This window comes from Hydra viridissima, unplaced genomic scaffold (genome assembly GCF_058129835.1).
Source record: "Hydra viridissima isolate aposymbiotic clone 2 unplaced genomic scaffold, HvirCarnegie_v1 scaffold_6, whole genome shotgun sequence".
NCBI classification, from domain to species: domain Eukaryota; kingdom Metazoa; phylum Cnidaria; class Hydrozoa; order Anthoathecata; family Hydridae; genus Hydra; species Hydra viridissima.
Genome location: NW_028324305.1, coordinates 13,677,773 through 13,821,951, shown reverse-complemented (window position 1 = coordinate 13,821,951; position 144,179 = coordinate 13,677,773). Strand labels below are relative to the sequence as shown.

Below are 144,179 nucleotides of genomic sequence, written 5' to 3'. Positions count from 1 at the left end.
TCTCCCCCCCCTGGAATTTTCTCACGCAACGCCACTGTCAATATATACTGATAATTGACAATTCATGAAAGTGAGTGCAATGTAGTATAACAATCAGTAGATTTTATAAATAGGACAAAAATTGATTTTTTGAATTCTTAAATTATAAAAAACAGTTGTGAAAACTATGTTAAGCAGTTGGGAAAAATAAGGTCTCTCCCCCCCCCTGGAATTTTCTCACGCAACGCCACTGGTTCAGATATACTTCCAATAGGACTGTATATACTTCTAAAATAACATGAAAAACAAGTGGAACCAACAACATTTTATTTCAGTATAAATTTTTCTCACTTTAAAGTCTTTAGTGACAAAACAACATTAAAATGATTATTGTTTTTACTTTCTAAAAGAATAGTATGAGATGTTAGTTGATCAAGTTTAGTGGAAGCTGGATATTTTAGCCATGTTAGTTTTTGTCCTGTGAATGACCACACCGCTATATCAATTCCAATAAGATTTGCAGTACCAAGAATCTCTACATCTGTAGCCCATATACCATCTGCGGCCATGTCACTTTTAGCGAGATAACTTTCCACGTCATCACCTAAATATCCTGATAAGAGACTGGGGCCGGATTCTGTTGTCATGTGTTTCACAACCAGATCGCGAACACATACATGTTGACATTCAGAACCTGACAGCAAAAACGAAATTGCTCGAAAAAAACAATTTCCATCAGCTTTGCATGCATGCATTTTCAAAGGTACACCATTTTCTTTTCCATCAATGAGATCTGGCATAACAAGTATTTTGAGAGCAAGTTTTTCAACAATTTTCTGGCGAATATCTTTGGAGGGATGTTTCATTAGGTTGAGGTGGCTTTGAAATTCATCTTTATCACCACATTCTGAAGATAATTCAGACATTTTTGAATTACTTTCCTTTTCAATAAATGGTTTAAGATGATGTAGAGAATATTTTTTTTGCAATGTGTCATCCCCTTTACTGTTCCTTAATAAGCATGTAGAGTTTGATAAAATATCAAGAATCTCATATGGACCCAGCCACGAGAAAGTCATTTTTGCACCTTTCCTATCATTTCTTTTAAGATTTCTTAAAAGTACTTTCTGACCAACACAATACTTTGGTGCTGTTGCATGCTTTCTGTCATAGTCAATTTTTTGTTTCTTTTGTGAACAAACAATATTTTTCATGGCTTTTTCTTCAATTCCTCTTTTCATTTCTAAAGCTTTTTGTAAAACCTCTTTATCATATACAGGATTATATTCATCATCATTGAGTCTATCTATGTATTTTACATCGATTGGAAGGCAGGGTTGTCGGTTATACATAAGGAAAAATGGTGAGTACCTTATTGAATCATGCACTTTAACACGTAGAGCAAAAAGGATTCCATCTAAAACTGACACCCAATTTTGAACATTTTCATTTAAGACCTTAATGATTGCTTTCTTAATTGTTTGGTTCTGTCTCTCTACAAGGCCATTGGCTTGTGGATGGTAAGCCGAGGTAACATGCTGCTGAGTACCTGTCATGTCATGTAATGCAATGGATACAGAGTTTACAAACTCCCGACCTTGGTCATTGATTTGTATTTTAAAACAACCATGTCTGCATATAACCTTATAGAGAAAGGATGCTACTGATACTGCTGTTTTGTTTCTCAGAGGTTCAAGTCCATTTAGAAAAATAATCAATAAGAACAATCACAAATTTGAATCCATTCAATTCAGGTAATTGAATTAAATCCACACCAACTTGCGTCATTACTTGTTGTTCCACTTTAACAGGTTTTAAAGCAGGAGATACTTTAAGACTTCTGTTGGAGGATTTCTGGCATCGCTCACATTGATTTATATGCTTTGTGATATCCTCCACTATTGAATGCCAAAAAAATCTTGAAGATATTTGCTTTTTAACAGCATTAATACCAAGGTGACCGGCTAATGCAACAGCTTTCTCTGAAGTTCCAAGACCCTCATGAACTTCTTTAACTATGTTTAGTTGCTCTTCTCGATCTATTACCACAATCAACTTCAAGAAACAAAATTTTGTTTTTAGACATTTAAATAAAAACAATAATTAGAACTAAAAAATGTTTTAAATGTTAAAATACTTTTTGAAATTTTGAGTTAGTTAAAAAGTTTTTCTTACCATGCCAATATTTTTTTTGCAATACATCAATTTGTTGTCTATAATTGCAAAGTTTTTACATTGCCTTTTAAAGTTTGCCTTTTTTCCTCTCTCATTTACTTCTTCAGGAAACTTTTTGTCATTCAAGTATTTCCTGATATCATGAAAGTTAATATTTTTGTACATCTTGAAAACGCCAAAAAAATAAACGCCAGAAACTGTATATTAAAAAGTCAGTAAAAAAATAACGATAGCAGTAAAATTCCAACGTTGAAATTTTACTGCGCAGTAAAATTTTTACGTTGGAATTTTGCTGCGCAGTAAAATTTTAATGGCAGTAAATTAAAAACGCTACACCGGCAGAAATTTGAATTTGAAGGCTTGAAACTTAATTGTACGCTGACTGTTTTTTGCTGATGGAAAATGTAATCTATATAAACTATTCGGCATATATAAAAACTTGTGTATTTTTGATTTGGCGCCACAGTGAGGAAGATATATGTAATACAAATGAAATTTTCATCAAATTTTAAAGGTTAATTATTCAAAGATTAATAAACAGCTCTAAACATTTCAAATATCTAAAAATCTCTAAACACTTCAAATATCTAAAAAAATTCAAAAATGGCTGGGAAAGCATACAATACAAAATAAAAAGGCTTATCAGGATATGTAATACAATAAGTGGTTACACGTTAGGCCAATTTTGCTGCTTCTTTACATCCTCGCTCCTCCGTCAATTTTTTATAGCAATATAAATAATTTTACACATGATTAATGCACTGACTATTGATGTTTCCTTCAATAATTCAACTACAACTTTATTGTACCATCTAAGAGATTTTTGCACAGGTGAAGAATATGCAGACATTTGATCAGAAAAATTAATTCCTGCTTTTCCTACATTATACATTTTGGCTTTTTGATATCCTCACGTTTTCTGCTCAGTTTACCCGTACTTACTTTATCCAATCTGTGATATGTTGACAAAATCAACACTTCTCGTTTATCCTTACATTTTGATACAACGATTCCATCTTCATTTTCTTTTCCTACTATATCTCCTAATATTAATTTCTTTGTAACGATATCCTTTGGTAAATTCTTTCTGTTTTTTTTTTAGGGTTCCCTCAGAATGAGTTTTTCTTTTTAAAAGTTTTTAGGCAAGAGAAATTCTTGTATAAAAGTTGAAGCTAACAGCAATTCTTCCTTGATCTAGATAATTCTCATAGAGACTAAGAACGATATTTGTGGAAAGAGATTCTCCATTCTGTTCATTTTTGCCTTCATAAAAGGAAAACTAGTATGTGTATCCTCTATGATACACATCCTACATTTTAAAAAATTTAATGCCATATTTGTAACGTTTTCCAAGTACGTATTGTCTAAATCGGCCACGAAATGGTATCATACTTTCGTGTACTGCAACTATTTTGCCTGGCTGCATTACATTTTTGTATTTTAAATTTAAGTGGGAAATTAATAAAGCAAATTTGTGAAGAGGATTATTTGCTGCCTCTGGGTTTTCATTATCAGCAAAATGTCAAAATTGCAAAAGAGATTGAAACCTGTTCCTTGACATTATTGAAGGTACAACATTGTTTTTGTATATACAGTATCGGTCAAAACATGGTGGACAAACTCAAATTTAGAACAAAAGTTAATCAAAAACTAAAAAGAACTAGAAAAACAATTGTACATATTAATTTTTAAATAGTTTATTATGTTCTTAAAAAAGTTTAAAACGTTTGAATCATACTAAGAATCACAAAAAAAATTTATAACACATTTTTCTCAACAAACTACATTTTTCCTGGGACAAGGTGGACAAATCAAAACGAAGCTTTTTTTTATAAGATTTCATTGTTTTTATTCAATTTACCGTATTCTTTTGTTTTCACTTTTATCATAACATTGCTAAAATAATAAAATAGATTTTGGAACGTCTGGCCAATTATTTTTTCAATTAAACTAAAAATAGATTTAACTCGTGATATATGGCGTAAATTGCAACTTAAAATGGCTTACGACAAATTAAGAAGTGTTTAACGTGAAAATATTATTAAAGATTTTAAAAGCGGAAAACGTCAAGCTGAAATTTGTAGAAAATATAATATAGCTAAATCGACTGTAAGCAAAACTGTCAAATCATTTGGATCTCGTGACTGCTATAAAACAAACCATCGGGGCAGACGTCAAAGAAAAACATCACAAAGCACAGTGGGCCAGAATGCACTTTTACTGGACAAAATTCATAACTAATTTAATATTAGAGCTATATTCACTAAAATTAGTATGAGTGCTAATATGATGACTGCGCTTTTTATGAAGGTAATATTTTTTTATTTCGTTGCTATGGATACCTTTATTTTGCTTAGCAACAACCTACTTTTGTTATCTGCAGATATTTTATAAGTGCTATATTCACTAAATTTGGCATGAGTACCAATATGAGATCACACTTCTTACAAAAGTGATAATTTTTTAAATTTAGTTGTTATGGATACTTATAGTGCTTAGTTACCGGATACTTTCCTCAGTTACAAAGTGGTAAATTGATATTTGAATATCTTATCGGATTTTTGACCCACCTATATTGAATAAAAATTGAGTATTTAGGTAAATAATGTTTTAGGAATAATAACAGCAAAAAATAGTGCAAGAAAACGTTATCAATTTTAAATTACATCAAAAAATTATAAAACAATAATATCGTTTGAAGATTGTTTAAGTAATTGTAAAACATCTGAAGGAAATGCTTTATGATTTGTTTGGTGTGATGTTGATTTACGCAATGATGAAATAACAGGATCACTGGAAACTAGGAGTCTATTGATAAGATCAGTATTTGTTGCTTTTCTGGATGTTTTTCGGCTGAAATTTTCGCGATAAGATTTAAAGTCTTTATTTCTAGCCTTTTGAGCTTCCTCTGACATAAGTCCGATGGGTAATGCAAGGCTTTTAATTATGTCATGTCCATGTATCAATACTTTGTGAACTGATTGAGCCATGTAATACCATGGATAAAGGGACACATATAGTCTAAAAGTGTCAAAACAATAATCCTTGAACTTTAAGCAGTCTATTTCATATCCTGAAGAGAGCGTTACCAAGATAATGTAAAATCTGAGTATAAGGTTTTGGTCAATACCCAGAATTTCAGCTGTTTGTTCATATGCTGCAAAAGCACGCCTTGAGGTATTGCCATCATTACTTGTTCCAGAACCACCACTTTTAGGGAAATCAACAACAAGTCCCATTTTGTTCATAAAATCAGTCTGAATCTTTTGTTTAGCTACAGATGCCTTTTCTTTGTGTTCTTTAGATCTTGCTTGCCACTTTCTTGTTTCTTTTTTATATGCAATGTGCAATAACATCTCAAAAAATCGAATCCATGCATGAAGACTGGAAAGACCATATTTGAACTCTCTGTTAGTATAATCTATATTAAGGATATCAAGACTATTCATATTTTTTGGAGAGACACCACACACTGAACAGCATTGGTATGAGTTATTTTTTTCAGATAATATTGTTTGAACCTTCCCATCAATCATTGTAAGTTCAATAATACAATTCACTTCAATAGAAGATCCGCAAACCTCTAATAAAATCATACCCAAGCTTTCTATCTCACTTTAAATGTACTGATCTTCTTCAATCACAGATTCCTTGGATTCCATTTTGTATGCAAATTTTATGGGTCTACAATAGGCTGTGGAGGACGACTTTTGATTTCTCCAAATAGGCACCTTTTCGTTGCTGTTGTTAAATCCAGTCAAATCCAATGGGACAAGACAAGTAATAAATAATGATTCTTCACGCTTTAAATCTCTGTTAATGTCGGGTTCTGATAAAACTTGTTTATAAATGCTTTGGCCAGTAGCACCATCAAAACCAGCCTTACACGTTAGTGTCATTGTTTTTATTGCTTTGTCGTTCAATATCAAGTGCCTTAGCACAGGTTCCTGAACTGCACAGATTCTTTGCAAAGTATGAGTCATTAAATCTTTTAAAGGAACTGAAGCTGAATAGTCCTCCACTGTTATGTTTGCAGGATAAAATTTCAATTTTGCATCTCTGACATCATTGTAAGCGGGGTAGATGTTATATTCTTTCTCCAAGGCTCCGCTTCTAATCAATTGATAGGAAGCTTTTGTCAGACTTGCATCAATTATTAAAGCCAGTGCTTCGTCTGCTGAATATTTAGTTGCTTTATCTGTATTTGATATATTTAAAACATTCTTGGCAGCAATAACAATAGATTCATCTCTAAATTTTTTATTAGCAGCAAAAAATAATTCATTGGATGAATGAGATTCAATTAAACAAGATACACGCCGTTTTTTAGTTTTATTAGAACTATTATCAAATGCAACTGGTTTTCGACCACGTCTACTTGCAGTTGGTTCATTGTCTTTTTTTCTGACAATTAAATATTCATTAAGCCAGTTCACAAACTTCTTTTCAAAATTTTTGACAGTATAGTTTGCAGATTTCCACTTTTTTTTATACAAGTAAACAAATCGTTGAACAGCATGTCTAAAATCAACGTCTTTAAAATCAGCAAATTTTGGCTGAATAAATTTTAATATATCTTCAGTAATATTTTGTTTTGAAATACGAAGATTGTTTTTTTGGAGAAAATTATGAATGTCTAAGTTTAACAAAACCATATCTAAATAATTATTGTAACAAGTATTTTGTATTTAAAAGTAAAATGTTATAATATATATGCCGCCTGAACTACTAATACTTGTTAGTAATTAAGTTACTACAAGTGTTAGTAATTAAAATTAAAAGTAGTTAAATTACTGTCAGTGTTAGTAATTAAATTACTAACAACTACCGAAAATATGTTGTTGCTATGTTATGCAAAGTAAGGTATCCATAGTAACCAAAAAAAGTTAACCTCATAAGAATTGTGAATCTCATTTTAATACATACCCCCAATATTGTGTATTTAGCGCAAGTAAAATACTGTTAAAACAACGTTAATGTAAAAATGAGTTGTTGCTATGCAAAATTTAGTACCATAGCAACCAAGTTAAAACATACATAAAATCTGAACGGTGATTTAAGGGGACGAGCAATCAATTAAAACTCGATTGAAGCATCATATAGCTCAAATAAATATAAGACAACACATGGCAAATTGTGATAGTTATAAGTTATTGTGCGGCAAAAAATAAGTTTCTTAAGAAATTTTTTTTTTTAATCTGTGATTTTCAAAGTATAACTGAGATAACATGCTATGACAAATTTATTTCACACATTGGTTTTTCTTATCTCTAAATACTCTAGAATAACATGTACTAATTTTTTGTTTCAAAAACGTAGATGTAATTGAAATATAACACAAAGTTGATGTCACCGTTAATTACTTATTTATATTTTATTTTTTTTTTTTTACTTTATCTCAATATTCAAATGCTTAGAGTCCTGGTAACTAAGGGATTTAATATAAATAAATTATCAATAGATTTCTCCTAATATATGTAGATACTAAAATTAAATAGGTTTTCAAGATTAGACAACTAAAATTTTTCCCATTTTGTCCACCTACTGGCCCACTGTGCAAAGGCTAGATCGAATAATTGTTAAAGAGCTTAAAAAAGATCCATTTTTGTCATCCACAAAATTAACCGAAAAACTTGAACTACAAATCTCTAATCGCACTGTGCGACGAAGAGCTAACGAAGCAAAATTGTTTTCTCGAATGCCTGCCAAAAAACCACAACTTCTTTTAAAAATAGAAAGCTAAGTGGAAAAACAACTTTTTAGTGATGAATCAAAATATAACCTTTTTGGAAGCGACGGCAAGAAGCGAGTCTGGAGACTAAAGAACACCAGATTCAATACTAAGTATACCAAGAAGAGTGTTAACCATGGAACGCCTGCTATGGTTTGGGGATGTTTCTCAGAACTAGGAACTGGTCCTATTCACAAAATTAATGGAATTATGGACCGCTTTGTTTACAAAGATATAATGGAAGATGTTATGTTACCACATGCTGAATGGGAGATGCCCCTTAAATGGATTTTTCAACAGGACAATGATCCCAAACATACGTCGAAAATTGTAAAACAATGGTTCAAGGACAAGAATATCACCATAAGCGAGTGGCTTGCACAAAGCCCTGACTTGAATCCCATAGAAAATTTGTGGGAAATAATTGACAAAAAGATGGAGCGTGCAAATGTGAAGACCAGTGAGGAATTATTTGAACAAATCGAGAAGGCCTGGCGAGAGATTGATATGAGAATTGCTGACTCATTAATTGAGTCTATGCCTCGAAGAATGAGAGCAGTAATTAAAAGTAAAGGAGGTCCTACCAAATATTAGGTTAATTTTTGAAGTTTTTTTTAAAATTAATTACTTAAATTTTGAATTTTTTTTGAATTTTCAGTCGATTTTTTGAATGTCCACCTTGTTTTCTCCAAAGAAAAATGTAGTTTGTTAAGAAAATGTGTTTTAAAACTTTTTTAGTGATTTTTAGTATGATTCAAAAGTTTTAAGTTTTGTTAACAACATAATAAACTACATAAAAAATAATATGTTCAATTTTTTTACTAGTTTTTTTAGTTTTTCATCAACTTTTGTTCTAAATTTGAGTTTGTCCACCATGTTTTGTCCGATACTGTATATATATAGGATTCATTTTAGGATTAATTAAAATTAATTTTTTAAATCTAATGTAAAAGTAAAAAAAAAAGTTTCACTCTAAAAACAGACCAGGTGTAAATCCACAAACTGTTCAGTTTGTTTATTTACACACGTTAGAAAAAAAATATAAATCATTATTTTTAGCATTTATAATAATTCTACACTGACAACATGTATAATTTAAAAGTTGTACGTACCTTCTTAACACCTTTTACACGTATGAATAAAAACAATTCAACAAATCTAAAATTTGACTGTAGTACACGTTAACCATGCACGTGCATTTGTAAACAAACGAACGCATCGGCGTGTGGCACAAACCGTATTAAAACGTGGAGCGGCGTATCAAAATAAGTTGTTGTTGGCCGCCGGCTGTATATGCGGCAGTTAAAGTGTTAAATAAAGAAATTCCGATTCTGACGGACTTTGTACAAATTTTATACAAATTATCTCTTTATGGGCCGAATTATAAAATACACTAAAATAAAAATTTATTAATATTTTCAGAAAAGTGAAGGGTCAAGAAAAAAATGAATTTTATTTCCTAACGTCATAATTTCCTAAAAATAATCGTTGTCATTTTGCAAAATTAGTCTTCCATGGGGAAATATTAAAGACCAGGCTTTGAACTTTGTCTTTTATCTTTTATTGCCGTATGGCAACAATTGCCCATAAAAAGTTAATTATTCAAAAATTCGTAAAATTTCTATACAAATAGAGCACAATATATCCATTTATAAGGTTACGCATTCTAATGCTTCTATCAATTGGTGCTTGAACTAGTTGTAACTTAATTAGTTCATACCTAAAGGCATCAACTTAAATGCTACATCTCTTGCCTAATGCATAGAACTTTTGGATTTTGCGGTGACATTGTTATCAAAATTTTATTGTCACTTCCATTCACAGTCGTTATAGAAGATCAAAAATACATGGTGGTACTTTGATTGAAACTAGAGAATTTTTAGCGAGCTTTACAAACTTTACCTTTTCATAAATTGAAATCCTTAAGTTATTGAAATCATGTCAAATAAAGAACTTTAGATCTAAAGTTTTTTTCTGAAATTGGGGATGCCATATTTTAAAAAAGGTGCCACATGTATATGCGAGTTGTTTAGGGAAGTGGAGGGGGTTCAAAATCTAAGACTGAAAAACGATGAAATATTGCCATCATGCTGCCTTGTGTACTTTAGGATATTATTCTTTACATTATTTTTTATGTTGATAAGTAGATCGAGGTCATTAGTTTTAAAGGCAAGATATTTATTGAACCAAAAATTTGCTTGCTGCAAAGGTCATCAATTTTATGCGCATAATCAATCATCACTTATCGGTTTAGGAAGAGCTTCAAATAATTTATTACAAATAAACAACACAATCATCATGCCAGATCTAGAATTGGAAATAAGTCAGTGCCGGGCATCAGTAAAAGAACAGGTATGGGATTGCATTACCTTTTGACTAACTCATCCAGTGATCTATTTTTCTAACTGAAGTTATCTATTTTAACAAACCTTTTACTGGTACCAAAATAGCTTGGCTTAAAAACTATTATAGGGTGACTTGGTAAAAAAACTAAAAAGTGATGGTGCACCAACTGTTGATATTGATTTAGCTGTTAAGGAACTCAAAGCACGCAAAAGGGTACTTGAGCAAAAGGTGGGACATGAGTTTTTTTTTATAATTAAGACAGTAATAATTTTATTTCAGTAATCAATCGCCATTTTTATTTGTTATTTTATTGCATCTTAATTATAGTATTTTAAAATACTTTAGAAAACTTTTTTCTTTCAATATATAAATTTTTATACTTCATTGATAGTCACTGTTGACATACACAAAAATTTTGTTTAAGAAGCAACCTTTTTATGCTCATCGATACTATGGTAAAGAAGTAGAACAATAGTAGGAGCAAAAGTTTTTCTTAGGTCTCTTTGTGACTTTTTTTATAGGAATTACTCTTAGATCCTCCAGATACTTTTGATAGGGGAAGGTGTGAAGATTTGCTAAAAAGACGTTTTTTTTATGCCCCTGCTTTTGAGATATATGGAGGTATTATATTCTAGTAATGTATATATATATATATATATATATATATATATATATATATATATATATATATATATATATATATATATATATATATATATATATATATATATATATATATATATATATATGATAAAAAGTATATATACAGGGTGCAACAGTAATTCATGTACTAATTTTTGGACAGGTTTCGTGGTGTAAATAAAATAACTTCAAAAATTTGTTTTTGTTGGTTAATGTTGAATGAACATCTTAGATTTGAATAAAATTGTGAATAAAAATACGTAAGTTAAAAGTTTTATAATGGAAGCCAAAAGAACTGAAGTTTTAAATTAATTCATGAGGGTTTGCCTGTAAATCAAGTGATTCCTATTTCTGGACTGTCTAAAACTACATTTTACAAAGTGAGAAAATGTAACAGTGCTGAGAGAGCCCAAATGCCTTTTCTAGTAAACAAAAAAGCTGATAAAAATTACACTGGAAAGCTTAAAAAGCATGTTGAAAAGAATTCTAATATGTCCATCAGAAAGACAGCAAAATTGTTCAATGTTGATGGGAGGACAGTTAGAAGGACTCTAAAAACACTTAGAAATGTCAGTGTGGCCTACCTACATGCAAACATTTGACTAAAAACATTGGGGTGATCAAAGAAGCTTCTGAATCAGCTGAAAAGCCATACTTTGTCAACAGTCTAGATTCTCTTAGATGAGAAACTTTTTAGTCTTGACTGTGTGATCAATAGGTGAAAAGACAGGTTCAAAGTACAGAAAGGTGACAGAGTACAACCTGTGTGTCACACCAAGCATTTTCAGTCTGTCATGATGCTAGGAATCATCACTTCTAATGGAGAGAAATATCCACCAATCAATATCAAAGAGAAAGAAAAAATTACCTCTTATGTTGATATCAGCTTACTAAAACATTATGTGGTTCCATAGCTGAAGAAGACATTCCTGGAAGACAATTACATCTTTCAAAAAGAAAATGCGCCTTGTCATGGGTCCAGAAAAACCCAACAATATCTTCAGCACAAATTGCTAATTTCTGGCTCAAACACTTTTGGCTGCCATCCAGTCTTGACCTGAATCCCCTTCAGTATGAAGACTGTAATTGACTTGCAAATAGGCTCAATGTCAACTGTCAATTTACTAAAGTCATCTATTACCTGTGTTTTGAACTCAATGTCAAAGGACTATATAATCAGCACCTACCAGTCCTTCCACCCTAGGCTTAAGGCAGTGATCAAAAAAAAGGATACCTAATTGAATGTTAAGGTGGGAAAAGCATATATCTTCAACTTTTCTTTTATTAATATTCCATAAATATATATTTTAATGCTTTAAAAATTCATTCTGAAAAATGTTCTTTGCAACTCGCTGTCACACCCTGTATGTGTGTGTATATGTGTGTGTGTGTGTTTATTTGTGTGTGTGTGTGTGTTTGTGTGTGTGTGTATATCCAGACAGATATTATATTGAAAATGCATCACTTTTTTTAATTTGTCAATTGTTGATTTTACAATTTTTGAGATTGCAAAGTACTATGTGAAAGCATTACATTTTTCTAAGTATTATAGAGCAAAATTACTTTAAAAGTATTTATCCAAATATATCCAAAATAAACTTCCTGTTTAACTGACTGTTTTCTTCAAATTAATTCAAGTGCTCTAATTAATGGAAAAAATTTACTTACTAAACTAAAATAATTCAGGTGTTGCTGGCCTTTATGATTTTGGCCCAATGGGATGTGCAATGGAAAATAACCTGTTAGCAATATGGCGATCACATTTTGTTCTTGAAGAGCAGTTTCTTGAAGTCCGTTGTACTCAATTGACACCAATACAAGTACTAAAGTAAATCACCTAGTTTTTACTAAATTTTTCTTAAAGCATTTTATTTTTTGGTTAGCAAAGCACATTAACTAACCTTATCTTTAACATAATTTTTTATACAACCGTTTAAGTCAACTTTTTTTCCTATGAAAGTCTTTTATGGATATGCATGGTTCTTCACAAACAGAATTTGCCATGATATAATTTAAATTGCTATCTGCTTATGATTTTAACATCTCAGCTAATTTAAATGTGTAGGGCATCAGGGCATGTTGATAGATTTACTGATGTCATGGTCCGTGACATAAAAACTGGTGACTGTTATCGAGCTGATCATCTACTTGAAGGTTAAAGTTTATTATGGTTTTCAGTTTTCATTTTACTTTTATATACACAGTACTGTGTGTGTTATATATATATATATATATATATATATATATATATATATATATATATATATATATATATATATATATATATATATATATATATATATATATATATATATATAAACACACACAGTACTGTGAATAAGTTTTAGCCCACCATAATTTTATAATTATTTTTGATTTTATTGTAAAAATATGAAGGACTTATGAAGGAAAAAAAATTAGGTTTATAGACATATATTACAAACAAAAGTATATAGAAATAACTTACTAAAATATGATACAAAAAGAAAAAACAAAACTTCGTATGTCCAACTTTTGCATTGAACACAGAAGCAAATCTCCTGGGATTGATTCATATTATTTTTGATTAAATTTTGTGGAATATTGGCCCACTCTCTTTTTAATATTCTGAAACATTTTTTGACATTTTTGGGGTTATATTCAGCCTTTATTTTATCCAAATAATCCCAAACATGTTTAATAATGTTCAAATCTGGACTTTGAGGAGGCCAGTTCATTACTTCGAGAACTCCCTCTTCACATGTCCTGTAAATATTTTTTGGCCACTCGGGAACAATATTTGGGATCATTGTGTTGCTGTAGAATGAAATTATAACCACTTAGTCTAGTTCCAGATGGTATTGCATGATGTCTTAAAATTTCTTTATGCTGTTCTCCTGTCAGTTTGCCATCAATTCTGATTAAATCACCTACTCCAGATGATGAAATACAACCCCAAACTAGAACAGAACCTCTCCCATGTTGATTGGTGGATGTAGACAATCAGGGCGATAAGCCTCTCCAACCCTTCTTACATACTGTCATCTTCTGCTACCAAACAATTCAAATTTTAATTCATCTGTGTATAGTTCATGGTTTAACAACTATCATGCTGATTTGCTTATTTAAGTCTTTTTTCTTTATTTCCAAAACATAATAAAGGCTTTCGAACTGCAACACACCCTCTTAACCCAGCTTTTAGCAAATGTTGTCAAATGCAAGATGAGGAAATGTTGGTCCCAGTTGCAGCTTGAATGTGTTGGGCTAGTTCACTGGAGGCTTTTTTCAAATTTTGCAGAGACATATTTTTAAAATACTTCATGTCATGTTTTGTAAGCTTTAGAGGTCTTCCACTTCAAGTTTTATCCTCAAGAGATCCCATGGTTTTAAATTTTTTTATAATTTCTCTAATTGCTGTTCTTGAATATTTTGTTTTCTGGACAATTTGTTGTTGAGAATAACCTTCTTCATGAAGAACGATAATTTTTTTACGTTCCAGTAGTGGAATTTTACCCATTTTAGCACTTTAATAACAATAAACATAATAATACAAACAAACAAAAGAAAACTTTCACTAGAATAAGTTTTGGTCTTAGAAAAACAAAAAATAATATTAAACACAATATCTATGATATATCTTTGTAAACTGTAGTATCATCTAATATGAAGTATTCACAGCATTTAATAAACAAAAATGCAAGAGCAAACTAAAAACAAACTGATACAATTGGGTTCAGATCAGCATATAATAAAAATAAACACTTTAGATATCTAAATACAACAAACTATTTAAAATTTTGATAAATGTTGCTTTTGTTTGTTAAAATAGTGTTTAGTATTGTTTAAAAAAGATATTGCTTTATATAAAAAAATATTCAGTAGCTATTATTCAAAATATGTTAAAAAAGTATGAGTTTTAATAAGTGGGCTAAAACTTATTCAAAGTACTGTATATATGCATGTAATTTAACTTCAGACTCTTTTTAAAGTTCTTACTTTTTGTATATAGATTTTGTATAAAGATTAAAAAAATAAAGCTTTAGTTTTGAATAAATACTAAAGTTCTCCAACAGAATGCAAGTAATTTCCACTTGCTTTTTTGTGTGCATAAAAACTAGCTTTAAATATCTTTATCAGTGTTAGATAAAGATAATCAAGTTGATTCTTTCTTTAAAATTTGATTCTGTGGTGAGCACATACATGTTATGGAGATCTATAGTTTTATCTATTAGAAAGCTTTTGTATTACAGCATATCAATTTTAAACTTAAATTCAGTTTTTCTTTCAAAATTTTATGTAAGTCAGTTTTTGTTTTCAAAGTGTTATTAACCTTTTTGTATAAAATATTTTTTGTTTAAAAACAAAATTTACCTTTTTCACCTAACGTATTTGATTGCAAACAAACTGTGTGCAATCAAACTGCTGGGTGAAAAGGCAAACAAATTTCTTCATAGGCTCTTTGTTTTAATTTTTGAACTTTATTACTTTTTTTTTTAGTTTTCTTGTGTTTCTCTTTGTTAATTTATTTTTGGTAATTGTAGTTTTTTTATATTTAAAGGTCATCTTGAAAGTCTAATTAAGAGCAAAAAGCTTACAGAAGAGAAAAAAGAAGAATACAAGTTAGTGCTTAGTCAGGTACTTATTTTATAATATGAAATGATATTATTTCTTAGTCATTACTTATTTTATAATATTAAATGATATTAAATATTTTATACAGATATTTTTATTACAAAATGATAAGAATTCTATAAAATAATTTTCCACATTTAATTAGATTGACAACTTTAAGAAAGATGAACTTTGGGAGCTTATTCAAAAGTATGAATGCAAAGCACCTGGAACAAATAATGATTTACATGATCCACAAGATTTTAACCTCATGTTTGGCACATCAATTGGACCCAGTGGAACACTGGCTGGTTTTATGAGACCTGAGACAGCCCAAGGAATCTTTCTTAACTTTAAGAGACTTCTAGATTATAATAATGGCAGATTACCATTTGGAGGTGCACAAATTGGTTGTGGATTTAGAAATGAAATTGCACCACGTGCAGGCTTACTTAGGGTCAGGTAAGTTTATAAGTTAACACAATTGCTAAAAATTTCTTTAAGAGAATTTTTGTTAAAATATTTGTTTCAAAAATATCTCCCCATCTTTTGTAGGGAATTTATTATGGCTGAAATTGAGTATTTTGTTGATCCAGAAAACAAAGAAATATCAAAGTTTTCTGATGTTCAAGATACAGTATGCATGTTGTACCCACGTGATGTGCAAATGGCTGGTGAACCAGCACTAAAAATGTCTTTAAAAGAAGCACTTGAAAAAGTAATGTTCTTAACTGTATAAAAATATCTAGTATGAAATTCAAAAGTACAAAATTAAATTGTATGTGTAAATATAATGTTGATCTTTATACAAAATGATCATCATATTTTTTTTTAATCCCTTTTCACTAATTGAATTTCTTGAGTTACTAAAAAGTTTAACGGGCTTCTTTAAACTTTTAGCTAATGCAAGTTTCTGTAAGAACTATTTTGTTTAGGGAATCATTTTTAACACAGCAATGGGGTACTTTCTTGCTCGTATTCAAAGCTTTATGTTGAAGATTGGTGTTGATCCAAACAAAATGCGCTTTAGACAGCATATGGCAAATGAAATGGCGCATTATGCTTGTGATTGTTGGGATTGTGAGCTTAAAACATCTTATGTAAAAAATTACTTAAATCTCTTTCATTAAAATTGTTCATATAGCATATATATCCTTTGTAACATATGTTTATTTATATATGGCATAAAATTCATATATTTTTTTTAACTCTTGATTTTTGTTGCTGAATAAAAATTTTTGTAGTTATGAATAAAATTTTGTTTTAAAGTTTGATTTTAAACTAACAAGTAACCTTTCAATGAGTAATACAAGATCAATTAAATTTAATGTGCTTTCACATTCGGTTTTAGGGTTGGGTTGAATGTGTTGGTTGTGCAGACCGTGCATGCTTTGATCTTCAACAGCATACAAATGCAAGTGGCGAAAAGCTTGTTGCTATGGTTGATCTTCCTGCTCCTGTATCTTTTCTTATATTGTTGAAGCTCCAAAGTTAAGTTACAAGGTTAAGTCAGAAAGTTAAATTCTGTGATGAAATTTCGGTTTTTTGCCTTCTGCTATTTTTTTTTTATCTTCTTTAACATAATTTTAAGATTTCTGTTGATGTAGTAGAAGTCAGCCTTGAAAAATCTGCTGTAGGGAAATCTTTCAAAAATGAAGCCAAGATTGTTTCAGACTATGTAGCAAAAATGGCTGGCAATGAAATTGAGAAACTAGAGACATCCATCAATGAAAATGGGTGTGTTATTACTTATTTAGCATCTCTGTTTTAAAAAGCATCAGTTTAAAATTTATTTAATCATATTTAAATTAATTTATTGACAAGTTATGATAAATCAAAGTAATAGCAGTAGATCAAAGTGGAACTTAAGGCTCTTGATCTCTAATTGATTTTGAGTCGTTTTTTTCAATAAAGATATGTATTCTATAAAGAAAATGTGGCTTTCTACACTCTTCTAAGAATGTATTTAGCATATCTATTTGCTTTTGGGTGTAGCTGTAGCTATTCAGAATTTTTTGTGGATTGAAACCATTAGATTTTGTTTCTAAATTAGTGTCAAGAGATATTTAAGGTGATTCTAATAAATAGGTATTGCAAGGATCTTCTTTGTCTTTATCATCTGTAAATATTTTTCATCTATAAACTTTTTCATAAAAAGGTTTAAACTATGATCCAGTTTAAAATTAAAACCTTGATGATATTTTTTAGTTTCACAAAAATGGGTAAAGAAAAATGTCGAAAGTTTTGTTTAAAATGACAAAACATGAAAAATGATGTCATCATTTAATTGAAAGCATTCTTAGAAATCCTTTGTTTGGCTTCAAACAAAGCTCTTTCAGGCTCTACTGATGTACAAATAGTTTAAGTGTGTGAAAAAATGTAGAGTTTTTAATTTTTCTTACTAGAATATCTAAAGGAACTGGTAAAATATTATTCACAGAAGAATAGCTATTTTCAGCAACAATGAAATAAATAGTAACAGTAAAGCTTTCTATATGTGTCTATATTGTTTTGCAACTTTCTAAGTAACAAAGTAAACTCAGCCTTAACTAGAAAATATGTGAACCAGTAAATAAATCAGCTTAAAACAATCTATCAATAAATAAATTGAAAGATAAATCAGATAATATAAAGAGAATCAATAAATCTAAATATAAATTATAGTTTTTATTCAGGTAACATAAAATAAAAATTAAGGAAGATATTGACCTTTTTTTTAATGAAAATTGCTTGCAAATAAATCTTACATTAGAGAAAAACTCACAATTATATTATAAAATGTTATTGATTATGAATTGTTTATTGATAATTAGAAATGATTTTTGTTTTGGTATTTACTGATTCAGTTGGTTTTCAGATTTCTGTAACAGTAAATACTTTTTTCTGAAAAACGTTAATGTCATTTTTAAATGGAAAAAGCATTACATTAAGGAAAAACATTTATTGATCTAAAGTTTGAGTCAAGTTTTGAAAAAATAGAAAGAAAGAGAAAAACTGCTATACAAGATCAAAGTACTGTACCTGGAAGCTAAAACCACTAGGAGTGTCACTTTTGAAATAATGTCAAAAAGAGATAAGCATTTGTCTTTACAGTTCTGGTGGTGCTCATCAGAACACTGCTATATGTCAGAAGACCACCATAAACAGATTACAAGCCCCAATACATTTTAGTGGCTGTAAAATATAAACAAAAATCAATATTTGGGGCTGTTTCTTGTACTAGAGTTGAGCCTATATTTTGGATAACAGATCAAAAATATCTCTACAAAGTTACTCTTCTAAATACCATGCTACCCTACACTGAGTAAAAAATGGCTTTAACATGGGTATCTATGCAAGACATTTACCCAAAGCACACAAGAAAAATTAGTTTCAATCGAATATTTTTGTTATAGAGTGCTCTGACCAAACTCACCAAACTTAAACTCTATAGAAAATCTATGGATTGATACCTAAAAAAATTTTTCTAAATAAACCCACCACAACTGAATTTTAGCTGGCATGCTGCACCATCTGAAAGATGTACTAGACTTGTAGACTCAATACAGAGTGAAAATATGGGCAAAGGTTCTTTTACTTGAATCTGAACCAAGTTTACAAAGTAAGCCCTATTATAGAGATTTAGAAGATTGCTTTCATCTTTTTCATGTTTTCAAATACTCAAAATTTGAGCAGGATGGTAGAAAACTACTCACATAAAACACAAATACATGAATTCTGTTCTTTAATACTTCCTTGGAACAGTATAAATTTTCCTTTATTGAAAATCTTTTTATTTCTTTTTCATTTATTACTTTTATTCTTTTAGTTTATAATTACGCTTACGTTTTGTTTTTTAAAATAATTTTACATATTTTAGTGCATTCTCATTTACTGTGAATGATAAAGAGTACGTTTTAAAAAAAGAAATGGTGAAAGAAGTTCGTAGATACAAGAAAGAAGTTCACGGTAGGTTAAGTGCTTGCATTTCTATGTTTAGTTTTCTCATAGTTATGCATAGGTATGTTTAAGTATAGGTATGTATAGATTTTTTCTTTAGTTCGTGAGGTTTCACCCCACGTTGTTGAGCCCTCGTTTGGAATAGGAAGAATTATGTACGCTGTTTTAGAGCAAAATTTTCATGTAAGAGAAGGTGATGAACAGAGAACAGTAAGTAAAAATCTGAGATATTCTTCAGAAATCTGTTTGCAACAACTTTCTAATCTGTTTAAAATAATTTTCTAATCTGTTTATAAAAACATTATCTGGAATAACTATTAATCAACTTGCTTTGATCTAAAATTAACTTTTTTATATAGTGGTTATCGCTTCCTCCGTTACTAGCACCTGTAAAATGTTCTGTACTTCCACTAAGCAAGAATGAAGCATTCGAACCTTTCATCAAACAGATATGTAAGTAACATTTTTCTTAACCTTGAGTTTATTTTTAAAAAAGATCAGTTCTGCTGCGTTTAGTTGCAAAAAAAATGACATCATGCTTTACATAAGAACACTCGGGGTTTTATTGTTTTAATGGGTTTTAACAATTAGTTTTATCGGTAATATTCATTCAAAGTGTTAAGTGTTCTTTATTCTCTGTTAAATAGCAAATATTCGTTTTGTGATTTAGCAACTATGCTGACCGAATTGGATATTTCCCATAAGGTTGATGATTCAAGCGGATCAATAGGTCGGCGTTATGCTCGTACTGATGAGATAGCTATACCGTACGGAATAACTATTGATTTTGATACGGTCAACCAGACGCCTAACACTGTTACACTTAGAGAAAGAGATACCACGAAGCAGATTCGTATTGAAGTATATTTTTTTCATGTTATCATTATCTCCTTTTCTAATAATTCATTTAAATTTTATCGCATACTGATTTTTTTGACTGGTTGTATTAAAAAATAATAATATTCTGATGAACTTAAAAGTATTTTTCCGTTAGATTTTTTCAATAAAATCTCTCAAATGTGTTTCATACTTAACGCGATTTAATATACACATCAACGTTGGGTTTTTCCGTTAAAAATGAAAAATAAACAAAACAAATTTCGATATCAGACTTAAAATATCTCGAATTTTCTGAAGTTTATACAAATAGAACTCTTTATGCGTTTAAAACAGCAAAATTTTATGGAATAAGTTTATATTTATACAAAATTTTTTTTTTTTTTTTGAAAAATAAGTTCAGCTGATTTTATCAAATAACAATTCTGCGCAACGTCTTCAAGGGTTGCAACAAAATAATATAATCTTCGTGAGGTATCGTAAATCTTTTTCTTTGTAGGTCTAGATATAAAAATATTTTAAATTCGATTTATTTCAAAAGACTGATATAGGAAATTGTACTTTATTTGTTATTAACGCAAAATCAAAACGCTGATGCTTAATTTAATTTTCTCCGCGTAAATATCCTAAAATGAATGATCTATTTTATTACTGATTTTTTTCTTGTTCTTTTTTTTTTTAGATAAATTCCGTAGGAGAGTTAATAAGAGACTTAGTTAAAGGAAAACGATGTTGGAAGAAGGTTGTTGAAGAATATGGGCTCTTTGAGGGTCAGCAAACTGTTACAAAATAAATTTTAGAAGCTCTACAGTTATGTAGTTAAATAAAAAAAAATTATTTAAAAATGAATTTGAAGAATCAAATTTTTACTTGATCTTTTAACTAATTACAGATGGCCTTTAATGTCTGCAGATAATCTTTCATATTGCTAATAGATGGCCTTTAATGTCTGCAGATAATCTTTCATATTGCTAATAGACTGGTGTGTCATTTATCCACCAAATATCGACTTATTCGGTAATGCTAGAAGGCGATAAATTATTAACCACATGTTCAAATTTTGTACGTACCTCTATTGTGTTGACTCTTACATCAATGCAAGGACGTACGTATTAATAGATGGACGTTCAACGCAGTGTTATAGATCAAAGGTGCCGCTTGTTAGTCAAAAACTATGCGTGTTACCGTGATTTTTCTAAATTCCAGATAAAGATATTCCGACTTCTACCCGTCAAATTTGTTTCACTATACTTCCCCTAGTAAACCCATTATAACTATGCATTTACTGAAGCTTATCGTTATAAAAGACAAAAAAGAATTAATCAAGAATAGCTGATAAATCTGAAAAAAGTTGATTTTAGCTATGAACTTTGCTTAATAAAAGTTTAACTGTGTTGAAACTTTAACGTCTAGAACTAGGCTTTTGCACAATGAGCTATGTATGGTTTACTAGAATGGATATAGTAAAGTGAAACAAATTTTCTTTGTTAAATTGAAATTGCTACGATATAGTTAAAAGCTCGAATAAGAGATTTTAGGTGTTTTTTTCAGCCCACTCTCAGATTATGCTTCCCACTTTAAGGCTCAAGTCAGAGAGTATTATTTTTGTCGGAAATGTTGGTATTATTTGCCTCGCTTTTTTTTTTTTTTTTTTTTTTTTCGCGAACGACCTAGTTATAAATTTTCTTATTTTCCATATCTAAACGCGTTTTGTCTAAAGGTATTAGAATTAAAAACATCGTTATGTTCATAAAAAACTATTGATTTCAGAAGTTGGAAAGAAATACAAAGTATTTTTAATGAGCCTTTTTGATAAAACATTTTTAAACAATCATGTGAAGCTACTTTAACTTATAATGATCTTACTATTTTTGTTATTGCTGTTGTTACTAATAGTAACAACATATGATAATAAAAATAATAAGACCATACCTTTAGTTGCATATTCTTGAACCTTCTACAAGTGATGTTCAACCTTTTCTAGATACATCAAAAGAAGAAATCTTATATTCCTATCTATTATCTTATTACTGGATAAATAATGAATCTTCATGAGGAATCATTTAAACATGTAGAAAGTGTGGCTGCATAATAAAACAGGGTAGTCACTATCAATTAAAACCTGCTGTTATCTTTAAACAAGCAATTCTTTGTTTTTACAAGCTGGATATAACCTCAGACAATTAAAAAGTTCATCCTGAATATTTATGCAAACCATGTTTTATGGTCTTATAAAGGTTAGATTTAAAATCAAAAAAAGGCTTTGAAGCTGAGAGGAATGATAAATTCTTCACTTTTTCTGAACACACAGAAACCTGTTATGTATGTAACACACTCACAAGAGTTCGAAGAAAAAAAAAGTACATGTGATAAGTATTCATCAACAGTTAAAAGCATTTGCATCAAAACATGGTTTTTACTGTTACAATAAAAATATTGGGTTGGGGAATATATTCGTAGCTTTTTCATCAAATACTTTTATTTAAGGGAAATCTTTACTTATAATAATATATTAATCGATTATGTATTCGCCATCGCTGTTTACGACCTCCTCCCACCTCTCGAACAATTTGTCGATGCCTTTCCGCCTAAAATCGCCCGGTCTAGTATCGAAGAAGTTATTGACCCAGTTTTTAAGGTCCTCTTCATTATCGAAGGTAACGCCCCTCATATGGTTCGACAGGATCAGAAAAGATGGTAATCTGTGGGTGCAAGATCCGGAGAATACGGCGGATGCTGAAGGACCTCCCATTCGAGCTCTTGGAGTGTGGCTTTGACGACTTGTGCAACATGGGGTCTGGCGTTGTCGTGAATGAGTATGGTTTGGCCTTGTCAATGAGGTCTTTTCAGTTCAATAGCTTCATTTACGCGGCGTAGCTGGGCTATGTAGAGCTCCTTGGTGATCGTGACATTCCTATCGAGCATTTTCCAGTGTACCATGCCTTCCCAGTCCCACCAAACACATATCATGATCTTCTTTGGATGAAGGTCACGCTTGACTCTGGGCTTTGGCGTATCTCCTGGTGCCACCCATTCCTTCCTTTGCTTCATGTTAATGTATAGACACCATTTCTCATCTCCCGTGACGATTCGATACAAAAAGCGCTGTTTATGACCACGTGTTGCTCGATGGCGGGCGAGATGTTGAGAAGCAATTTGAAGGCGATTTTCTTTGTTTACTTCGCTCAACTCGTGAGGTACCCAGGCTCCCAATTTTTCAGCAAATCCCATTGAATAAAGATGGTTGAGAATCGTTTTATGATCACAGTTCATTTTTTCGGCCAATTCACGACTTGTTTGGTGACCGTCCTCCTTTAAAAGTGCTTTGAGATGCTCTTCGTCGAAGTCAGAAGGTCTCCCGCTGTGAGGTGTGTCGTCGACGTCAAAATCGCCATTTTTAAACTTTGCAAACCATTTTCGTGCAGTGGAATCACCTATGACACCGTCTCCGTATACGTTGCAAATGTCCCGGATTGCTTCAGCAGCCTTTTGGCCTCAATGAAAAGCGAAGAAAATTAGGTGTCAAAATTGTTGTTTTTTACCTCCTGGATATTCCATTTTTAAGCCTTAAAAGTAACAAAAAATTAAATTATTCCAAAAGACGATTAGGACAGTTTTGTAGAGCAGAAAGAGCTCTATCGAATGAATATTTACACTTTGTCAAACAGAAACAAATCGTTGTAAAATAAAATAAAATACAAAAACGCTACGAATATATTCCCCAACCCAATAACAAAAATTATCTTGTAATACTTAAAATTAGAAGTTATCACCAATCAAATGGCATTTGGAGACTAATTGTTTTAAATCGTGAAGTGCCAATATCAACTAAATCTTCAATCTGCTAATATTATTTTCTCTAACATTTCATGCATAAACATCTGTAAATGTAATAATGACTTCCACAATCTTTTTTTCTAATCAGAAATAAATTTTCTGATTTCAAAAATTTCCGATGTACATCAAATGAGGATGTCGGAATAATTGAAACGAAAGAAGGCAATACAGTTGAAAACTTTAAAGTTATTAGACATAAAGATTGTTCAATAATATGTTCAGAAGTCTGTTGTGATTTTTTGTACCATCTACCGTACTAACTTGTGTATAATGGAATCCAGGGTAAAGAGTAACGAAAGTCAATCACCTATTACCTTTAACTAGCCACATTTCTTTTCATGCTTTTTAAAACTCGATTCTCTAAGATGCTTATTGTGACATCTCGGGCAGGTAAATTTAGTTATTAACCCGTTCTGCTGTTTTTTTTTTCAGCTTTTTTGTTTCTTTTACTGCAATCGACTTCTCAGTAAAAATTGCTGGTGGTATGAGCTCTATTTCGAAATCCTCTGACAACAAGTCCGCTGACACTTCAAGATCTAGCTCAATAAAATCCTCTACAACTATTTTTATTTCGTTATCAATATTTTCAAGCCAAAAAGAATAATCTTCTTGATTAATATTGAAGTTTTCTGTCATAATCATTTATGTGTCGCTGCTTAGAAATATATTTTAAGATATTTTTATTGGATAGCCGAGACCATTTTTTCTGACGTCGAATCAAATAAAAATACTCCGACGTTTGCCAATTATCAACTATAGTTTTATAATTGTTATCTAAACAATTCCGTAACACCCATATCTTTTTTTTGAAATAATGCGTTGAACGTCCGTCTATTAGAACGTCCTTGATCAATGCAACCTTTGACTTAAATACCTCGCAAAGCATCGCTAACATTAAGATAACTCGCTTAGCATTAATTTATAACTTTTAAGCATCAACTTTTTCTTATTCTAATACCGTAATATTTAACTTAAGTATTAGATTAGGAAAAAGAATAAAGAAATTGGCATAGAAATAAAGTTATTCTATATATTTGAAAAAAAGCTCGTGTTTATATAGAGACTAAGTTGTGAATATTTGAAAACCGACTTAAAATCTAATAAATAAAATTGACTTATAAAATAAAAAAATAAACAAAATGTTGCAACATAAACTAAGCTCTAAAAGAATAGACAAATTATCCAGAAATGTTTTGACTATCCCACCATGTTTTTACCAAGAAATGTCCCTTTCAAGACTCTCCTCCTACCATTACTTTATAGAGAAATTTTGTCTTCCCTCCAAAAATAGCGAGCAAAAATATTACTACACAATTTAAATCACAACGTAAAGCTAATTAATAGCTTGGACTCTTACTAAGCATTAGCGTTTTGACTTTCCGTTGATAACGAATGTACGTACTTCTATATCACTCAGTACGAACTTTTATGTCAGCCATTTGTAATAAATCGAATTTAAAATGACTTTTATACTTATAACAACAAAGTAATGATTCCAGAAGAAGATTTGCGATACTTCACATTGATTATATTACTTTTGTTGCAACGCTTGCAACAAAAGTAATATAACGGTTGCAACCTTCCCCCGGTATTTTAAGAATTGCGACATAAAATAGCAGCAGTTCGAAACAAAACTTCCGTTAATTAATATGGTAAGTTAATACCTTGTTGCTAAACTACCTTAATTCTTAAACTGTTTGAATGATCGATTTTTAGCATCATAATAAAGGTACACAAAGCTCATAATGCGAGCTTATTGATAAAATGCTGAAGTAAAGCGTTAAGAGTATAGTGTGCACCTATCCGTCCGATAAACAGATCATAATGTTGTCATCTTGTAATTTTAGTTTATTTATATTTGCGTTACACGGTTGTGAAGAGTTGATCTTTATTTTTTATTTTTTAGATGATGTAAAGAAGAACTTTATTTTAAATTGCGTAAAATAAACGAACTTTTTTTAACTTAGTTTTAGTAGCGACCGATGTTAAAATGGCATATTTGAATTAAATAGTATTTCTAAGCGTTTAATGAGACTGTTTTTTTTTTAAGTTACTTTTATTGACTTTGTTTCTGCTATTGATTTTATTTTTTTCTGTTATTGATGTTATTGGTTGGCAGAGACACCAGTAAAATTCCTCGCTCCCCCTTTTTGTGTGTGTGTGTGTTTATTTTAACTTTTATTGGTGATAATGAAAGATCGTCGTCTAAAATGAAGAAAGTTGGAATCCATTTTGTTTTTCGACAAACACAAGGTACTCTAATTTCACTTGAGAAAAATAAAAAGCCTTTAAAAACGCTTTTATTCGCCATTTTTTCAATAAAATCAATTTAAATTCCATAATTCAAAAACCACTTCGTCAATACCAGTCACTGTCATGTTTGTTTTTTTTTTGCTTAAAATTAAAACATTTCCCTTCCATTGTATTATTTAATTACAAAATTTTTAAAAATGTAAAAATTTACTAATTATTTAATTGTGCATTTCCAATTTTTTATTTTTTTATTTTGCTTTTTACATTCAAATTTTTTATACACACATGTTTTTTATACACAAAGACATTTCAAAATATTCCTCTAAAAAGTTAAAATAAATAGCAGTAAAAAAAGTTATAAGCTATTGTGTTTCACTTTTTTTTCTGTCTAAGATAACAAACTATTTCCCACGCTCAAAATAACAAGGTCCATTTCTCGCAGATTCAAACTCCTCTAAGATGATTTTGCCCTACGTATAGTTTGACACAAGCAGGGCAATTCCTTTTTTTGCAACTAAACAAAACTTGATCGAATTTGGGTTACAACAGAACTTGTAGCCTTTGTCTCAAGCAACTGAAATCCAAAACGATTAAGGATAGGATTTTACGGAAACGATTAAGGATTTTAAACTCCAAATAATTGCTCATGTTTGTTGAATGAAAACTTGTCGATTGAAAGAAGAAGTATCAAGGTGAAAGTAAAAACAGTTGTCGAGGTCAATCCAGTGATTTTTTTGTCAAGCTCCAAATTTTTACAATCGAACTTGTAACATGTTTTAGAATTCAATTTTACACGAGGCCGCCTTTTTATTAAAAGTGTTTATCACTTATTTTACTAATTTGTTCGTTAAGCGTTTCTTAAATTCACTCGCATATTATCAGGTGTTCATGAGATTCCAATCAGACGTCCTACTTAAAAATTAATTGTTAAGACTGAAAACCATGCTGATTTGTGTATGAATATTGGTAGAAAAAAAATTTTGATAAGATGACGAGTATTAGAGTTTTGGTAGACTTTTAGTTTTTCTTCAAGCTTGATGGAACACTAACCATAATGGTTAACAGCAAACGCATAAGCGCAATTTACGTGGATTCAAATTTGCTTACCTTCAGATTTGAATCCACTCGTATTGTGTCTGTTCGATTTTTCAACTAATTTTCTTGAGTGAATTTCTAGAAAAGAACTTTTAGAAATAAAAATCTTCTTAATACGCATTTTTCTCTCAGAAACTTTAAAACTCTTACTAATATTCGAAAAAAACAAATCTTAGGAAACGCAATGAACATTTTATTTACATTTAAGCAGATTAAAAAAAGAAAATCACTTAAGTTGCACAGGAGTATGGGAACAAAACTTATGAATTTTTTTTTGATGGATATAGTAGCAAAATTTGTGTTTTATAAATTTTTTTCTTGTTTATAAACCGTGCAGAACTTTCCTCCGGAATTTAAATTATTTATATTTTTATATTTAGTGTTTATATGGATTCAAAACTGCGCGTGTTTTTGCTTTTGGCTTTAGCTTCCACATTCACAGCAACCGGATCCGTTTTATTTGGGTTTACACTTGCGCTTGATTCGTGGAGAACGAAAAATGTTTTCTCTAAAAGTGACAATTATTCCCTATTGCATGTTTCACAAGGCATTCTACATGAATGCGTCAATAACAGGACGCACGCAAGTGTGTGTAGACCGTGGAATTTTGTGGAGGATGTTATAGGTAATTACACCTGTGTATTCTGAGCAACTTCAACAATAATACATACATCAGCGCTTGTTATATAAATACAAAGTGATAAAAAAAAGTTTTTGAGGCTGGATTTACGAGGAATTTGTTAGTTTTGTGACGTTTTGATTAAATCTTTTAGATTTTCTTTGTATTGCGAAATATGTAGGCGATTATTTGTCTGTATAAGAAAAATTTTGTTTTTAGAGTTCCAGGAACTCCTTCTTTCTTTAATAATTTCAGCAGCTGTTTGCGGAGCCTCTAGCTTACTTCCATCATTAGGTGCTTCAACGTCGCGAATACCAAAATTTGTTATTGCAGTTACGGCACTGGAATTCGTATCAAGTAAATGACGTAATATAGACTTTTTTTCCTAACTGACTCGTTTTTTTCACTTACTTATTATTTCAAAAGTATTTATTGCGTTTATAAAACTTAGATCATCAGCTAGAATTGTATGTTTTTTGGTGTTTGCTTACCAGGTCTACTTGGCGCAACAGCTGCAGTACTCTACACGCTGATATATAACAAAGACCCTTGGTCACTGGGTCCTTCGTACTTTATTTTACTTATGGCAACAACTCTCTTGATAAGTGGGTTAATTATTCATTTTTTAATGGGTGAAGTCAGGTTTTTTGGAAAAAGGTTTTTTGTAAAACCATCTCCCACATATCGTTACACAAAGGGTGCATCTGAAGATGTATTAGAAGAAATTTAAGAAAAAAAAATCTTAATTCGGTACACGAAAAATCAATCGGCAAAAGAGTAATGATCGAGAGTATCCTATCAATATCTAAGTCCGTAAGTCGCCGTAGGAATTTAATTGATATTAGAAAAGTGCTGTTTAATGAATAAAAACAATATGTAATGCATTTGAAGTAATCTTCGTTGGTTTAAAAGATCTGAGAAACAATAGAACATTTATTCAGTCACAAAAGAGTATATTTAAGTCATTTTTAAATTGATGACATCATCTCAGAATTATGCACGCAAGATTGATTTTAGTTTTTTTAATTTAGACGAAAAAGTTAAGGGGCTTTGTTATTTTTTACGTAAAAGAAGATCCTCTTTAAAAGATCTCGGATCATCTGACAACCAAGTTGGTTTAACCCTAAATCTAATTTATTTATTAATGGTTTAATTAATCATAAATTAATTATAAATCATTTTAGGCACGCTAATCTTTTCCCCCGATAAACATTTCCCCTTTTTTTTTTTTGCACATAACTTTTTTCTGGAACCTTAAACTTTTTATAATAGTTTTTACACAATTTAGAGCGGAAAATTCTCTACAACACGATGCCACACCATTTTAAAAGTTTTTTTTTTTAACTTTAAATATATGCAAAAGAAACAAAATTGCTGAACTGTTCACCTTTTTTTTTTTTTTTTGTTTACGCTTACCCCAATTTACTTTAAATCTCTAAGTCACTAAACAAAAATTCCCTGTATTCACATTAAGAATTTTTCCCCTAAAGTCTTATACTTTCTTTTAACATACCATCTCCGCTTGACAAGTAAGGGTTATGGGGCTCCATAAACTTTTTTTCAGCGTGCAATGCTCTGGAAACAGAAATCGAAAGTGATGTAAACATTTTTAAAAATTTGGTTTTATCGATGGATGCCTTACTAACTTCTTTTAATAATTTCATAATTAGATATCTTCTGAAAAAACTTAAGTTAGGGCTCCTGTTATAAGCAAGGTTTACATATCTGTAAAAATTTGATTGCGCGCGAAACAACTGAAGAAGAAGCATATTGAAAGAGCAGAATGAGAATTTTGAGGACAGAGTAAGATAAAATGAAAACGTAAAATTTGGAGGTTTTTTTTTTAAACTTAAGTTTAGTAATATACAACTCAGGCTGCTAACGTTGTTTACAGATTTTTATTCTCAAAATAGGTCTAATATTAAATATTTTTATTTTTAGTTGAAACTACACAATAAAAGTTTGAATTTCATGTGCAGAGTTTGTTGCAAACGGCTCGTAAAAAATTAAAATAGAAGTTTTTACTTTGTCAAACTAATGGAAATAGAAAGTGTTCAACCCAAAAAAATAATTCATAAATGTTACTGCACAATTAGTAATGTTAACAAAAGGAAGAAAACGTGATCCCTGTCTTTATTTTTGAAGAGGCATCTACACAACAGCAATTGTATAACGTGCCAGATGGCTGAGAAACTCAGAATATGTTAGAAGCTCGTCGGTTGTATATCATATTGATAGCAGAAAGAGTATTAAAAAAAAATAGCAGCGTCCATTCTGAAAAAAAATCAAATAAAAAAAAATGATGTCAAAACAAACATTGTCAGATCTTCATGCTTTATTTTTAATCTAGATGAACAAATCCACCTGAGGAATGATACTATGGCAATAACTACATTAATTAATCCTAAAATATGTATAAAATATTCAGTCATTTTACTTCCCTCAACTTGACTTTTAAAAAAAGAAAAGAGATAAAGATAAACATTTTTAAAAAAATTTAGCTTTATAGACGCAATAACATTAAGATTTGTGGTGAATTAGAAGTCGAATCAATTCATCATCAGTTCAAGAATTTAAAACGTGTTTATCAATTGATATTGATAAACACGTTTTAAATTCTTGCCTAACAAACTGATTAAAAAGCTTCCTAAAATGTCAACATCTTAAAACGAATCCTAAGAGAAGGAAGTTAATTCCAACTGCACGTAAAAAAGTAGAAAAAAAAAAGAAAAAAAAAAAAATTGCTATAGTTAAAAATACTTCAGACAAAAACATTTTATATTACTCAATAATATTAGTTTTTCTTTTTCTTTTTTTGTCATATTTATAGGAATAATGTCATAAAGTTGGTGAATCATCAAATTATTTCTACTAAAGAAAAAATCATTTCATAGATAAATTTATTACATGAAGAAATTTTTAAATGCTCCATCAAGATATCGGCTACAAATCTGACGGAGGATTATATTTTGCACTGGATTTTTCCTTTTATTTATACATCTATATTTTATTTTTGAATATCTACTTTTGCTTATAAATATATATCTATATTTTTACAAAACAGGCCCCCTGGTCGTAAACGATAAATGTTATCATAGGAAATTGAAACTGCAAATAGTATTGCAACTAATAGAGATCATATTTTTTCGAAAGTTTGTTTGTGAAGTAAACTTGTTAATAATTGTTTGAAGTTTGATGGTCAAAAATATAAAAAAGCGTGTTTTTAAGGATCACAATTATATTTAAAGCCAAACAATACGTTTAAAATATTCTCGACGTGATAAGAGGTCATCGGGAAATTGCGGAGAATTTCACAGCGTGCGTTTTGCAAGAACCAATACGAAATTTCAGCCATTATTTTTAACCATATTTTAATTAATAAAATAGTAATTGAAAGCTATTGTGAAGAAACAAAACTAGTTTTAAAACATTTTTGTGTAATTTGTTATAAAATCTTCCGACGTTAGCAGAAATTTGCATCAAGTGTATTTTTAGAAGAGTATGAAAATGTTAGTATAGTGTTATACGTGCCCAAACGTAAAATATATGCATACAAAAATATACATAAACGTCATAGTCTATATTGGAAAGTACAGCCAAACTTAATTGCTAAACCTTTCTCTAACAAGCTTCATACTAAGCATTGGCGTTTTGTTTTCTTCACCAAAAACATTTTATGTTTTAAACCTATAAAAATTTCTATTTTATTAAACTTCAGAAAAATTCCATATATATTAAAAGATAGGTATAGAACTTGTACTTTATTCGTTAGTAAATAAAAAACCAAACGCTGATGCTTACTTTATCCGGATTGACACTAAGTTGCCAAGATTTCTTAAGTTTTATTTTGATAATTTCTTAAGTAGTAAATTCAGAAAGAATGTCTGTCTTTTTGACCGAAGTTTATCTCAACAATATTCTGATCTTATAAAATAAATTCATAAAAAAAATTATAATGATTTCTCTTAGTCTGATAGACACCAAGAAATGCTATTTATATCAAGAATGTGTTTAAGTTGCAAAAATTTGTCGCCTTCTATTTCCTGATTAAAAAATTCTTAGAACTGATTAGAACGCGTACTCTTTAATTGATCATGTGGCCATAATTCTTTATTTAGGACAATCGCCCCCCTCCCCCAATTCCTCTTTCTCGCCAGACAATTTATTCCTACTACAATGGACGTACCCACATGTAATTTCAGCGTGATTTAACAAGTTAAGTTTTATGATGTAATCTTTATTATTAAATAAGAAATGGTTGGAACTTTTGATACATTATTTTTTCTTTATTTGGTAAACATTTTTTATTTCGATTATGTAAGCAGAACAAGTATAAATTGATATAACAATAGCTTAGGCGCAAACTATCTTCTAAGTATTCACAAATCATTTTATCAGAAATAAATTTTATGTTGGGTTAATGTAACACTAAAGAAATTTTAAGCTTTACTGTCTGTAAGTATTGCTAACTATATTTAAAGTGCTTGTACCTATGTGTGTATGTGTTTATTATAATGTGATTTTTGATAACGGTACTATTATATTTAAAAAATATATATGAATTGTTTAATTAATTTCTGGAATTTTTTATACCATTTTCATAATATGAAATGTGTCATATTTTGAAAGTGAAACCAACATTTTTAAAACTGTAAATATAACTTTTATTTAGTTTATTTCCTTTGAAAAGTGCACATTTTAATTGAACAAATTTTTTCCGGGACAATCTAATTGAAATAAAGTTATAGTTACAAAGTTATAAAATATTACCATCTAGTAAAACAATAAAATAGTTGTAAGAAGTTTTTCTTGGCTTTAGAATTAAATAAAACAATGCTAACGTTAGCTGCTATTGGAGGAAAGGTAAAACTTCCAAAGAATCATTTACTAAATGTAATACTAATTACAAATCACAGAAAGAACTCATCACAGGCAATTTACCCAATAGTTCAGCCTGATAGTATTGAACACTGCTCTAAAATGCTAGAAAAACCAAGTTTTATAACAGAGCATCGAGGTTTGATTATACAAAAATCTTTGCAAAATCTTAGAGAGAGTCGTGTTAAGCTGAAAAGTAACATTCGCTCTATTTTTATCAATGACCCAATGTGTGGAAAAGGTAAAAATGGAGCAAGCTTATTTTTATATGAGATAATTCCTCTAGTTAAATATCATAACCCAAATGTAAAGGTGGTTTGTACAAAAGATGAAACCTTACCATGGAATCTAGAAGTTGGATTTGAAAATGATACAGTAACTATACCAGTTGAGACCAGATCTTACAATAAAATCCTAGAAGATTTCTTTGATCTTGCTAAAGAAAAAAATTTGTAATACGTTTTTTTTTTGTTTTTTTTTTTAATTGAGTCTTTTGTTATCTAAGTATTTGTTTTTTGTATATAAATTATTAGCTTATGAAGTCCTGTCCTGGGTAAGAACTAATAATAATGTAATATTAGAATAATTTAAGTTGCTGTCTTCATTCAGTATTATAGCTGTTTTTTTTTGCAAGGCAATAAAGTGTAGTAAGCTAAGCTCACACCAACCCTTCACATGTCTGAGTATAGTAGCACCACTTAAATGGCCTAAAACACTCCAAATCTGGTTCTGAATACTTACAAAATTAGTACATTTCAAGCTAATAGATTTTTTTTTTTTTTTTTTTTTTTTTTTTTGTGCATAAGAAACATTTAGAATATAGTTTTACATTTAAAACATGTCAATATTGTGCATGTATATGCATGTAAAACATAAAAAATCAAAGTAGGTTTTATATGTTATATAAAACCTACTTTGATTTTTTTTCTAAAACTTTAATTGTACAGCTATATGCAAACAATCTTTTAACCTTTTTCATAGTGTTATTACCGATTTAGTTAAAGAAATATAATTTTTGATACTTTAAAGAGTCATAATTGTAATTATATTTTATGTCCTGTTAGAAAGTTAACTACTATTGTTTGAATCTTAAATATAACAATAAAAGGTTTGTGGAAGAAAAACAAGCTAAAATTTTTTTGTAGTTTTGTATTCATACTGCATATTGGTTTTTGAAATCCATGCATTTTTTGTTTGTCAAACTGCTGTATCTTGTTTGTTAAGCTATTTATAATATTAGTTAAAAAATTATTCATCATCTAAAATTAAGCCTTCTAATTCTGTTTTTTAAATTATGTTTGTCCGTTATTATAATACTTTAAAAGTATGATTATAGTAATAAGATTATTGCTAAAGAATTCTGTGTGGAATCTTTTATTATCTTAAATCAATATTTGTTCAGTCAGTAAAGAAAAAATATTCTTGTTATCAAAACAGTTTTGAATTAGTTGGTTATTGAAATTTGTTTATATTCTTTGATAAATATTAAAAAAGACATTTGAAATATATATTTGAAATATTATTATTATTATTATTATTAATTATTATTATTAATTATTATTATTATTATTATTATTATTATTATTATTATTATTATTATTATTATTATTATTATTATTATTATTATATATGTATAAGGCAATTTATGTTTTTTGTTTCAACATTGGAATCATTTTTAAGAGCAATTTCTTTTGTTACAATTTACAATTTAGGTATTTAATTATTAGTAATCATGGTGTTTGAAAGTTTAAGAAAAAGCTTAAGAAATACTTTTAAACGAAAGTCAAGCAGGGCAGGAGCAGACACAGTTGATGGAAGAAAATTACTTGCTTGTAAAATTGTGCTTTTAGATGGAAATGATGTATCTATTAATTTACAAGTAAATTTTTATATTTATATAGGTTTATACTTTCTTAACCATTGGAGAATTAATGAAATAGGAAAGTTTGATAAGCTTTTTAATTGAGCCAGAAAGATTGAATTGAATAATACTTTTGTAATGCTTATAGTATTATATATATATATATATATATATATATATATATATATATATATATATATATATATATATATATATATATATATATATTATGTTAATTCTAAATTTTTCTATATTAGAAATAACTTACTCAATATGGTTTCATATTTGCTAAGAATAAATTTGTTTAAAAAGATTGATGTTATCATTCATCAGCAGATGATTTATTGAAGTTTCAATGTATTTAGGAATAAAGAAATAATTTATAAGTATAAAATTAGTAAATTAATTACATATCAAATGTTAGACATTTGCTTCTTTCAGAAAGTATTCAATTTGTAAGTTATTTTTTTAAAATTACTTTTATATTTAGAAAGATGCTCTGGGAGATGAATTGCTGCGCAGAGTATATTTACATCTAGATTTAGTTGAAAAAGATTACTTTGGATTGCAATTTATGGATACTAAGCAAGTGCCAGTATGCTGTTTTAACACTTTTACAAATATTATTAAAGGAGAAAAAGCCTTGTGGTATTCTGCAGCAATAAAACAGTTTTATTGCTGCTAAATGCCACAAGAGGTACACATGTTTTGAATACTTTACTTTTTACTTACTAAGATTAAATGATTATTTACTTGAAATTTAAAACATAATTTTATAATGATTTCATCTTCAAGCAAATTGATATTTAATCTGGCGAAATGGTGTTAGTAATCCATGCTTGAGAATTTAATATTTTATATTGTGTTTATTGATTATTGGAAAAAAAGCAACCTGTTTCTTTTGTATTTTGATTCTACAAAATTGTTGCAAACTTTTATTATTTTAAAATTACTTTCATTACTGAAAGTTATTTACTACTACTTCTCCGAAGACCAATCAATTCTCTGACCTAGAGTCATCTTTCATACCAATTATCTCCTATTTTGTTGTTTCATTTTCTACTTTTTGAGCCATTTATTTTTATCTTCTCAAAATCTCAAAAATTTTTAACTTATACAATAAAACAATAAAGTTATTTCACTTAAACAATGAAATTATTTCAATAACAGATAACAATGAATTCAATTTAAAACTCTGAAATATATTTCCTTATATGCATGTTTTTAAATTAACAAGTTCGAAATCACATATCAGCTGTAGAGCAATTTTTTTCTTGTTATGAAAAAAAAAGAGGAAAAGTCACCTCTTTATCATTTATAGTTACTTATGTGTTTATTTCAGGTGTTTTTTCATAAACTAACTTTAATCACTACCCAAGCTAAATACAAATACCGAAGTAAAATAATTGATATTATACTGTTCTTGAAATTACAAGAACCACTAATGGCCATACAAACTTTTGTAGTCATGAAATATCTGATGTAATGACTAAATCTTTATATAAATTGTGTAAAAAAAATCCTAAAAAAAAAAAAAATTGATACAAATGTGTTCTCTCTCCTTACTTAAATGAAATTTTTTTTTTAAAGCACTGGGTGAATCCTGTGAAGAAAGTGAAAAGACAAGTTCAAAGTATGTTTTGTAATTCTCCTTATAAAATTTTCTTGATTAAATAATCACTTTTTGCTGAGGTTCACTTAAAGAGTTACTCTTTACTTTATATAATTAGGTTAAGTTATTGTAGTAAGATGCTTATATATGGTATGCATAAAAAATATAGTGTCTTTACTATATACATTTTTTTTCATGAAATACTTTTTCTTTCAGTTGGACCACCCTATACACTTCACTTCAGAGTTAAGTTTTATGCCTTGGAGCCTCACAAGCTAAATGAAGAATTGACCAGGTTATTTACAGAATAAAAATAAGTTAATTCACCTGTACAGGCCTTTGAATAAGTGTCAACATATCACTAAGGCTGGTAGAGACCAACTCTAGATGTCATAATAATCTTCTGCTACCTGTTAAAAGACTGCACAACATCTAAACTGAATATATTTTTTTAAAATCTGATTGTCTATGAAGATTTACTTCCATGAATTCCATAAACTTATTGTTTTAAGTATAATAATTCAAGTTAGTACCATGTGGAATTTTTCTTGACAACTTGTCAAGAAAAAATGAAGTTCCATTTATTAGAAATGAAGCAAAGATTATTTTAACACACTGAAACTAATTTTTTTAAAGCCCTATTGCCTTACATTTTTGTTAATTTTCTTGAAGATCTTATATGAAAGAAGATCTTATATTTTACATTTTAGTAATTTTCTTTTGTAATCTTTTGTATTTAGATATCACTTCTTTTTACAAATAAAGCAAGACGTACGTCAAGGAAAGTAAGACAAACATTAGTGAGCTTTTTGTCTACTTGGCAACTTTAAAGTTTTTTTTTTGTTCCTAATATCTCTACTATTTCATCTTTGTCAGTTTTGTGTCAAGTCTTCTAAAGTTATTATGTTTGTCCAATCATTCTATAATTGGGTGAAATTTATTACAAAGTCTACCAGAAGTTATAGCCAAGTTATACTGTTTTTTAAAAAGCTATTTTATCTTCTAGTTAATTTTTGTCAAAGCTAGTTAAATATAATTGGGTGTTAGCCAGGATTTTTCTTCTGCAGTGCATTTAAATGTCATTGGTAATTCCTCCTCTCCAAACCTTAGTGTAATTGGTAATTCCCATCTTCTTTCCTCACCTAACACAACAATGATTGATTACTTAAAGTTTAAGAGAAAAACAGATGGCAATTTTTAGAGTTGATAATTTTGTATAACCTTGTTTTACACCCATATAAGTTACATCCACATTAGTTATATCCAGGTTACATCCATGTTAGTCAGAGTAATAATAAAAGTAAAAAGTAATAAAGTTAATGCTGTATCAGATTAGATGCATTAAATAATTGATTTACAATATTACTAAAGTAATCACCTTTTTGAAAAAATTTCATCATAGAACTTGTAACAATTAATTTTTAAAACTAAAACTTAACAAATGGGTGGATTGTTAATGCTAAAGTAATTTTAGTGAATTTTCAAACTTAAATGTAACTTTGGTTGGCTTCTTTTTTAGTTGTAGCATTCTCTTTGTAAAGTTATTAATTGTGGCAAATCACTTTTGACAATAATTAACATTCCAGGTTGAAGCCTACGCTTAAGCAAGCAGTTGAATTGGGAGCATTAGCTGTGCAATGTTAGTACAAATATATTTTGTTAGTACAAATATATATTGTAAAGACTATAATGTTATAAGTTTTTCTTTCTTAAGCTGGTATTTATTGTTGAAATTCAACCAAATAAGTAAACATTTCTCAATGTTTTCTTTTTATATATACTAAATTATGAATTATATCATTTTATAATATTTAAAGCAGTTTTAACTAAAACTATTTGCTATTGTTATCATTATTATTACTGTTACAATGTTGTGTGGATGTTGACAAATCTGAAATTCCATAAATCTCCTTGAGTCTTTTATGCATTTATGTAAAATTTTGCCAAGATTAATTTTTTTAAGTTTATTGCTTCCTTTTTGAAAGTTTTTAAACTACATTTCAATCAAATGATGCTTATTAGAAGCTAAAGACCAAGTTTTATTGAAATAAGAGATAGATGAAGCCACATCTTATAAAGCCTTATTTGTTTGATCTTTCCAGAACAAAATACTATTGTCACCACAGCAAAATTGATTTAGGAACATCAACCAATGATGTTTTATAGTGCAACTAATTACCTGGTGATAAGAAGTTGAAAATATATTCAGAAATGTTTATAACTATAGAATAGAGACTTTGGTAAAGAAATCCACTAAAGAATGCATTAGTTAGAAATTTAAGCAAGCTATATTTATTTCAAACGTGTTTAATACATAAAGTTTGACAGGAACACATTTGCATACCAGTTGACAGATTTTTTGGAAAACAGTGGTTGCAGAATGTGTTACAGGTATTGCTAAAGTATGAAGTTTGAAGAATCTCTTTCTAAAATAGGAGTTTTAACAAATTTGATTTTTTATTACTAATTTTGAATGGTTGCCCTGTGGATTCAGCAACTATCATCAAAACTATGCCAAACCTTTGGCTTTATGATTTAAATGTACTCATTGGATTTTCAGTGTAAATTGAATTAGTTAATTGAATTTACTTAAATATCAATAAAATCATATTGCCAAAATTTAATTGTTTACCAAATTTTAAAAATGTTGCAACTTAAATTTCAGCTGAAGTTGGTGATTATGATAGTTCTATTCATTGTGGAAATTATGTTTCAGAATTTCGTCTAGTTCCTGACCAAGTTTGTATTTTCTTATTCAATGTTTTTTTGAAATTTTAAACAGGTCTAATTCTCACATTATCCTTGAAAGAATTTCAATGAGAACTAAATCTGTTTAAAAAATGTTTGTATAGTTTATCAAATTTTTAAATTTTGATTTCATATTTTAAATAATGTGTAGTTTACCAAATTAACATTAAATAATTAAGTAAAACCTTTTCTTATAGAGCAATGAATTAGAAAAAGCTATAGAGAAAAAACATAAGCTGTTATGGTATTTGTTTTGATGTTTATTTGAAAAGAGTGTTTCTTTGGCCTTTATTAAACTTTAAAATGATACCTTGAAACTAACTCAGTATTTTAAATTCTAAATATGTATAAGTGCATAATATTTATGTTTTAAAATCTTGGATTTTGTTGATAATTTTACTTTTGGATCAAAATTTTAGTGGAATGAATCCATCTCAATGTGAGATTAATTACTTGACAATTGCAAACAATCTAGAATACTATGGAATGGATAAGCATGTTGTAAAGGTATGGTAAGCAAGTTGTTGAGATATAAAATATAAACAGCAAAGTTTTATGGATAGTATATAAAAGCTGTTATGTTGAGTCAAAATAGCTCATCATTTTTTTGCGGGTAAAACTGGTGCATCATAATTTTCCCACTTTATATTTGTTTGAAATTTGTTTCCAAAAGCAACTTTTATTGTTAGTATTATTGTTAGAGTTACTATCATCACTTATGTTCTATTTTTATGCCTGGTTTGAAAATTGATATGCAGGTATCAATTTCCAAACCAGGTATACAAACTTTTCATTAATTCAAAGAGTATTAGTAGCCTTACAGTGGTATTTAGTTTTTATGTACAACATATTTGTGATATGGGTAAAACTAACTTTTTACTTGATTTTCTTTGACACAAAGACATTGTAATGTGTTTTGTTTGCACCTTATTCTTTAACTAAGATATACTGTCTGTACATTCAGAATTGGCTGGTGACTTTCTATGGTCACCAGAGTTGACTAAATTTAACTTGACAAACCCTGCAGCCACACAATGTTTTTCAACACAGATTAATATTAATATTTCTGTTTGTTTGTGAAAATGACAAAATTATAGGTCCAAAACAACAGATAAAGGTCAGTAAAGAGTGAATACCAGTATGGACATTTCAAAATGATAAAAGGTTTCAGGAATTAAGAAGAAAAGAAAAAAGTAACAACTAAACAGACATTTCTTTCATATTTAAAGAGACTTAATAATAAAGACTGCAAGAATGTTAAAAAAATTATCAATATTTAGGTCATTTTTGTTAATCTCAATTAACAGCCATCAGTTTAATTACAATGCGTAATAAGTTTGTAATTGTTTAAAGTTTTTAATTTCAACTGAAAACACTTACCTTGCTTAAAAATAAATTTTTGGTTTTTGTAAATATAGAAATTGTTTCTGAAAAAACTTTAAGCTATATATTTAATTGAGATTTAAAGATAACATTTGTAATGTCAAGTTTAACTTTAAATATGCGCCAGTTTTACCCTCCTTGTGTGCCAGTTTTAGTTGATTTAGCAGCTAAAATTGGTGCTCTAAATTTGCAATAATTGTTCAAAATGGGTGGTTTTTAGTAGTAGTTTGAAACATTAATAGGATTTTGATTGAAAATGCAAAAAACTACCCAAAATATTTAAACTGAGTTTCATATTTTTAAGTTGTTTGTGAGACAAAACTTTCTAAAAATGTGCCATTTTAATCCACATTGACAGTATTTTAAGATTTGCTCAGTTAAAAAATTGATTACAAAACAATAGGTAATTATAGAAATATTTTCATGAAAACAGGTTTAATGAGTTTTGTATTTTGATGTTAATGTTTGTAATTATTTTTATAAACTCTTTTTTTAGGGTGAAGACAATAAAGAATACACTATTGGTTTGACACCTAATGGAGTATATATATTTAGAAATGAAGAAAAACTGAGTTATTACTTATGGTAATTGTCTATTTATTTGTTTTGTAGTTAATTATTTGTGTATATATAACTTTTAAATCAATGTTTTTATTCATTCAAGTAAGGCTTCCATTGGGCATTTAAATCCACTACCCTATTGAAATCAGAATTGTTGAAAATCATAGTTATGTCTAAAATGATGCTGTTAGTGTTGCGCTTTGTTTGTACTTTTGTTATCAAAATAATTATATGCATTTATTTTAAGGCAAAGTATTACAAATATTACCTTTAAACAGTGTCGTTTTTTCCTTTGTGCTCACACAGCTGAGGTAAGAACTTTAACAATAAAATTTATTGATAATTAAATATAAATTTGCTACAAAAAAAAAAGAGGAGAATTTGAAACTAAAGTTTATTGGATTTGTTGGTTTGTTACATAAGTTATACTACTTTTAAATTTTCTTAAATCTTTTGTTTATCTAGTCAGAATCTGAAGAACATCGCTATGAACTTCCCTCTCCTCAGGCCAGTAAGCATCTGTGGAAATGTGCAATTGAGTATCATACATTTTATAGGTTGGTTTTCTATAAGTTTTGTTCGAATTGATTATTTTAAAAACTAGTGATAAATTTACTTTCTTTGAAGCTGTTTAAGCATTACTTCCAGCCTTAAAGCTTATTGTTTAAATATTTCCAGGCTAACTGCACCTACTTCAGTTCCTGATAAAGCAACTGGGCTTCTAAATTTTGGCTCACGATTTCGTTACAGTGGGCGAACCCTGGCACAAGCAACAAAAGATGATAGTGCTAATGCCAGAAAGTCAATGTTATTTAAAAGGTTTTCTTTTCTTTTCAGCTTTATGATTTATTTTTGTTTTGTCTTTCAGATTTATGTTTGTTACAAAGTATAATACTAATGAATTTATATGAATAAATTTTATATTTAAAAGCTACTCATTTTAATTTTCAGAACAAGAAGTGAGAGATTTGCACAGCGTTCAACAATAGGTAGTTTATTTGTATTTTAACTTAAACTTTTAGATATGATTACATGATAGCATTTTGTAAAAGTTCTTGTCAATTTTTTACTTTAAACATTTAAAATTTCTGCAATATTCAGAGAAAGAGACTTTTTCTAGTGAAATAATTTAGGAGTTCTTTAAAAGAGTTGAGAGTTTCTTTAAAAGAGTTGAGAGTTTCTTTAAAAGAGTTGAGTTTCTTTTCTTAGAGATCACAAAGCTTCTAAATAACTGATGCATAGAGAAATCAACGTGTTAACTGTAAAGCTAAAAATTATTAGATGAGTGTTTAATAACACCTGGTCTTAACATAATTTAGTATTTTAATTCTGAGAATTGTTTCTATTGTTATCTGTTTTGTTTAAACTAGTTAAATTTCTAAAAAACAGAAATAGAAATTATACCATAAAATGTTTTTATCTTTATCAAGTAACTAGTAAGAGTTGATAGCTATGAATAAAACTATGAATTAATTCAAAAAGCTGGTATTTTTATGGTTTACAAAAATGGTCTAGGTGTTAAAGGTATCATAGTTAAATAATGGTTTTTAATTATATGATATAAGAAAACTGGGTCTTACTTGTATATTTTGTTTGCTATTTGTTTTAGCTCCAAAAACTTTACCAAAAACTTATTAAGTTACTTTCATAAAAGTAAAGATTGATAGATATGAATCAAAGGTGTAATCTTTTTCCTTTGATTTGTCTATCATCTTCACTAGACATGTCTTTATTGTTCATATTTTATGTAAGGTTATATTCGTGTTGGTTCAAGCGTTTGGGCTCGTGCCATCAATGGAGATTATTACAAAGGTGTTGTGACTGCACTTTCTGATAAAGTACATGTAAAGTTTGAAAATGGCGATACCATATCTCATGAAAGGTGACTCAAAATTTGAGTTAAATTTAATAATTGTTCAAAAGTATTGGAGTATACTAATATTCCAATACTTTTGTTTGTTTTGTTTGGTTGTTGTTTGTTTTGTTTGGTTATTTCTTGAATTTTTTTTTCTTTTAGAACTGATGAAGCGAGTCTTGTTTATGATATGAACCCTAATCCGAACGAAATCAAAATCGGGACTCGTGTGATAGCACATTGGTCCGGACTTTCTGCATTCCTTGCCGGTAATGTTACAAAGATTGAGGGTAATAAATATCATGTTTTGTATGACGATGGAGATAGAGGAGTAAATAGACTTGAGCAGATGAGAATTCTTAAACCACCTTTATTTTTTGGTAAGAAAATATTTTTCTGAATTTACAAGACAGAATAATTCCATTAACCCTGAAATGGAAATTGAACGATGATTTTTCGTTGTTTTCTTTTTATAGGTCCTGGGTCCGGGCGCTCGAATTTGCAAAAGAAGTTCTCCATGAAAACAACATCTTTGATTGGTAGCACTTATGAGTCACCTTCAGAGCCGGATAGTAAACAAATTTCTGTCAATGCTGAAATCAATAAAAACAGAGTCAGCTCTAATGATAATGATGATGAGGCTTTTTTACCAAACGAAAAGAACTCTTCAACCCAGCAAAAACTTCAGTCTAAAAACAAGTCTTTACCAACAACGGCGCAAGAAAAAAAAAATGTATCTAAGACGAAGACAGAAAACGGTTTGCAAAAAGGAACAGCGGTGGTTGCTAGGTGACACATTTTTTGTACTAATTAAATAAAAATTTATCAATTAAAATGTTTCGTTTTTTCATTTCTTTTTTTCTTTATAGAAATGATTCACAAAACAGCGCCACAAGGTCTCAAAGTAGCTCCGTAAAATCTCGTGTAAGACTTTTTGTTTCTTTTCTTTCTTATTTTCATCATCTTTAACTAACGAAAAAATGTTTTAATCGTTTGTTAAAAAAAAAAAAATTAAAATAAGTTTATCGTTTAAGTAGGGAGCAAAAACCCGACCAGAATACCCGTAGCCTTTGTGTCGGATGTTACCCGATATAAACTACCCGAAGTATAACCCGCACAAGCACTCGAAAATCGGGTAGTAAAATTACCCGATCATCGCACCAAAATTTTCGCGCGATCGGGTATTTTCGTTAATCTTTTTTTTTATTGCATTTTTTTTTTAATTTAAATTTATTTCAATTCTTTTAATATCACTTTTATTTCAATTTAATACTTCCATCTACTACAGGTAAGTATAAATTTTTAATTAATTAAAAATTAATACTTATTTGGAGTAGGTGGAACTTATATTCCACGTTAGTGTTAAATCCACTGCATGCAAGTATTAATTCCACTTACATGGAGTATTATATATATATATATATATATATATATATATATATATATATATATATATATATATATATATATATATATATATATATATATATATATATATATATGTATGTATGTATGTATGTATGTATGTATGTATGTATATATATATATGTATGTATACATATACATATATACATATATATATACACACACACAGTGGTGGAAAAGTTAATAAATACACTATCTAAATATTTATAAAAATAGATTTTATTCATGGCAATTGATGTTAACTGATATTAATTATGTTTTTATAAACCTTATTGTTAAAAATCATATTTTTAAAAAAATTATGAGTTTTTTTTTTCAATTTTTTTGTTATTAACAATTTTGTTTAAAGTAGGCAGAAATTTACTGGAAAAAAAATAAATACAGAAATGGTTTATTTGATCGTATATTTGAGAAAATCAAGAAAATTCAATGTTTATAAAACAAATGTTTAACAAAAATAATTAAAAACAATTAAGAACAAAAACAAACTTTTTTTTTCTGAGAAAGGTTTATCAATCACTTAATGTATAATATTTACAAAAATTGCCTAATATTTTGTTGCATGTCCTTTATTTTTTTTAACTTCGATTAGTCTTTTGGGCATGCTGTTGACCAATTTATGGCATGTTGATAGTGGAATAGCGTACCATGATATTTTCACAGCCTCCCACAGATCCCTTTTGTTCCGAGGCTTTTGTTTTGCAACCTCATCCTTTACAATTTTCCATAAATTTTCTATTGGATTTAAATCTGGCAATTGTGCTGGCCAGTCCAATTGTCTTATACCATTATCTTGGAACCATCTCTTTGTGATAGAAGCTGTATGTTTTGGATCGTTATCTTGCTGAAATATCCAGAGCAGCGGCATGTTATCCTAAGCATAAGGAAGCATTATTTCTTCAAGTATATTAGTATAAATATCAGCTGTCATAGTGTCTGTTGCTAAATAGATAGGGCCAATACCAGATGACAAGAAACATCCCTATACCATAACGCCTCCACCACCAAACTTTAGTGTTTTTTTAGTATAATGTGGGTCAAACTCTTTGTTTGGTGGTCTGCGGACAAACTGCTTACTATCTGATCCAAAGATGTTAAATTTAGATTCATCTGTCCCAAAAACTGTGCCCCATTTCTTATTTGTTCATGCAGAATATTATGACATAACTTTTTTCTGGCTTTTATATGTCCTTTTTTCAATAAAGATACACTTCTAAGTGATCTTGAAAACAAATTAGCTTCAACTAAACGTCCTCTAACTGTTCATGCTGTTACATTTAACTTTAAATTTTTTTTAATGGTGTTGCTGGAGATAAATGGATCTTTTTTAGCTTCACGAATACTTAATTTATCTTATCTGTAATTTGTTATTATTATAGTAATGTAAATTATTATTATTCAGTAGCGTAGGAAGGTCACATCAGTTTGAGGGGGAGTGACTAAAACAGCCAAGGTTGGAGATTTGAAGGGGAAGGGTGAGGAAAGTGACCCTCCTCTTAAATAAATATGGGGGAAGAGGCTATTACCCCCTCCAAATCCTCTTTCTACGAAGTATTAATAAAAACCGGAGTCAAACATATATTTGAAAAGTAATAACAGTTGAAAATTAAGGAAAACAAAAAGATTAATCATTACCGTATTTATTATTTTTTCCAGTAAATTTCCGGCTACTTTAAACAAAATTGTTAGTAACATAAGAAAAATATTAAAAGTATTCATAATTTTTTTAAAAGTATGATTTTTAACAATAAAGTCTCTCTCTCCTTCAGGGAAAACATTCAAACTTCAATTTTTTTTGTCATTGGTAATTCAATGTAATAAATGAATTGAGTTGATTTGTTTCGGGTATTTATTCTTCGGGTATTTCTACGGGTATCAAGTATCGGGTTTTAAAAACAGTCGGGTAATACCCGGTTTTTAAAAAAAAGCGGGTATTATAACTGTTGGTTAATTACTCGATTATTTAAATTTGGATACTACTGAAATAATTACTCGGATCCGAGCTCGGTCTCCGGTCCCTACGTGTAAGGTTATGATATTTGATATGATATTTTTGTGTTATTTTTTCTCGAATGAAAGAATTGTTTTATTTTTATGTTAAAAGTCATACTTCTCATCTTTCTTTCGTTCTGAAAGATAACTCGGATGCAAATAAACTTTTTTAGGAAACAGTCATACAACCGGCGAATCCTCGATTGCCTCAGAACAAAACCACTCACTATCAAAGAACTGATTTATAAAGCGATATTCTCAATTAAATGAGCTATTTAAATGGGGTCTGCATTAGTAATTAATTCTTTAATTAATAGGATTATAAAGACCAAGATCCAATTAAATATATTTTTCTTTGTAAATAAGACCGTCGATTGTATAAATGTTTTACTCGACAACACGGTATTTACACGGTAACACGTTTCCGAAATGTTCGAGGTCGACTTTTTGCGTCATTAAGATTTTAATAATATCCTTCAAAAGCTCATATCTATTAACTTGTTTTAAGATTTTTTTTATATATTTTTATAATACTTATATTTCTGTACAACTGATCTCGTCTATTTATTACAACTTTTAATTGTTTTTAAAATGGAATATTTAAGTTAAATTATATAACAATTATTTTTAGCTTTCAAAATGGGTTTTTTTTTTTTTTTTAATACTTTTTAAGTATATTGTAATATTTTTTAAATGGTCTTAATTATTTTAAAGATGAAAATTTGGTTCTTATTTTGTTTCTGATGGATTTTTTTCAACGGTTTTAACACCTTTGGTATTTATCAGTTTTTATGCATGGTTTTATAAAAATTATCAGTCTGGCATTTATAAGTAATTGTAATCAGTGTGGGAAAATTATGGTCTTTGAAATGAATTTTATTTTTTCGGATAAAAATTTGAGGTGTGTATACTTTCCGACCTAAAATATTTTTAAATGGACAGGTATGTAATTTTTTAAAAAATTAGCAAGTCAAACTAAGTTTCGAGAAAAACATAACGAAAGAAATTTCCCTCAAAGTCAACATCTGAACACTTAAGTCAACATTTTGATAAATATTTCCGAAACGTACTATGGGTTGACACTAGAGAAGGGAAATAATTGAGGTTTTTCTAAAACCAGTTTTTTGGATAAAATGCAGTTTTCAATTTTTTTAAAAAACCGGTTTTAGAGTATTTTTTTTTATCATATCGATTCCAGGGGAAAAACAGTAGCAAAAACCAAATATCTATAGCAACTATGTCATACTCTTAAATAAAAGTGTTTTCCTGAGTTTTTAGCTTCTTGAAAATGAACTTCAGAATGCCATCAAATGAGAGCAAGTTCAAATCTCGATTACAAGATACAGAAAATTTATTTTAGAATTATGAAACCACTAAAAACAAAGTATGAACAGCAGACATAAATTAAACAAGAAATAAACATTTGGGGAAAAAAACTTAGTTATTTTAACTAGACATCTAGTTAGTTAAAATAACTAAAAAAATTTTTTTAAATGTTTATTTTATACATACGAAATTTTTCATTCATAAATTAGGACTTTCTTAAAGCAAAGGACATTGTTAGGTCACACCACGGTACTTTAAAAAGGGATAAAAAGAGAAACGTTTTACTGGAGCTGCTCTTTAACTTTAAGAAGATTTTGTTTTTGAACAACTATTGCAATTATCAACAATTAAAATTTTTTGATTTGTTTTTGAACAAAGCCGATTATTTTTTTTAGTTTAACATTACACAATTAACTGTTATTAAAATGTTGTTAACATCGTGTTAATAACATAAGGATTCAGCTATTGGATTGATATTCTCAAGTAAAATCGTCAGCTTAGAATTATTTTGTTCTATCTCTCATTCTAAACGTTGAAAGAAAGTTTTAGATTTTTTTCTATAAGTAAAGATTACTTAAAATTTTACAATTACTTTTTTAAAAAGTAACTTATTTTTAAAATAATTTATGTTTAAAGAAACTATTTAGGAAAAAAAAAATTTAAAAATAAAATGTATTTTAAAAGTGATCATTACTTAGTAAAATTAAAAATTCATTTTCTCCCAACGTTTAAAATGGGAGATAGAACAGAATAATTCTAACCTGACGAAATGTCTTTTTGTAGCTTTTTTGCAACGGCAAATTTAAATCTTTTTTAACTCATTAAAAACTCTGTTCTACCAAAGTTTCGCATTCAATTTATACTTAAGAAAATGCCTCAAATATGATCATAAAAATCCTTTCAAGCTATATTTATAAGATTTCAAGGAAACTACGTCAGTTTCCACTTTCCATAATTACAGTTTGTTAAATGACTTAAAAGCTTGATAAACTTGTGAAAATTGATAAATTCGATCGAAATCTTTGAATGAAAATTAAACTTGACAAACTTGAACTCAAATTGTTTGAAAAATTTTACTGTTTGACAAACTTGTATAAATTTTTTTGAAGTGTCTTCGTAGAGCGCAATGCGCTCTACATAGCCATAAGCTGCTCAGAGCGCAATATTGTAAACGCATGCGTAATTATTTTATTATAACAGTGTGATTTATATTTCACAATAAAGCTGGTTAGATAGGCGGTTAGGGTTAGGGTAAGGGTTAGAGAAAGGGATAGGGATAGGGATGGGGATAGGGTTAACATCAACAAGATTTTTAAAAAAAAAAAAAAAATTTAGCGCTTGCGTACAAAGTATTGCGCTCCGAGTAGCATATGGCTGCATAGAGTGCATTGCGCTTCAAGTAGCAACGGCCAAATTTTTTAACTCGAAAAACTCGAACTCGCCAAATTGTTTCACCTGGGTCTGAAATGGACAGGTAATTACAGTATTGTGAAAAAGTTAGGAAACCACTAAAAAAAAAATATTTTTTTCAAATAAATTTAATTTTTTTTCTAAAGATAAAAAAATAGTCTCTTTTTTTTTCAAACATATTAAATAGAACATGAGAAAAAAGAAGATTTTTTTTTTTTGAAAGTTAATTAATAGAATCTGTAAAAATAAGGATTAAATATTATGTGTTAATTTTTTTTTAATATTTTTTTGTGTGAAAAAGTTAAGAACCACAAAGATTTTTTTGTGCTAAATGCGGCAGAAACATCTTTTTTAATTTATTTTTACGTTTTTTGTTTGAATATTCTATCAATGACCTGAGTCCTTTCCAAAAATTCAATAAAAATATTTAATTTCAAACAAAAAAAATTCTTTTCTTTAGAAAAAATGAGCAGAAAAGCTATTACCTATGAAGATCGTGTAAAAGTGGTGCATTTTCACCAGGAAGGTAATTTCGCTCGTGATATTGGAAAAATAATAAAGCGATTACATAGTTCGGTGCTAACAATCATCAAAAAATTAAAAGAGACTAATTCTTCGTTAATCGCCATCGTTCTGGAAGACCTCGTTTGACGACACCCAATGATGATCACCTTTTAATCAGGTTCGCGAAGAAAAATCGAACCATGCCGTCGCATGAATTAAGAAGGGAATGGAAGCTTTCAAATGGACGTTAAGCATCACTTGCGCGTTGGAATATAGTGCTGCATGACGTATTATGGTTTCGGAATGTTTAAATTATTTGATGGTCGACTCAACTCTATTTATTACGTCGATATTTTTAAAAAACAACTTTTTTACCGTCAATCGATGCACTTGAACAAAGCGTTCCGTTCATTTTTCAAGACAATGCGCCGTGTCACAGGGCTAAAATTGTCTCTGAATGGTTCGAAAGCAAAAATTTTGAGCGACTAACTTGGCCACCAGATAGCCCAGATCTAAATTGCATTGAAAATCTTTGGAGTTGGCTTGATAAAGAGATTGCCAAGAAAGCACCAAGGAGCCTTGAGGAGTTGCGCAATATTTTACCAGCAATACTTGGAAATGTTCCCAAACATATTTTAGAGAATTCAATAGACTCAATGCCAAATCGTATAAATGAGTGCATAAAAATTCATGATAGAATTACGCGGTACAAGGTTAAAACTACCGTTATTTGTTCTATGGTTCTTAACTTTTTCACTATTTTTTTTTAAATAAAAATTACCTATAAAACTTTAAATAAATCTTTTTATTTGTTTAAAAGTTTTTATCATTATTATTATTTTTTATCTTGTTTGTCTATTTTCTAAAATTTATTATCATTATTTTTTTACCAGAAAAATATATTCAGTTAAATAAAAATTTAAAAACAAAAATAAATTGTTTTTTTGGTGGTTCTTAACTTTTTCACAATACTGTAATATGGATTCTATCTTACTAACTACTGATGTGAGTTTAATTCGGGGATAAAATAGTGCATATGTAATTTCACCTCCTTCACAAGCACAATTTTGATCAAGTAAAAGAAAAAGGACCAAAGAAGAGCTTGCATACTCACAAGTAACCATTGATTACAGTTGCAGGCTAAAAAGATAACCCTAAAGTCTTAGATGCAGGCTTCTGTTTAGAAGAGATTTCAATATCTTTTTACATTTATTACAAAATTAGCAGATCGAACGAAAGAGGAAACCTATTTTTGGTTAAATGTTTTCTTTTTAGATATTTAATCAAAACTATTTTTATTGTCTAGTGAGCACTCAACTGAATTTGTTGATATTTTTAATATAATTTGTTGATATTTTTAAAATAATTTACAAATTGATAATTTGTTTCTGTTGCATCATGTGGTCATCGATTTGCTAATCAGAAAGGAAAACTTAACAACCTAAAAAGTATGAAACTTTATTTTGGCTGTCAAGATTGTGACAAGCATACTTCGATCCCTCATGTATGCCGCGCCACCTTCCTTAGAAAAGTGAATAATAATTAATCTTCAATGCCACTCGAAATACCAACGATTTAGTGTGAACCAAATTAAAGAAGACTAATCAAGTAAAGTAAAGTATTGATTAGATAAAAAAGAAAGGGAATTTTCTCAATAACCTGAAGATTTATAGAGATTATGAAATCATGTCATTTATAAAGATTCCCATAATTGTAACCATAATATAAGAAACCCGGTAATAGGCATAACTTAAGCAAAATATGTAAATAAGCAAATTTTTTTAAAAAATACAAAGAAATCAAGAAAAATTAAGTTCAGCTTTTAATCAAATTAATTTCATGTGTTTTCAATCCCCTATACTTTCTACTCTACACAGAGATTTAAAATAAATTTTACTTGCGAAAATATATGTATATACGACGAATTTCTGCAACAAACCCATTGAGATCCATTTATGTATTTTTGAACTTTTATTCTGTAGAACTTTGTGAATTAAAACTGGTAGGAACAGTAAGAGAAAAAATATTTTGATATCTAGCTTTGAAATATATAAAAATTGCATTCCAATTCTGTCTAACAGTTTCGTTCAGAAATAAAATTGGCTTTCAAATAATTCTTTTCAAAATATTCAAATCTTGTTAACTACTCTATAAAACCGTTTGGTTTCATTAAAAATGTAGAAATGCTAGTGAACTAATTCTTTGGTTGCTCAATGTGATTCTACCTCTTTCTCTCAACAACGAGCTTTGCAAGTGCTATAAGTGCTTCTTTCTCGTCAGAGTCTTTCAAACTTTCTATACTTTTACAAGCTTCCGTAATGTATTTGTTGGCCAACATAAAGGTTTCTGAAATACCGTTACTCTATAAAAAAAAGACCGTCGCTTACAAAATGTCATTGAACAAAAAATGATAAGACGCCTAATGTAATTTTAGACTAGACAAAAACCATTTTCAGTAAAATAAAAACCCACCTTGTTGACATATTCTAAAGCTTTTTGAACGTCTTCAACTGTATTCTTGAATCGTCTTCCAATTATAGCATGCAAGTCAGGAAACTAAAACAAATGTAAATACAGGGGGAAAATATATAAAAATGTAACAAAAGAATTGTTTATAAAAACTAATTACATCCTCTTAGATTCTTTGCTAATAAAAGTTATATCCATATAAAAGCATTCGCAGCTTTTTTAAACTTTTTTCATAACTTAAGCATAAAAAGAATTCCTTACATTCTAAGGATTACAAGAATATATAATTAGCACCTAACCTTTTGAGCTGCAAAAAGTACTGGTGCAGTAGCTAAACCTAATGACATGTCTACACCAGCTGGCTTTCCAAGAGTCTCTGATGATGAAATTATGTCTAGAGCATCATCAACCAACTAAAAATTACTAAATACAATTAGGCAAATAATGGATCTACATTCCATTAACTTTTTATTCTTTTCTTACACATCTAACAAATATAGCATTTTTAGGATTATTTCCTTTATTGCATTTAAATTTTTACTTATTAAACGCAGATTAAAAGGACATCAAGAGTTATTAAGATTAAAAGCATAAGAGTGTTTTATACAACTGGAGTTTTTAAAAGCTGTAACTAGGATTAAAAATCAAATTTAAATGTAAAAATTAAAATGAGGAGTGGTACTAAAGGCTAATTGTAATGTTGCTGACAGTTATAGTCTGCAAAATTGTTATTTATTCATCAAAATTAAATATAAAAAAATACTGACAGGCTAACATCAAACAAAATTGTAAGCAGAATAAACCTTCCCAGGTATTAACAACATTTTTCTTATAAAATACATCTTCACTTAACAAAGTAAAATCGTTATATAATTATAAACCAAAACCTTAAATCATTTCATAAAAAAAACTTACAAACCCAAAGAGTCTCATAATTTTAACGCCATATTTCTGGTTTTTTGATAAATTTAATAAAACTTTTGCAGAAAAGAAAATATTACTGTTAGCTAAAACATTTAAACAAAACTTTTAGGAGTCAGTGCTGTAAAGTGCAAACATGATAATATTGTGGGTATACTGGAAGAAAACCTTAACTCAAAAATCCCTGTTTAGAGAAATCAATCATTTAAGTTTTCTTAAAAATACCCGTTTTATAACTTAACGTTAAATGTATTTTAAAATCAGAGAAAAGATGTTTCATTGACTTAGTGTATTTTGCCAGTTAGAGCGTTGTAAACTTTACAATACTGCATCATTAAGTCAAAACTGCTAATTTTCGACTTAACATCTTTTGCCAGTATACCCACGATATGCTTGTTAGAGAAAAAAAAATCAGAATTACAACCATGAATTAGATATGCTCAATAACATTTGAACATTTTGAACATTGTGACCGGAGGATAACATTTAAGCATTTTGAACATTGTGACTGGATGATAACATTTGAGCTTTTTGAACATTGTGACCAGAGGATAACATTTGAGCATTTTGAATATTGCAACCAGAGGATAATTGCAACTATTAACACTAGTAATATATGCTACAGCTATATGAAAATATTGATTCCAACCTGAAAAGCCATTCCTAAATTCTTCCCATACTCAAAAGCCATTTCCTGAGTTAGTAAAGAACAATTAGCAAATAATGCCACCTAAAGAAATTTTGAAAAGGACATTTTAATAGATGATTTAAATCTGCTCACTGATAAAAATTGACTAATCAAGAAAAAAATATATATACACACAGACTTGCAGCTGTTAGCCATAAGTGATGCTGTTTTTCGAAAAGTCTTCATTAAATAATGGTTAAATCTTTCATCTATATCATCCTTTGAAACCAGCTGCATTAACTCACCTAAAATAATTGTAAATCAATAAAAATGAATCTTAGTAAAAAATGAATCTTAGTCTTACAGAAGAGGTTTTCATGTAGAAAAGTTATACTTTGAACTTAGTGCTATTCTCATTCGCAAAAGACTTTCAACATGTGCTAAAAAGTTTTTTTTAAATGAAATATTTCAGTTATTGTGTTCAGAGTGGATAATTTTTAACAGTAAAAACAAATTTTTGCTTGTTTAAATAACTTAAGAAACCTTTGTAAAACATGTTAAATATGTTTAAATATATTGAAAAGTTTTTATCATTTTGGTTACTTAATTTTTTTAAAATTCTATTAAATAAAAAAAAAAAAAAGAAAATATTTTAGATTTATTTTTCTGGTCTGAAAAGAGTTTCTATTATGAAACAGCAAATAAAAAATACTTTAACATTGCATAATCAAAGTTCATTTACTAGTAAGTAAGCATTTAAAAGTGTTTTATTTTTACAAAGGTTTTTAAACAATCTGTCATTAAAAACAAAACAAAAAAAAATCATGAACAAAACATTTCACCTTTAACAAGATCATGTATGATTTCGGAAAAAAACTCAATAACTTTGGTATTTTGCAATTGTGCTAGTAATATTGAAGCTCTTGCTAAAATAAAATCACCAGCTAAGATGGATTGCTTAGCTGTAAAAAGCTGATTTATTGAGGGTTTATTTCTACGAAGTGATGCATTATCAATTACATCATCATGAAGAAGACTGGCTGTGTGGATCATTTCAGCTATCATCGCCATTCTTTTTTGACTTTCATGTAATTTGCTAAGAGAATAAATATATGAACCATGGTTGCCTATCTACGATAAAAAATAAGCATACTTAACAAAGTAATTTAAAAAAATACTTAATTAAACTTCTCAGTCTATTAAGTCAACCCAATATTAATAAAGTGCTATGTAATGATCTAATGTTAATAAAAAGATTGTACATAATTATTGTAATAGCATATACTTAAAAATATTTTTAATCAACATTTGTATTATTGGTAGGACTTTTATCATTTACATCAAAAATAATAATGATTTATATTATTATTGCTTGAAAAAAACATTAAATAAACTTTTTAGAAATTTTACACATATATCAACTCACATTACCTTGTACTTTGTTGATGCACATTTAGTGCTTTTGCCATTAATACAATGAGAATTGGACGAAATAGCTTCCCTTCATTATCAAAATAGTAATAGCAGCAATCTTGAAAACTGTTAGCTTGGGTTTTCAGTTCCTGATTTAACACACATATATACCACATACAAACTTTAGCACACATATATACAACATATGAACTTTAATGTGTGAGATATCAAAATGTGTAATATTGAAGAGTAATGTAAACTCACTTTTTTAATGTCATGGTGTATAGACAAAACCTCTTTTGTAAGCATTATTGGATCTGTCATCATGGCATGTTTTTCGCTAAATAAAAAAAAACAGATTAAATATTAGAAAGTATAATTGCTGCTACATACAAAAATTATACAAAATCTTGATCAGCGTACATTTTTAAAAATACCTTGTGTAAATGTTGAATGAAACAAAAATTCAAAGCTCTAACTTAAGTTTAATTTTTTTTTAATTATTAAAACACTCTTAAACTATTTAGTAAAGATGTTTTTCTTAAATTTTAACAAAGTAACTAGATTCTAATTCTGAAAATAGCTTGACAAAACGCTAATGGTAAGTGTATAGATGCCTGGAAACAACTGGAATAAAATATTTGTAATTAATTTAAACAGATTTATATAAAATTTACAAAAAAATAAAGTAATTAAAAAGGCCTTAACTTATTTTTCTCTTAAAGATAATTAAGACATACATTCCTTCTCCTGATCCATAGAGGCGTATTGCAGTAGCATTGTATAATGATTGATTTATGTTAAGAACTTCATTTGAGTTATTCACCAAAACTTTTCTCTTAAAAAAATGCTTCAGAAATCTGAAGTAACTGATTAACATGGTGAGTAGTACTAGAAAGCACCATCAAACTCTATATTCTAATACCTAAATCAAAAGAAATCTCTGAGATAATTTGACTTACTGGAGTAATAATGTTTTTTATAAGTTCATAAGTCAGATTTATTTGGAAAGTTATTTTATTTGAAATTTGTTTATAAATGTGTAAAATGAATAAAAAAATTTTATCGAAAAAAAAAAAGTTAAAAAACTAATTTTTGACACTTTATTTTGCTAACTTTTTATTCATTTTTATATATTTTTAATTAAATTTTATACAACTTTCCAAAAAACCTGACTTACAAATTTTTAAAAAACATAGGCAGAGGAGAAGGCACATATTTCAATAGCATTTTATTAGCAAATTTCCCATATATAAATAAAATTAAATTTACATTCTAAAAAACTATCATTTTTTGTAAACAAAAACAGTATCTGGTTTTGGAGTGGTGATGTAGCTACATATACCAACTAGTTAAAGACTTACTGGATCAGTCATTGATTGCACAAGTCAGCAACAGCAAAAAATTTTGGTAAAGAAAAATGTAGTGGTTTTAGAGAAAAATTTAAGCTGAACCCAAATTGTCTTAGATTTGCCCTACCAAATCACATTTTTTTACTTTCAAAATACCAGTTTATTTTTTAAAACTGACTCTTTTTCCCTCATGATAACAAACTATTCCACAATTAAAGGTCATCGAATGTCAGTTTTACTTAAACATTCTTAACTTTTTGAAATTTAATTCATATCTAACCAATTTAATAATCAAATATATATAAAAACTACTATTACACTATCTTACATTTTTGTACAACTGAGTGTATAAGTGGGTTATAATTATATTTTTCACATTTTCATCAATAATTGATTAGTTCATATGGATAAAATATTTAAAATATACATTTAATTAAAAGATTTACATAGCCTACTTTGAAGTAGGAGTTGAGATCCATGCACAAATTAGAGTCATTACCAATTTTGATCGTAGCCTCTAGAAAAGAATGGTTAGCTCAAGTTTGATGCATCATAAAGAATAGCATTAATAACGGGTCTAGAGCTTGGAATGCATTATATGGAAAGAAACAGGATTCCATTAGGAAAAGGAAAGCCTAAAACTGAAATTGTGGAGGAATTACTTTTGTGTATGGAAAAACGTGGATAACTTATTTAATATTGTTTCTAAATGCATAATCCTTAAAAGAAAAAAATTATTTTTGAAAAGTGCTAAATTTTATCTCAAAAACTTGATGTGAAAGGCAGAATGGAATGACAGAATTAAATTCAGAATCCAAAAATCAGCTAAAATCCATTTGAATACCTTGCCAGAAAACTGTTTACCAGTGTTACCAATATCTAAGGTTTACTATAACTTCAAATAGCTATAATTAGACTTCACATAACGCAATACTATGATAAGAAGAGAGTTTATTAGTCAACCAAAAGTTAAGTAACTTTTGAGGCAAATTGACGCATGGATGAAATCTTTTTGATAATTAGCATGTATTATATAATTTCTATTTTTCTGCGCAATTGATTGAAATAACACGGTTCAATTGAAATGTGCTCAAACGCGTGGTGTACACCAATACTCGTGCGCGCTCACGCACACTAATAAAAATCATCGCCCTAATGTACCTTCACCTGTTATGCTCCGACTTCCATGAGTATACTGCTAAATTACGTAATATTATTTTTGTTTTGCTATATATTTTTCGAAAAGTTAAAACATTTTAAAATATAAAAGGCTGATTATATGGACGAAATAGCCCAAGCAATGTGGAATGGCCTTTAATTGGCAACATCAGAAAGATTCGAAGTGAAACACATACTTGGGGAAAAAATTCAAAACAGTTCCTTCTCATAAACTTTGTTTAGAAGGTCAAAAGGTTTTTAAAACCTAAAAAAAATTTTTTTTTTAAACTGAATAATAGTCATGATTAATTTTACTTAATTTGTGACTTTAATGCGATTTGTTAATTTCCTCCACCTTTCAGTTAAAATTCTATTCCAAGACAATAAGCTGGATTGAACACCTGGTCCGAAAAAATTTAGCAATCCAAAAAGGGAGCAAGGAATACAGAAGAGAGAAGCTCCCCCCTACTTCAAACGAGCCAATATTTTATAACATTTTCTCCGTTTTGCTGTTCCTCTATAAAGATGGAGGTAGGGAACTTGCAATTCTTTTGATCTCTTGAAACTGCAAGGATTCGAAGAGAGTCCAATCAAAATTATAGTCATTCAATCAATGTTTGATATTAATTTCCGTAGAGTAGGATTGTTGGAAGTAATCATTGTGATAGTCAACTATAAGATCTTATTTCCTGTAAATATGATGGCGCCATGTGTGACTTATGATTGTTCACGACTGGAAAAGGTTTATTGGAATAACGGCGATCCTTTAACTCATTGGAGTTATTGCTATTAATCTCTTATCATCCAACTATAAACAAATCTGAATTAACGAAATCATTTTAGTAACGAGTTTATGGGTGCCTCAAGAACATTCAACTACCAAGGAAATAATTTTAATTACCTGCTTTCTATTATCTTCATTTTTCGTCAAAGTCCAAAGATCCAAATCTAGAAGTGTTTGCTTACTCTTGGTTTTACTTTCTTTCCTAATATCTGCTTTTTTATACATGCAGCCCAAATAATTGGTTTAATCTCGGATGTTTTTAATCATATATGTTAAAATTTACGACATTACAAATAGAAAATGAATAACATTAGAATAAAGTCAGTTTTAAAATGCGCTAAAAGAGAATCTTGCAAGTCAAAAAAAGGCTCTCACAATTTAAAAGTTCCACAAAAGATAACTTTGTTGTCGAAATATAGACCGAGCCAAATGCAGGCAAGTCAACTACAAAAAAAAAATAAAACAATCCGTGCATACGGATTCAATGTGTAAACGAAAATAAGTTAGATACCTTACTGCGAATTCAATTTTAATCACTTTTTGATGCTTCTTTTACTGCGATGCCCGGGGCGATTTACTTCAATCGTCCCCCATCCTCCTTTTAGCGGTCATTTTAATATGTTTGTTGTTATTCAAATTTATCATGTTGTCTTGTCTGGGTTCCTGCTAAACATACAGTATCCAACAGCTAAATAATATCTCTCAAGAGGCCATAGACGAAGCAATTTATATGTATCCCGGCGCTACCTCAATCTCCAATTCTAAAGAATAAATCCTGTGTGCGTCACTGACAAAAGCTGTTTATGGCTTTTTCAAAAACTTTGCTTTGTGAATTGTTTTGTTTTAACAAAGTAAGATCGGTTAAGGCATATACAATTTATTGATTGTTTGCAAACAAATCAAGTACGCTATCATACCGTTATTCTAGTCAGGGCCGGTTTAAGGATTTTTTTTTTGCATATGCGAGATCAAAGTTTGGCGCCCCTTATTATAAAAAAAAGTGTAGCCATTTAAAACTCTAAAAAGTATTTTTTTGGTTTAATATTTTTTTAAGTTTTTTAATAATAAAATGAGTATATTTGTATGCGATTGTTTCTTAAAAATTAAATGAACAATCAAATGTATTTTAGTAGAGTAGGTTATATAAATAAACCAATAGTTTTTCACGACAGTTGTAATAAAAAAATCAAAATACAACGGTATGCGTATCATTAACTTATCATAAAATGTGTTTTCGGTAAATTGCGCATACTTCTTAAAACCCCTAGAATACATTACAAACATTGTATCCTATTAAATGTTTACCATATATTACTTAAAAACTGAATACATAATTGAAAGCGCCGTAAAATTAATTTTTAAACAAAGAAATTAACAAAAAGATATATTAAAAAATATATATATACATCAGGCGTGGATCTAAGGGGTAGCTATTGTGGCAATGGCCACATATTTTAAATTTAACGGCAGCCACTTTAGTTTTGGGTTTTTTCGCTTAAGGAATATCCCTAAATAGCCACAATGGTTCTTATTATACGTTACCGACGTTTTATTCAATCAATAAATCCTGTGAAAAAATATTAAAATATCGATCTTTTATCGAAGTTTCAACCGTGAAAAAAAAATTTAGCCACACAGTTACAAATTCCTGGATCCGCGCCTGTATATAAACATGTTGTCAATAAAACTATCCAATGGAATAGTAAATATCATACTTTTTATGAACAAATAAATAACCCAAACAGTTTATTTTTTAGGTAGATTAATAATACAAAGTTACTTAAAATAATAAACATCGTAAAATAACTTTTAAAGGCAATATAAATAGCAAATCTAATATTGTATTGAATAATAATTTTAAAAACTTGTAAAGCCTTTAACAAACACAATGCTTTTAGAATCTTTTAGAAACTAACTTTTCTTGCCTTAACTTTAGCAAAGTCTTTTAGAAATGAATCGGTTTCAATTGTACTCAGAACCTGGTGTTCAATTGCTAATGTGGCCATCCCACTAAAGCGGTCCTGAGAAAGAGTCGATCGAAGGTAATTTTTGATAATTTTCAATTTAGAAAAACTTCTTTCTCCACTAGCCACTGATACGGGGAGGGTAAGCAAAATTCTCAGTGCTACATACACATTGGGAAAGATGTCAAATTGACATCTTTGCATCTTTATCAATTGACATCTTTAAAACTTAAAAAAAAAAAACGTTAGCTACGCCAACGCGGCGCCCCAGAAAAGCCGGCGCCCTATGCGACCGCATAATTCGCATAATCCTACAACCCTGATTCTAAATATAATCCCATAATCTTAGAGATAAAGCATACAAAAATTATGTTGAGATTAATCTTACCACAGATTATAGTAACTGGGATTTTGAGTGGCATGATATAAATTAAATTATACATGAAATATCTGCCCATTGGTTAAAAAAAATTGAAACCAAATATTGTGTTCGGGACTACCCAGCAATTTTAAAAGTTGTCAATTTTCTAACATGATTTATTTTAATTTCAGTACTTTTGTTAGGTACTCTATAGATGTTTTTTTTTTTTAAATTCAATAGATATTTCTAATTTCATTAAAACATTTTTTAACTTTTTTTTTTTTAGTTTGCATGTGGATAATACCTACATGATTCTTAAAAGGCCGCCCCCCTTCTGTATTTACCAAAACTTTCAATAGGACCAATATATATATAAATTTATGAAAAGAGTTTAAAAACTTTTATATATATTTATATTACATATATATTCAGAATATGGATATAGATATAATGTATATTGGGATCGATATATAATATACTATTGCCAGAGAAAACCGGCTTAAAACAACAGGATTATATAAACATGATGACATTTGCTTCTTCCATAAAATCAGCGACTCTAAAATAATGAAAAATCTCACAAGATTTTTTAAGATAAATTCAATTTTAGCATCTCTGTCAAATAATGAAAAATCTCACAAGATTTTTTAAGATAAATTCAATTTTAGCATCTCTGTCAGATCTAATTTAAATCTTGTAAATTAACATCAATTCCAATCATCCAACAAGATATCACTAAACCGATGCTGAAAATGATTTCTAACCGCATTAGTAATTTATCTTCAAGCAAAAGAAGTTTTAATAAAACTAATTAATAACGCTTTCAATTCTTACGGATGTAAAGACCAAACTGTTTTCATTAAAAATACCCCAAAATGTGACGCAAGATCTCGAAAACGAAACTTGTTAATTTGTTTAATTTTCTGTATTAACTTAATGTTAGAACAAAAGTAGCAAATATATTTTTAGGTTTAATTGATAAATGCATCCCTAACGGTTATAAATTTCGTAAACTTTTTAACCGAAACAACTTAAAGGTTAGTTACAGCTGCCTTCTAAGCATTAAATAAATTATTTCTTCTCATAATAAAAGTATACTATCAATCATGCAATTGCCGACAAACTACTTCATGTTCACTAAATGAAAAATGCCTAAAAAAAACCTTATTTAAATTTGCAACAGAAATTCATCAACATAAAAGCGATATTATTACATCGGGTTTACTGAGAAAACTTTCAATGATGGTACAAAGTATAAAAATTCTTTTATTTATGAAAGTAAGGTAAACTTCACTGGAACATTCGAAGTTTATATGGGATTTATTGGCTAATTATGTATGGGATTGTCTAAACAAGATTTTAGAGCCTATCCTTACGGGGAATATTTTGGATCAAGCAGAGCCGTTAAAAACTGGTGGTAAATCTTGTAATTTATGCTTGACGAAAAATACAACGAAGCGAGCTAACATCAAAGTGCCGCCATGAAAATAGATTTCTAATAACAAACTTAAATACCATCATAGCAGACAATCTATAGTATTTTTTTGTAAATTTTTTTGTTGTTCGCAATAGCGATCTTCAGATGTTATTAATCATTTTTTATGGTTTATAACATCTGAAGATCTCTACTGCGTGAAACTTTACGTAATATTAAATAAACCTAACTAATTAACTAGTTTTCACGATAATAAAAATAAGAATAATACATACATACATACATACATACATACATACATACATACATACATACATACATACATACATACATACATACATACATACATACATACATACATACATACATACATACATACATACATACATACATACATACATACATACATACATACATACATACATACATACATACATACATACATACATACATACATACATACATACATACATACATACATACATACATACATACATACATACATACATATATACATACGGAAACCTTTTTGAATAGTGGAAAAGCAATGTTTTGTTAAAGAAAACCATCAAACAACTCTGTAAGTTGCAATTGATGCAGTTGATCTCTCTGGCTATGACTGACATTGGAAGGGCGGGAGATCTGTAGCGCTCCGCTCTCCCCCCGACTTCTCCCGTTTCGGCAGCTATACCATTTTTATTTTTAAAATTACAGTGTTTCTTTACCATACCTTTTTATTACACAAAAAATGTGGGATAAGTAAGTTTATTAAACAAATAAAAATATTTGTTTAATAGCTTAATGAACATACAAAACATCACAATCTTCTTTTGTTATTCAAATTAATTTTTCGAATTTATTTTTCGAAAGCACTAACCAAATAAATTTTTAAATACGAGATTTGTTAAACTTTTGCTGTTTTATATGCATCAAAAATTTTTATTTTGATAAACTTTAAAAAATTCGATTTATCTTAAAAAAAAATTTGATTTATCTTCATCGAGTTATCTTATCCAATCCTACAACACGACAAGGAATGTTATTAAGATTGCTTCAAAAATCACAAAAAAACTAAGTAAATTTAATAATCAGAAAGAAAAAAAAATGCAATAGTAATACGAACATTAACGAACGTCTAATAAATTCTTATTTTTAGCTAAAAATTACAAAAAACTAATATTTTGAAAAACAAACACAAACCTTCGTTTTAATTTGTAAAAATAATCTTTTTTTTAATTAACATTTAATTTATGGATGATGACAGAGTACAAAAAGAACTTTCACTAATAAGAGATATTAACTAAAGAAAAGTTTGTTCCCTCAAAAAGGAAAAAATGTTGAATGAAAACTAAGATTTCTATTTTTTATTATTTTACCAATTGCTTCTTTCTGACGCCGCTAAAGACCAAAATAGATCGATTTATCTTAATTTTTCTTTATTTTATTCTTTATTTTTAAGTCTGTGCTTTATCCGGGACTTTCCTTTTAAGGTTAAGTTATTGTCTAGGCTATTACTACCCATTAAAGGATTCACTGTCAAGCTAACACGATCCTGAAACTCATTACCATTGTTTTCTTTGTTGAATTTTTCGTTCTTGTTTTCATTGTGTGGATGTAACTTTTTAAGAGTTTTCGTCAACTCTTTGTTAACTTTTTGTGGCAGTGCTTCTTGTTTCTTTTTGTTCTTCAAGGTTATTTTTTGATTGTTCTTTAGTTTGCTCATCAACTGAATTATTTTTTTATGAGCGGTTGATATACGCTTTTTGACACATTTAATTTTGTGCTTCTTTTCGTGTTTTCTGGTGCAACTAGTTCCATTTTTATTGACAAGCGCATTATTTTTATTGTGTTTTGATAAAACATGAATATCGCTAAGAAAGCCATGCAAAATATGCGCTTGCAGTCTTGTGTTTTGTTCGTGAGCATTTGCTGATAATTTATTTTGAAAAGAATCGCTTTTGTCAAGCTCCGGGTCGGCTAGTTTGTGGTTGATATAACTACCATACTTTGACGCAACAACATGGGTTGCTACTTCGTGTGCCGGACTTATAAAAACATTTCCACTGGGGTCATTATGACCTAAAAAGTTATGCTATATTAATTTATTTGAATGCAATATTTTTTCTTTTTGAAAAAAGAAAGTTTGTTTTTATTTATATCTTTAGATAAGAAGTTTCTTCAAATCCCCAATTTTTCTTACTACCTGAGAGACCAATCTTATCCGATAAATTTAATATGACTTTACTGTTTATTATTATTTTATTAGGATGTAAGTATTAGTTAAAAGTATTTCTGCATTGTTTATGATATTTAGTTGCAACATTCATAATTATTTAAAAAAACAAGAAATTTTTTATATATATTTTTTACTATCTCAAGATAAATGAATTAGCTGCATGACAAAAAAGCTTTCATTGATCACACTTTTATAAAAATAAAATTTAGATAACAGTCATTTAAACTAGGCTTACTTACTTTGTTTACTTGGACTTTCATTGGGATGCAGTTTTTTAAGCAATCTCTCAACTGTATTATTTATATGAACAAGAACTAAAAGAATGATAAGTTTATGCTGCCGACCCATAAAAAAAAAGTTTAACGAAGAAAGCAGTATCATGTTATCTTATAACAGAAAGATATCACAAAAAGGTTTAAGTTGTGATGTTCAACATGGCGTTTCAACGTTTTTCTTTTTATTAAACTCACTTTGAGAGCAATATGCAGCATTCTTTTGTAACGTTTTTGAACCGTTTACAAAAGTTTCTGCAAATCAAAATCCAATAAATACTTTTAATGATTCATTTCTTCCATATCAAAGATGGTCACCGTCTCTAGACAAACTGATATTTTGTTGCCATAGATGATAATTAATATTTTTTTATAAGCTGGTTTTTTTAAAGTTAAAAATATTATCATGAGAATTATCGTGAGTATTATCGTAAGTATTATCGTGAGTATTATCGTGAGTATTATCGTGAATTTTATCGTGATATCACGATGGCATGAGTAACATTTTATGAACATCTTTAACTTTGTACTAGTTAGCATCTACATATCCTTCACAAAATATACAATATCATTTAGAAATGACGCTTAAAATGGAAACGCAAGAGACATTCTAATAAACAAAGTAGACATTCTAACAGAAACTTTATAGCTAATAACCGACTTGGTTTAAGCAATATTAGATATCTTTATTAAATGGACCATTTCATTAGATATCTTTATTACAAGTAGAAACATTTTTAAAATTGTAATATTTCGACCACCAAAATTGACTTTTAACATAAAATATTGCTATAGATGAAGAATTACGAATAGAAAGGTTGAAAAAATAACAAACTCCTTAGATATTATTTAGCTGGCTTTTGATCAGGTTCATCAGATGGTAATTTTAAAACTATTTTAGATTTTTTTGATATAGATGCCTCATATTCAGAATCAGATTTTTCTTCGTATGAAATGGAGCTATTACATTTATTTACAGCATCAACACAAATTTCAACACCTAATTTATCTTCAAACTTACTTTTTCCATTCCGAGCACCGTCTGTGCTTTTCTTGTCTCTGGACTTCTGTGATCTGTCAAATATTTGCACGGTCCTCTTCTCTTTTTAAGGGACATTTTTAGCTGCTTCTGTATTTTTCTTATCATACATATGCTTAACTCTTTCAAACCTTTCGTACCTCCGTCGAGCCTAAAATTCAAATTCTTCATCTCGCTTTACAGCCCCAGACGTTATTTGATGGTTATATTCCTTTCAGATCTCTGGTATTCGTAAAAGACTACACCTTCTCTTTTCGCCTCTTCTGTTCTTCTCTGATCTCTCATTATCATGTTAAATAGTTAAAGAACAGATCTGTCAGACAAGGTGTAAATCTCCATCTGGAACTCTAGTTGCTTCTGATTTTTATTCGCTTTGCTGGAACTGCAGTTTAATTAATTCCATCTTTTTTTTTTATTACATTTCTCTATGAGTCTTAAGATCCTTTTACCAAAAAATATCAGGAAGCAGAAGTTACTGAAAAAACATATTTGAAAAACAAATTGCAAAAATGTTCTTGTAAAATTTACCAAACAGATCTTCTAAAGACAATATTGCACTTAAACTCAGCTCTTATTCAGATGTCAGTGACAGCTGAAGTTACTTACTTGTTCACTTATGCTTCTTTGCTGGAAAACTAGAATTCTGCTTCCTGCTTTTATTGCGCATGCGACAAGTTCTTGCCTGGACTGAAACCTAGCGCTTCTATTGCCATTGTTAAGATATATATATATATATATATATATATATATATATATATATATATATATATATATATATATATATATATATATATATTAACAATGGAAATAGAAGCGCTAGGTTTCAGTCCAGGCAAGAAATTGATATATAATTAATCAGATGTATATTTTTATTGATTGATTGGGAGCTAAGAATATAACTTAGGTAAAAATTTGATAATAAAACCTTCACGATTTTAAAAAGTAAAAATATTGCAGATATATCAAGCATGGGCATTTAGTTACCTGGAAGCTCATTTATGGGATATTTTAGCATATAGAGAGATTGTCATCTTGAATAACTTTGAATAGCATACTTTTCTTTTGCCCTGGTCCTTTTTTCCTTCAGTCCTTCTTTCTTGATCTTTTTTCTGTATGACCCATTTTTGCGGACATATTTATGAAATTAAAAATCCAAAAACCATTTAAAATCACGTGTATTGAAGCGGATTAAAATTTCAGAATTAACAAATAGAAATAATCCGTAAAAAAATTGTCATACGTAATTAAATGTACGTAAAAGATGACTTCATTATTAAAAAATAAATACAAAATTCTGCTTATGACTAAAATGTCATCCTACTCATCACAAGCACATTTAAACAAATAAAAACTTAAAAAATATAACAAAAATTGATACTTTTCAAAGTTTCCAAGTTTTACACCAAATTCTTTTACTTGTTTCAGATTAATATTTTATTTATCTTTTGTCATTTTACATATAGAAGCCAAGTTTTAGGTGGCGCATTAAATTTTTTTTTTTTGGGGAACACCCTACTGTGTAAAGTACATAAGGTATTTAAGTACATAAGGTATTTAAGTACATAAGGTATTTAAGTACATAAGGTATTTAAGGACTATTTCTAAAGTATTTTCTTCATTGAACTTTTTTCAACTCTTTTATATTTCATTAAAACAATAGATAATTAAGTTGACAAAAAAAATCAAAAGGCGTGTAATCGTTTTTTTTTTTTTATAGCGGAACACTTTTTTTGTTTCATAAAAAGTTTAGAAGGAGCTGGAAGACTCCTACTGGAAATCTTTAGCCATAAGCTCCACGGGTAGAAAAAATCATTTCTCTAAGAATGTAGGAAACTGCCTTACCCGCCCAAATTGTTTTTTTAACAAATTTAAAATTAGAGAATGAATTTCTTTCAGTATTTAATTTTGCAGAGTTATTCCATTAGTTAATTTTTCGATGTTACTTTAATAGTGAATTTCAAATGTCATCTTATTCCAGTACTCGAGAGTTTTGTATGCTCCCGTTTATAGTGTTTGACAGATAATGTTCCAGAAAAAAACTATTTAAACCCATGATGGGCTTTGAAACCAATAGATAGCTAACAAGTTGAAAAAATATAAACAAAATAGTAAAGTGTATCCTTGAATCATATGATCAGGCGATGATGTTTGCTGTTTGCCAGGAAAAAATACTAACACAAACTCGTATTTTTATTTAGAAGATATTTGGTAGCTTAAGTGGCTTGTTATGGTTTATAAGTCATTTTCCCCTCAACTTTCCGGGTATCTGATGACTGAGCGGATGCTAGGGGTTTGACCATAACAGTTTGTTTTTTTACTTGAAAAAAAAGGTATTTTCCTTTCATTTTATCAAAGTTTGTGAATAAAAATTTTTCAAATTTAAAGATTTTATGATGACTTCTAAGGAATTAAAATAATTAAAAATGGTAGTTTTAAGGAAAACTACTGGAAAATAATGCTTACAGTACTCAGTTAAGGATAAGTTACAAAATAATATAAGTTATAAACCACAAATTTATTAGAAACTAAACTCGCATTTTTTTAGGCACTAATAGCTTGGACCAAGAGTATGAAAGCGAATTACAGGAGTGGACAAAGCAAAGATGGTTAATAGAATATGATGAACATGCAATGGGAACGCCAAACGGCCAGCTACCACTAATGGAATTGGTTCAAAAAACAAACTTTGGCCGGTGCTAGACTGGAGAGAAACCAATAGGTTCATTGAGATATTCACGAGAGATTCGGACGTCTGTACTGAGAAGTTGAGACAGTGGAAACGAATGGGTGGGATGATGAGGTCTATGATATAGGGGTGAGGTGTGTGCTGGAAGAAGTATTAAAGAGGTGGGAGAAAATGACCTTGCTCATGGAGAATAAGAAGTAAGTAGTGATGAGGGTAAAGTATGGGTTAATGCTAGGTTTTCGGCATTAGGAGTTTTTGTTCAAATTGGAGGAGTCACCGTTGAAGACAAAACATGGCTGAGTAAAGACAGATCTGAAGTTCATATAAACATGGAGAGCTGGACGTCGTATTACGCGGTGTTAACATGGCTTTGGAATAGAAGCTCAACAAACTTCAGTTGTTCAAAGACTCTTTAATGGTTTTTCACTGGATTTCTGATGCTGTAGCCGGGAAGTCTAGACTGAGATCAAAAGCATCAGCTGAAATTAAACAAAATTTGACAAAAATTAAATGCTAAGTTTGCAATATCTCTTCGCAACTAGTGAACTTTTTCCACCGTTTTTTTAATCTAAATTTCTTTTGTGTTGCTACGTCTTGAGCTATAGCTATAGCAGATGATTCGTTCATATTGTAACAGATCGATCTTTTTAATCTAGTCCCTTTCTTTTTGGAATTACAAGGTGCCAATCGATCTCTAAGTAGACTGGGCACTGGTTTGTCAATATTTCTTGTTAATTGTGTAACAGCACTATTTATAGTGTTCAAACCAGTAAACAAAAAATCTTTTTTTGAAAATCAAGTTTCATTTATGCTTTTGGAATTGATCTATCAGTTTTATTATGTAATCTTAGTGGATTGATTGATTCCTCTTAAAATAACTATTGAAAATATTATGTGCATTTAAAACCGTTTTTTAAAAACTCCTACACCAAGTAGCTTTAAAAAGTAATTGGTATAAGCTGGCTATCAAATAGAGTTATGTTTTTGATTGAGCCATTCATTTTTAAATCTAAACTTATATTATGCATGGCCATCTAAATCATCTAGCACAAGTTATTGTAAGAACCAGTCTTATTCTAGTTTCAAAAATCTTTTTTGAGATTTAAAAACCATTTTTGCTTCAGTTTTTTTTGTTGTTAAAACTTCTATTTTGTGTGTGTGCTTTTTTTTTTTTGACATTTTAATTTTAGATTTTTGTTTTTTGCTTTTTTATTAATTTAGACCTTTTTTGTTTTTAATTGCGTGTAACTATCAATTAAGTTTGTTAACTTTGATCCTAACCCCTAAGTTGAGGATCGAAAAATGCCATTTAGTCTTGAATACTATAGTCCCTCAGGAATCGTATAATGAAAAAATCAAAATCTTTACTATGGAAAGGTACACCATGTATAGCATTGAGGAGCTTATTTAAAATTTGGATCTTAAAAAACCACAAAACAGTAAAATCTTGTCTGACGGACTAGAAAATTGAAATTTTTTAATAAGTATTTGGAACTGTCAGTTTTGTTGATGCAACCATATTTAACTATGGGTACACCAGTAATTAATTTGTACAAAGGTACTTACTTGGACTTTCGCCGGAAAAAATAAGTAAGCCTCTAATCTCTACTATAGCTAAAGTTATGGAGCCTTAAATCTACCCAAACACAATCTTAATTTTTGCCAAATTTAGTAACTACTATTACATTTCTTTACCAGGTTTAACTCTGAAAAATATATATAATAATTTGGTTTATTAAAAAAATGTGAATTATACAAATATTAGCATGAATGATGCTCTACAAGAGAGATTGCACTATCCCTGATTCCATAACTGTAGCCATCAGATTATCAGGCAATAATTAGAATTTCAAATATTTCAAAGCAAACTTGCTTTAAACGACTAAGACCTTGATGACCTATTTATATCTTTTAATTTATATGTATATTTATTTATATCTTTGATAGATTGGCAGCTCATGCACAATTCTAATTAAAAGAGAAGAAGAAATTATTTTCGTATTTTAAGTTGAGAAACTTTTCAACATTTAAAATTGCTTTTTAAACTGCTAAGAAAGAAAGAATCAAAGGATGAGAATTATTCTATTTACATTTCATGATAGGAATGGTTTTGTACATAAACTTTAAAAACATGTGATCTAGTTTCTTTTTCCTTGTTCCCATCTTTATTTCCAACTTTGTAATTGTCAATGAAGTTGTTCTAAATAAAGTCAAGAATTATGAAAACATCATTCCTGTGTATTTTTGTAAAGGGATATAATTTCATCATGATGATGATGTTATAGTTAAAAAATATAAGCATTTAAAGCTGAAAGAAGGCCTTATACTGCAAAGACATACGAAAATTGTAAAAAAAATCTGTTTGTCCTCTGTTTAAAAAAAATGTAATCAACAGGTCACTAATTTCATGAAACAAAGTATCAGCAAAAGTTTTTATAAGGAAGTTAAATTCAATTAAAAGAGAGTCATAGTAGAGATATGTAATTACTGCAGATCAGAAAAAAGGACAAAAGATATGTAATTACTGCAGAGATATGTAATTACAGAGATATGTAATTACTGCAGATCAGAAAATTGGACAAAAAGAAAGAGAGATTCCAAGGTTGTTTGACATTTAACCCATAAGTAATAAGAGAAGATTAATTGACTTTAACTGAGTGTTCTGTCAAATTGGAAAGTTTGCCAATAACCATGTTCACCCTTTGAATGCATATTTTTCAAAAACAGAAGCGCAGCCTATGAGGCCTGCTTAAGAAACCTCAACCCGTTGAAATAAGGCTTACCATATTCCTGCAGCAGAAGTCCTAAGTTTGCCAACTTTAAAAATTTGTTAACTAAAAGTTAGCAGAAACACTAACTGTTTCAGCCATTCCCAGCGCTTCTTTGGAATAGTCGGATTAGTGACACAGAAGAATGGAAGACCAATGCCTTCATCAACTCAAAACACTCCTGCCAGAGATCTTAACTACTCTTTATCTTCTTTAAAAATAATTCAAAACCTCCCAGCCAACCTTTCAGTAATTGTCGGCCTTTGTAACAACTGTCGACTAATTGTCGGTTTTTTTCAACAACTTGCTGAGACGACTAATTTCCGAAAGCATCGCAATATATCAAAATTGTTGTTACTTGCTTTTCACTTTTTATTGGCTGTTGTTTTTTTTTATTTTATATTTTCTTATAAAACCTCATACCTCACTTTTAGATTGACTATCCTCTCAACGGATCTGTCTGATTTAGGTGATTTTACAGTAAACATGAATAAAAAAATCATTTTCAGTTGTATTCTCCTATAATGCTTTCCAATTCCCCCCCTCCTTCCCTTCGCCTAACTTTAACGTTTAAGGATTGAGCATGATTACTTACATTTCCGTTATTTTTACGTAAATTGATATGCATATATCTGGTTTGTTTCAAGAAATCGACTATTTCCTGAAGAATGCGAATTACGAATTTGTTTCCATTCTAGTATTTTTTCAGGTGTTATCAATATCATTTATTATTTCTAAATTATCAAGAGGAAATAGTTTAAATATACTCATTTGGTTATCACTAATCTTCGTGCTACTATCTTTTTTTGGGCCTTACTTTTGCTTAAAATGGCTTCTTGCTATGTCACATTTTATCTGGCATATTTATCTACTTGTATGGACTCATCCTTCTTTGCTTGCAGGATGCTTTATTGTTTATGGGGGTTATAGGTTATTTTTACTGTGTTTAGTGATACGACACTCCAATCCAAGCAATAATGGTGCTTTGTTGGAAAAAGATAATAGAGATAAGGCAACAAAAACTATGTTGCTAAAAAGGTTTGAATCTTTAGAAAAAAAAACTGTACAACTTCAAGATGAGATAAAGAATTTAACGACTATTGTTAATGTTTTGCAAAAGCATAGGAGCTTCAGTTACAAGTGAACAAATGTAAAAGACAAGTATAAGCCTAACCAATGATTAAGTTTTGTTCAATAATAAGGAAATAGGATTGTCTCTTAGGTTTATTTTTATGCATTTGCAGAATGTTATTGCACAATATTGATATCAATTTGTTTTGTATTGTTTAACTCTTTGGATTATTTTTATTTCTCAATATAAAAAGTGAAAAAATTAAATTCATTACACATACCATATTTTATAAAAGTATTTCAATGAATCAATTTTTGAACTTATATTGTGTTTATGTATATTGCTTTCATGTTAAATAGTGTAATTTTTCTTATAAATGCATTGCATGTAAATCTATTATGGTATTGCAGTTTTTATATAGATAAATTTTAGTAATACTTATATAAGTGCATTAACACATCTGATATCAATATTTTGAAAGAATTTTTTTTGATTTCTTTTTAGAAGAAATTTTTCTGATTTATAATAATGCTATTTCTATTATGTTATTAGGTTGGCTAAATAATTTCTGGAATTTTAGAGAAAGTTTTTGAAAACCTTCTTGTTTATGGTATATGGGAGCCTCCTTCAGCACATATAATCTCAACTTTTTATGAAATTCTCACTGAATTTTAGAAAATTCTCACTGAAGATTAGAAAATGACACAGTAATTGATTCTACCACACAGCTGGTTGCTGTACAAGTTAAAATCTTGTCTAAATGCTAATCAATAAAGTTGGTGCCTTAAGCAAGTTCTTACCTGACCTGGTTTTCACAGATTACATATTTTTTCCAGTTGCTACAAAGTTCTGGGAACAACAAAAGCTCAAAAAATGACAACAAGGTGAAAAAAAAAACTGTCAAAATTTTTTGTTTAATTTTTATAGCTGCTCATTGCAGGTGATCAAGAAAAGTAAAGGGGATATTATTAATTGATTTTTATTTTCTATCTTTTAAAAAAGCATGAAATATTCTGAAAAATTTTTAGCCAACCTAGTATTTTACTATAGTTTCGAAGATTTATTTTCTCTGGAATCTTCTTTTAGTTAATAATAAATAGTTTAATTATCTTTTAAACTAAAAAGATTACAAAAAATAAGTTCCTAAAAAAATGGTTGCATTAAATATATTATTGTTTTTTATAATCTTAACAAAAAATAATTGTTATATTAGCATCCAAAGTTTAAAAACAGCTAAATATTTAGATTTTTTTGTCATAACTTTTTGCTTTTTCACTGAAAATGAATGACATTTTTAACAATTATTCCTCTAATATGGCTAAACAGTATAGTTAAATCAAAATAAAAGAAACTTGTAACAGAAGGAAGAAATTCAAACTTTACCGAAAACATAGTTGTGCGTAAGTTTACAAACAAATGAAAAACTTCAAAAACAGATGTTACTACTTGTTCCTTTCCTTTTTTTTCATCATAGCTCATTAGTATTTTGTTGGATATCCTTTAGATTTTAATACTGCTTGACAACAACAAAATATAGAGTCAGTTAAGTTGATAACATTTATGGGGATATTTGCCAAACAATCTAAAAGGACCTTGAATAAATCATTTTCATTGGTTGGTTTTTCATCTTATAGTTGACAATCAATATGTTCTCAAAGGTGCTCTATTAGATTTAAATCTGGCCAGCCCAAAAGTGGAATTTTTTGGAATTGAGAATAATTTTGTTTTTTCATTAATTTTCAGTGAAAAGACAAAAAATTATGATGAAAAAACTTGAAACATTTAGCTGTTTATAAATTTTTGCTTGTTACTGTATATGCAAACTATAGTTTTTGAATCTTGAAATATTTTTAAACATCTCAAAATATTTAGTTAGTATACTGCATATGAGTTTCCTGCTAAAAAGTTAGTAAAGTGTGAAAAAAGTGGTTTCAGGAATGTCTGAAAAACGTGGTTCATCCAGAATTAAAGATCTAAGTAAAAATCGCATAATTGATCATGAAACACGAGTTAAACGTCAGAAAAGACAATTAGCATCTTTAGAGAATGACAATTTCCATGAAGATCCTCACCAACAAATGAACTTGTATGTTGCTAAAACTAAGCTTCCATCATTTAGTGACAGTATGGATACCAAAAAAAAGCGAAAACTTAAACTTGGGGATATCTTTAAGCATAAAGCTAAGCGTTCTTTCCCAGCTCTCATAGAAGAAGCACAGTCAGAAAGGAAAGACAATGTACCAGATTACTTTAATGCTGTGGTACGCAAATCTAAATTTCCAGAACGCCATTTCTGTTCTGTTTGTGGTTTTATTTCAAGCTACTCTTGTGTGACATGTGGTGTGCGTTACTGTTGTGTAAGTTGCTTAAAAACACACAAGGACACACGTTGTATGAAATGGATAGTTTAAAAATTTTTATTTTTTAAAATGTAATATTCCTTTTAAAATATCCTTTTTATTAAAATGTTATTATTTATACTGGAATGTTACTTTAGTATCTATCTAATATGGTAGAACATATCAACTCTGTTAATAATTAACTTTAGTCTTTGCCTTTTTAATTTTTATTTTTGTTTTGTTTTTCATTCACAGAAGTGAGGTTTTTCAAATAAAATTAAATTTAAGTCATCTGTGCAACTCTAAGTTCTCAAAAAGAATGAATTAAATAATTTAAAATTAAGATTTGAAAATTGTAAACTTTAGGCTTTTATGATTGGTTGCTTAAAATTTATGTTGCATTTAATTGAAGTAATTAAATTTTACCAAAAGAAAGAGTCATGCTGCAATTAAGTTGCATTTTGGTATTATGTTTTGCAAAAATTACCAAATTTAATTTTAGTTTCACTTTATGCTGCTGAGTCATTTAATTTTTGTGAATATATTTGTGATTAGGTTTTATAATAACTATAGCTATGTCATCTGGTAATGACACAAAGCAGAAGAAGGATTTGAAAGAGAAAGACAAGAAATTTGATCTTGGAGCACTTGAAGAAGATGATGATTTTGAGGAATTTCCAGCAGAAGGTATTGGGTTGTTTTTTATTGGTTAAAGATTGCAAAATTATGTGAAAATTTATAATGTATGTTTATAATGTAAATTTATAATGGTTATATTTACTGTAGCTACTATTTTTAAAGTTTCTCTACAAAATTAGATATTTGTTCCTATGTATCTGTCAATAAAATGCCTTTCCCACAGCCAGTCTGTTTCTAAGTTTTATCTAATTTTTTCAAAGTTTAAAACAACTCTGCATTAACTTCATCCTTCATACATACATACTCATAATCCAGAAAAAGCCCTCATAAAAAATATCACTCAAAATCTTTTTAGAAAAATTTATAGTTAAAAACAACTGATTGTGTCATTTTTTTCGTATTACTTTTCATATTTGCATGATTACTTCTGCATAATTCAATCACACTCCTTCTTAATCCTTAGGAATGAAAGAACAACAATGCTCATAGTATTTTAGGGGTATTGATTGTTCTCAGTTGCTTCTATGCAGGGGTACTTAGGTTCTCCATCTTATTCCATCTTCAGTAAGCCTCTAGGTTATCTGTACCCTTACTTGCTGCTGTGCTATCCTCTACATTTTCAAGATTTTCAACAACTTACTTGACACATTCAGAGTAATATTGCCTGTATGCCATTTTATCATACAATGTGCCTCAGATGGGTTCAGTCACACATTCTTGCCAACCCAAGAAGTTCTAAGCAATTTTGTTGACAATCTTTCCATCCTAATGTTTTAACCTTTCCTCAAAAATGGACTTCAAGTGTCAGATTACCGCAGTGTTTCCCTGTGAGTGTGACAGTTGACATTATAATGCAAATCATGAAAGACCACAGTCTTTCAAGTTTAAATGAGTAGTATCCATTCCTAATTTCTTCCAATTTTTGTGAGCTTCTAACTTTCCATGCATCCAAATGGCAGGTGCTAGATGTATAAATTGACATGATTTGCATTCCCAAATTGTTATTTTCAACTTTCACAGACTGTAAAACCATGACATTAGGGGAAACTACATAATGTTTTTTTTTTTCTACCACTTTCTATGATTGCTTCCTCACAATGCACTTACCCTTCAATATTTTATTGCAAATTTACAAAGATTATCAGGTATTCCACTCTTAGTTTAGAGTTTTTAAAAAAATTGAATCTATGTAATATATGTTCTTAAAGTAATGATATCAGAGACATTTATGTAAATGTTTTACACAAAGCTGTCACTATCTCACTATTTTAGACAGCATATTAGCCAAATAGTTACTGAAAGTGCTTTGTTGATATTTTTAATGGTTTGTTTATTAGGCAATACTGATGACTAGAGCTACAAAAAGAAACTTTAAAATTATGTATAACATTTATTCTCTTTCTATTATGGTGGGTCATTTAATATTAAATGGACCAAATATTTGTCCCAAATTGACCCACCTTAGATTTTGAGAAAACTTGTTGGGGTGGTGTATATTATTGAGATAACCAAATCCTGATAATTTCAACTCAATATCTTATTTGGTTTTTGAGAATAGTTTAGTTAAAAAAAGAACCATTTCACCATGAAATCTACTCAAGCAAAAACAGTTTTTTCATCATTTTTAGGGGTAAATAAATTTTTTACATACCTCAATTTTTCCAAGTTAGTAAGTTCTTTGTGGATATTTTCAGATGAGCAAAAAACCTAAAATCTGGCTTTTGACATTTGTCCGAAAAAACATTGTGCATGGCTGATAAAATTATTATTTATGCCTGTAAGAAAACTTTCAAGGCATCATTGGTCACATCAGTTACTTTAGAAACATTTAACTTACTGGAATTAAAAAGAGCTGCATGCGTTAGTTTTAATTTAAGCAACCATGACCCTGTCTAGTGGCTGCTATTTGGAAGAACTTTAGTAGCCTTCCTTCATTTTTAAGGTAATGTTCATTAACTGGGTCTTTAGGTGATTTGCTTTGGTACTGACAAAAAATTAAACATCATATTAAACATCATCAACTTCACCCATTATTTTTAAATTAGAATCAATAGGCTTACTTTAAAATATAATTCAGTAAGAATGCTGCCTTATGCTAGGAAATATTGCATCTCTAGCTTAACACAAGGCTGCATTTTACATTCTGCAGCATTGTTGAACTATTAGAACCATTAAAAGGCAGTAGAGGGGAACCTCTCATCAGTTAGAATGATGTTTCTATCATTAGTAATTACTGTCTAAAAAGTATAATTAAATCTAGTTTTATCTTGTTTTAATTTCCAGATGTTGTGGACTATTTGTTTGAATGAATCTATGATTATTTGACAAAAATGATGGTATAAAAGTAAAGTGATGTAACAGCATGCAATCTATCTCATTAATGTTAATTGGTGTACTATATTTTTCAGTTTTAGATTTCTTGCTTTTAACCAGTTAAAAATAAACTTTTAGATACTTCAAACTCTTTCTCCTAAAAAGAGCCTCTTTCTTCATTTAGTATTTTTTCACTGTTGTCTTTTTGTACAATCACTAAAACACTATTTTACCTTTTATTTATCCACATCATAAAATTCTTTGATTTTTTTCCATCCCAGGAAGTTAAGTAGTATTTTTTTTTTATAAGTTCAGTTTGTTTTATTGTCAGATTGGACAGAAAAAAGTGAAAATGCAGAAGATCTTCATGTCTGGGAAGATGATTGGGATGATGATAATATTGAAGACGATTTTTCTCAACAGCTAAGGTTTCGACTTTTACTTTAAATTTTCTTAATTTTAAAAATTTATTATTCGTACTAAGTTTACAATTCAAATAAATTTGTAAATCCTATAATAATGTAAAAGCATTATGTGAGAATGTTTTGCTGACTGAGGTATGGTCAGTTAAATGAAAATCCTATGATAATGTAAAAGCATTATGTAGATTTGCTTTGCTGAATAAGGTCAGTGAAATGAAAATTGGAAGTCCTATTAGTTGTCTTAAATAGTTCTGATTGCATTTATCTATCAGTTGAAAATTGAAATCATTATAGTTTTATCAAAAAGAAAAATATTTTGAGAAAAAAATTCTCTGAAGAGTTTTTCTCAAAAGTTCAGAGATTTTTTTAGGATTAGGAAGAGATACGGTTTGATAACTATTTTTAAATCATACCAGAGTTTATTCAATAATAATGAGTCTCAAAGTTTTTAAATTTTATTTTAAAAATTTATTTTAGATATAGTTTTTTTCATGTATATCTATGATTTTTTAGGGCCGAATTGGAAAAGCACGCTCATATCAAAAAATAAACGATTTCAGATGTGTTTTTTTTAATGCAGTTTTGGCATCAGATATTTCTACTGATATTATTTGAAAAAAGGTGTGCTAAAAGTTTTAGGAAGTTTTTTTTTGGGCGTTCTGTGTTTTGTATGTGGTCTAGAAGTGCGTAAATAAAAGTGAAAAGTATAATTCGGCTTGTTTTGGAGACATACTACAACATCATAGCAATATTATATGCCTCTTTGAAGGGGTGATAAGCCAGCTCATATTGTCTCACCGTTTCTGCTTTGTTTAAGGTTTTGGAAAAAGTACACCTCGATGATGTTGGTTGTTGTAAAAAAAAAAGTTTTTTGAGAGTTTTTTTTTTCTTATGATAATCTGCGTCATTCATACTTAGCTTGTTCTGTGTTTATAACAGTTAAAATACTTTAACTTGATTTAATAATCATGAAATACATGTGTTTTTTGTTTACTCAAACTCTTCGTGTTTTGAGGTGTGAGTGAAGTTCAAAGAAGACTGTCCTTGAGGCTTTCAATTTAAAATTAAATTTCGATGCTAAAATATTTTATTATCGATATAAAAAAACGCATGAAAATATTAATACAAGAATGAAGCATATACTCTATGACCAATAACTCATCGTTAAATGCCATTGTCTTGTCGCTCAACTCAAACCCTCTTTTTGATTATTTATAATATTTATAGGGGACAGGCAGTTTAACTTTTAGTTTCTAGGAGTGATAATTTCCTTTATTGAACTTAAGTTTCACGTTAACTTAATTTTTCTGTTGCAAAGGTCTCCCGTACAACAACAGAATCGTGGAAAGTTGTGCTCTACCCATACAAAGTTCGGCAAATCAACTGAGCACATGTCCTTAGTGCAATACGGCTGCTTGTCCCAACATCCTAAAGAATTCTCATTAATTTCCCAACTTGAATTTTTATGTTGTAGTGAAATGATGGCGAAACACGCCTGACCAGGATCACATTCAACGGGAATTTCTTCATCTTGAGTTTTGTAGTAACAATTATAGCCGTATGTTTTCAGACGATCAATGTTAGCTCCTAAAGAAAAAACACTTTGGTTTGTTTTTGAAAATCTCCGTCTTTTTGATAAGGCCGCATACATGGAGCAAATACAAGATTTTTGAACGTATCAAACATTAGGCGTTCATTTTAAATTTGTTGCTTGAAAAAGCAGCCAAAAAATTTAGTTATAAAACGATTGAGATAATGAAGATAAAATGTTTTTTCAAGCACCGAATTCGTTAACCTTAATCAAGTTGCCTTGAGCCTCAGGGATTCACTTAAAAATAAGCATTCTTATGACAAGTAAAAAAATATCAGTGTTTTCTTAGCTTGTATAGCTTATACTACCAAAAAGATAACTTGTGAAGTCGCTGAGGCTCAAGGCAACTTGATTAAGATTAACAAAACTGATGTGCCCATGAAATAATTATACTCAAGATTTAAAGTTGTTGACTTAATTTCCAAATAGACTTTTAGTTTGTTTATTTTTGCAATGGAAAGCACCTAGAAAAATATTTTTTCTGGCAAAAAACTTATTGACAATTTTTTCTTTTTTTTAAATTATTTAGTAATAACTTTTTCCTAAACAATTCCACATTTGCTCCACGTTTACAACCTTTAAGCGGTTCTTAAATTAACCTTACCCATCGTTGCGTGTACGTAGATCATGCAAATAAATGAGGCGTAAATGCTTGGTGACATCATAAACTAAAGATAAAAAATTTTATTTAAAAATGGAGATACTTTTGGATTCATAGAATAAAGAGCTCAGAAAAACAGCGAGCCAAGGCTCGTTAAAATACGGTGAAATTACTATAATTTCGATGACTTGGAGCACATTTATCAACATAATTTGTAAAATTGATGAGACTGTGTATGAGAATATTTTAACTTTGAAAAGTTACATTTTCTTGTATAAAAAAAAAAATGCACTAATGAGTTTAAAAGATATAGGTTTTTTTAAAAAATACATTCCAGTTTTCAACTCATTCTTGACAAAAAATGTAGAGACAATATCTGTGCTCCGAGCCGTCGATTTGAAAAAAATGACGTATTGCAACGTTAGAATTATGTTCTCTAAAATTATGAAAAGTTTTTCACAGTCTTTCACGGTTTTCTTTATGATTAAAATATGAAATTACAACAAACTTACTTTAAATGTTTTTTATCCTTTACAAATGATGAGCTATTAAATTTAAATTTAAAGATATAATTAAAATGTTTATATTGAAATATAATTTAATGTCACGCAATTTATCTAAAATTCACTAATTACTTTGGCAATTTTGTATAGATTTTATATTCGAAGAACCAAGTAAAATTTCTAAAAAATGAATTTATCTCCGATAAAAATCTTCCTATAGTAAATATTTTCATAACATCTTATACCGTAGATTTCTCTAATTCCGAACTAAATCGTACTTAAAGTTGAATAACTCCGCTTGCTTTTTGAATTTCATATTAAATTTTTTTAAATAAATAAACTGGAACCTAAACTGAATCGAACTATATTAAGCAACAAGAATATTTATTATAAAAATATTGTTAATTTTTAAATTTAAAAAGTAAAGTTTTCGTTCGGAATTAGGAACACGTGTTCCTAATTCCGATCGTACATATCAAATCCAAAAAAATGGCATTCAATTTAAAAAAGTAAATAATTTATACTAGAGTAGACCTCTAGCTTAGAGTTAGGTAAAAAGATTTTTAAAATTTAAAGTTACTTTTATTTTAATGTAAGGGTATAACATTGTGTTGGTGCAGAATGTGCATTATCTATTTATTAGATCCTGATTATTTTTTTGTAATCAGTTAAAAAAAAATCTTCACAGTCACTGCCTGTTTCTGTCAGCTAACCAAAAGAGAATCTCAGTTATTAGTATCAGGTTGGTTGCAGCCTTTAGCGAATGCTTCCCCATTAATCAAATAGGAAGCTTTTTTTATTAACAAACGTGAACAAACAAGACTTTTAGAAATTCAATAAAAAGGTTAAAAGCGTTTATTGAATTTCTAATAAGTTTAAGTTAGTGTCGTTAAAATACTATTGTTAAATATTGTGGTTAATTACTAGCGCGTAAAAACGCAAACTTTTGCAAAAAAAAGTGCATTCCAAAATCTGTTTGGAATTTGGGAAACGTTTTTAAAAATGCAGAAAAGTACTGTTTTTAAGATATCTTACGAAATATTGCTAAATTTTGACTTTTTTTTTTCAGATAAATAATTAGTGATTATTTATAAATAAATTCTATATCGAACAGTACGCAATTAGAATTGTCTTTTTTTTATAAGTCGTTTTATATTGTTGGTTTTTCAGGGTGTTAAAAAGTGTTTTGCTTGCAATTTAAATTTTTTATGGTATCAATAAATATTTTGAAAATATTTTTTCATATTCTCATCAACCTAGTCTTCCAATTTATTAATCAGTTTTCCTTTTAAAAATCCCCCCCAAAAAAAAGATGTAACAATAAGTGAACTAAAGCTGTTCGGAATTAGGGACTGTTCGGAATTAGGGGAATCTACGGTATTGCCTAAAATAAAAGATGTTATGAAAATATTTAAATAAAACCTCAACAGCAACGTTGCCACGATATTCCTACTTTTGTTCCATTACATACCGTTGCTCCCATCCGTGGGATAAAATAGCGCCGAAAATGTAACTTTATTATAACGTATATAAGTTTTATATTTTTGTGAGACCGCAATTAGAAATGAAAAAATAAATAAATAAAATATCGTAAAAAAACTTTCTCGGATTTTATTTATTTTTTCATTTCTAATTGTTTAAGTCAAAATACCGCTGATTGAAGTTTCGTCTGATTTCGCGACATATTTATCATTTAACTGTGACAATTTAACATGGCCAAAAAAATCTTAGATTTAATGTTACAAAAGTTTGAACGACTGTACTTTTTTGATTTATTTTGTAATTAAATTCTTCTGAAATATTAGAAGTGTTTTTTCCTGTTCTAAAATGAATACTTTTGCTCATGATTGTAAAAATCTTATTATCAAAATAAAAATCTTAGCATATTCATTTTAGATAAACAGAAGTTTTTCTTAAACGCCGACAAAAATGCTGATTAAAATTTACAAGTTTATGAATTATTTCTTCTGTGATTAAAACAAATCGTGTAGTACAAAACAACTCGGTTGACCAGAAACGTACGTTTAGTATCACAATACAGAATGTGCTTTTCTGTTCAGCCGAGTTGATTTCTTTTCACGACATGACAAAATATTGTGAATCCAGGTGAAAAAATGAAGAAAAAAAAAAGCCAAATAACATAAGCAAAATTAATATAAAAAATATACGAACAGTAAAGTAACAAAATGGTTTGAGCAATTTCATGATCATTAAAAAAAAAAAACTATAAAAATAGAATATACAAAAAAACAAAGCTAACATTTGAAAATGTAATTATACGCCGTTGAAAAATTTGTTTTGAAACGTTATTTGCATTTCTCAAATTTTTGTATTTTTTACTGCGCCATTCCGTATAAATCATGTCAAAAATTGAGTGCTTAAATTTGAAAAAGAGAATCTTAAAGGGTATAATTATTGAGTATAATTTTCGTTTCTTTTTTCGGTAGAGAAGAGAAAATAGGAGAAGAAGACGCTAGGGATATCATAAACCTACATTGGTCTATAACTTATTTTCATTCAAAACTTGTATAATAAATAGCAAAATTAAAAGCTTTAAGCCAAAAAAAACCCATTTTTTGCAAACTCCAAATTTTTACGGTTTACGTCTCACGGGGCGAAAAACGTCATCGGACATTACATATTTAGCTACGTAAAGCTCATCATCTCATTACGTAATAAAGTACGAACTTATATAAAGATATCATTACACTTAAAAATGAATTTTAATACGCTAAAATTGCAAATATAAAAAAAGGGAAAACAAAAAAATAAACTGAAAAGTTTGCTTAACTTTTACATAATAAAAATAAAAGAATATTTAGCAACATACTTTTTTTAACTTTCGAATTCTCTTTTCTTTTACTGTTGGCGTGGTGTTACAATCTTACCTTATTGCATTTACCCGTCGTTTAAACGTGGTTTATAAACAGAGAGTTTTAATCGCTTATGCAAATAAACATCACTACGTCACTTTACTCTTATGATATCGTCAGAAGACTATTGTTTTAAAAACGATAACAGATTTGGAATGAATTGAAGATGCGACTTCGACGAGAAACACTACCCAATACAGACGCCACATTTATATAGTTCGAACAATTAACTAAAGTAATTCGTTTTACTATTTTAGTTAACACAAATTATATATTACTTGTTCATGAGAGAGCTATTTAGAGTTAGCTAGTTAGAGTTTCACGCTTGCTCTTAACTTAGAAATATTAAGATGAGACTTTAATTTTGGTAATCCTTTTAGTAATCTTAGAAGGTTGAAAGGGTCAAACGATGACGTCTTTTTAGATCAAAAATGGCATTATTCTAAACGTCTTTTTTATTTTCTTATGTAAAAGTTGTGGTGTTGCTCAAGTTGTTCAAATGTTTTGGTTTTACAACGGAAGAGTTTTAAAATTTTGAAATAACGTCATGATCAAATATGTTTTGAAAAACAAACTGTGGGATTATTTGTTCGCGAAAACAGATAGGACAGAGTTATAAAACAGACAGGAAAACTTATAAAACCTGTAATCTTATGAGTTCTTTTGCATTTTATAAAAAATAATTTTATGAAATTACCTGGATTTTCCAAAAATTTAGTTTAGCATATTGGTCAGAGAAGTTCAAACCAGTGTTTTACAAAATAAAAACTGTTATAAATTCAATCTTTTTTTTTTTTAATTATTCAAATATTGTAGATGATAAAAAAAAAAATGTGGACTTAAAAAAAAATTCAATATATATATATAACTGTCCCTTTTGACTAATTAAGTTTAGACTTTTCCCACGCCAATTTTTACTGTGCAATTTTTCTCTTTTCCTAAATACTCAAAGAAAAAAACATTTACCTTTGCAAAATGCATCAAGTGTTTGATGTCAACTTCATTCGATAACATTTTTTTTTTTTTTTTCTACAGAGCATGTTTGCTTTGCCCAACGTTTAGTTACTAAATGAAAATTAAATGTACATTACAAATAATATTTACTGTGCTTTATTAATGTTCTCACTTAAGAATTTTATTGAAAAACTAAAAATTTTGATAATATATGGGATTCTTCACTAGCACGTGCTATTTGATTGAGCAAACACAACAAAACTTGACATTAAAAGTTTTTATTGTCGTATTTAGGCCCACACAATAATGCAAGTTCCAACTTGTAAATTTTCATAAGAAATTTAAACAAATACGTAGAAACACGCTAGGAAATATAATTAAAAGTATATACTATGGGACGTGCTATTTTTAAGATCACTACTGTATATTGTCTTCCACCATTTTAATGCTCATCCTCATATTGAGCATCGTGTCGTCAAATCGATCGCCGAAATGGGCTGAGAGCTGCTCGCGCATTCACCATAATAACCGTCCGATTTTCCCACAGACTATCACGTCGCTCGCTCTTTGAAAAACCGGCAAACGAAGAAAGTTTACGACAGTTTGGATGACTTATTAATCAAAGTGTGGATTGCATCCAAGAACCGTGACTTCTTTACCCATGGGAACAACCGTCTGCCAAGCAAATGAGAAGCAGTTCTTGAAGTGGAAGATAACTATGCTCTGGAATAATAATTAAATCACCTGTTTAAAAAAACTTTTTATCGTTTTTGTCGAATAACATTTATTGAAAAAATGCTTCTTTTTTTCTTAAAAAGCTGAAGTAATTAACTAATTTACAATGAAAACATTTAAGTGTATACTATTTATATGTTGTATATATATATATATATATATATATATATATATATATATATATATATATATATATATATATATATATATATATATATATACACACACACATTTATATTTATATGTTATATATACATACATATTGTGTATATACATATAGGATCTAACAAAACAAATCTATGATAACTGAGTAACAACCTCTTGATCTTGAGATGCGATGTATGTGCTTGGACCTTTATATTTGGGTGTATCGTTTTAGCTTTAACACACAAATTCAACGCAAATTGTATTGATGTTTTCTTCTTTTTCAGAATCATATATCGGACTCAAATTATCTAATATAATGTCAAAAATTCACACGACGTCTTTTGTTAAGTTTATGAACAAATTACATCATCAGCGCAGTAAAAAAGGTCAAAACAAAACACGGGTACCACATTTGATTTTCAATTGATGTTGCAGTTTATTACAAGATTGAACAACAAGAGAAAACTTTCTTTTCGATTTTTTATACGTAGAGAGCAAAAAGATTGTTATACTGACTGTTGCTTTTGCGCTGTTGATTTCATTTGATTATACTTAATAAATTTAATATATATTATTATTACATTATATTACTAATTACATTATATTTATACTTATTATATTGCATATTTATACTTGTTATACATGTTTGTTAAATTGAAAATTGAAAATTTCAGCTTCATAGGTGCACTGCTTTGCACTTTAGGTTTGAAAGTTGCTTTTTTTTTATAAAGCAAGGTCCCGTCATGATCAGGGGCCTAAAAGAAAGGTCCAAAAACTTTTAAAAAAAAACCATGGTATTTTAAACCATGTATTTAGGTATTAGTAATACCCATGAAAAATTTCAGACTCATAGGTACACTGCTAAGCCCTCCACTTTGGACTTATAGAAACCCCAAATATAAAATACTAATTTTCCTCAAAACGGTTTTTTAATTATGACTTACTTGGGTGATATAGAGATAAAAATAACAGCCGATAATAGATAAAAATATACAGGCAAATATAAACATTTATGTAAAAATAGAACTGTATTTTTACTAAATATAAATGATTATATTTACCTATTATAAAGTGTATGTTCTTATTGAACTTGAGGTTCTAAAATATTCCATGCTTTTTGAGAATACTGCTCAGAAAATCCTTCATTGCTTCACCAACCAAACTCTTCTTATGGAAAAAAGTGGACAAAATACTAGATTTTCTGTAAAGCATCTTTCTTTGATATGAATGTGAAAAAACTGGCTCCAAAAATCTTCATACCTTTTCTTTTTTTGAAAATGATGGATTTCTTTTAGGCCCCCTAAGATTTCAGCTTTCATATAAAAACACTGATACAGTTTAGCTAAGTTCTTAGGTTCGAATTTTGAATGTCAGTTCAATTTTAGTTCGAATGCTCAAAACCTTTTCAACATTGTTTATTATTTTTTTTTTTTTTGCGAAATTCGAACTTTGCGCGGTAAAAATAGGAAAAGCGTAGTAGATTATCCTAATTTGAGCCTAAATAAGTCTTCCGACTATTAAGAGGCATTAGTTACTCGCCTAAAATACAAAAAGGCTAAAGGTCAACCCTGGTGAATATTTATCCTGATACTTTTATTTTTTCATTTTTCATTACCCCAAGCATAAGTTACATCCTGAGGATTGACTCTAACAAATCAGGAGATAACTTACTTGAGCTTAGGAAATAAAAATTTATAGATTAACATAAGTTAGTAAAATATTTTCTTTCTGAAACAAAATACAGTTAAAAATTGTCTTTTAAACTGCATAAAAATTAGGTTTACTGGCCCTGTCATTTGTCTGACCCACCATGTGCTTTACGTAACATTACATATACCAGCTTTTTTCAACTTCTAAAAGTTTTCCAAGGTATTTTCTGAAAATTAACAAAAGAGAAGCTGAATGAAAGAATGAAATTAAGCAAAACCTTATTGTAAGATTTAACACAATTATTAAAAGTGATCAATTATCGGAAAAAAAGATTAATTAGTATTTAATATTATCATTTCTTACTTTTGCAATGAAACAAATCTGCTTAATACTATGATCTCATTCTCATAAATCACGTTTTGAAGAGTGCTTGATATTTATTTTTCATTGTCCTATGAGAAACAAGGTTTGTCAGTATAAATCCAGCACCTTGTATTTCATACACAATATAATGTAGTTATCGTAAAACGAATAAAAAAAACATCATGAAATTTGAGGAAAAAATTTAAAAATTTCTTTCTTATATTTGCATAGGTTTTATTTAGACCCACCACCAATTAAAACTTCAAGGTTGACTAAAGACAAATAACTGATGAAAAACATTTAGATTTTGCAGCATTTCCTGTATGTATGTATGTATGTATGTATGTATGTATGTATGTATGTATGTATGTATGTATGTATGTATGTATGTATGTATGTATGTATGTATGTATGTATGTATGTATGTATGTATGTATGTATGTATGTATGTATGTATGTATGTATGTATGTATGTATGTATGTATGTATGTATGTATGTATGTATGTATGTATGTATGTATGTATGTATGTATGTATGTATGTATGTATGTATGTATGTATGTATGTATGTATGTATGTATGTATGTATGTATGTATGTATGTATGTATGTATGTATGTATGTATGTATGTATGTATGTATGTATGTATGTATGTATGTATGTATGTATGTATGTATGTATGTATGTATGTATGTATGTATGTATGTATGTATGTATGTATCTATGTATGTATGCATGTATGGTTGTATGTATGGTTGTTTTCTCGTTACTGATATTTTTATTTACTGATCATTATATAATTTTTTTTTACCAACGGCAGAAGAAACTCATTTCCCATAGTTATTACCTCTACTAGATTTCAACATTTGTTATTTGATTACAACCTAATGTTGTCAAGTAAAAAAGTTATGCTTAGAGATCTTTTTGTTTATTTTTAAAGATATTCTCCTTTTTCAGAAAAAACGAAATCCGTCGTAACCCATAATGTCGTAAAAAATTAATGTTTTAATTTTTAACAACTTTTGCCTGATAGGGTTCATTTTAGTGAATTATTTGCCAAAAAAAATGTTATGCTCTAAAAAAATGTTTAACGGTGCAACCGAACACTGATTAGAGCCAGACATGCTTTAAATCACACGAGTACAAATTGCTTAAGGGAGAGGAGTAGAATTGGTACAGGGTGAGTATTGGTACACTGGCAAATATTCAGCCGCTTTAAATCAATTTTAACTTTTGAATGCAGATACAAAATGTTATTTATAATCACTTCCTCCACAGAAAATATTGTTAGGTTTTAAGCATTTGTTACCTGTTTATTTAGATTTTATTTATTTTGCATTAACTTTTTAGAGAGTTTTTTTTAATGTTTTAATTTATTCAAACCTTTTAGTACATAATAAAAATAGTTCACTTTGAAGCACTCACTCGTAAAGGGTAAGGATTGGTACATTGAAATAAGGAAGCATTGGTACAAAATTTTTAATATCTGTAGATTTCATAAAAATATTGGTATAGTGTGGTAAAATATATTTTTTACAATGTGGTTCTTATTCTCAAATGATTTGCTAATGCTTTCATATATTATGCACTATGCATCGATGGAATTTGAATATAATTGTTTAAATACTAGTTATTTAAGCAAACTATCTATATGTATGATATGTTATAAAAAATTTTGTTTGTTTTAATTTCTGTTTTATTTTTCATTCAAATTGCACTTTTTTTTGATGACATTTCTTATTTAATAATGTAAACACGTTGTGTACCAATGCTCCCCATGTAAGGGAGCATTGGTTCAAAAAACTAAGCTTTGAAAATTTAAAAGTGTTATATTTAACCAGTCATATTTCCAAACATAAATTATATTAAAATGTTGCTTATACATTTAAAAGATAGTGAAAATTATTTACTTCCGAGTTTTTCTGAAATTCTTTTTGTTTTTTAATTTCTTGTCGAAACGTAACAATGCTCCCCCCTCTCCTCTAACCTTAATCCATTCCATTTCCAGCATGGTGAGTTTAAGTTTATCAAATAAAAACCAACTCTCTAGTCCAACAAGTTCAGAAATAATTTTGACATGACCATTTACCAAAATCTGTGGCATTGCTTTACTTAGTTTGCATGAATATGGGATCCTTGGCCAGGGAGTTTTGTAGAGCTGAAGAGCAACAACTTGTCGACGATTTTCCGGTAACTAAAGATTTGTTGTACTATTTTCTAATTAATGAGACATAGTACAACAATCTTTCGGTCATATACCAGAAATAATTCTGCATTGAATTGAAGCATGCCTTTACAGAATTAGGGTTTCTATCTATGCACTGAATCATACCATCAATGGCTTATAGGTCCTGCGATGGAGCTGTACTGGGTAAGGGGGCTTTAATAAACCAAGTTGTATAGAATACTAAAATGTACTCACCCATTTGTTTAATAACAACTGCCTCTATAGCAGATACCAAATCAGGTGCAAGGGTTGGAATTTATGGATATAGAAGGTCAAGTATTAGATAATAAATAGTTTTGCCAATATTTTATTCCCACTCTTTTTCAATCTCTCAAACTGTGGCTCAGCTAGACCTAATGTTTTTGTTCTTTCAGTAATAAAATTGCAAAAATGCTAAGAAAAAAAAATTTAAAATAAGATTGGCAAGCCTTGATTTTAATATTTTTTTATTTTAATTTGGCTCTTGCATAAGGTATCAATAAAAATAAATTATACTTGATACCTTGATGTAAAGCTCATAAATACGATGCCTACAAGCTAACCATCCCATATCTTTTCCCCTGATATTCTCTAGTTGTGTAAAAACACCATTTAACCATCTAGTGTTTGTGGCAGTAGTGTCTTATGACAAAAATTCAACCTAATCAAATAATTCCCATTCTTCAAGGATTTCTTGAATTGCTTTTGCTTGTGTGCTTGCTCTACTATTGGCAACTGGAACAATGCAAATAAGTTGAGCATCAGGAATGCCTAGACAGGTAGCGACAACAGCAACTCCCTCAATTTTTTTTCTGCCTTGACCTTTACTTTCATTTATTATCTTTGAATGAAAATGCAGAGTGAGACATTTATTTTTTGCAAGATTTTTACTCTATTTTGATTTTTTGAGCATTTTCGTTAACTTTTTGCTTTTTCTGCCTCTTAAAACTGCTCTGTGATATTAAGAAATCATCAATATCACAGAGCAGTTTTCAGAAGCAGAAAAAGCAAAAATAACCTAGGATATTTTTTTCCAGAAATAACAAAATCTTCATCTGTTTCCTCAATCAGATTAACTTGTTCAAAATTGTTATCAGCATTAATACAGCTTATCTTCTCCAATATTCTCTTTTCTTTTCTTGACCTCATTTTTTCTCTTTCCTTCTTCTATTCCTTTTCCCTTTTGAAGCCTATTACATCTTGCTTTGAACTTAGTGTCTTTGCAAGAAATTGTTTGCACTCTTGATCCTCTTTAATCTTGCAGAAAAACCTCTTCTTGTCGTGCTTTTACATCCTTGCTGCTATCTTTCAGAACTTACTCATCACAATCCTTACGAGCAATATCAAATAATTTTTCAAATAATCTACCTTGTTTGTAAACTCCTCCCTCTGTTTATTTGCTTTCCCACCAATGTGATGCTTAGATTTTTGCAGCTTCTTTCTTTCAGCATCTAAAGCCACTATTTTTGTCCTAAACAAATGACACTGTATATCTAGATGGGTCCATTAACCTCTGTACATATTCATGCAGCACAAGTATTTTAAACCATATATAAGCAGCTTAATTGATAAATTCATTTACAAAAATAGTAATAGGTACCTAATTGCTTGATCTTGGATGAGGAAAGAAATCCCTGCTTTCAACCAGATTTTCTTCGCTTGGTTAAGAACACAAAAATACTTTTCGTTTAAAGATCCAGTTTTTTTTGTGCAGCTTGCTTGAAATTTATCATGTAGAGAACAAAAGCTCACACATCACTTGATGAGACATTTTAATTTCGCTTATGCTATATGAGAAGTCTGCAATGGTAAAACGTTATGAGAAGCCTGGGTAATACTTTAAAACACTTCTTTTAGTTAGAGGTTTAGTATTAGCAAACACCTCGACATTTTTTTTAAAAATTCAAGCTAAAAATAAGAAATTCTAAAAAATGATAAGCATACTAATCACAATCGTCATCAGCAGCACACATAAGTTGTCGTTACACACAAAAAACTGTTTTGAGGGAAATTAGTTTTTAATATATGGGGTTTCTTTAAGTCCAAAGTGGAGGGCTTAGCAGTGTACCTATGAGTCTGAAATTTTTCATGGGTTATACTAATACCTAAATACATGGTTTAAAATACCATGGTTTTTTTTCAAAAGTTTTTGGACCTTTCTTTCAGGCCCCTAATCATGATGGGACCTTGCTTTATAAAAAAAAAGCGACTTACAAACCTAAAGTGCAAGGCTTAGCAGTGCACCTATGAAGCTGAAATTTTCAAGGGGTTTTACTAACGTCTAAATTCACCATAAAAGAAACCATGGTATGTTCAATTATGACATTTTTTTTTTGACGGATCCTAATATTTATAATTACTGCTTTTATATTTAACAAATAATTAAAGATATATGTTTTTACTTAAAACATTTATACAACTCAAAAAATAAATTTTTTACATTTATATTGACTTTTTACTAAACTCACAAGTGTTCATACTCAATTCATTTCTAAAATGCAACAATTTTGTAAAGCCCATCCCATGAGAAGACCTTAAACAACTTTAAAATGATAGAAAAATACTATTTTCCCCATGTTTAATCAAATCCTGACACCATCAGATATATAAACGAAATGTATATAAAAATTAATAAAAACTAAACACTCTGTGTAAAGTCTTTCATTTTACAGCACTGTATTTGGTTTTAAATAAAGTAATACGTCATTTTTTAAATAATGAATTACATATGAAAAAGCTGTATTGCATAAAATAACAGTAGTTCTGCAAAAAAGGAATTATGTTTATTGAATATCTTAAGAAAATCAATTAAGGAAGATAAAATAATTAAGAAAGGTAAAACAATTAGTTTAGAATATTGCACATTTTGGATACGCGTGTTGTATAAAAAATAGACTGCTTAGATTCATAGTTTTGATTTACAAAAAGACCATGTTGTTCTCCAAAGTTTAACTATTTTGATGTACATGGAATACTCCTGCAGTGGTTTAAATCATACCTTTTCAATCATCAACAGTTATTAACTTTAAATGATAACTAGTAAGATATTAAAAGCGTTTGGATCGGTATTGTTCAGGGATCGATATTAGGCCCTCTTCTCTTTATTATCAATGATCTGAATTTTTCTATCAAACATTCATATACTTATCACTTTGATGATGATAATAATTTTTAATTAATAATGAAACCTCTTAAAAAAACTAGATAAATATATTAATAAAGATACAGCAAGACTTGTTAGCGAATCTCATTTAATCTCATTTAATACTAAAAAAAACAACAGAAATTGTAATATTTAAGACGCAGCATACTAACTTTTCTAAGAAAATTAACAAAAATCTTCCAATTGATTTAACATAAGAAAAAGTGGTCAAAAGTGGTCTTTGTCTAGAAACTAAAATTATCTTGGCAACAGATGAGAAACATTCATTCAAAACACACATAAATGACCTTACACTTAAATTAAACCATTCCAACGACATGTTAGCAAATGTTCCACACAACATTTTTGAAACTACATTCTTGAAACGTTACTATTTTACTACTAATCGTCTGTCTTTCAAAAATCGTTTTACTTCAAAACAGAACGATACAAATAATTCATTCTTGCTCAAGAAATGTCCTTAGTGACATCCTGTATCTTATTTCCAAAATTCTTTATTTTTATGACTTATTCCACTTCTCAAATTATTCGCTTGTCTGGGATCAACAATCCGGTCTCCTTCCGACCATATTTCAAAACTACCTTAAAAATAGAATAACGTACGAGCATAACCTAAGATGAGCCATTTATAAAAACTTAACTATCCCACTAAAACAGAAAACTAAACATGGAATAAATTCGATTGCATATTTCCTTTTTTTGGGACAACCTTCCTTTTTTTTGAGAAACATGGAATAAATTTGATTGCAATTTCCTTTTTTTGAGAAAACACTCTTAAAACAAATTTTATCGATAGGCCAAGAGTCTATTAAAGAATGACGTTAAGCATAACTAAATAGTTATTCTTAACGTCATTCTTTACTTCTGTAAATCTTTTATTTGTGTGAATGTGCATCTTATTATTTTCTATTTCTGTATATGTGTACTTGTGCATGTCAATATAGAATGCATTATATTAATTATTTTACCTGTATCTTATCTCTTAAGTCTGTTATATAGGTGTTACTCAATAATTTATTTCTAAGAAATAACTTAACAAACATTGTTGATTAATTTATTTCTTAGAAATAATTTAAGAAACATTGTTGTTGTTTTTTTTTTGTATTCTCTTTATCTTATTTAGGTAATTGAGTTGATATGGTGATTCGCTATTTGCAATGATCTGTGTTTTTTTTAACATTCTTATTAACATGAAACATATATTAACATTAATTGATGTTAATTGATATTGATTGTGAACATTATAATGCATACCTTTCGGAATCCGCACAACTAAAATGTGATAAAATTATTGGAGAGTCTGTGGACTAAGTGTAAGCATGAAAAAATACGTTCGAAACGATACGATACGAATTGAAACGAAACGAACTTCGACAGTTTTCGAAAAGTTACTTTTCGTACTTTGTATAGATTTTTTAAAATTTTAATTGAATTTAGGAAAGTTATTTACTTAAAATCGATTTGCTCGATTTTTTAAAATTTTGTTGGAACTTTTCAAGTAAGTCTTTTAACAATTGTCTTAAAAAAAACTTAGTTAAAGTTATTTTTATGAAAAAATCTTTTTTTAATTACTTATCAGAACGTTTTCGGTACAATAACGCAAGAATAAATTAAATTACTTTTTTTTATTTGCAGACATCCTCTGAATATATTTTCAGGTCATGAAAAGGTCAAAAGCAAAGTTGCTACATGCAATTAATGTGATCAAGAAGTCTTATGTCCAAGTAGACCTGTTTCTTACAACCTGATGTTGTCAAGTAAAAAAGTTGTGCTTAGAGATCTTTTTGTTTATTTTTAAAGATATTCTCCTTTTTCAGAAAAAACAAAATCCGTCATAACCCATAACGTCGTAAAAAATTAATATTTTAATCCCAATCTTCTAAATGCCATGTTTTCGACTATCAGGTCAACTTGTTCCCATTTTTCACTACTTGTTATATTCTCGCGTTCTTCCGAATCCATCATCTGCTCTTCACTAACCTCATTTTCTAATTCACTAAGTTTATCACCTTTAGCTTGAGCTCTCATTCCCAATAATTTTATACCTTTGACCATACTTGCTCTATTGTTCGAAATTACAAGCAATAATTTTTCTCCGGAAATATTCCAACGTTTTAAGTATTTTTCAAGACAATCAGAAACTTGTTCACCTGAATGTGGGTGTTTCACAAGATACAAATTAAGCAGAGCATGTATTGGTTTTTCGGATGTGCTGTGAAAAAAACAAACAAAAATTCCTAAAAAGAACGCAGAAAGCATTTTTTTGTCCAGCCATCAAGGCATATTGTGACCTTCAAATATGAGGTCACGAAGTTTTCTTGTTAAAACAGTAACTTCTTCATTACCCAGTAAGCACACGACGTTGAAACAACGTTGAAGTAACGTTGATCAACGTCAGTCAACGTTATTTCAACGTTGTTTCAACGTTGTTTTAACGTAGTGTGCTTACTGGGTAAGTAGGCTGTTAAGTTTGGCAGATGTAGGCATTGCAAATTTAGGGTCTACGGTATTAACAAATTTCTAAGCTGCATTATTTACCAATGTAACTGGATTACATGTTGCAATTATCATATGAAGTAGGGAGTTGAGCCGACTTTTATACTCTTGTGAATTAGTAGGCCATCCTACGATTAATGGATTGCAACAACCTCTGGTTCTGAGCTGATGAAAAAAGTTAGTGATCCACCTTCATCCAGTGCTTTTCTCTTTATCCCCATGTGGTTTGTTTCATTTAATTTCTTTGATTCCATGTGTTCAAGCTCGACGTGTACAGAAGGATGGTTTCTTCTTAAATGAAGCTAGAAAAAAGAATAACAAGTTCGTATAAGTTATTTGTATATTTATATTTTATCTATCTATTTATCTAACTGTCTATAAATAAGTTCGTATAAGTTATTAAGTGTTCCCTGGAAAATAAGCTTCGAAAGGAATTTAAAAATAGAACGTAAATATTTTCGTTCCTTGATAGTTTTCGATTCAGTTCTTATTCAGTTCGAATATAATTATATTCGAACTATATAGTTATTACATTCGAATAATATTTGAATAGTTATATAATAATAACTATGTATCAAAAAACTCAACTCGTTTTTATAAATAGAACGAGAACATTTTCGTTCTATAATATTTTTCGATTCAATTTTTATTTAGTTCGAAAATTAAAAGTTATCGTTTTTATTCAGTTTTATCTTAAGTTTTATTCTTAAAATAAATTTCGTTCTCGTTTTCGTTCTCGTTAACGAAAAGCTTTAATTTTCGTTTTCGTTTTCGTTTTCGTTCACGAAAATATTACTGAGTCTGAAGACAATTTTACTGCTTTCGAAGTCCGTAATGATAACCGTTTGTCAACATAACCATGTGGTAACATATTAAGTCATTTTACATTTTTGCCAAATGAAAATAAGTTTCAGAGTTCGAAATTTTAAAATTAAAAAAAGAAAAGAGAGAAAAAGAAAACTCTAATTTTAAATTTTTAATTAATTTGAGAAAGGGTAATTCACTATGAAGTTGTCTACCTATGAAAATAAAGTTATAAGTTTGATGTTTAAAAAAAGGTAAAAAAAGATTGTAGAGTTTGTGAGTTGCAGTCTAAACTATTATCCTTTCTATAAATAGTCTACAATTATAAAGATAATAAATAGGTTTTTAGATTTCTTCTGATAGCTAAAAACCTGATCTGGCACTAGAAAGAGAATTAGACAAATATCAAATATGACTTATCTCAAGTAAGGTAAAAGCAAATAAAAAATATTGTGTTCTTTTGGTTTTAAATGTTATTTAGCATGTTCCATTTTTATTAATTCTGAGATTTAATATTTATAGCTAACCATATATCAGATGGAAGTTATCTTTTTGTATGCAGTTTTATTGGTATAATCTTCTTTTACATATTTTTCATAGTGTTTTTTTTTTTTTTTAAAAAAAAGCACAAAAAAATGGTGAAGTCCAAGAAAAAAAAAGAAAAAACAGCTGACTTTAAGAAGGTAAAGTTTAAAGTTGGAAAACATAAACTGCGAGGGAGCAATGTTACTGATACATCATTTAAAACAGCAACTATTAACATTTCTGCCCAACTTGAGACATCTAATGGACCAACCAACAAAAGAAATTTATCATTGAAGGTTTTATATTTTATATTCCAATGTCATAAAATATTTAAACAGAGTTCTGTTAAGTCTAAAACCTTTTTTAGTTCTGAAAATCCTCCTCCTTCTTATTCTTATTCCCATTCATCCTATTATAAATCTAGGGATCTGGACTAGGGACTCCATTGAAAGAATGAAAATCAAAAACTAATCAACTATTTCCAATAAACTCAAGTAAACAAAAACATCTCTTTAGGTATATATTAGTACTAACCTAAGGACAGAACAAGTTTAGTTTTATTATGGAGTATTATGGTACTTCTTTTATACTTCCTGTCAAAAGATGTTGATAAGTGACCAGAGCTATCCTTGTTTATGAATGAGAAAAATGTTAATCAATCCTAATCATAAGAAAACCATGCTACTTAATATAAATGAATATGTCTTAGACATCTGTATTTATTACTATAGTTCAGTAGCCTCCAAACTTGAAACTTTGTAACAGCAAGTATAATAGGCCTAATTCTGGAGTACTTAAAAGATTAAAACATTAAAATACCTTGTCCTATCTATGGATCTGTCAATTACCTTGTAAAATAGATATTTAAACTTCACTTGCAACTGCATTTCAATAGCAAAAATGACTACAAATTGTCAAATTTATAAAATGAATACAATTGCCATAGTTGTTTTTATGGTTCATTTTGTGTAAAAAAGGAAAATCCTTAAGCCGCACTATGCATAATATCTTCATATTTATCTTATTTTTGGCTAGTTAAATTGTTTGACCTTTTGTTTAAGTTTCAATCTTCCTAAAGCTGTCTGTAAACTTCAAAGATTTTTGTGTATCATTGTGTAAAGATTGTTTTAATTCTTTCAGATATAGTTCTTGTTTTCTATGTATAATCAAGTAGCCTTTTTAATGACATTAATGGGATTATCCATTACCTACTAATAATGTTCAGTTTCACAATTACATTTTAATTTCTTTTTTTCATATACCCTTATCTGGAAAAATCAGTAGTCAATTATATGTAAAAAATATTGTATTATGTTATGAGCCATTAAGTATACTTTATTGCAGCTGATTTTGTTTATATTTTTAAGTTTTGCTTATTGCTATAATTGAATTCTGAAATTGAGTCGATAGTTTAATGAGAATAAATGCATAATTTATTTTAATGGTTTATAAAATAAAGTTGTTTAATGGTTTATAAAATAAAAAAATTAAAACTAACTACTGATCTTTTAAGCTCTCACACAATCATAAATCAATCATTTGAATACATTTCTTGCTCTCTAGGAATTACTTACTCAAATTAACCACTACAGCGCTACAGTGAGGCATGAAGCACTTTTAGGCATTCTTGACTTATTTCAATCTCATCCCAATGTTATGCATGGACAGTTAAGTCTCTGGATATCAAAGGTATGATATCTGTATATATTCATGCATGTACATATATATACAAATAATACATTTTCAGTTTTGTTTGTACAATTATTTGTAAAAATACATAAAGATAATTTAAAAAGTTTGTCAATATGTTGCAATCATAATCATAATATGTTTTCTAACTGCAGGTCATAATTCATAGTAACCCCAAGCGATTCCTTTATAATAGCAGTGTACATATAGTCATTCATCTAGTGAATGCAATGTTTGCAATAGGTACCATCATAATTGTACCAACACTTATCAAAAAATTTTGTTTTATATAAGTATTGTATCATTTAATTGTATTATGTAATTTCTTACATAGTCTTATTTGTTTTTGTATAATTAATTATGCTAAACTTAGTTTGTTGTCTGTTCCAGTATTGCTTTAAATTTTTTGGTAAATTTAAATTTCACATACAACATGTACTTATATTATAAATAAATCAATACTAGATATAATGCATATGGAATGTGTATACGATACTTATGATCATAAATAATTATCATTATAAACTTAGTTTTTTATAATGTAAATGTATTATCAACTTGTTTTCTTTTAAAAAGTATTTTAGAAAACACTTCTGCCACTTGTTTATGTATTTTTAAGGTAATGGAAAGACTTTCTGACTCAGACTCAGTTGTTCGTCACTCATTATTCATTTGCATAAGGTATACAATGAATGTCCTTGAAGAAAAGGAAATACTTCCATTTTTTAAAATTATGATTGCTCATATATGTTGTGGCATGACTCATATAAATGAAGGGGTTCAATTAGATTCACTAAATGTACTAGATATTTTGTTAACTAAATTTCCTGAAGCTTTCATCCCTTTTTGGAAAAAAGTGCTGACTAATTTCATGGATTTAATTTCAAAGCAATCATCAAAGCAAACAAGTGCATCGCAAAGTGTTAGAGGTACAAAGGTTAAGACTAAAGGAAGAGAAATAAATACAGTTGTAAATGGCAAGATATCTTCTGTAAAAGGGCGTGAGCAAATTTTGGAAAAATTATACAAAATTTTAAAAGTTATGCTTACATATCAGGAGACACTATTAAAGACCAATAAAACTGATTCAAAGATAGAATCTGTTTATGTCTCAGAGAATGGTTTGACTAATGTGCGTGTTTGCAAATACACTATAGAAATACCTGAGATATGTGATATTGAATTTGAAGGTTGGCTTGATAAGGACAATGGAACAGGCACTAAAGATTTGGACAATATTTATAATTTAGCTGCTATAGTTTTACCAGTTCTCATTAACTGTTGGGTTGAATATGATCCTGGTCAATTGGCATCTGGGTTTGTTAATTCAAGTTCTTTATCTTCTCTTTTACCTGGTATGAAAGCTACTATTAACACTTTAGATGCACTAATGAAGCTCTTGTGGTTAAACTCACAAGAAAATGATAGAGAAGAGTTCATAAAAGATAATATTAACACCTTTAAAGATTTCTATGTACACTTTGTGCAGCTCTTTTTTCTACCAATGCATAGTTCTATGTCAAATATTCAAGTGGGTTTCAATGCCCTGCAAGAATTTTCAGTTGACTTTAACTTTATTATTGCAAGAATATTATGTGATATACTGCAATTGTCTCATTGTGCTTTTGATGCAAAACAACAAGAAAAGTGTATCAATAAAATGGGTTTGTTTATAACAGATGCTCTTCACCTTAAGTCTTTAGGAAATGATTCTGTTTCTCAACTAATAATACTCATTGAGAATATGTTTTTGTTGAATGACAAACAAGCAAAAGTCATTAATCATAGCAACAATAACAAAGAAGGTAATTTTGTATTTCTATATTAACATATGCAATCATAGTATGTAATAATAATCTTATTTGTGATACATATATAAGGACCAGTTGTATCCACAGCTGTAGACTGTTTATTGTTTTTTGTTTCACAGCAAATCTTAAATAGTGAATATTTGTTGTGAAAAAAGGAAGCAGTTATAAATTTGACTCTCAAGTAGATTTGACTATAAAACATAATTTTACATTCAAGCGTAAGTTTTAACTTTTTTTTAGCTTTTAACATACCAGTTATTATAAAAGAACTAGCACAAATTTTTGCTCGAGCGTCAGTAGATTCTCCCTGGAAAGTTGCTCTTGTTAAATTTTTCTCAAGATTGATTCACAATGAAAAAGACGGACATTTCTTGTAAGTCAGTGCAGTTTTGTAAGGTTTTATAAATAAGAAAGTATTAGTAATAAATGTAAATGAATTTAAAAGTAATAATATAAAAGTATAATAATAATAATATAAAAGTAAATTTGCAATCAAGTTTTCTTTTTATTGAATCATTCCAAAATAAAAGTTCCTGTTGGAGAAAAATCTCCCTAGTACTTTTTCTCAAACTTAGTTTTCAGCTTCCTGATTTTAATCATAAATTTTACTATTGCATAACTTTTTTTGTTTTTCAGCTCTTTTTTTTTTTTTTCTCAAAGTTATATCACTTTTTACAAAGATAAAAATTTGATTTAATTTCAAAACTGCTACAACATAAGGTTTTTAATTTTCCTCTCAAGAACCATTTTTTTTAGCTTTATTTGTCTTCTAGAGAGAAAAACCAATGTGATCATAGCATGACACTTTTTATTGATTCACTTGTGAATAATATGTGGATGCTACCATCTGGATCTTTTTATTGTGAATTAGTTCAACAATCTGTGAAATTTGTAAAAGATCTCCTTGTGATTGGAACTGTTACTGATCAAATGAATGTTGCTATTTTGGATACATTGATTAAACTGACAGGTGACTTGTTTTTTACATAAATCTTTTTTTTTTCTTTCACCGTATTTCATTAAAATCAAACCTAATAATAGGAATAATAGGAATTTATTAACTAGAATTAAACAATAAAATAAAATTTGATAAAATTAAAATTAGAAAAATAAATTAAAATTAGAAATTTTGAAAATTAGAATAAAATATAACTATGCTTATGTAGAGCTATATAATTTTTTCTTTTTTAATCTCAGAACTAAATGGTGGTCTATTCTTACAAGTATCAATGGAAACCCAGAAGACAATTGTTGAGGCTATCTATAGCCTTTCTTTGGTTCCATTAAATTTATTGCAAAATTTGAGTTTGATTTGCCATGCTAACACAGTATCAGTTCCTTTGAAGAAATACATTGTGTCTATTATATCTCTATGGTGAGTAAATTAAAACCTCAAGTGTGAATGAGGCATCAGAAAGAAAGTGTTAAAACCTGCTTCTGGTTAAAGAAGTATACTTTTGATGATATCCCATAATCCCATTTCCATCACATTTAAATAGGTTTTTCTTTTACAAAACTATTTTAAGCAAGCAGTGTTAAAAATTGAGATAAGCTTTCCTTTTATGATTTTAAAATACTAATTTCAAATTGTTACCAGTAACAGTTCAGTTTTTATCTAAGCTTTTTTTCTAAAAAGATTATTATTATTATGTAAAGATCAAGTTTGTGAAAAAGTCCAAAATACTTGGTTTTCAGTTTCCTCTGATAACTTTTATTTGTTGATGATGAACTTGTTATTTTTGTTGATATATTTTTTTAAATATTTTGTTTCACTAGTCTAAAGAAACGTTTTCCTTCCATAAAGACAGAAGAATTCATCAGTTTTATTATGTCTGTAGTAGTTGGTAAGTGTTAATTTTTTAAATCAATTTCAAAACTACTATGATAAGGTTAAAAGAAATTTTAAGGTTTAAAATTGGTAGATTTAGTATGATCGAATAAAAATTTGAAATGAGAGAATTTTTTTTTATAATTTATGCTTAAATATTGGAACAGGGATATATAAAAAACAAATGAGGAGTCTATAAGTAGTTAAAACCAAGAGCAATCAGATTAATTATGTAAAAGAGAAGAAACAATTATTATAGGCTTTTATTTGTATTAAAGATTTAATAATTTTATTACTAGAGATTTTTTGGGTGGGCAAATAAACCTTTGTCTTAAAGTTCTGGTAAGCAAAACTTTTTGTATGAAGCAAAAGTTAAGTTTAAAGTTTATTTTTAATTATATTAAATTCAAAATAGTTTTATAAAGGTTGTTTATTAGTTGCAAAGTCAAATTTACTTCATTAGTTGGAGGTCACAAAAAGAACATATCCTTAAGGTACAGTCAAGCAGCAGAATGTCAAAGAGAGAATGGGGTAGTTGTCAATAGTTGTCAAATGAAATCTCACTCATTGGGATCAAAGAAGCAGCAGTAACGTTTTGATAGAGAATTATAGGTTATTGCAATTGAAATTGCATGTAGAATTAGTAATAAATCATGTGCACTGTTAAGCATCAGCTGGAGCATACAAGATCTGCTCATTACTTAGGACCCATCTTCTAATCAAAATTCTTACTTTAGAGATTCAAGTTACAATTATGTAATGGTAAGGTTTGTTTTAGAGACTGGGTTGTTAGGAGTAATGAATCATAAGGCCTCTTTTGGAGGCTTTCTTGCCCCCTGGAAAGGTTGTTTAAATATTGAGTGAGGCATCAACAATTGATAAACACATCCAGATGACTCTACAAAATAGTAGAAAGTTGTATAAAACATGTTCTTAATGTGATTATATTCTCAGCAGAACAGTCTTATATTTCATGGTAGTTGTTCTAAAGTTTGAGCAGCAGTAAACAGATTATTTTTTATAACTTTTTGGAAACAACACAAAGTTATTTAGGTGTTGTAATGTCAACATAACTGGAGAACTTATTAATGAAATGCCAGTGCTTAGTTTTCAGAACAAATTACGTTAACTTTATACAATACTTTATATCAAATGTGAATGAAGGAAGGTAATCAAGGAGCTGGTATTGGAAAAAATCTGAATGAAAAGACTAGACTTGATAAAGTAATTTGAATTACACTTGCCAATTACAACATTCTGCTAAAAAATGTCTCGGCTAAGAATATGACAATTACTCTAAGATATCTGTTCTATATAATGTAGTACAGGCAACTATATATAATTCTTAAGAAAAAAATTCTTAAGAATTATATTCTCCATGTAGTAGCTTAAGCTTTGTGGTGTCCATGATGCTTAATCCAGTGATTAAGCAACTCATTAGAAATTTTCAAGAGTTGCACTACTTGCAAGTGTAACCCTACTCAAGAGATCTTTCAAGAAATGTACAAAAGCATAAGAATTTAAGCAGTAGCTTAAAAAGCCACAAACTAAAAGTATAATAAAAACATTAAGCAGGAATAAATAAAAAAGCCAATGTAGATATGCATTTGCATTTCTACATTGGCTTTTTTATTTACATGTACCAGTTTAAAAATGTCATACCTGAAAAGAAAAACACTAAACCATTTAAAAAACAATGCACCAGAAGAAATTGAATTCTGCATTGCTGCACTAAGAAAAGATTTGTAAAAAAGACCATACTGCTCCAAAATTTAAATTGCACCAAGAACTTGTTTGAAATTTATCATCATGAAAAAAATCCAGTGGATGCAGAATATATTTTAAAATTTTGATTATAATTAAATTATGACAAAGATGATTAGTTTCCTCAAACTCAAATTAATTACTTGTTAAACTAAATAGTAAGTTGTTGATCAGATTTTCTTTTAAAATTGGGTTTGTGAGGATGATTTTTAAATAGGAGAAAAGACATCTAACTGAAACCTCTAATTATTAAAGGCAGCTGAAACAACATCTTTGTCTGAACCAAAAAAAAAAAAAAAAAATACTGCAATAAAAAAATTCAAACACCAACTGACAGTCATAAACCCAAAAGTCATATTTACTCTCATAAAAAAGACGTCGTTAATGAGTATAATGATGAGGCTTTAAATCAGGTATTGCAACAATTTCTGAGGATGCATTGGCTCAAAAAATATGAGACAGTACCTTAAGTATATTCTTTTGAATGAAAAGTCTGTTACTACATTAAGCAAGTTTTTTTTGCGTTCAACTTGATTTGAAGCTCTTATACCTTCCCCATTTTAGTTTATATTTTGAATAGATTGTTTCCCCAGTTTGCTCAGTAAATCTGGCTAACCCACATTGATTCTCTTGACAAAAAGGAACAATGTGAACAAACATGATATGAATTTTCTATGCAAAACTTTAAGTTTGGCAATGAAATCTTTGGCATTAGAACCAAGATAACCACTGAGGTAGCCATCCACAATACACTCTAAATTTGAAACAAACAATAACAGGCAGTAGCTGTAAATATTTTTTTAGACTGTATCCTCTTACAATTTACTTCATCAAAATCTTTTCCATTCAGAGAATTTCTTTTACAAACATTCACAAGTTAAATTTAGGCTAGAGAACAAAAAGTAGAGAGTCAAGGACATTTACAAAAGCCATAAAGATATATAGTGATGGCATAGGAATTTTGCTGGCTTCCTTATCCTTGTCAAGATTTTTAAACAATGTTCATACAGCAACACATTGCGCTTAGCCCTTGTGCATAAGTAAATGAATGTGCTAAGGACTTTTTTGGAATACAAGACCTTAAAAGTCTTTATTTTATAAACTATTCTTTGTTTATCTTTTATTTAATATTTGAATATTCATAAAATCGCTGCTAAAAATTGTTTATAACTTAAAAAACTATTTATGATTATTTTTTTATGGTTTTGCATATTGTTTTATATTTTTATGGTTTTGCATATTGCATATTACAATTATTGTGTTCTTTATTATTGTTGTATATTTATATATCATATATTTGACTGCATAGCAAAACTTTATTTTTTAACTTTATTTCTCACTTTAATATTTTGTACATTTTAATGTACAATAATCCTCATACAGGTTTTGTTTAATTGAAATAGTTCTAGTAAATGCATTTTACCCATGTACAGCTCAATAAATAAAGATTTCTCCTATCAGTGTTTCTCCAGACTCTCAGTGTTTCTCCAGACTCTCAGTGGCCTCAGTGTTACCCTGACTAGATATGCAGCAAGAAATACCTCTGAGAATTCTTTTTTTAAATAATTTAAATGTAAAACTCTGAACCTATTTTTTTTGTTTTTAGGTTACTCTTTTTCACAATTACAAAAGATTAATGTGTGCAATCCTATAAGGTAATCAAAACATCCAGTGTTTTATATTTTCAGTAAATTTTCCTCAGTTAGCCTTAACAGATATTTTCCTAAATTTGAGAAGATTTTAAAATTAATGATAATAAGCTATAAAAATTTACTAAATATTTTATGGTTTATATTAAACTTTTATGTTTATTTTCTAGGTGGAATACTTTTAATTTGCTGGTGGATGACCCAATAGAACCAATGTGGGATGTATGTAGACAAATATTACTTTGTGTCTTGACAAAAATCCCTCATGTGAAAGAAATTTAATATTTACTAGTTTATGAAATGTAAAAGATATACTTAATACAACTGTGCTAAAAGATTTCAAAGATTTTTTTAAATATAGTTTGTTATTGATCAGCTGAAACAAATTGATGGTTATGAGAATTTATGGTCAATACTGCTACTTCCCATTGAAAAATTGCTGGTAATGTGCTATGTAACAACATTATATAATTACATTATGTACAGTGTGTTTATTAAGTAACGTAAAAAATAAATAGACAACATCTCAAACATTTTATTAAAACATATATACAACAAAACTTCATAATTATTAGCACTCTTGGAGGTTTTCTTTTATATGTTCAATAATACCCCCATCAACTTGCATAACCAATTCACATCAATAAAGAACATCAGTCACAGAAGCCAATAATTCATCCTGTGATACTTCAGACATGACCTCTAAAATTCTTCTCTTAAGTTCATTAATGCTCTGGACACTGCCTCTTTGATAAACACTTGATTTAATCACACCCCAGAAATAAAAATCTAAGGGATTAAGATCTGGTGATCTGGCAGGCCAATTAAAATCAAATCCACGAACAATGACATATTTATGGAAGTGCTCATCCAGCACTTCTCTAGCAGTCAAGGAATAATGAGGAGGTACACCATGGTGCTGAAAGACTGTTAAGGATAATTTACATTTTTCACGCAATTGTGGGAGAATGTGAGTCTCTAGCATGTCTGTATAATTTTCTCCTGTTACAGTATCCTCAAAGAAAAATGGTTGCAAAGAAAATGATGCTGTAAAACCCATCCAAACACAAAATTTTTCTGCATGGAGCATCTTTGGTAATGTTTTAGAAGGTTTTTCATCATCCCAAATGACACAATTGTGTCTGTGAACATAACCGTCCATGTAAAAATATGCCTCATCACTCCAAAGAATATTTGATAAGAGATGCTGATTTTCAATCATTTTTATATGAGAAATTGACAGTGTAATCTTGTCAGCTGCTATTATGGCCTGTGTTAAAAGCAATTTTTAAGGATATTGATGCAAATGATGTTGCACCAAAATGTAAACACTTGATTTGCACATTCTAGTTACTCTTAAAATATCAGATGTTGTTGCAACACCACAAGGATCTTTGCATTGAAGTTCTACCAGAGCATTGAACACACTGCCACTTTGTTCATCTTTTAGAGATGGATGTCCCAATTTCACAGCATCTTTAACAGACCCAGTTGTTGCAAATTTGTCAACTAATCTAGTGATTGAAGATACTGAGAATGGATTCTTATTTAATCCATGATTTGTTTTAAATTGCCTTAGAGCTGCAGTTACACATTTTATTTTCATTAAACAATTGCATTATCTCAATGCATGTTGCTAAATCCCTGTTAGTTTTAAATATGTAGAGACAAAAAATACTTTTTCTAAAAAAAAAATAAACCTCCATATATGCGCTGTATATTTATTTACAAGAAAATGTTTCAAAATTCTATTGGTCAAAAATATAGTTCTATGGTTTTTTGTGTTACTTAATATATGCATTGTATGTAAAAAGTTTAAATTTGTACTTACATTGTATATTATTATGATTATAAAATATCATCATGGTTGTTGTTATAATAGTATCATAATTATTGTTATTATAATGCCATAATGATGTTTTATTTTTTATATTGTTTTTGTTACAAAATATTTAGCTCTCACTACAAAGCATCCCGCTAAACACTGCACATGGACTCATCAAACTTCTTTTAAAGTAACTCTATTTTTAATTTGTTGTCGTTTACATTTGATTTTAATCCAGGTTATTGGTTTTTGGGTAATCTCAACCTTCTATATCTATAACAGACACCATACTATGCTGCCATTAATGCTTGCATTTCAATTCAAACCAGTCTCTATTTACTAACGTAAATAGAAACCACTTTGAATTGGAATTACTTAAATCATTACCAACCATCATACTTACTGCATCTTAACATTTCAGTATCTTCTGAACATAAGTGTGTCACTTTATTGTGATTCTTTATAAGCATTCTTTTTCTTTATTTAAAGACTATCATTGTGGCGTAATGAATCTTCTCTATTTGTCATTAATCAAACAGAGAAAGACTCTGTGAATTTTCAAGTAGCTGATTTGGTTTCTACTGTGCTGCTTTATTTGTTATCTGACACTTTTAAATCAGAAGCAATGACAACCAGTAAATCTTATATGGATTACATATTCCTATACGAGTCTATCAGTTTGCTTGGAAATGATAAACCACTTTGTTGTCATATAATAAAAAAATGGATTCAAGTTATTGAAGGTTAGTTTAGCAAGTTTTTTAATCTGTTTGTAATGCCAGACATAATTTTGCACTAAAACGGTATGTTAAAATAGGAAATTAATTGCTGTATTTAAATCACTATCCTACTATTTCTCTTATAAATGCGCTGCACAATACAAATGCTGTAAAAACTCTTTGAATTTCTGTTACCCTTTTGAAGAATTCTAACTAGAAGTAGAATGGGTATTTTTTCAACAACCCATGGTAAGTCAATGTGTTATGGTTGTTGTTATTATTGGGTTCTGAAATTTTTTAACTTGATAAAAAAACAGTAAACAAACAAGATAAAAAAAAATGTTTGAACAAAATACACATTTTAGATATCCATATAGAACAGGAGAGCCATTCATAGAACAGGAGTGCTATCTATGCAAACTGATGGTCCAGTAATCTGAGCTCAAAATGCAACTCGTTGGAATGGAGATCATGGGACATTAAAAAAATTATGTCTATAACGTGTACTATTACATGAAAGTTAATATTTTAGTAGAGGCTCGATGAAGCATTAATTGAGGAACATTATTTTTGCTAAATAGTTCACCCATAGCTCCAAGAAAAATATTTCAATTGAATTAAAAAAAAAGATGTATATGAAGCTAATGTATTTACGTGAAGCACAAATTTTTTTAAACCATTTTTTACAGAGTTTACTTTCCCAAAAAAATCTTTGAAAGTCCTGCAAAATCAGCGAGCACAGAACGTACAGTCCTTTCAAATAAAATAGGTGTATTAGGATTTTGTTGCTTAAAGCTTATTTGAAGTATCATAAAATAGAAACTAAAGAAGATATTGAACTAATTTTTTCTTTCTATTGCAAGAAAAATTTTGCGTCTTGGATGACATACTGAAGCATACAAATTGCATATAAAAAACGTTATCAAACATAACAACAAAAACTAACAATAAAAAAACTGCAATATATCAAATTTGGCACAACAAAAATAAACATTTAAACCAGTATTTAAAATATCCTCCATGTGTTTTTTTGCAAGCTACATATCTTTTTTGATTTAACAAAATTGTTACAAATTTCGGTTGGAACTCTTCTCCAATAGCCATCCATCCTAATCGAGCTGGCCAGGGCAAGAGATCTATTCTGTTTTCTTTCATCCATGTTTTGACTTTACAAGCTATATGGGCAGGCACCATATCTTGTTGAAACTGCTTCCTTCGATTCGATCAATCAGCATGTTTACTGATGGAACCATGCAGTACCCTAGCATCTCTATATAAGTGTGTTGGTTGATTCGGCCTGTATAAATGTTACACACATCTACTCCGGTTAAATTAAAGCAGCCCCAAATACCAACACTCACACCGTCACCTTTCAACCTCGGTACAATAAAGCGATTACTACACTTTTCAGATTTAAATTTTAACAAGAACTTTGCTTTTTCTATTCACTACTTCAAAGTTATTTAATCACTGAAAATTACTTGCTTCCACTTTTCTAAAGACCACCCAATTCTCTCCTTACACCACCTTAATCTTGTGAGCCGATCTCTGGTCGTGAACATGGGTTTTCTAACAGTTGTATAAACATCAATATTTTTCTTAAGTAAAATGTTGCTAACTGTATTTAAAAAAAGACGTTTTTTACGGTTTTGGTTGAGTATGTTGGTAATTTCACGATAACTAAACCTAGAATTGGCTCTTACTTGAAATATAAGACTGTTTTCGTGCTCCGTAGTTTTTTTTAACCTTCCAAATCCTTCATAACGTTGGATGCCACCTGTCGTTTTAAATGTTTCAATTCTCAGAAATTTTCAATTTTCTTGCTACTTCTCTGTTACTGATCATCGAGTCATCCTTCATACCTTTTGTTTGCCACTTTGTTTCTTCGATTAGCTCTTTTCGACCCATTTCTTTGTATCTTTACTTTTAGATCTTATAAAAATATTTAGAGAGGCTTTAAATGTGACTAAACTGGTCATCATTAGCAATTTTTTCCAACCTCTTATAGAAAGTTGTCAAACCAACATATAAATTAACAAAGTATTTACGAATTAAAGTTGGGTCGAGAAGAAAGTAGAACGGAAATAAATTAAACAGTTTGCGCCTATTTTTTTACAATATTTTCCGGTATGTTTTTTGTATTCCTTTGAGAAAACTAAATTAATAGAAAGCATAAACTTGTTATTGACATTTTATTTTCAGAGAAATAGTTTTCCTGTCGTGCAAAAAAAAAAAAAAAAAAAAAAGAAAATTTAATCTTTAGCAAATATGGCTTATACTGCTTTATGTTTGAGAAAAAAAAGAAATGAGCTAAATATTTTACTGCGCCAATTATATGTAAATTCTCTGTTACTTTTACACGCAATACGCGATGATGTTACTTTTACCCGCAGAAACGTTTACACAAAGTGAAAGTTTCGAAAATTGTGCTTGCTTAAACAATTAAAGTAAGCTGCCGATCTATAAAACATACTGTAAAAATGTCACATGGTTGATGGTACATCTACCTTTAAAAATCTAATCAGTAAAATTTTGCTCATTTCATGAATAAAAAATTTTTTTAAAAAAAATTCCCAATAACATATTAATTTAAGGGTTCATAAAAAAAAAAAAATAATAAAGGCTTACATTGAGTTTTTAAACAAACTTACACTAGTTCTATAAGTCAACTGTGTTCACCTATAAATTCAGTTTTTGAGTTCTGAAATAAATTGACTGTGATTTATCTCATTTGGCAATATGAATGCACGGTCCTCAAACTTTAAGCGATATCATATTATGTCTTAACAATAATGCAATATATTTTATCATATTTAGAATATATATTTTAGTTTAATTTGATTTGAATGTTTGACTTTTATAAACTTAAGTGTCCAAACTAAAGCAGCGGTATATATACTACCACCATTAGTTACATTATTAATATATTTTTGTTTTGATATTAGTTAAAAAAGTTATATATTTTTGATTTTTAACTTTGATTTACACCTTACGACAGATAAAAAATAGGAAGAATCCTCGAATCTCTTGTACCAAATTAAAATTATGAAATTGTGGCTCAAACCACAATTTTTTTCAATCGCGTAGTTTGCATAATAAAATCACACGTTGTATGTAAACAAAATGACCGGTTGTCATATTCAGATCATTTTAATTATTTTTCTGTTTTCTTTTATTAACAATTGCGCAATTTTGGTGGTCTCAATCTTGTAATCAAAAAAATTTCAGTAATGTTTTAAAAAATCAGATTTGCGTCAAGTGTTTACGTTTTTCTTATCTTTATTCCTGACAAGTTAAAACCCCATTCAAAATTTTTGGAACAAATTGAACAAATCCATAGGACTGATTGCAAAACTTTGATAATAAAAGGAACGCCTTTATGTTCATAAGAGCGCAAGGGTATCATTCATACAAGTTTCTCTCTGCCCCCCCCCCCCCCTTTTTTTTTTTTTTTTTTTTTTTTATTATCATTATTTTCAGTTTTAATTGTTTTTTCTATTACGGAATTTAGAAACAGTTCAAACAATTAAAATTCGGACATTCATAGACTTAGGACAGTAAACGTGAACTGTTAAGTTCTTAAAAATCATGTTTTTCTTAAAACCCATAATGCGGTTGAAATGTTGAACTTTGTAATCTTAAGACAAGAATAACGTGTGATCAAAGTCCTGCCTTATTTTTACTACTAATCAAAACAGCTGAAATGAGGGCCATCAAATGAGGGGCATCAAAGGAGGCCCATCTTTTCACCTAATATTTTAAAATCAGTTGTAACAAAATTATTAAGCAGTTTTTTAAATCAAGCTTTTCGCGTTTTTTTTAAGAGATACTTAATAATTTTTAAAAAATAATTTTATTGCGGGGGACGAAAACTATTACATCTCGAGACTTTTTTTATTTATAAAAAAAATCCTCAGAATATATTTTTATTTAAAGTTCTTCAAAAATTCAGTTAAATTCGCTCAACTCGAACCTCTAAGGGATCAGTGTAGATAATTTAGGAAGATATATTAGACTTAAACCACAAGTTTATCTTTTCCAGATTATAAGACGAACCTGACGTGTGTCAAATCGATTGTTGAAGTTCTCCTTGCTCTCCTCGAGGAACCGAAGCTGCGAAATATGATGAGAGATATTAAACCCTGCTTAGCGTCGATTTGCCTCTTTCAAGAGGTAAATTTGTCAACTATACAATTTATACTTAGTTAATAGTTCGAGAAAGCAGGATTTTTAAAAATATTTTAAGTGTGAAAGGGCGCAAATAAAAAAAGCCGTTTTTCGATTTAGATTCATTCGTCGTCAAAACCAACGGCATTGTTGCAGTTGTTGGCGACACAAGTTTCTCTGCTTTAACAGCCGTACTATAACAGCCGTATTTGTAATACTTGTACTTGTATTCTAACGCTATGTAAATAAATGTCAGAATGAATTTTTTTTTTTAAACTACTGAAAATAGAGATAGCATGAAGTTAAGATTTAATTATGCTGCGCCGTTTCTGTTTTGAAAAGCGAAAAGTTTAATGTTGTGTTTTTGTATTTTTGCGTTGCTCAACTTTTAGTAGATGAAACTTTTTCGCCAAATTGCATTTTCGAAATCGCCCACCTTAACACTCGTACTACCGTCAAATTAGTTAAAGTTGATAAATATAACTTCAAATTTTATGTAAATATTTATATTTTATATCAATTTAAAATTTAACAAATTCAAATACAATTAAATCATTTTGCTGATGCGAATATAAATACTTTATAAACATAGGTCTTCTCAGTAAGTCGACACACGCCTAATATTGTCATACTGAAAGGTCGGCTAAAGCTTTTTCTTTAGCTGCCAATTCTTCTGCAACGTCTAAATTTAAAGAGAATATATTTAAATAGTTGTTCTTTTCTTAATTATAGAACATTAAATATGACCCATCAATCTCACTTTATAGCTAAAAGTCATTGTTTCTAAAGACAACCTGTAATTTATTACAAATCGCCAAGTTATTTAACTATGAAATATTAGTGTAAACATTTAGTTGTTTTTTTTTTTTTTATATTTTATTTTAGATATTTCATGCAAAAATAATTCAAACCTTCTCCAGCTTCTGATCTTGCTTTTAAATCAGCAATTTCCTGTTCCAAAACTTCAGCTGCAGTTGGTTCAGATTCAACCATTTTGATTTCTTTGGCGAATAGTAAGATTAAATCTAAAAACTATTAAAAAAATGGTCTTTGGCTAAAAATATTTTAAAGTGAGTTTCTCATAACATTTCCCAATACATTTTAATTTAAACGTACATAAAAACAAACTATAAAAAATGCATCAATTATAAATATAATTTGGTGTTAAACGCGTATAAACATTTAAAGTTTATGTATTTAATTGCTCACATTAAATATTTGACAGAATACTTACATAACTCAGATGCAACGACCTCTCGAGGATGGTTTGAAAATTACAATCTTCAGTATTTAAGTACTTTTTCACTCTCTTTCATGCTGAGATAAAAACATCTTAATAAAGGAAATTGATCTCTTTCCACCTATGATGAAACAGCAAAACATATTTTGTTTTTTTTACTACTGCGTAAGTAAACACTATTATAAAAAGAATTTGTTAAAAGTGCATGAAAAACGTGATGTTGTTAGCACGCTTCAATCATTTGTTTGCTTTTCAATAGTTTTTAAATCTCAAGGAGAAGTTGGGAAATAAAAGAGCCCTAGCTGGGTTTCGACATGGAACACTCGTCTAGTTGTCCGTTTATTGTCCATAATGAATTAAATGACTGTTTTGGTCAGTATGATAAAATCCTATTCATTAGCACTTTTTAGGCGAAACCTTTCTTATTCTCATAAAATTGTCTTGAAACATTTATTATAAGTTATCAAAGTTTTTACCCAAAAAGTCCCTAATTAAAAGTAAGAGTTTGTCTTTGGAGTTTTGAGGAATTGAGGAAGATGATTTTAAAATTTAATTAAATATGAATGACTGATCACACTTTGAATAACTGGTCACATTTTGAATGACTGTTCAGTTATTTTTTAGTAGATACCCTGCTGATAACTATTAAAAAAAATTGCAGGAAGTTGATGTCTGAGACAATCTGATAGACACTTTGCTACTCAGCCATTTTGTATGAAAACGAAACTTTTATCCAAAGTAAAAAGTATTTTGAGAAGTTTTTTATATCTTTTCAGCAAGTTTTACATTTTTAAAGAAAAATATATTTGTATTTGTTGAACAAAATAAAAACCTTTTTTGAAAAAAAACAACAAAAAAAAACAGAACAAATAACTTAACAAATTAGGAGGTGAATGTTTGAAAATTATCCTTCCACTCAAAGGTACACACACCTTGGTCTGGTATTTCCGCATTAAAAATATTGGATTAAAAATTTTGTTGTTCATCTGTTTTATTTGCTGTTAGTAAAGTAATCTTCGTGCTGATAGTTAAAAAAAAGGAATGACTACTTTTGTGTGTAGCGGTGTGCAGATTGTTTTTCTCCCAGAACATTGTAAAGTTTGTAAACATTTTAGAAATGATTCTTTTTAAAACAAGTTTAAATATCGCCGACCATACTTTTAGACCTTAAACAAAATTTACATTATAAATTGCGAAGTCTATTCTATGGTTTATTTATTTATTTTAATCTTTTGAGGAGGTCGCTTCAGCGCTTTTTATTTGTGCTTTGTACATTTTTCAGAATTTGCAACGTTTTTTTTTTTTTTTTGTTTGTTGTTTTTTTTTTTATTACCAATTTCCAGAAGATTTCCAGGAGATTTCCAGAAGATTTACTTTTCACTTAAGAGTTTGTTTTTATTCACCAAAAACGGTTATGCAATAATCGAATTCAAAAATATTTTCTTTTAGTTACGTTGTTGTTTACATTACCTAAAATGTTAATTTGAGATTTTTTTTCCCCAGTTTTTAACTTCAAAAAGCCACAAAATAGAGCAGCAAGCGTCAGAGCAGCATGTGTTAAGCAGCAAGCGTTGTGAGATGTGCGAGTGTTATATTGGTATCTTTTTGTAAAAAAAACTTTTTAAGATCAAAGCCAGAAGCAAACAATTCCAGATCTCAAATAAAACTGAGTAAATGAGGGATACCTACCGTTTCTAACCTACTCGTCTATAGTTTGGGTAATTAGCTGTAAATTATCTATTACCTTAACTATAACAGTTTTTTTGATATTTAACGGCATTAATATATTCACGACGAATAATTTAGTATTCAGTAATACTTTTCTAAGATTAACCAAATTTGAGTTTACTATTGACTACTTACGAGGGTATAATATCTGACCAAAGAGACATTTAAAATACTTTGATATTCAATCAAGTGCATAATTTTTTCTTTACATTCTTTTTCATTAAGGATTTCAAGTTAAAGTATCTACATATTACCAAAAGTTTATCTTTCGTTCATTTTTACAAAGGTTGTAAGCTACGTGAACTGGAGCAAAAGTTACTTGGACTGGAGCAAAACTTACGTCGACTGGAGCATAATTACAAAATTTGAGAAGTCAATTATTTGCGTAAAGCTTTTGCACATTTAAAATCTCTCTGATAAAATTTCTCAAATTTTAAATTTAAGCAGGATCCTCTTAGTTCTTGAAATAGTAATTTTTTCAAGCCCCCGATAGTACTCATTTTTAATTGGCCCAGTAAAAATGATTACATGAATCATACGGCTGATGAAATTTGATATTCTTGTCAATAAAGCATTTGTCTAATTCTATGTTAATCCGCCAATCCACCACACGTCATCAAAGATGTCAGCAATATCATCCATAGGTTGTAGATGGGAAAATTATCCAACCAGTTACTCACTATGATAACTTAGCAACCTAGGTGATTTAAGAACATTGAATTAGAAGATGAAAATCTTGACAACCAACCACTAGATAAAAGGGCGCTTGTCTGGTTTCGCACCCCCCCCCCTTTTTTTTTTTTTGCAGATTCTGAAAGATCTTTGTCTGAAACGGAAAAAAATGGTATTCATTTTTATTTTTGACAAAGAAAAAGTACTCTAATTCACATTTGAATATTCCATTTTTCAGTTAAAAACGACGCTGCTTTTAACTCCATTTTGAAATTTTAGGTAATTATTTCCAGCGGTTTGAATTAATAGTTTTAAAACTATCATTAAAAAGTTTCAAAATGGAGTTAAAAGCAGCGTCGTTTTTAACTGAAAAATGGAATATTCAAATGTGAATTAGAGTACTTTTCTTTGTCAAAAATAAAAATGAATACCATTTTTTTCCGTTTCAAACAAAGATCTTTCAGAATCTGCAAAAAAAAAAGGGGGGTGCGAAACCAGAAAAGCGCCGATAAAAGTTTGATAAACTCTCCCACAATGAGTTAAATGACATGATTCACGATTTAGATTTATTTAAAGAATCATTAAAGCTGCTAGACTTGCCTTTATATTATCTCATATTTACTTGAGTTAAATTTTACATAATTATTACATAAGTTAAAAGACAAATTAATAAATCTATACAACAAAATATAATATAGCAAACTACATTACATAAAAACGGGGCAATGACAGGGAAGGTTTTAAGGAGGACGCTTTTTATCCAAAGTTTCAAAGGTTAGAAAAAAAAAATTTAAATCGACCATTTTAAGCTTCTTTTCTATCATTAGAAAAAACCTTCAGAATTCTGTATAACAACAAAACTTTATATAGAAGTAAGATTTGTCAATTTTTCTACATTAATAACGACCACTTGGTGAACATTAGGGGTGGAAGTTAAGGTTAGTTTTAGTCTAACTAAAATTAGTCGACTAAACTTTTAGTTTAACTAAAATTACTCGACTGACATTTTAGCGTAACTAAAATTAGTTGACTAACTTTTAGTCTAAATAAATTTAGTCGATTAACTTTTTAGTCTAACTAAAATTAGTCGATTAAAACAAGACTTAGTGCTAAAAAAAACTGAATAACCTATACCATCAAATTTTCACACACGATGGCACATAATTGTCGGTCAAATCAAATTCGTAACATATTTAATCAAATTTGATCATTAGAATTTTTTCCCAGCTCTGAGACAACTACCAATGCGGTTGTTGCAAATGTTTATAAAGATCCGATGGGAACGGAATCTAAAAATGGCACCCTTTAGACGTTTAATTAACATTCCGGAGTTTAATTAACATTCCGAAGTTTAATTAACATTCCGGAGTTTAATTAAAAGACTAATTTGGCGTTGGGAAATCGAACTTGTTGGGGCATTTTTGTTATCACGCTCTAATCACCGCGATTCTTTTGAGAAACATTTTCATTTGACTTAACAATGAACTTACTTGAATTTGGAGTTCGCACAATGCCTAAAAGTGTCATATCTGAAACATCAAAAAATCCTGCCGACACCGCTGGTAAAGCAATATATGGAAAATAAAAATTTTTGCAAGAATGACTAGCGAAAAGAAACTTGCTCATCGGTTCATTTCGATAGAAGATTTTTGGAACAGTTTTTTACGAAAGAAACATTTTGAAATGTGCACCGAAAAGACTCAGTTAAAAAATATCAGCTAAATCTTCATAAAAATTTGCATGCGCGCAATAATTGACACTTATGAGTAATGAGCATTTAATTACTCAGTTCATTGAACGGATTTATTTAATGGAACATTTCAATCTTGTTTCTATGACGAATTTCAAAGCAAGTGACCGTTCGTCAAGTGGATTTATCGAAAATTTTCTTTTCGAAATAAATTTTTTGATCATTATTTGAAAAACAAACAGTTTGATACATACAGATATTTTATTTTCACATTTCTTGCAGTTAGGAGAATAAACTTCCTTCATAGATTTCGAAACTTAAGTATCGAAAGCGCTCATTTCTCAAGTGCTATTTCCGAAAGCGAAACTTTTGGAAGTTTTGGAAGAGCATGATTTGAAATAGCAACTTGCGAAAGTCTAATTTTCAGAAGTATTTTTTGCGAAAGTTACTTTGACAATTTTAAATGCTTCTTTATATTCGTTACGAATAGAAATAATTACTAATTGTATATACCCTTTTGAAAGATTTTTTTCCAGAAATCTTTGAAATCTTTTGGTTAACAACCCTATTTCAAAGGCTGAATATAGCAACATTATCCCAGAAAAATTATCCCAGATAAGTAACATACATAAAATTGAACTGTATTATACATTGCGTATAAATTTTCCATTTCATATTAGTGATATATAGTATTGGAGCCAGGGAGAAGGGATGGTGGTGTTGGGGGTATGACACTCACTATCTATTACCGATATTTAGTTTGATCATTCGGCAAATTTAGATCTTATTATAATTAGTTAGCAAATCTCAGCAATCGAGTTATATATAACTCGAAAAATATATATATTTTTTTATACTCAGCATTATAATTTTTAATCGGCAAATATTCTTACGGCAGTTTTCAATTTACCACCTCCCCCCTGGCCCAGTGTACTGGCGAATATTCTTAGTCTCTAAATATTTAATTTAAAAGAAGTACCAAATTATTAACGCAAACTTCCATCATTTTTCTCAACAAACTTGTCATTTAATGTGAAACCTTACATATGCAACACTTTCATTATATTGATAATTAAAACTTTATCAGTTTCTCATTTTTTCAACGTACGGACAAATTAGCACGGAATTGCGCTTAAATTGGTTGGCGTATTTAGATTATGTTTGTTACAATTTAAGTACATTTAAGCTTTGGCAATTTATTTATTATAAAATGCATACCAAATGTTAAACCTATTGATAGAGTTTTTAAAATGCAAAATATTTAACAACATTTACCGAGAAGCTTATCGTCCGCATTTAAAAATGCAATGTCCGCAATTAAAATTGTTTTTAATAACTGTGTAATAAGATATATTCTATTAAATGGCTGCGGTCACTTTATCAAACCAGAAAATTTCTTATCACTTTTTAATTACTTTAAAAATGCCGAATATAATCTGTCATTTTAAAGTACGTTTTCACTTTTTGTTAAAAAAAAATTAAGATACAATATATTTTTCCCAAAATAATGTATTTTTTTGGTGTCAAAAATTCATTTTTTAGTTGTAAATAAATTCATTTAATTATATTAATTATGGCTGTATACTAGGCAGCAGCAATTTTTGGCATTAAATTGCTTTAAGCTGGAGTAGATAGTTTATAAGAAAATAAAAGTTTTAGCGTGAAAAGTAAAATCTAAAGTTAACTAGAAGCCATCTTATTTAAAAAGTAAGTTTTAAATATCAAATTAAATAAACCGCATTTGAGACGCCATTTTTTGTAGAATTATAAAGAAAAGGTAAGGTTAATGAATTAATTCATTATGAAATATAAACTTGGGTGGGTTATAGTTAATACATTAAAATGTAAAATACATTTACAAATGTAAAAAAATTTAAATTTAAATAACGTAGAATCGGGAAGACTTGCAACGTTCAGAAATTGCACTTAGTTTGATAATCTAATTAAGCAATTGGTTTTTCTAAAAAAAATTGAAAATCAGATAATGATACTTTGCTAAAAATGGCGATGATTGGAGCCTGGAAACAAAAAAGCCCTCAAGTTTCTGGGATCTCCCCTCCCCCGCCCCAAACATGAGAACAACAAGTTTATAAAATCATTTTTTAAACATGTTGCATTTTTTAAACATGTTATTTGATTGTTTTTAAAACAAAAAGTTCAAGTTCTAAATTTAAGAGTTTTTATTCAAAAACAATAAAATAAATTCAAAAATAATTATTACAACAAGATACTTCCGCATTAGATTGATTAAATTGCACTAATTTTAAACCAAATTAAAAAATTCCAAATTTGCGTACAAAAACATCAACATTTGAAAAGATTCAGCCGTCATCTTGTTTCGCTTAGCATACAAATTGTTTAATGCGTCAGAAAAAAGGCGCTCACTTGGTGCACTGGTAGTAGGTGTACATAAAATCATCGTTGAAATACAATATAATATTGGAAAAACATATTAATTTTGATGCCAAAACACTAAAACATTTTGTTCGTGCACTGACTATTTTATATATTCACTGATTTCTTTTTAAAATCTAAAGTTACATTTTTGTCACTATCACTTCCGGAATCATATTCTTTATCGTCAAATGACAACTTAAATTTTTTTGATTCCATTGTCAGCTTTTTAATTGGAATTATTTCACCAACTCTTTTTGCGAGATAAAAATCCGACAAAAATTTACGCTTTTTAAGTATTTCTTTTTTTCGTACTTTTCAAAGAATTGAAAACTTTTATAATTTGGATCCAAAAAAGTGGCACACAATAAAAAGGAATTATTCTCTAATTCATATGAATCTTTGTAAGTTTGTAAAGATTCTAACAAATGTGATTTCAACATTAAAATTAAAGGAGAAGTTTCACTTTTATTCTTACTTAGCTGCTTCTCAAGGTACTTTATACTTGAAATAATTAAAAAACACGTTGCATACCTATCCCGAGATAGTAAAACACTTACTTGATGAAAGCTTAATAAAAAGCTTTTACCGTTTCTTTTAAGTTAACAATTTCATCTTCATCGAGTAAATATTTTCTCATATCTTTGTATTCTTGTTTCGAATTAAAAACATCTTTTACGTAGGAGTGAAGCTTAAGCATTCGCTCTGCCATGAGAAACGTAGAGTGCCAACGAGTTTTCACATCTTGAATCATATAAAGTACGTGATTTCTTTCGACACCTTGTCGCATTTGACTTTCTTCTAACAAATCATTAAGTTGAGAAGAATGATTGAAAGATGTAACAATTTTCCTGCACTTAGTTAATGTTCTTGCAATGAAAAAGAATTTAGACGAACTATCTTTTTCACTCCTTCAACTAAATCTATGACATTTTTAACAACTAATTGCAAAACATGTCCCATGCATCTTATTGATTGAATGTTTAAACAAACTTTTAAAGAATTTAGACAGTTGCGTACGTCACTGGCGTCGTCTGATACTATACTCATTATTTTATCATCCACTTTAAATTTTTCTACGAATTTTAGCAAAGCCTCTTTTAAATTATCCGCATCATGGCGGCCATTAAGGTATGCAAAGCCCAAACAAAAACTGATGAAATTCGTTTTGTCAGAAATGAAATGTGCAGTTGCAGATATGTAACTATAGTTTTGACAGGACGTCCATCCGTCAGTAGTAATAGATAAAACTTTAATTGATAATAATTTTGACTTCAAAAGTTCAACTTTTTCTCGATATAAATCAGTTAAAAGAGATCTTAACTTTTTTCGGCAAGGCACTTTATACTTTGGATTTAAACACATAACAAATTCTTTAAATACATTACTTTCTACCAACATAAATGGAAGACAACAGGCAATAATGAAAATTAAAAGAGCTCTATCAATCTTATCGCTTATTTCTTTTGACAAGCCACTAATAGTTCATTTTTTTTCGGCGTTATTATTTCGTGATCATGTTCAAAATGGTAATCTAGTATACTCTTTGATGTTTTACATGAGCATTTTTTAGGTTTGTTACTATGACATTGATTGCATATCCATTTTGACGTTTCCTCCTCGATTGAGTAATATTCGAATGTAGTTTTAGTTGCTACTTCAAAGGACTGAGTATCAATTTCAATTTCTGTTTGACCGGATGGAAGGCTTGAACATGTTTCGCTATCGTTATGATTTACAGGGTTTTGTTCATCTATTGTCTTTCTTTTTTCCAACCATTTCTTTAAATCAGATATTGGAGTGGCATATTCAATTGGAGAAAACGGATTATTGTTCGACATTTCTTAAAGTAAGTTTAAAGATATTTTTGAGAATAACGGTTTATCAAGTATACAGCGGGAAACCATTACTTTGAGGTGTCAGTTAAGACATTCCTTAATTTTTGTTGTGTTGAGAAATTATATGAACATAATATGAATTATGAAAAATAAATCAACTGAAAGACATTCATTAAAATTCATTGTTTTTAAGAAATTTAAAATACGTAATATAATTTGTGACAATTAGGTAATAAAAATGTTGTCGTCACTGTAAAAACTGCGTTTTATGAGTGTAGAACGAAATAAATTACGTATTATTACCTCAAAAAATGATTGCAGGTATTTAAGCGTCTGCGTCTCGGAATCGTTTTTCTCGAAATGAACCGGGACAAGCGTAACGAGACGAGAAATTTCCCGGAAAAAAAACGAGAAAAAAGGAAAAGGTTGTCCCGGAATAATGTTAAAAATCGTACATAAATTTTGTCTCGGAATTTAAAAATTGTGTCCTGGATAATTATGAAACGTAACGAAACAAATTAGTTATATTAACAAGATATCTAACTCGCGCTTTCGCAGAGAAGAAAATTTTTTGCCAACCAAGTTTGTTTCTGCCAGCCAGAAATGACGCACAATGACTCACAAAAATAGCAATAAACCTCTCACAACTTTTTTGTAAATATAGTGCCCTTTTTAAAATCATATTAAATTAAAATGATTATTTAAAAAGTAAAAACAGTTTTTTCATAAAACTTATACTTCACATTTTATGGTTAAAAGAAGTTAAAAATTTTAATTTTATTTTCAAAGAAATCTAAAAAATGAGAGATTTTTATTTAGTAAAAATGGAGACCTTTAATCTAAATTAAAGTCTATATTTACTTTTAAGATAATCTTTTAACTTTATATATTTCAAATATATTAAATAAAAAAAATTACAATCTTATTTTTTTGTTCAAGTAAGAAAAATTTTCTAAAATAATATAGAATATATACTGTAAAGTTGGGGATTTTGTTTAATTCAACTTTATCTACATGTGATAATTTAAGTAAGTGATTGCAGATATGGTGACGCCGGTAGCTGGACAGAGGTTGTGTGGATAACAGCAATATGAGTGTGTGAGTAGCGCAAATATAGAATGTGAAGTAGGTTTGTAAGTGTGTAATGCAGATAGGGTAGATGCGCGGTTGGAGCATCAGACCAGTGGCGGAACTACTGGACGCAGGACCCTGCGTTGCGGGGGGGGGGGGGCCTACCAGCTATAGGGGGCCCCCATATAAAAAAATTATACTCTCAATAATATTTATACTACAAAACTCTTTTCCGCAGGTATAGTGGGCCTTAAAATATAAAACTTGGATAAAAAAAATGTCATCCATCGTATTAAAATATATTGTTCAAAAATTTATTTTTGTATTGGAGTGCGTAGTTTACATTTAAACGAAAGGTTTTAACCTTTTTAAAATTGCATACGCAATTGAGAAATAAAGTACGATTATCAGCTGCGAACTGCCAGATGTTATTGTATAGTTAATTTTTATACCGTTATGTTGTGTTTGTGTATGAATTAAACAATTAGACTGAATTCGGTAAAAGTAATAATTTGTTGCGTATAAATTTTTTTTAAACTGTAAGAAGTTCTTCAATTTATAAGTTCTTAGTTGCATATTCAATATTTTTAAAATATAAACAAGGATAATGATTCTATAATCCTTGTTGCATATACAAATTAACTTTTAAATGTATGTTCTCATTTTCAATTTTATATTAAATCTTCCGTTGTATTAAGTTAACTTTTCATTTCTTATTTTATCTGAATTACTAGTCTCCAATTTATTTAATCGTGTTACGAATAATAAAGTATTGTTGCACGAGAGTTTATTACTTCACTGATATATTTAATAAAAGGTAATTAATAAATTTGTAATAATTAAAAATTTTACAACAGGTACTGAATTTATAAATTTGTAATAATTTAGATTTTGACTCATAATAATGGAAAAGAAATTAAGTAGTACAAGCGGTGCAGCAAAAAGAAGAAAGTTAAAAGAAACAAAAGCTACTTTAGCTAAATTGCGGAAACTAACAACGTTTTTGAAACCAATCGAAAAGCGAGCGGAAACGGAAGTGGAAAGTCAAAACTCTGCAGAAGTGGTATGTATAAATCAGCCAGTAGAACATGATGATATCGAAGAAAACATTGCTACTGGTAATAAAAATGTGAACGAAGAAGATGTGAATAGGTCTCCGAGAAACCACCGAAATGAAGACCAGGAAGATTCAAACTCTGATACGAATGACGCCATTGAACAAATTAATTTAGAAAAATCAAGTGAATTATTTTCTACTGACATTGCAAATTTTCATGGTAAAATACTAACAAAAGATATTAAGAAAATAATTGTATTATCGGAATCGTGTCGGCCAAAAGGTCCTTTTATACGCGACCCCTTGCAAGAAAACCGTAGGTTTTCCAAGAAATATTTTAAAACTACCACAAAATATGGATCTATAGAAAGAATGTGGCTTTGCTATTCCCCAAAACTTGATGCCGTTTATTGTGAGCCTTGTTGGCTTTTCTCAGAAAAACGAAAAGCAAAGGATAACTGGCGTGAGCATGGTGTCAGAGATTGGCGTGGTCTTTCTAAAAAAATTAAAATTCACGAAAATAGTCAACAACATATATTTGCTTGTTGCATTTATGAAAAATGGCGACATAATGAAACAATTGATAAAAATATAGAAGAACAAATACGATGCCAATCAAATTTTTGGGTGCAAGTCTTAGAGCGGATAGTAAATATAACATTAGCACTTTGTAAAAATTCTTTGGCTTTTCGTGGTCATCGTGAATCATTTGACAATGAATATAATGGTAATTTTTTAACCCAAGTTCAACTTTTAGCTAAATATGATAATGTTATGAAGCAAGTTTTGAGTATGCCAAATGGATCTATAAAATATTTAAGCCATCAAATTCAAAATGAAGTCATAGATTGCCTTGCAACACATTTAAAAGCCACTCTTACTGCTGATATTAATAGTTCACCTTTTTATTCAATTATAATGGATACAACACAAGATATTACTAAAAGAGATCAGCTCAGTCAAGTATTTAGATACGTAAAAATTATTAAAAATGAAAAAGATGAAGCCACATCAATTGAAATTAAAGAAGTTTTCTTGGGATTCACGGAAATATATAACCACCAGGCTTGCGGAGCCGCCCAATTTTTTTCACGGCTCCGCTCCGGCTCCGGCTCCCAGCAAAAACTCGGCTCCGGCTTCGGCTCCGGCTCCAGCTCCGGCTCCTCATAACGTCAATAGAAGAATAAGATTTAAAAGTATAGCTTGCCGTCTATTCATAAATTTTTTAATGAATGAAAAATAAACTATTAAATTTTTTTGAAAAATTAGTCCCTTTCAGATACCCTTTCATTTCGTACTTGCAAATTTATGCCTTTGCCTGGTCATTTCTACAAAATTTTTTCAACAAACTTTTTTAACATCAAATTCCAAATTCAAAACGTTTTCTCATTTTTTTTTTCTGTACACATTACACATTCAAAAGTCAAATGTACTCTTTATTCATTCGAAGAAAAACCATGCTATCAATCAAATCCGATTCCATATGACTTCTTTGGTCTGAAGTCAGAAATTTTAGCCCAGAAAACACCCGCTCCACGCTGACTTGCGTCATAGGAAGAGCAGTAGCAATCTGGCATGCTTTCTGGATCAACTCGGGAAACAGCTTTATTCCGTTCAAAACAGTTTCGCACTTCGAATTTCCATCATCCTTTTTCTTCATGATCTGTTGAGCAAGCTTTGGCAAACTTTGAATAGCCTCTCGGAATTCTTTTTCCTCCAATCGTTTATGACAAACAACGTCTTGTCTGCACTGTACGCTTTTTTGCTTCCGAGCACGTTCCATTCGAATTCGCATCCTTTTTCTGGGACTCATTTCCTCGGATTCCTCTTCATTTTCCGAACCGCTTCCAGTACTCTCGCTAGAGTCATTTCCATAACAACCAATTCCACTTCCCTCGATTTTAAACTTCTTTTGTTCATTGAGCTTTTTCTGGATCTTCCACAGAGTGTCTTCAGCAATCAACTGAAATATTGTAAAGTATTTTAAATGTTTTTAAATTTTAAACAAATTATAATCTATCTTATTCTTGCAGTGAGGAAAGTTGAATGTCAAAAAGTAAAGTTAAATGACACAGTATTTTGAATTTCATTAAAATTACGTAACTTCAAATTCCAATTTTCGTTTAAAAAAAAGATAGATTGAAAACTAAGATAAAAACCTGTTGCTCTTCTCCAAGAAGGCATTGATATTGCACATCTACAAAGACAGCAGCACAAAAAAAGGGATTATCGAACAAAAGTGATTCCCGATGCACCATTGAATCCCTGATACTCTTCCCAAAATCAGACGTCTTGAATTCACCAGAGACTAGCTCCTCCTTCAGAATTTCCCAAATGTAAATAAAGTTCCCAGGCGTGAGATACTGACTCTGGAATTGTTGAGTTGCGACTGCCGGTTTCTCGAGGATTTTTGCAAGTTTCTCTATTTGCTTCCACTCGTAATTTAGAAGCGTAAAGTCACGGGTTTTAAATTCCGCTTCCAGTGCATTCAGGACATCACGCATCTCAAGAAGTCGGTTGAGCATGTTGAATGTACTGGACCATCTGGTTGCATTGTCCATTATTGCAACCTGTAAATTTGAGAAATTTGAGTAATTTTTTTTAGATTTGAATGTTTTCAACATTTGAAAACGCATAATTGACAAATGTTAAATTCAAACTAAAGTTCAGATTCTTAGTAATATTCATTTAAACATTTTTATTTATTACAATTTGCGATTATATTGTATGCACCTTTTTAGTTTTGTGTTGTTTGCAAAATTCATTTGCTTTCGACGTTCAACAAGCTTTTGCTACATCTCGAGCTTTGCCAACCAGAGACTTAATGCCTCGTTTTTCCAACCCGTCTTTAACAGCCAGCTGCAAGGTGTGAGCACCACAACGTTGCAGATTAACGGTGTTCATGTTTTTCGATATTTCGTTGAAGTAAAGCCTCTGCTGTTCAAACACGTCGTCGTCGTCGTTAGTGATATAAGCATCCGGTAGATCACCTTCAACTTCAACCTCAAGTTCTTCTTCGATTTCAACGCCAGCAAGTTCTTCAGCAGACTCGTCAGTGACGTCACCTTCTTCATCTGTCTTTCCAAAGTCTCCAACCATTTTCACCATATTCGATCCGTTATCAGTCGTAATTCCGAGGACATTTTCTTTCCTGATGCCATACGATTCCAGCACGCCTTCAAGAGATTCTTGAATTTCTTTTGCCTTGTGTCTAGCATGATTGTCAACTGCTGCCAAAGTTTTGAGAGTGATTTCGCTATTCATGAAGAACTGCACATTTACGCCAAGAAAGCTTCGATTATGTCTTGAAGCTCCGTCAACTTTCAAAAAAACCAGCTTTCCCTGTAGATTGGTTTTTAACTCAGCCCGCTTTTGTTGAGCCAAAGCCATGATTTGACTTCGAGCAGAATCCCGGTTGACTTTCAAGCCAAAATGTTTTGCCAAATCGCCAGTCAAAATCTTGATTCCTTCACTGCTGAATACGTTAAAGGGGACGCCGTTTTGAAGAATTGTCATGTTCATGCCTTTCTTGAAGTCCTCTTTTGAAATTGTGATGGTAACTTTGTTGAGAAAGCGATCGATGGGTGCTTGTACTTTTCTCGTCTCACTAGTCGAACCCTGATTTCCTCCAAAAACGGATGAGGTGCGTTTCTTTTCCTTTTCGGCCTTCTCTTTCTTCAGTTTCTGTTCTCTTGCCTGAACAATTTTTGTCAAAAGTGTCGAATGTTTATTAACAAAATGGCGTTTCATGTTGGCGGTGGGTTTTTTTTTCCGTTTGTCTTTTCCCTCGTACTGCATTTTGAATGTTGCACCGCAAAGTTTGCCGACTTCCTCCCCTACACTAATATCAACTTGACAAAAAAACACGTCATCCTCTTCGCGATAAGCAAACCATTTCAGTTCATCATATAACCTCTCGCCTTCTACGTTATCACTCATAGTTGCAATTTACAAATAACAGAAATTGCGGAAAAATTCCAAATATACATTCAACTTTATACAGTTCAATCTCTCTAATTCGAATTTCCTTAATTCGAAAACCTCCGTAATTCGATTAAATGCAAAGTCACCATGAAATGCGTTTAAGAAAAACCAACTTTCTATTATTCGAAAATCTGTCTAATTCGAACTTTAATTTTTCCCCATAAAATTCGAATTAGAGAGATTCTACAGTATAAATAATGCAGGAGAAGAAAAGAAAAATACAAGATTATTTTTGGGTCATTGAATAATTTTGAAATGAAAAAAAAAATTTTTTTGAGAGCCGGGATCTACTAGTTTTTATCGGCTCCGGCTCCGGCTCCGGCTCCTGTAAAAACTATCGGATCCTCGGCTCCCGACTCCGGCTCTGGCTCCGGCTCTGCAAGCCTGATAACCACACTGCTGCTGGACTACATGAAGAAATTTTAAATCTGTTAGAAAAACATCATATAAAATTAAGTAACTGCAGGGGTCAAGGTTATGATGGTGCGAACGTCATGAGTGGGATATACAATGGGGTTCAGGCCCTTTTTAAGAAAAATCAACCCAATGCTATGTATATGCATTGCGCAGCTCATAATTTAAATCTTGTTATTAACGATGCGGTTAAATGTTGTGTTGAAGTTGCTTCATTTTTTGTAATGCTAGAAGATGTGTATTCATTTTTCGGAAATAGCATAAACAGGTGGATCTACTATCCAAATATACAGGAGAATCACAAATAACATTAAAAAGGTTAAATCCAACGCGATGGGCAGGACGATATACTTCTCTTTTCGCCGTTAAAATTCGCTTTCTTGATATAATGAAAGCTCTTTCCGAGATATCAATAACAAGTACAAAACGTGAAGAACGCGAAGAAGCAGTACGAATACAAAAAAATATGAGCAGTTTCGAATTTGTTTTTTTATGCGTGCTTTTGTCTAAAATCCTTAATGAGGTACATATACCATCAAAATTGCTGCAAACTAAAAATTTAGATCTTACGGCAGCTTTAGGTTCTCTAGAAAATCCCAGCAAAAATTTAAAACAATATAGAAAGATGTTTGATTCAGCAAAACTTGAAGCGGTAGAAATAGCGACTACGTGGCAGATTTCTGCAATATTTTTTCAAAAAAGAAGAAAAATTGTGAAAAGGCATTTTGACGAATTATCTACAGATCACCGTTTTGATAGTAGTGAGGAAATTTTTCGCATCAATATTTTTATAAAAATTTTGGACGTCGTTATCAACCAACTCGACAATAGATTTAAAGGAATGCAAGAAGTGGTACAATTATTTTCCTGCATCCATCCAAATAAATTAATGGTAATGAAAGAACGTGAGATCATAAGCTGTGCAGAAGCCATTTAGAGAAAATATAGTGAAGATATAACAACTGAATTTCCGCTGCAAATGGTTATGGTAAAGTCAATGCTACACGATGAAATATCAAAAATATCATCTATACGTGAATTGGCTGACCTTTTAATAGTAAAATTGTCAACTATAGCTGCAAGCGTTCCAAAAGTGATAACAGCATTGTTATTGTTTCTTACATTACCTGTTACTGTTGCATCAGCTGAACGTTCTTTTTCGAAACTTAAAATAATAAAAAATTATTTACGAAATACCATTGGTAAAGAACGTTTAAGCGACCTTGCAATAGTTTCTATTGAGGTAAAAGCGGCTGGAAAAATGGAAATGAAAAACATCATTACCGATTTTGCCAATATGAAATCAAGGAGGAAAGTTTTCACTATTTAAGTTCGGTTAAGTTTTAGTTTCGTTTTGAAGTTATCTTTATCTTTATTTAATTTTTTGTTTTTAAATATGATATATGAAATAAATATCTATTTAATATGTGAAGCTTTATTTTTTTTAAAAAAAACATTCTTTTGCGGGGGGGGGGGGGGGCCCAAATTTTGAAGTTCCGCCACTGCATCAGACATTTCAATAACAACATATTGCGAGGGCGGGAATTTTTGTGATTTTATGTTATAATTATGTGATTATGAGATTAGAGAGTATTTTAGAGTGATGCAGAAGTGTGGGACAACAGCGATGTGAGTGTGAGGGCGGGGATATGGTAGAGGCGCGGTAAAAACATCAGACTTTTCAATAACAATTATTAACATTAACAATGCCTTAACAAAAATAATATTGTCTTAATACAAACAATATTGCTTTAATCAAAATGCAAAGAAAAACAAAAATACTTACTACTGGTTTTTCTTTTCTCTTACTTATTATTATTATTATTTTTTAATAGATATTCTCAATTATTTCTCATCAATATATGTTCTTTTAACATCAACTTATACAAATAACAATACATTTACATAGATAATAACGCATATTTAAAGTTACTTAAATATCTTCTCTTACCAATTCTTTTCATAAGCTTCTCTTTAAAATCTCCATGAATTCTTCTCATAAAATTCTCTTTAAATTCTCAAAACTCTTTTCTCATATAATCCTGTTTAAAATCTCTTAAAATTTTTTCTCTTAAACTCCTCTTCTACTTTCTCTCTTCTCTTCCTCCTTCTCTTCCATAACCATCTCCTCTTTTTTGAGCTTTTTATAGTTTTTCGGTTGTTTACGATTGCGTTACTTATTCATCATTAATTTATATGACAAATTGGAAAAGTCTCTGTGTTCGACTTTATATGACAAGTTGGAAAAGTCTCTGTGTTTGACTTTTCTCAATTGTCGTTTGTAACTTTTCTTCATTTCGCTTTATCATTAATTTATATGACAAGTTGGAAAAGTTTCTGTGTATGACTTTTCGTTGTTGTTATTTGTAACTTTTCTACCTCCTCACCATACATACTTTTTTATTTTAAATATCAGCTAAAAAAATGTTCCGCCGAGTTTCAAGGAGATATACTTTTTTTCAGTTAATTAACACTTTTACTTTTAGAATATAAAGGATATACTAGAATATAAAGTTATTTTAAAATCTAAATTATGTTACGTTTAAAAAATGTGTCAAACACTGCGTGATATTTGCAACGTTTTTTAAGACGTTTAAAAAACGTAAAAAAAAAACTTTGGACGGAAACACGAATAAAAGACGTGAATAAAACGTTTATATTTCGTGCCGTGCTCACTGGGAAAGCCCTGATATATCAATTAAAATAGGTAAAAACACTAAATATTTGCATAACACATCAAAAAGTATATTACTTTAAACTTTTAGGTAAACTTGTTTACAAATATGATTTTGTTTTTAAGTATTTTTGCAACTTTTCCCATTTGATAAAATAAAGTTGTAATTTGTTTATTGTAAATTGTTAATTAATTTAAATGAAAGAAACGATTACAAAAATCGAAATTATTCCCTAGATTCGTTACTGTTACTTTTGTGTAAATTCTGGGAAAAGGGTATGTTTGATTAATTATCACAGTTTCATCATGCCAACGTCTAAAGGTCTGATCTGGAAGTACTTCACCCATGAAATACTCGGCGAAACAGGAGAGAAGGATAAAAATGGCATACAAATCTCCAAAGGAGCTGCAAAATACAACTAATGGAGTACTGTAATCAAAGTTACAGATCAAAACACCGGTGGAATGTGTACACATCTTCTGAGACTCCATCCCAGATTGTTGGAAGAACTGACTAAAAATGAGGATGCCAAGAAGAAAGACTGAGGAAACCTATTACGAGATGAAAAAGGTATTGTATGAGTGAAGGAACTTTTTGAAAATAAATGTTTGAAAAATTTGTCTTTTGGATTAGTAAAAAGATTATACATAGGGTTTTACAAATTTTAATGTAGTTGAAATAATTGAAAATGTTTTGGAAAAATGGTTTTTCTACAACTTACCCGCTCAATTTGTTTTTGTAAATGTTACACATTAACAATAAATCCCAATGTTAGTTGAAATTTACCGTTATTTTACAATATTTTTTACTAACTTTATATTTTTTTAAACTTTTGCTGAGAACGAGTAAAATGAAATTGGCAGAGGTGAAAGGAGTCCTGTTATTGTTGGCAGAAGTAGATGCAAACGGCTGCCCGTAGGACAAATTTTTCAGATGGGCCAGGCATAGCGCGATTCCCTGTGAGTAAGCCTCTAAAGCACCTCTGAAGACTAACTCCTATGAGTTTCCTCTGAGATGAACCATGCAGATTCTGATCACTTGTGCTAAGGAAGTTGATAGCGAGGAACTAGCGCATACCTGCTCACCAATCATTAGGGGATATGGTTTGGATGTTCAGCTCACCAAAAGCAATGTTCATCTTGGGAGAGACTATTCGACTCGTTCTCGTAAGGGATCGGAAAGTTTCTTCATACATTCTGCATTGGTTCAAATCTTTTGAGTATAGCAAGTTGTTCCTCCCCTCTACAGCTATGTCAATTCTCACAGGGTTGAGACTTGGCGGAGTCTTTTCTGGTTGGCGTGCAAAGTTGACGGAGCTAGGGCAGGCGATAACAACATATTTCAAACTTTCCCAAGCAACATTAAAATCAAACAACCAGCTAGTTAGTGTATCAGATATGTTAACCCTCCTATGATAAATAATTATTTTGTAAGCCAGAGCAAAGCGACCTTGTGCGCCGAGAGCGAATTCCGTAGATAGCGAGGCGGAGACAGTCTCTAACTAGGAGCGATGCTATTGAAACGGTAGTTAACAGTAAACCAGTGTCAGTCGATATGATGACCTGAGATCAATCACTGAACACAATCTCAAATTCCAGATGGTCTCTGAAGCTATAAGGGTGGAAAGGGTCTCTACCTGTGACCATCGTAAAGTTGAGAGGTGTACAGTACAATAGTTAGCTAAACTAGCATTTGCCCCAGAGGTGACAGCTGAGGATGAACCAGACCTGACCAGGGTTAGATTGCCCGGATCAGCCTGATCATCACATCATTGCATCAAACAATCATTAAAGATGCGCTGAGCAGGAGACAGGAATAGATTGTACATAGCCCAGTAGTCTCCTTAGGACATTGTGCTCTTAAGTCCTTGGCCTGCATCCGGATACTCATCTTTTTTACTATGGCTTGGACAAGAGTGCTCACAAAACGAGATGTAAGGTCATTCTCGTGAGTGTAACATCATAGACCAAACACACGGTGCCAGGCACCACAACCATACCTTTACGTAGACAAGGGAATTGGATCAGCAATGTCTGGCCCGAAGGGTTTCCTAACGAACTAACGGCTAAAGTTGATGTGGCTATCAACCTTTCACCATGGATAGCGTGCCGCGTCAGCACGTCCCTCGTAGGGTTGAGCTGTACATACTAGACAAAGAAGGCATCTTGTTGGAGTGGTATAATATTTTAAGAATGAACCAACTCTCTAATAGAGACAACCGAATAAACTCTGAAAATATGGCTGAAGGAGAAACGATACCACTAATAGGAGGAGAAGTGGAGAAAGGAGGCGAAAGTGGGGAGGATGAGACCTCCTTTATCGATATTAACCCTGTCATTGCCGCTACCCTAGACGATTTGGTTGTGGCGGGTGGACCCGTTGGAGAGAGTGTAGAGTCGTGGAAGGAATATAAAGAACGAGTTTATAATGAGAATCTTGCGGAAGTGATTATGTCAAAATTTTATGACAGAATAAAACGTATTGATTTTGTGGAGAGAAAGAAGTATAGCGTTGATAAAGTTAAAGCTGAGGGTGTGTTCGAGATTGACAGTAATGACCTTGTGTTTCGTAGAACTAACGGAAAAAAATTAATTTTGACCAGCAAAGAAGGGTTTAAGTTTCGCAATTTAGGCAGATAGATGAGCCCGTACTCATAGCTTTAGGCATTGAGTGGGAGGGTATCAAGATCAGAATAAAGAGAACTAATTTTAACAAAATCCAAAAGTTAGGAAATCCATATCAGGCACACCCTGTAAAAATGATAATTAATACCAACTTCATGTCCCCTGGAAACCCCTTTAGGAGTAAATAGTATAAGGGTACAAGGTTCACCACAAGAAATTTCAAAATCAAATATGGCCGTCTGAGCGAGATATAAGCATTCAAAGTTTTTAGTCCATAAATCTTATTTTCGCCATACAGATATTGTCAAAACTTAACACTTTTTTTTGTTTTTTTTTCTATGTTGAAAAGCTTTTTATTGCTGCGAATAGAAACAGCAACTATTTACAACATTGGCTCCACAATCATGTACTTGGCAGACAGGATATACTAGGGTGTAAGTTTTAACCATATCATGTATTTTAAGCCAAACATGAAACAGAAAAATAAAGGTAACAAAAGTATATTTACCAACCGCCTCCGTTTTTATCAATTGCATTACAATGACTTTCTCTCACGTATTTTTGGTTTTATATTTTGTTGTCTGGCAGATTGAAATTTTTTTTCACAACTCCTGTTTCCGGGAAAAGTTATGTCGCCATTTTCCAGGAAAGGGGATTCAACCTCTTTTAAATATTTCTTCATAGATTAGTTTTTTTTTGGGCATTGTTGGTTTTCTAATTTCAAAGTTCCAAAATTAAAATGCCAAACAAAGCAAAACTTATGAGGACGGCAGAAAAACAGTGTGTGTTTTGTGCCTTCAGAAAGCCGACAACTTACTGCATTCATAATTAAAAGAGTGCATTTAGTTGTAAACAAAGACATTGACTTTACCGATCAAAGGGTACCTACAGGTGTCTGTAGTGGTTGCAGAAAAAAAGTTGAAAGACTTGACAAGGGTGCTAGTGCAGAATATCCTACATTGTTTAACTTTGATTCCATCTTAGTATGACCTTTTACAAGAATAAGCGTTGTATGCAATTGTTTGATCTGTAAAATTGCAAAAATGACATCAAGAGACAGACATCCTTTGTCAGAACTCCATGATACAAAAGTTTCCAGCAAAACTGATCTGGATAAAAGTGTTCAAAGTTCAAAACCGATCACTGAAAACTCTGTGCAAGTTGCCTCTCAACAATTGGCCGAGGCCTACCACATTTCTGCTCAGCAGGAACAAGGCATGAAAATCTAAGAAAACTTGCTATGGAAGATTCACAGGGTGTTGAACAAATTGCATCTCAAGTGATTAAACTTAAGAGAGCATCCCCATATGGTACAATCCAACTAAGCCAAGGATCTAGTGGAAGGCCTTTGTCAGTGAAACCAGGTGATCCAAATTTGTTTCTTTAGTTATATTGCTTTTGCGTGAAAAATTAGACTAATTACTACTTTGTACCTTTAGGAAGATCTGCTGCACGACAGCGTTTGGGCCACAGCTTAAAACAGATAATCTTGTTCAGGTGCAGTTGAATACTGGTCTTTCTAACACAAAAATGAGACAATTGGTATCAACATTAAACCAATCTTCAATAGGTAAAGTTGTTGAGCCCAATTTTGAAAAACGTTTTGCAGCTGCTGTTTGTCGAGTTTTGCAAGATTTTTTTATCACCTCACAAATCAGTATCTCTACTGATAGGACTGGCAAAGAATAGACAAAGAATATTTGTCACTGCAAAAGTCTTGAGCAACCTGCACAAAAGGTTATGAAAGCAAGAGATTTGCAGAACAACTTCTTTCTAAAGATTTGCATGGATGGTGGCGGATCATTTTTTAAAGTCACTCTAGGAGTTTTTACAGGGTGTGCAGGAGATTCATAACCAGAAACCGTTGCTAATGTAACTGAAATGCTAATAGAGTTGTATGGCCTTTCCATGAGCAGCTCATTACCCAAGGTCACGCTTAGAAACTTTGCTGATGGTATAGTCACAGTCAGAGAGGCCATTGATAATCAGAAAAAAAAAAGTTTTCTCCTTCTGCAAGAATAGAGAGGATCGAACAAAAAATCCAGCAGATTGAGGAAGAAGATGTTGATGAGAGGTTTGGCAACATTGAACAGGAGCGTAGAAATCTCGAAGAAGCTAAAAAAGAATACACTGATGCGGAAGCTGCGATAAAGGAATTACAGAAAGGTATGGAAAGCCAATTTACAAAGATAAGCGACCTCATTGATAGGATGATATGAGATAGGTAGGGATGGTAACCGATTAACGATTATTTGATTTAAAAAAGATAATCGTTAATCAATTAATTTCCAAATGATTAATCGAATAATTTTAAAAGTTTTAAGCGTTTTAATTTTTAAAGCAGTTTTAAAAATCAAAAAAATTTGGCGTTTTTTGACAACATACTTTTATCTTGTACTACTGTGAAATGTAAACAAATAATATACAGTACAATCTCTCTAATTCGAATCTCCATAATTTGAAAACCTCCGTATTTCGATTAAGTGTAAAGTCACCGTGAAATGCGCTTAAGAAGAGTCAACATTCTATAAGTCGAAAATCTCTCTAATTCGAACTTTTATTTTCCCCCATAAAATTCGAATAAGAGAGATTGTTTTGTATTTTTAGTGGGGTGGTACAAATAGCCTGGTCGCCATTCACAATGTTGTCTAAAAAATTCGTTCTGAAGTTTGAAAGCATTTTTTATCAGAAAATAAAGACGATTCAGTATTCAAGTGCAAACATTGTTCAGTTGAACTAAAATTCCATTCATTAACTTCAAGTTTCTTGTATCATTTAGACCATAAACATAAAATTTTTCCAATCAAAGTTGCTTCAAAAACGTCAAAAACTATGCAGCCAAGTTCTGCTGCCTACTTTAATAAAATACGACAAAGTGAAAGAATTCGGATTAAATTTGACCATTGATATCTTCGGATGTGTCACTGATGGTGATTCAATTATGAAGAAAATGGGACGAAAAAAGGGGGTTTTTCACCAACTTTGCCATTGCCATGAGGTTCATCTTGCAGTATGTGATATTCTTTATAAGAAAAAAAGTTCAGCAATGAAAACAACTCAAGAAGCTGAATCTAATCCTGATGATGATAATGACAAGGAAGAATGCTGGGATGAAGAAAATAATAGTTCTGTTGATGAGGGAACCCAGTTTAATGAGGACTATGGTATTCTTATATCAAAGATTTGTAAAATAGTCAAGATGCTTAGAAAATTACCACTTAAAAATTATATACTTCAATACATTTGTAAAGCTGATTCAGGAAAAGAGCTTTAGGTTATTCTGGATATTAAAACAAGATGGAATTCTCTAATCAGAATGTTAAAACGACTCTTGAAAAGTGCTATTGGAAAAACTCTTGTGGATATATCCAGAATTGATTTGATTTTAAAAGAAAATAAAATAAAACAGATCTCTGATATTGTTCAGGCTCTTCATATTTTAGAGCTAAGTGTTATAGCATTGGGAAATAGAGACTGTAAACTAATAAGATCTGAAAAATTGTTTTGTTTTTGCTACAAAATCTTAAAGAGCAAAACACAAATATAAGTCAAAACTTATTTACTGTTGTCTCTGAGAGAATTAATCAAAGAAGAAATTCTAACATTGTTGGTTTACTTTGCTATTTAGATAATCCGGGTGATTATAAGTCAGATTCAGAATCACTAGCAGAAATTTTATCACCTACAACTTCATCAATAGGAAGAGCTAAAGGACTAACTTGTAATTCATCCCCTCGAGAAACTTTGACTTGTATTAAACATGAAATGGCATTACTTGAAAGTACTGGAAAAAGGCCGTGTTCTTTAGAAAAAATTTACAACGCCATGCTAAGCCTTCCCCCATCTTCTATAGAGGCAGAAAGAAGTTTTAGTGCTGCTGGTTTGTTTATTACTAAGTTACGAACTTGTTTAAATGATGATACTATTAATAGCTTATGTTTTTTAAGATCATATCTAACAAAAAAAGAGAAATAAAACCTTTATGAGTAGCAACATACTTATTGTAACTCTTAAAAATTAATTTTTAAAAATTAATCGAAAATTAATCAATTAATTTAGGTAAAATTAATTGTTAATCGATTAATTCAAAACACCAATTAATTTACCACCCCTAACCCTTATCAAGCCTGCTTCCTGCACTTCATCAGTGAGGATAACCACCTTAAAATGTTCACTGTTGGTCTTGCTTCTTTTACCGGAAGGCACACAGCTGAAGCAACTGCTGCAAGACTTGATAAGTAAGTAATATTTATGTTATTTTTGTATTTGGTTAATTTTTAACAATTTTTAGATATGATACATGTCGAAATTGCTGTCTTTTGTTAACTTTTTACAATTATTGCAAATTGACGGAAAAATCTTATAAATACTAGTAAATGACTACACTGTGACCATTTTCTATAGGCGCATGTGGATTATGTCTTAAAAATGTACTTAACTTTATTTTTATAGAGCATTGCAATAAATTATAAATAAAATATCAAAAAGTAATGAAAATTATCAAAAATTAATATCAAATTTGAAAATAGGTCAATCATAAATGAATTAAATTCAAAAGATAGCTGACTATTTTCTATAGACGCAGTTCACATTTTTTAACAAAACTATCCAAAAAAAATGTTTTTGTCACATTTTTAGTACTCGATTGGACCTCCTTTGCGCTCAATTACTTGATAAATTCGTTTTGGCATACTTCCCACCAAGTTTTCCAGCACTTTTGGCTTTATATCCTCCCAGCATTCTGATACCGCTTCTTTTAGCTCTGCCACAGAGTTATATTGCTTCTGGTCAGCATAGACACGTCTTACAATGATTCCCCAGATGTTTTCAACAGGATTCAAACCTGGACTGCGAGCAGGCCACCACATTTGCTCGATTTTTTTAGCTTCAAACCAAGCTTTAGTCTCGTTACTTGTGTGAATGCTGGCGTTATCTTGTTGAAAAACAAACTTTTTGCGTCGATATTTGTTTTGAAATGGAATCAAACATAATTTTAGCACATCAATGTATTCAGAACTTTTCATTTTGCAAGATGTAAATGCTAAATTTAACTTTCCTGTTGCACAAAACCCAAGCCAAACCATCAAAGATCCACCACCAAAATTCCTTGTCGAAAAATATTTGGGTTCTCTCCTCAAATCACGCCAGTAGCCACTAAAACCATCAGGCCCATCAAGATTAAACTTTTTCTCGTCCGAAAAAATCACCTGGTATTGAAAACAAAAATATGCAGCTATTTAGACATCTCACGTATTTATGAGAATTTAATCTAAAATTTCTTACTTGTTCCCAATCGCGTGCCATGTTTTCGCGGGCGAATTCCATCCGTTTCTGTTTGTGAACAGGCTTCAAATTTGGTGCTTTATTCATTTTTGATCTTACAATGTGTGGGCTGTCTTTGAGAACTTTCCTAATCGTCTCCTTGCAAACATTTAAACCCAAATCTGACTTAATTGTTTTCAAACTTTTTGATGAATTTGATGCGAGTCGAACAATCCTGCGTTTTTCACGGTCTGAAACCTTAGATTTCTTTGGTTTCCTCTTGATTGTTGCATAATCTGTTGGATTTTTCAAGAAATTACGGATAACGTGATCTGATCTCTTCAATCTTCTAGCAATTTCTCGATTTGGAACTTTTTCTCGATGATAAGCCAATATTTGACCTTTTTCAATATTGGTAAGGACCTTTCCTTTCGGCATTTGGTTAAGTTCAACTTAATTTCGACTCACAAAATAAAAAATACTACAGAATATAAGAAATTTGCGACAAAACTCGTAAAAACTTTAGTGCGTCTATAGAAAATTGCCACGTGAATATTAAAAATTTAATTATTTTAATACAATCAAGATAGTTAATAATTAAATGCATAATGGATCATTGTTTTCTTACATATACTTATTCAAAAGTACCATTAGAACAATTTTATTACCACTGTAACACTGTAAATCCGCTAAATTTTACATGCGTCTATAGAAAATGGTCGCAGTGTATAATTGATAACAAATAACGTTATTTCAGCCTATTTTAACTATTTCAATATTAAAAATTTTTGGTAATATTTTAGATACTTTTTTATTATTCCAAGATTTGACCAAGCAGATGACTTACAAATTTTGTGTGCTTATGATGCAGCTTCAAACATGCAGGTACCAACAAAGAGATCTGAACTAGGGTGGCCATCTGCGAGTATTTAGCCGGGACAGTCCCGTATTTTTACAAAATGTCCTGTGTCCTTTGTTTGACCACATTTTTCCCGTATTTTTGAATTATTTGTACATATTTCACTTTTTAATTTTTAATGAAAATTTTAACATTTTTTTTAAACACAAATTTGCAATTTATGATGCTATTAAATTTATTTTGAAGTTCGAATTTCGTCGTATTTTCTTAACCTGTGTTGAAAGTTTTTTAAAGTGACAAGAAATTCTTTATTTTAATATTTAAATTTATATTTGTGATTCCTAAATAAGATTAATATATTAAACTAGTTATATTAAATAAGAGTAAGTAAGTAAAAAATATACAATTAAGATTGTTTTATTTTTAAAATATTCCTCTATTAATCTTTACTTTTGTCTTGACAACTGTCAAAATATGCTTTATTCGAAAAATAATTCTCCTTTATTCTAATGTATTTCATTTCTTCCCTCAGGCGTTCACTGCTCGTGTGTGACCATTCGGCAAATTTTATATGCCAAAGTTTTTAAATAATACATTAAACTATTTATATTAAATAAGATAGTAAGTAAAAAATATACAATTAAGATTGTTTTAATTAGTAAATTGACTTTCTTATAGCATCATGTCAGAGAAAAAGAAATGAAAAACTCAATGGAGTGACAAATATGCAACTGAATTTGAATTTATTAAAAAAGTGGTCGGAAACGACAGTAAAGCTTATTGCAATTTATGTTCAGCAGAATTTTCAGTTGAATTTGGAGGTCGAAGGGATATTGTTCAACAAATTGTTACTAAAAAGCATAAGTCGTCAATTGCTGCTGGATCATCAAACAGGAAAGTAAATGAATTCTTCAAAAAAATAGACGCATCAAATAATGATCTTAAAATTGCTGCTAAAGAAGCAACATATGCTTATCATATTGCTAAGCATTATTTGTCATTTCGTTCTAATGATTGTACTTCAGAATTAGTACGAAATTTTTTTGAAAAAAAGTTTACACTTGGAAAAACTAAAACAGCTGCTGTCATACATAAGTAATTGCACCGTTTATTGATGTGACAACAAAAAGTGAACTAGAAAAGGCTAGTTTTATAGCTCTCGTAACAGATACTTCCAATCATAAGAGCATTAAAATATTGCCTGTAATTGCAAGATTCTTTAATCCAGTCATCGGTGTTCTTAACAAAAAAGTTCCACAATTCCACAGTCAACAACAATATCTAATTTAATTTTAGAAATAATTGAAAAACAAAATTTAAAGGAAAAAGTAGTTGCATTCACAGCTGACAATACAAATTTGAATTTTGGTGGAGTCAATCGTAATGGTGTCAATAATGTATGGCGTAAGCTTCAAAACGATTTAAAAAGAGAAATTGTTGGAAATGGATGTATGGCTCATATAGCACATAATGCTTCAAATGCAGGATTGTTAAAATTTACAAACATTTTTATATTTACACTGTGAGAACAGAAAAATTCAAACAGTTTTTTGATGAAGGTGATTATAAACCTTTGTTAAACCATTCAAGCACATCCTTTTTAACATTTCAACCTTCAATTTTTAGTTTAATTGAGTTTTGCAATCCTTTGAAGGACTACTTTATATCGTTAACAAAGTGTCCACCAGTTATCAAATCTTTTTTTTACAACAGTGAAAATAAATTTTGGATGTTATTTATTACAAATCAGCTTAAAAATTTCAATGATTCAATAAAACTTATTGAATCATCATCTACAACAAGTTTTGAAGCAGCAAATCAAATGAAAATATTGAAAAGAAAAATAATAAATAGAAAAGCATTTAGATTTCTACCTACTGATTCCAAACTTGAATTTCAAAAGCTAAGTGAATCTACGAAAAATCAAGTAATGATCAAAGTGAATGTTTTTTATGAAACTATAATCAATTATATTCAGTTATGGGAAAATTCAATAGACGGTTCGCAAGTTTTTATATGGATGATAAAGAATAAATATCCTGATTGGAATGATGTTCAATTATCAACTCAATATGTTTAGAAAAGATATGGAGAGAAGTTCAATAATATTATTAATGTTGATTTACTATTTGATGAATTTGGCTTAACGCGTGATTATCTTATACAAAATTTATCAAGGTGGTCAAACTTAAAACTTTCACCAGAAAGGATTTGGTTAAGATTTTCATAATTTTAGAGAAAATTCAACACCTTTATAAAAATTTAGAAAAATTAGCAGAGTTTGCATTTTGTTTGGCTGGCTCAGCAGCAGAAGTTGAGAGAGTGTTTTCGTTAATTAATCAGATCTGGGATGATAACAAAAATCGACTTGATATTGAGACAGTTGATTCATTGACAACTATTAAATACAATTCTAACTTAAAATGCTTACATTTTTATAATCTAATTAAGTATAATGTTTCTTTCCTTAACAATGTTATTTCAAAAGAAAAATGTTCAAAATAAAAGTAAGTTTATTTTTAAAACTTAATATTATTTAAAAAATATCTCACAGTTATTACTGAATTTCTAAGCCATTAAATTAAATTTTAAATTTAAGTTAAACAAAAAAAAAATATGTACAATAGTACAATAAGGTTATGCAATCTCAATTTTTTTTACTTAAATGTACTTTTGTCAATCATTAAGAAATAAATTATATCTGAAAATATTGAGCAATTTTTTTAAAAATAACTACCAAATTTAAAATACTTCGAAAAATAAATTAAAAACTATTTTTTGCTTCATTATATTTACAAGAAAATTTCTTTAGCAAATGTCCCTTATTTTTAGCAAAAATCCCGTATTTTTTGCAAATTTTCCCGTTTTTTTGAAAAAAATCGATGGCCACCCTATCTGAACACATTCAAGACTATTAGCTTTGTGCCTACCATCTTTAATTATGGCCATTCAAGACACTTTAGAAGAGGTAAAGACTGTCAACCAACTTGACTTGGGAAGCATAATTGCTAGGTGTATAGCCTTGACAACTTTCTGCCACAAGAGTTTTTGTCTGAAAAAACACAACAAAAAGGAGTACAAAACGTTGATGGACAAAACAAAAAAGGCCTTCAAGTAAATCACTCCAGCCAAAACTCGCTGGAACTCATTCTACTTCATGGTAAACACCATGCTGAAAATGAGAAGAAATTTGTCTTGAATCTGTGACAACCCTGGAGGCAAAAATGATGTTGATCAAAAAATGGCACCTTAAATCCCAACAGAAGAAGATTCGACCTCATGGATGAACTAGTACCTTTTCTTTAAAGAATGGCTGACATTTCTGAAACATTTACTCCCGATAAGATGTCATCCACTGAAAGAGTTATTGGCCATATCAATGGAGTTACATTCCAGCTCAAACAAGTTGTTAGTGGTTGCACTTTGTCTGCTTCAGCTGAATTTTTTGTTCAGAAAATTGCTCAAGAAGCTGAAGGAGCGTTTTCCGAGGTCTAGAGCAATCACAATTTATTATGCTGTAGGAAATTTGCTTCATCCATTGTACATGGCAAAGCACTGAAGAAAAGAAACATTGGTGGATTTGATCATTCTTTGCAGTGAAAGTCACAAAAATTGGCTAAAAAGTGTTGAAGCAGCAAAGAAAGTAACGCCAGAGACAGACTCGGCAACTCAACCCGTACTTGCAGCAAAGAACCTGTTGTTTGCAACTGGAATCTATGTATGTTCAGCTTCCTGATAATGACCTGCCAAAAGGAATAGAAGAATACATTCTTGTTTCTTTTACCTCTTTTGAACGAACTTTAGTGCCGGCGGATCAGCTGTCAATTTTAAAAGGACTAAATTGCAGCCTGTTCAGGTGGAAAAGCTTCTGTATAGCCAACAAAACTATGGCAGAGTTAAAATTCTCTCTTATCCACGCCGCAGCTTAGTTCACCAAAAAGAACTCCAGAAACTCGCCGAAGGTCAGCTCACCAATCACCGGATGGGAGTGAAACTCCGGGAACTCCATCAAGTCCAACTAGCACTATTCATCTGGATTATACTTGACTCTTTTCTTGACAAAATTTTAATTTCTTGAAACTTTAAGTTCAAACTTGAGAGTAAATTATAATTTTCAGTACTTGGATTTTTATGATATTTTTAAGAGAAATAAAATTGTTTTCTTTTTTTTTACAGTTTGTTTTTAACTATTGTTTATTACTTTAAAAAGTTTGGCTAGAGTTGTGTTTTTAAAGTAAATTAAAAAAGGTTTTGTTTTGTAGTTGTTTTTTAGTATTATATTTTACTTGGCAATAGTTAATTTTCGTATTACTTAAGTAAGATTTCATCAAAGTTCGAAACTTTTTGTAAAATACCGTAATTATTAGAACTTTACGTTAAAATAACGTCATTTATCGTCATATTTCGTGACACACGGCAGATGACGTCAATATTATTATTTCGATATTTCCAGCGTTATGTAAATTTATGTAGTAAATTTATTACATAACGCATTTAATAACTCAATAGTATTATTTTCCAAAAAAGAACTTGTATCCAAAAAACCACACATTTTTTAGCCAATCCGCGTAGAGGTATTGGTGCTAATCCTAGCTTTTTTTCTTTAGGTTGGTGAGCATCAGTATGGATTATGATGCATCTGGATTCCAACGTGAAGACATTGCTTTCGTAAAGGAGCTGTCATTAAAACGGCCCTCTTACAGCTTTAAACTATATTTTATTATCTTAAAAACTTAAAA

The 144,179-nt window shown here is 29.6% G+C and overlaps 10 protein-coding genes, 4 long non-coding RNA genes and 3 pseudogenes across 23 annotated transcripts; 9 read left to right on the top strand and 8 right to left on the bottom strand.

Moving 5' to 3' along the window:
* Positions 1–4,829: 4,829 nt before the first annotated feature.
* Positions 4,830–6,809, bottom strand: LOC149887131 (uncharacterized; annotated as a pseudogene).
* Positions 6,810–9,872: 3,063 nt separating this feature from the next.
* Positions 9,873–21,102, top strand: LOC145189768 (glycine--tRNA ligase-like). Its single transcript, XM_080066435.2, has 16 exons — positions 9,873–10,237; positions 10,358–10,459; positions 10,753–10,852; positions 12,560–12,701; positions 12,939–13,027; positions 15,411–15,487; positions 15,630–15,925; positions 16,019–16,181; positions 16,399–16,563; positions 16,815–16,922; positions 17,055–17,200; positions 19,323–19,411; positions 19,503–19,612; positions 19,762–19,855; positions 20,073–20,263; positions 20,922–21,102. The coding sequence occupies exons 1-16, from the start codon at positions 10,019–10,021 to the stop codon at positions 21,030–21,032; spliced, it is 2,202 nt and encodes a 733-aa protein (XP_079922561.2). The 5' UTR covers positions 9,873–10,018; the 3' UTR covers positions 21,033–21,102.
* Positions 21,103–25,862: 4,760 nt separating this feature from the next.
* On the top strand, positions 25,863–29,092 carry LOC149887130 (uncharacterized). Of its 2 annotated transcripts, none has more exons than XM_090091749.1 (4): positions 25,863–26,329; positions 27,805–28,049; positions 28,263–28,400; positions 28,538–29,092. In XM_090091749.1, the coding sequence occupies exons 2-4, from the start codon at positions 27,812–27,814 to the stop codon at positions 28,771–28,773; spliced, it is 612 nt and encodes a 203-aa protein (XP_089947875.1). In that variant the 5' UTR covers positions 25,863–26,329; positions 27,805–27,811; the 3' UTR covers positions 28,774–29,092. The 2 variants fall into 2 exon arrangements, with proteins under 2 accessions (XP_089947875.1, XP_089947876.1); XM_090091750.1 differs by having other exon boundaries at positions 26,192–26,329; positions 28,299–28,400.
* Positions 29,093–32,521: 3,429 nt separating this feature from the next.
* Positions 32,522–33,666, top strand: LOC145190517 (uncharacterized). Its single transcript, XM_090090225.1, has one exon. The coding sequence runs from the start codon at positions 32,877–32,879 to the stop codon at positions 33,375–33,377; it is 501 nt and encodes a 166-aa protein (XP_089946351.1). The 5' UTR covers positions 32,522–32,876; the 3' UTR covers positions 33,378–33,666.
* A 930-nt stretch (positions 33,667–34,596) lies between these two features.
* LOC145190265 (band 4.1-like protein 5) lies at positions 34,597–47,253 on the top strand. Of its 2 annotated transcripts, none has more exons than XM_090090222.1 (19): positions 34,597–34,800; positions 35,273–35,377; positions 36,373–36,415; positions 36,611–36,689; positions 37,135–37,179; positions 37,981–38,033; positions 39,060–39,133; positions 39,340–39,386; positions 39,562–39,649; positions 41,022–41,110; positions 41,334–41,397; positions 41,552–41,643; positions 41,765–41,905; positions 42,038–42,075; positions 42,839–42,968; positions 43,104–43,321; positions 43,418–43,730; positions 43,811–43,865; positions 46,532–47,253. In XM_090090222.1, the coding sequence occupies exons 1-19, from the start codon at positions 34,654–34,656 to the stop codon at positions 46,604–46,606; spliced, it is 1,896 nt and encodes a 631-aa protein (XP_089946348.1). In that variant the 5' UTR covers positions 34,597–34,653; the 3' UTR covers positions 46,607–47,253. The 2 variants fall into 2 exon arrangements, with proteins under 2 accessions (XP_089946348.1, XP_089946349.1); XM_090090223.1 differs by having other exon boundaries at positions 34,628–34,800; positions 37,135–37,194.
* A 4,371-nt stretch (positions 47,254–51,624) lies between these two features.
* LOC145190515 (all trans-polyprenyl-diphosphate synthase PDSS1-like) lies at positions 51,625–58,855 on the bottom strand. Of its 5 annotated transcripts, none has more exons than XM_090090709.1 (11): positions 57,226–57,462; positions 56,837–56,898; positions 55,770–55,954; positions 55,294–55,369; positions 55,048–55,178; positions 54,459–54,712; positions 53,812–53,921; positions 53,638–53,718; positions 52,367–52,480; positions 52,071–52,154; positions 51,625–51,960 (listed from the first exon to the last, which is right to left on the bottom strand). In XM_090090709.1, exons 3-11 carry the CDS (start codon positions 55,907–55,909, stop codon positions 51,820–51,822), a joined length of 1,131 nt encoding a protein of 376 aa, XP_089946835.1. In that variant the 5' UTR covers positions 55,910–55,954; positions 56,837–56,898; positions 57,226–57,462; the 3' UTR covers positions 51,625–51,819. The 5 variants fall into 5 exon arrangements, with proteins under 5 accessions (XP_089946835.1, XP_089946836.1, XP_089946838.1 ...); XM_090090710.1 differs by having other exon boundaries at positions 56,828–56,898; positions 57,226–57,398; XM_090090712.1 differs by lacking the exons at positions 56,837–56,898; positions 57,226–57,462 and adding an exon at positions 58,835–58,855.
* A 4,352-nt stretch (positions 58,856–63,207) lies between these two features.
* LOC145190034 (uncharacterized) lies at positions 63,208–64,789 on the bottom strand. 2 transcript variants are annotated; one of them, XM_090090714.1, is made up of 2 exons: positions 64,559–64,789; positions 63,208–64,162 (listed from the first exon to the last, which is right to left on the bottom strand). In XM_090090714.1, the coding sequence occupies exons 1-2, from the start codon at positions 64,698–64,700 to the stop codon at positions 63,525–63,527; spliced, it is 780 nt and encodes a 259-aa protein (XP_089946840.1). In that variant the 5' UTR covers positions 64,701–64,789; the 3' UTR covers positions 63,208–63,524. The 2 variants fall into 2 exon arrangements, with proteins under 2 accessions (XP_089946840.1, XP_089946841.1); XM_090090715.1 differs by having other exon boundaries at positions 63,331–64,175; positions 64,559–64,726.
* A 9,304-nt stretch (positions 64,790–74,093) lies between these two features.
* On the top strand, positions 74,094–74,622 carry LOC145190688 (zinc finger HIT domain-containing protein 1-like). Its single transcript, XM_090090666.1, has one exon. The coding sequence runs from the start codon at positions 74,094–74,096 to the stop codon at positions 74,565–74,567; it is 474 nt and encodes a 157-aa protein (XP_089946792.1). The 3' UTR covers positions 74,568–74,622.
* Positions 74,623–74,751: 129 nt separating this feature from the next.
* On the top strand, positions 74,752–78,862 carry LOC145189794 (26S proteasome complex subunit SEM1-like). Its single transcript, XM_080066464.2, has 3 exons — positions 74,752–75,182; positions 77,779–77,875; positions 78,383–78,862. Exons 1-3 carry the CDS (start codon positions 75,071–75,073, stop codon positions 78,417–78,419), a joined length of 246 nt encoding a protein of 81 aa, XP_079922590.1. The 5' UTR covers positions 74,752–75,070; the 3' UTR covers positions 78,420–78,862.
* A 379-nt stretch (positions 78,863–79,241) lies between these two features.
* Positions 79,242–83,509, bottom strand: LOC145189795 (uncharacterized). Its single transcript, XR_016453411.1, has 3 exons — positions 83,395–83,509; positions 80,065–80,128; positions 79,242–79,456 (listed from the first exon to the last, which is right to left on the bottom strand). It is a non-coding gene; the product is annotated as an uncharacterized LOC145189795 (long non-coding RNA).
* Positions 83,510–94,512: 11,003 nt separating this feature from the next.
* On the bottom strand, positions 94,513–96,022 carry LOC149887129 (uncharacterized; annotated as a pseudogene).
* LOC145190712 (testis-expressed protein 10 homolog) lies at positions 95,836–112,194 on the top strand. Of its 2 annotated transcripts, XM_090090474.1 has the most exons (16): positions 95,836–96,015; positions 96,297–96,385; positions 96,582–96,776; positions 98,044–98,169; positions 98,789–99,974; positions 100,221–100,353; positions 100,754–100,950; positions 101,178–101,355; positions 101,757–101,824; positions 105,179–105,227; positions 105,392–105,443; positions 105,583–105,663; positions 107,178–107,236; positions 107,536–107,789; positions 111,808–111,938; positions 112,053–112,194. In XM_090090474.1, the coding sequence occupies exons 3-16, from the start codon at positions 96,591–96,593 to the stop codon at positions 112,116–112,118; spliced, it is 2,766 nt and encodes a 921-aa protein (XP_089946600.1). In that variant the 5' UTR covers positions 95,836–96,015; positions 96,297–96,385; positions 96,582–96,590; the 3' UTR covers positions 112,119–112,194. The 2 variants fall into 2 exon arrangements, with proteins under 2 accessions (XP_089946600.1, XP_089946599.1); XM_090090473.1 differs by lacking the exon at positions 95,836–96,015 and having other exon boundaries at positions 96,256–96,385.
* Positions 112,195–112,422: 228 nt separating this feature from the next.
* Positions 112,423–113,305, bottom strand: LOC149887128 (uncharacterized). Its single transcript, XR_016453362.1, has 3 exons — positions 113,167–113,305; positions 112,844–112,964; positions 112,423–112,614 (listed from the first exon to the last, which is right to left on the bottom strand). It is a non-coding gene; the product is annotated as an uncharacterized LOC149887128 (long non-coding RNA).
* A 1,372-nt stretch (positions 113,306–114,677) lies between these two features.
* On the top strand, positions 114,678–115,343 carry LOC149887127 (uncharacterized). The gene is made up of 2 exons (XR_016453501.1): positions 114,678–114,890; positions 115,126–115,343. It is a non-coding gene; the product is annotated as an uncharacterized LOC149887127 (long non-coding RNA).
* A 123-nt stretch (positions 115,344–115,466) lies between these two features.
* LOC149887126 (uncharacterized) lies at positions 115,467–120,604 on the bottom strand. The gene is made up of 2 exons (XR_016453500.1): positions 120,246–120,604; positions 115,467–115,597 (listed from the first exon to the last, which is right to left on the bottom strand). It is a non-coding gene; the product is annotated as an uncharacterized LOC149887126 (long non-coding RNA).
* Positions 120,605–124,269: 3,665 nt separating this feature from the next.
* LOC145183214 (zinc finger MYM-type protein 1-like) lies at positions 124,270–129,446 on the top strand (annotated as a pseudogene).
* Positions 124,786–127,939, bottom strand: LOC145191638 (uncharacterized). Of its 2 annotated transcripts, XM_080068787.2 has the most exons (3): positions 126,356–126,486; positions 125,782–126,192; positions 124,786–125,585 (listed from the first exon to the last, which is right to left on the bottom strand). In XM_080068787.2, exons 2-3 carry the CDS (start codon positions 126,181–126,183, stop codon positions 125,046–125,048), a joined length of 942 nt encoding a protein of 313 aa, XP_079924913.2. In that variant the 5' UTR covers positions 126,184–126,192; positions 126,356–126,486; the 3' UTR covers positions 124,786–125,045. The 2 variants fall into 2 exon arrangements, with proteins under 2 accessions (XP_079924913.2, XP_089947711.1); XM_090091585.1 differs by lacking the exon at positions 124,786–125,585 and having other exon boundaries at positions 126,056–126,192; positions 126,356–127,939.
* Positions 129,447–144,179: the final 14,733 nt, after the last annotated feature.

What these genes read in the sequence shown, in the direction of transcription:
- LOC145189768 (XM_080066435.2), top strand. Translation starts at nt 10,019, where the DNA reads ATGTTGATAAGTAGATCGAGGTCATTAGTTTTAAAGGCAAGATATTTA. An exon ending in GGGCATCAGTAAAAGAACAG is followed by an intron (nt 10,238 to 10,357) that starts GTATGGGATTGC and finishes AAACTATTATAG; the next exon opens with GGTGACTTGGTAAAAAAACT. An exon ending in ACAAGTTAGTGCTTAGTCAG is followed by an intron (nt 15,488 to 15,629) that starts GTACTTATTTTA and finishes ACATTTAATTAG; the next exon opens with ATTGACAACTTTAAGAAAGA.
- LOC149887130 (XM_090091749.1), top strand. Translation starts at nt 27,812, where the DNA reads ATGGATTCAAAACTGCGCGTGTTTTTGCTTTTGGCTTTAGCTTCCACA. An exon ending in TTTTGTGGAGGATGTTATAG is followed by an intron (nt 28,050 to 28,262) that starts GTAATTACACCT and finishes TTTTGTTTTTAG; the next exon opens with AGTTCCAGGAACTCCTTCTT. An exon ending in GGCACTGGAATTCGTATCAA is followed by an intron (nt 28,401 to 28,537) that starts GTAAATGACGTA and finishes TTTGCTTACCAG; the next exon opens with GTCTACTTGGCGCAACAGCT.
- LOC145190517 (XM_090090225.1), top strand. Translation starts at nt 32,877, where the DNA reads ATGCTAACGTTAGCTGCTATTGGAGGAAAGGTAAAACTTCCAAAGAAT.
- LOC145190265 (XM_090090222.1), top strand. Translation starts at nt 34,654, where the DNA reads ATGGTGTTTGAAAGTTTAAGAAAAAGCTTAAGAAATACTTTTAAACGA. An exon ending in ATGTATCTATTAATTTACAA is followed by an intron (nt 34,801 to 35,272) that starts GTAAATTTTTAT and finishes TTTTATATTTAG; the next exon opens with AAAGATGCTCTGGGAGATGA. An exon ending in CTAAATGAAGAATTGACCAG is followed by an intron (nt 36,690 to 37,134) that starts GTTATTTACAGA and finishes TTTTGTATTTAG; the next exon opens with ATATCACTTCTTTTTACAAA.
- LOC145190515 (XM_090090712.1), bottom strand. Translation starts at nt 55,909, where the DNA reads ATGTTAATCAGTTACTTCAGATTTCTGAAGCATTTTTTTAAGAGAAAA. An exon ending in TACACCATGACATTAAAAAA is followed by an intron (nt 55,179 to 55,293) that starts GTGAGTTTACAT and finishes GTGTTAAATCAG; the next exon opens with GAACTGAAAACCCAAGCTAA. An exon ending in ATTTAGGAATGGCTTTTCAG is followed by an intron (nt 52,481 to 53,637) that starts GTTGGAATCAAT and finishes AGTAATTTTTAG; the next exon opens with TTGGTTGATGATGCTCTAGA.
- LOC145190034 (XM_090090714.1), bottom strand. Translation starts at nt 64,700, where the DNA reads ATGATACTGCTTTCTTCGTTAAACTTTTTTTTTATGGGTCGGCAGCAT. An exon ending in TGAAAGTCCAAGTAAACAAA is followed by an intron (nt 64,163 to 64,558) that starts GTAAGTAAGCCT and finishes ATAACTTTTTAG; the next exon opens with GTCATAATGACCCCAGTGGA.
- LOC145190688 (XM_090090666.1), top strand. Translation starts at nt 74,094, where the DNA reads ATGTCTGAAAAACGTGGTTCATCCAGAATTAAAGATCTAAGTAAAAAT.
- LOC145189794 (XM_080066464.2), top strand. Translation starts at nt 75,071, where the DNA reads ATGTCATCTGGTAATGACACAAAGCAGAAGAAGGATTTGAAAGAGAAA. An exon ending in TGAGGAATTTCCAGCAGAAG is followed by an intron (nt 75,183 to 77,778) that starts GTATTGGGTTGT and finishes TTTTATTGTCAG; the next exon opens with ATTGGACAGAAAAAAGTGAA. An exon ending in GATTTTTCTCAACAGCTAAG is followed by an intron (nt 77,876 to 78,382) that starts GTTTCGACTTTT and finishes ATGATTTTTTAG; the next exon opens with GGCCGAATTGGAAAAGCACG.
- LOC145190712 (XM_090090474.1), top strand. Translation starts at nt 96,591, where the DNA reads ATGGTGAAGTCCAAGAAAAAAAAAGAAAAAACAGCTGACTTTAAGAAG. An exon ending in TAGCAACAATAACAAAGAAG is followed by an intron (nt 99,975 to 100,220) that starts GTAATTTTGTAT and finishes ACTTTTTTTTAG; the next exon opens with CTTTTAACATACCAGTTATT. An exon ending in CTCATCAAACTTCTTTTAAA is followed by an intron (nt 107,237 to 107,535) that starts GTAACTCTATTT and finishes CTTTATTTAAAG; the next exon opens with ACTATCATTGTGGCGTAATG.
- LOC145191638 (XM_090091585.1), bottom strand. Translation starts at nt 127,561, where the DNA reads ATGAGTGATAACGTAGAAGGCGAGAGGTTATATGATGAACTGAAATGG.